This window comes from Sapajus apella, unplaced genomic scaffold, assembly GCF_009761245.1.
Source record: "Sapajus apella isolate SASKATOON/1434 unplaced genomic scaffold, GSC_monkey_1.0 scaffold14, whole genome shotgun sequence".
Taxonomy (NCBI): domain Eukaryota; kingdom Metazoa; phylum Chordata; class Mammalia; order Primates; family Cebidae; genus Sapajus; species Sapajus apella.
This window is the reverse complement of record NW_022436954.1, coordinates 10,804,740-10,928,223: the sequence shown is the minus strand read 5'-3', so window position 1 is coordinate 10,928,223 and position 123,484 is coordinate 10,804,740. Positions and strand designations below refer to the sequence as shown.

General features: G+C 39.4%; 4 protein-coding genes and 1 pseudogene across 13 annotated transcripts; all 5 read left to right on the top strand.

Moving 5' to 3' along the window:
• Positions 1-7,762: 7,762 nt before the first annotated feature.
• LOC116554971 lies at positions 7,763-18,240 on the top strand (annotated as a pseudogene). Its single transcript, XR_004270333.1, has 7 exons — positions 7,763-8,375; positions 9,603-9,763; positions 10,154-10,288; positions 12,506-12,562; positions 14,985-15,201; positions 17,140-17,240; positions 18,028-18,240. The product of XR_004270333.1 is annotated as a membrane-spanning 4-domains subfamily A member 6A-like (transcript).
• Positions 18,241-28,826: 10,586 nt separating this feature from the next.
• Positions 28,827-58,658, top strand: MS4A7 (membrane spanning 4-domains A7). 8 transcript variants are annotated; one of them, XM_032283291.1, is made up of 7 exons: positions 41,670-41,866; positions 48,212-48,371; positions 49,809-49,943; positions 51,417-51,473; positions 53,990-54,196; positions 57,569-57,670; positions 58,448-58,658. In XM_032283291.1, exons 2-7 carry the CDS (start codon positions 48,225-48,227, stop codon positions 58,517-58,519), a joined length of 720 nt encoding a protein of 239 aa, XP_032139182.1. In that variant the 5' UTR covers positions 41,670-41,866; positions 48,212-48,224; the 3' UTR covers positions 58,520-58,658. The 8 variants fall into 8 exon arrangements, with proteins under 8 accessions (XP_032139181.1, XP_032139184.1, XP_032139180.1 ...); XM_032283288.1 differs by lacking the exon at positions 41,670-41,866 and adding an exon at positions 43,368-43,384; XM_032283289.1 differs by lacking the exons at positions 57,569-57,670; positions 58,448-58,658 and adding an exon at positions 42,861-42,915 and having other exon boundaries at positions 41,650-41,866; positions 53,990-54,944.
• Positions 58,659-60,830: 2,172 nt separating this feature from the next.
• Positions 60,831-78,792, top strand: MS4A14 (membrane spanning 4-domains A14). Its single transcript, XM_032283287.1, is given in 7 exon segments — positions 60,831-62,712; positions 63,849-63,977; positions 66,385-66,435; positions 69,126-69,275; positions 71,844-71,942; positions 76,396-77,832; positions 77,834-78,792. Coding segments are annotated over 7 exon segments (2,142 nt in total). The 5' UTR covers positions 60,831-62,574; the 3' UTR covers positions 77,972-78,792.
• Positions 78,793-87,542: 8,750 nt separating this feature from the next.
• Positions 87,543-98,505, top strand: LOC116554967 (membrane-spanning 4-domains subfamily A member 5). Its single transcript, XM_032283286.1, has 5 exons — positions 87,543-87,785; positions 89,014-89,142; positions 90,620-90,676; positions 91,661-91,813; positions 98,359-98,505. Exons 1-5 carry the CDS (start codon positions 87,633-87,635, stop codon positions 98,467-98,469), a joined length of 603 nt encoding a protein of 200 aa, XP_032139177.1. The 5' UTR covers positions 87,543-87,632; the 3' UTR covers positions 98,470-98,505.
• A 7,050-nt stretch (positions 98,506-105,555) lies between these two features.
• On the top strand, positions 105,556-120,602 carry MS4A1 (membrane spanning 4-domains A1). Of its 2 annotated transcripts, XM_032283284.1 has the most exons (7): positions 105,556-105,709; positions 112,257-112,431; positions 112,900-113,019; positions 114,186-114,242; positions 115,787-116,023; positions 116,776-116,877; positions 118,072-120,602. In XM_032283284.1, the coding sequence occupies exons 2-7, from the start codon at positions 112,273-112,275 to the stop codon at positions 118,282-118,284; spliced, it is 888 nt and encodes a 295-aa protein (XP_032139175.1). In that variant the 5' UTR covers positions 105,556-105,709; positions 112,257-112,272; the 3' UTR covers positions 118,285-120,602. The 2 variants fall into 2 exon arrangements, with proteins under 2 accessions (XP_032139175.1, XP_032139176.1); XM_032283285.1 differs by lacking the exon at positions 114,186-114,242.
• The last annotated feature ends 2,882 nt before the right edge of the window (positions 120,603-123,484 follow it).

The following is a 123,484-nucleotide window of genomic DNA, read 5'->3' as shown; positions in this document are numbered from 1 at the left end:
CAACTATTAAAAGACACTAGCATATTGCAGTTATTTTATATTTAAATTAATTTGTGATATTTTCCATTGTATTATGTAGTAATATTCAGACAGTTTTAATATAACGGAAAACTTTGTTTTCACACAACATAGAGGAAACATAAGCTATACAAATTCTGGGGAAAATATTTCAATTTTGAATTAATTAAAATATGTCTCTCAGTTTGAATTTTGAGTTTACTGTAGAAAAACACAGAAAAGATGTATAAAGCAACCTCCTTTTGAATGCCTGGTGGATGGAAAAACAAAAAAACAACTAAATTTGAGATACGGTTTAAACAAAACTAAGGATGTATTTGCTTTCCGGTTTGAATTTCTTCAAGATCAGCAATTTGTTTTTGTTTTTGTTTTTTACTGACTAAGGTTTGTTAAGATTGCTACTGCTCATATGATTCCCAGGAACTTAAATACTTCTGAGCAACTGTGTGGGGCTGATAATACTAGACTTTAAAAAATTCATCTTCAATAAGCACACTCTTTCCAACAGAGGAAGCAGTTCAGCAGGTTCTTTGTGGTTCCCCCTCTGGATCTTTTTATCATCAATTTCAGCAAAGGGTGTTTTTTTTTTTTTTTTGGGTAAAAGGTCAAGATAGCTTGTTATACTTTTTCTCAGACTCCAGGTACAGCTTAAACAGATAAACCCTGTAACTTGCTCCCATCTCTTGAATGTATGCTGTCAGCTTGGCCAGGAGGGGCTGGACATCAAAATGAGGAGAGCCATAGTCTAGATGGATGGAGCTCAGGAACCTCACAGTGCTTTATAAGCCAGCTATCATCTAGAGTGGTCCTTTTCCCCTTACACCAGCAGCAAAGTGCTTCAACTCTTATAAATTACTTTCATTAATTGATTTTTTTTTTTTTGAGACAGAGTCTTGCTCTGTCCCCAGGCTGGAGTGCAGTGGTGTGATCTCAGCTCACTGCAACCTCCATCCCTGGGTTGAAATGATTCCCCTGCCTCAGCCTCCCGAGTAGCTGGGACTGCAGGTGCATGCCACCACGCCCAGATAATTTTTGTATTTTTTAGAAGAGATGCGGTTTCAACATGTTGTTGGTCAGGATGATCTCGATCTCTTGTCCTCATAATCCACCTGCCTTGGCCTCCCAAAGTGCTGGGATTACAGGCTTCTGCCACCACGTCCGGCTTGAATTTTTATCTCAAGTTGTTGTTTTCTACTTAGTGTTCTCTTCCATATTTAGAGAATAATGAAAGTATTCCCATTTTACCTCCAACTCTGAAGCCACAGAAACTGTGCCCATAACAAGATCACTAAATGGCCTAAATGACATATATGCATATGTATATACAAAAACACACATATGTATGGAATATATATATATGAATTTGTATATTTTTGAAAATACATTTAAATATATAAATAATTTTAATATGTACAAATGCATATTATTTGAAAATAAATTTAAGTATATAAAGAACTTGTATATTAGATACAAATTTATATATATTTCAAACCAATATATGCATATACTTTTTTTCTTACATTATAAAACTCTGACAGCATCTGCATGTAAGATAAGAGTCCCTCAGGTGTTAAACAATGAGAACACATGGACACAGGGAGGGGAGCACTACACACTGGGGTCAGTTGGGGGAAAATAGGGGAGGGACGGTGGGGGGTGGGAAGCTGGGGAGAGATAGCAAGGGGAGAAATGCCAGATGTAGGTGATGGGGAGGAAGGCAGCAAATCACACTGCCACGTGTGTTCCTATGCAACAATTTTGCATGTCCTTCACATGTACCCCAAAACCTAAAATGCAATAAAATAAATAAATGGGAAAAAAAAAGAGTCCTTATTTTGTTGTTGACAAAGATTATCTTTCCCAGAATCTGCATTAGAAAATTTAGTTATTTAGTATGTGGTTGTATTATTTCAATATTTTGATTGAATTTATTTTGGAACTAGAAATTAGCCTCCAAATTCTGCAACTTTTGCTTAGAAATGTATCATATGCATATATTTGTTTTAGCTGACCTAGAATATGAACAGTTTATATTTCACTTTTTGGTTTTCTATCTAAAAGACATTTGATTAAAGAAGAAAACTCGTTCAAAGTCTTTGTTTGTAAATATTCTCTATTTCCAATCATATTACCCAAGTCAGAATCTATTGTTTTCCACAGGCAGATATTTGAAAGGACTCAATAAACAATGCAGAATGTACTTACATAAGGCTTTTTATCTAAAGGCAGACGGTACAATGCAGCAAGAGAGAGTGGGCAAGCACTGAAGACATTCCACAGTATAAGCTCCCCTTAGGCCTAACCAGACACATGAACCAGGCCAGTTTCTGAATTGAACTGCCCAGATCTATGCAAGAAACTCTCTGTATCCCATTGAATAGTAAGTAGTCAACACAGGCTTGTCAAACCCATTAGGCTAGCTGCAAGTTATTAGCAAAGAAACTGCCCTGGGGGCTTGCCAAGAGTTTAAATGATTCTAAACTTCACATTATAAATTCCAATGTTCTTAGCTTGATAAAGGGTCAAAATCCATACATTCAGGCATCCCCAGGATGAAGACAGAGCTCTTAAGTACCCCTGTAAATTACCTCTATCTCACAATAACTTCATTCAACAAATATTTATTGAGCGTCTACTACCTTCCAGGCACTGCTGGGAGGGTCTAGAATAAGGGCACTTATCCTTTAGAGAACAAGGGCCTTACTAGGAATATAGAGTGAACTAACTGAGCTGTCTATGACCTCATGGAGCTGACATTGCAGTTTCATTCTACAGTTACCATTTAAGAGGCAGTTTTAGCACATTCAATGTGAGTTCTCAGTTAAAAGTGAAAACAAAAACTTGGTATAGTTTCTAAACTTTAATTTTTTCTTATAATTATCCTTTTTTCCTCAAAGTGAAATTTCACTGAATTACAAACTTGAGAAGAAAAATACAGATTTAATTTAATCCCTGAGTTTTTTGGTTGTGTGTTACCCAGCAGTATAACACAATAACACTGAAGAGAAGTCAAACTTACAAAAAATGCATGCCATATGATTTCATTAATTGAAAGACCAAAGTCAACCAAACTAATCACAGGTATTAGAGGTTGAGATGTTGGTTACTCTTGGGGTATAGTGGCAGGAAGGGAGCAAAAGGGCTCTATAACTTCTTAGTACTAGTTATTTTCTAATTTTTAACTGGAAGATAGGAACACACATGTCTTCACTTTTTGATAATTCATTGAGCTGTACATTTATGATTTATACACTTTATGTGCCCTTCCAACTAAAACATTGGCATTCAGTCCCTGTCTCAGGCTCTGTTTTCTAGTGAGAACAGACAGAGGGTGCTTTAGATGGCATCTACTACATTCCAGGCACTACTGGGAGTATAGAATAAAGTAATTGGGCTATCTGTGACTTCTTGAAGCTGATGGTCTAGTTTCATTCTAGAATTACCCTTTAGGAGGCAGTTTAATACATTCAATGCGAGTTTTGAGTTAAAAGTAAAAATGAAAAGTTAGCATAGTCCCTAAACTTTTTTTTCCTTATCGTTAGCCCCTTTTCACCATACTGAAACCTCCTGACCTACACACGTGAGAGGAATAATACAGATTTAATTTAATCCCTGAGTGTTTTGGTTGTGTGACACCCAGCAACATATTACAATAATACTGAAGAGACGTCAAACACACACGAAAATACATGCCATGTGATTCCACAATTGAAACACCAAAATCAACAAAACTAATCACAGGCATTACAAAAAGAGGAACACAATGCAACTCCAGAAACTAACTTTAAAGAAATAAATATCTATGAGTTACATGATCTTGTAAAGATATTTCAACACCCATATTTATTGCAGCATTATTCATAATAGCCAAGAGGTGGAAGCAACCCAAAAGTGCATCAATGGATGTCATATAGACATACAATGAAGCATGAACCAGCCTTGCAAAAGAGGAAATGCTATCACATGCTACAACATGGATGAAACTTGGGCATCTTGTGACAGTCCAAGGGGTTCGCCTTTCCCACTGCCTAGACAAAGCTGCTTTATCAGGACAGGGGAATTGCAATAGAGAAAGAGTAATTCACACAGAGCTAGCTGCATCAGAGACTAGAGTTTTATTACTACTCAAATCAGTCTCCTGGAGCATTTGAGGAGCAGAGTTTTTAAGGATAACTTGGTGGGTGGGAGGAAGCCAGTGAGCCAGGAGTGCTGATTAGTCAGAGACGAAATTATAGGGAGTCAGGGCTATCTTCCTGCACTGACTCAGTTCCTGGGTGAGGGCTATAAGATCAGATGAGCCAGTTTATTGATCTTGGTGGTGCCAGCTGATCTGTCAAGTGCAGGGTTGCAAGCACTGATCTTAGGAGCAGTTTAGGGAGGGTCAGAATCTTGTAGCCTTCAGCTGCATGACTCCTAAACCATAATTTCTAATCTTGTGACTAATGTTAGTCCTACAAAGGCAATCTAGTCCCCAGGCAAGAAGAAGGTCTGCTTTGGGAAAGAGCTGTTACCATTTTTGATTAAACTATAGACTAAGTTTCTCCCAAAGTTAGCTCAGTCTATACCCAGGAATGAACAAAAACAGGTTGGAGGTGAGAAGCAAGACGGAGTCAGTTAAGTTAGATCTCTTTCACTGTCTCAGTCATAATTTTACAAAGGGAGTTTCAATCTCATGCTAAGTAAAATAAGCCATCACAAAAAGACAAGTACCGTATGATTCCTCTTAATAAAGAAGTTATTAAGAAATAATTTGTAGGCAGCTAGAAAACGTGTAAGTTCTCAGTGGAAATTTGCCTGTAATAAGAAGCAACCCCTGGAACCATTTCTTTTCTAACAGAAAAGGCAACTTAGAAAGCCAGACCGGCAAACTTTGATATCTAAATGTTGGCTATTAGAAACTAGGTCCACCTAAGATGGCCAAAATGGCAATTCCCACCCTATTCTCCTTGTCGCCACATGTGCCAGTGTGCAGTGTGATGGCCACCTCCAGATAACTCACGTGTGTGTTCAGGACATCACGGTGGCCCACACTTGCATATTAAGGTGAAAGACCCACATTTTTCATGGGCTACATGAATGACACCCCTGGTCAAACCAATCCCCTGGGTCTTATGCAATAACCAACTACTTTTCAGCCACACACAGGGTTTCTCTTTGTTCAGAGCCTCTCTCCCTCTGTCTCTGTAGGAGGAAGCTGTTTTCTTCTTTCTTTTTTCTTGCCCATTAAATTATTCGCTCATTAAAACCACTCCGCATGTCTCCATATCTTTTATCCAATTAGTGCAAGACCAAGGACTCTGGTCATCATCCAGTCATTGGAGCTGTATCGCTCTCACATGAGGTATCCAAAGTAGACATAGAACGAATATGGAACAGAACTTAGAACGGGGGTTACCAGGGATTACGAGCAGGAAGGAGAGTAGTAGTTATTTTTCAAGGGGTATACAGTTTCAGTTTTGCAAGATGAAAAAGTTCTAGAGATTTGTTACACAGCAATATGAACATAATTAATACTACTGATCTATATACTAAAAAGTGGTTAAGATAATGAATTATATATTTTATTTGACAATCTAAAATTTTTAAAATTAAACATTAAAAATTGATTTAAAGAGAATATTGCTTTATTTCTTGCATACCTGCCTTTACACAGAACACAACAAAAAGCCTTTTGCTCCTAGGTCAGTGGTTCTCAACATGGATGTGAGGGGATTTTGTTCTCCCGCCATCAAGAGACATTTGACAATATCTGATGATGTTTCTGGTTGTTACACACAGGGTGGGGTTGTGCTGGCATGGGCCAGGGAGTCGGCTGAGCATCCTACAGTGCCCAGGATAACCGCCTACCACAAACAATTACCCAGTCCGAAAGGGCATTGCAGCTTATTTGAGTAACATGTCCTAGATTATTAATCAGAATGTGTTATCGATATATCAGTGTTTTCCCTTCTAGTTAGGTTGGTAGAGTTCAGACTCTGGAAAAAAAAAAAAACTGAGAATGTAAAAGGCGGAATGAGTGTAAGCTGAAAGACAAGAGAGAGGAGTCTTGTTTGGAGCTCACTGAAGCCAAAATGGAAAAAAGGGAGGTTGGGGAGAGGAAGACAGTCAACAGACCACTTAGAGGCCATAATTCTGCAGGGTTCTGTGCTCAGCACCTTACATGTGTTGTCTCACATAATCCTTAAAATCAGAGATCATTTTAAATTAAATAGCACAGAAAGAAAAACAGAGTGGAGAGGGAGTCTTTGCTTGGGTAGCCAACTTTAACTGGTTTATTGGCACATTCCCCTAAAAAAAAGGGTTTTATTGCTCCTGACGTGGCCGGCTCCTGCTTAATCAAAGCTCAGGAGGAGAGCTACATTATGCTGTGAAGGTGGCAAAGATGCAGAGCACCCATGGGAAAAACAGCTGGCACTCTGAGAAAGGGGAAGGGGCACCAGGAGCTCAGGTGAGCGAGGTCAGAGGTGTTATAAGTAAAACTTCAATGCTGCAAAAGAAATAGCACTTGAAGATAAATCCTCTCAGAAAGGCAGTTTACTTCTATAGAAGGGTGTGGCTCACAGATGTAGCAATGGTGGCTGAATGTTTGGACAAGGGGGGAAAGGGGTACTTATGCCTCATGGGGGTCGTCCCTACTGCTGTGTCATTCCCCTATAGGCTAGGGTTAGACTGCACAGGCTAGACTAATCCCGACTGGCTATTTTAAAGAGAGCAGGGGTCCGAGCTGGAATGGCTGGGTGGGTGTTTTGGCCAGAAGGACAGTAACAGGCGGGTCACAGCAGGTAACCAGGGGTGATCTAGGTCAAAGAAGGTGACCAGGGCAGGTGACCAGAGCACGTAACTGGGATGCATCAGGACAGAGCCAGGGGCCGGGGGAACAGATTTGAAACTATTGATTAGAACCCGTGGAGAAGGTTGTTTACTGGAATTACAAGGAAGTTAAACCTTAAAATAGAGAATTAAAGAATAAGAGAGCTGAACATACTGACATACTGATTCTCTGAAGAGAAACTTGGGGTTCACTATAACAGGTGATTCTGCCCCTCTCCCCAGGCTTTCTGGGTGAGTCCATTCCCCTTCTCAGACTCATGGTTAGAACTTAAGTCAATTACATTTCATAGTGTCTATATCATTCAGACCCTGAGAATTAATCCAGCCTTTCTAAATGGCGCGTCTTAAGTCTTTTCTTCAATAGAAGAGTTAATGTTTTGAATTAAGTGCAGAACCCATGGGCCTCTGACGTGACAGTGATGGTTCAGGTTGTGTTTCTGGGTTCATTCTGCTAGCTGCCCCAAGGAAAGGAGAAAGGAAGCTTGCAGGGTGGGGCTGTGTAGTCACCTGGCTGACTCAGGTTTCCTTACCTGATACATTAAAGTCAGCTTCCAAAGAATGCCCAGCCGAGGGTTTGAAGTGGCACAGTGGCTCTGTCCTCACAAAACCAGCCTACGTGTGAGTTTGTCTAATTTGTTTAGGTCCTGCTAAATCTTTCCCATTTGTTCCTTCTCAAGCTTCACTACTTCCCTAGAGTAGCCCTACCTTTCCAGAGGGCAAAGATGTTGCCACAGAAAGACAGTAGCCAGAGGAGAAAGGTGACTTTAGGGTTGGTGGCAATTGGGCAATGAGTGTTGAAAGGCTGCTTTCAGCCTGCCAAGAGCTTGCTTGGGGAACTAGAAAAAGAAAAATAAATAAAATAAAAAACAAAATATATACATAAAAAACAAGTTTTTAAGAAAGGTTTTTTTCCTATATTCTATACTACTATTATTAGCTATGTATAATTGAATGTTAATTGAAAGCAATATCATCATTATTGCTGTGATTATTATGGTTACTTATATATGATAGAATAGTTATTTATATTGTAACTACCAGCAATATTACTATTATTAGTTACATATTATTGAAAGCATCAAAGCAGCATAGGCTTTTTATAAATATTTTTGCTCATCTTTGTGACAATTCTCCAGGGTTGGTATTGCTCCTCTATTTAACAGATTAGATAAATGAGGCTCTAAGACCAGACTGACCTAATAACAGGTAACTTGAACGTCTCAAAGTGGCAATTCACACGTAAATCTCCGTGACTCATGAATTATCACAGTCCTAAGTTGGTTCTTTTCATGATTTTTCTGAAGTTGCTAGAAGTTTACAGAAAGGAAGGGCCAGCACATTTCACAAATCTATAACCTGTAAGTATCACATCCTGTATAGCTGCGAACACTGGAATAAGGAAGGGCGGATGACTTTCAGAAGATGAAGGTAAGTAGAAACCATTGGTGGGACTGTCTAAGAACCCAGACACTGTCCAGCTCCCTGCTGGGAGCTTCTGAGGATTCAGCTGGAACCAACGGGCACAGGTAGGTAATGCTGAAAGACTTTTCTCATCTCACCACTCCCTTGCTGTAACCTCGCTGGAGAAGTAATTTGACTCGAAACTCCTTGACGGCAGTTAAGAGACACCAGGGCATTTTGGAGTGGGCAAATGGAAGAAGCATCCAGTTTTAACTGTTTCTTCTGCATTCTAACTGCATGATCCTGGTGAGTCACTTACTTAAGGTTGTGTAATTAATGGGAGCAGAGCTCTTGTCTCTTCAAATGTTCTTAGGCCATTTGCAAACAGGGCAGTCTGTGGGCCAAGAATGGTGCAGTGAAAAGAGATCCAAGCTGAGCTCAGCAACAAATACCATGGCCAACTTTGTCCTTATGCTGACAAGTGGAGGATCCAGGACGCGAGCCCATGTGTTACGACTCCAAGACTTGTTTTCATACCACTGCATGCAGCTACTTCTCCAGCCTGAGTAAACTCAGACTCAGGCTGGCGTTGCCAGGTGGGAAAGTAGGAAGAGGTAGAATAATCTAGAGATTTATGCAGAGGCTTCACACTCAAGGAAAGCTGGGATCCAAGACTGGCCTTAGAGCTTCCCAGCTGTGTGAACAGGGTTGAACAAGAAGGGTAACTGCAAATATTTCTTCAGCATTAGCTCTGTGCCATGCATATATGCAATGTGTATATTATTCACATTCATAACTTAAACTTTATATTGCATTTTCTAATTTATTACATGTTTTTACTAACTTACTAACATGTAGAGCTGTCGTAAGGATTAAAACCACTGCATGATAAGAACTAAGAGCATGTCTAGTAAAATATGATAAATGTATCTGCAATGAATGCTAATAAATTGTGTTAGACAAAAATAGATAAGCAGAGTTCATTTATTAGTCTAAAACATTCATCAAGTATATGGCAATATAACTGTTGTCAGTAAGACTAGGGGAAGGGAGATTGTTGCGTATTGCAAATTTTGCGAGACCATTTGCCTCTGGACATTGGGACCTCTCAAGATTCATGCTGCTGCCATCCTGTGATATATTTATTATCTATAATGGACTGTGTCAAACATTATGGAAAAATCCTCATGAAACCAAGGTTGTGTGGTTTTCACTGTTCCATACTATCAGTTTCTTTTTCTAACAGACAGGCCAAGTCTGGACTAATTGGCAGAAACTGACTTACCAGTTTTGCAGCCAGAATCTGAGATCTCTGTATTTTTTAAGAGTTAAATCTATTTTTTCTTCCATAGTTGGCAGTATCATCATGACATCACAACCTGTTCCCGATGAGACCATCATAGTGCCCCCATCAAATGTCACCAACTTCTCCCAAGCAGAGAAACCTGAAACCACCAACCAGGGACAGCATAGCCTGAAGAAGCGTCTACAGGCAAAAGTCAAAGTTATTGGGGTAAATCTCATTCAGAACATGCTGGAGGTGGGTTGGCAGAAGGGGGAAGGGATATTGTATGTTTTGGTACTGGACATCCATTGTGAGTGTCAAGACCCCTAAGTTTTGCCGGAGGGACTTAAGGGTAGAAGCCACCTGGAGAAAGCTGTCCCAGAACTTTTACACAAGAGGTTGTCTTAAAAGTATTTATTCCTGGCCAGGTGCAGTGGCTCATGCCTCTAATCCCAGCACTTTGGGAGGCCGAGGCAGGCAGATCAAGAGGTCAGGTGATCTGCCTGCCTTGGCCTCCCAAAGTGGTAGGGTTACAGGCATGAGCCAGTGCACCTGGCCTGGCAGGGTTACATTACAAATGCTGGTTTTAATCCTCAGTCCCCCTTTCTCTTTCCACAGATTATCCAGATCTTGTGTGGTATGAAGGTGTTAAGCTTGGGAATCATTTTGGCATCTGTTTCCTTCTCTCCAAATTTTACACAAGTGATTTCTACGCTGCTGAAGTCTGCTTACCCATTCATAGGACCCTTGTGGGTGAGGAGAGTTTCTGAAGAGGGAAGCATGGGAGAAGAGGGGAGGAAGATGCCAACAGCTTAAACTCTCCACCTGCCACCTTGCTATGTTCTGTCTGCAAGGAGTGAGGAATCCATGGTGAAACTTGCTCTCCTGTGTGTATAGTTCAGGGAGGACTCAGTGGGATAGGATGACAGGGGTTGCCTGATTTTGATCAATATCAGACTCAAATAAGCATTTCTTATAAAGATCATCATGTTTTTTACTTTATCATCTTGAGCTGTGATGAAGCTAGTGACAAAACATCCATAAATTAGGATAAAGTTGGAAAGGACCTTTTTATATTAAAAAAAAAAGAGCATCAATGGAAGACATCATACACTCACAGAAAAACCACAGAGATGCTTGCAGGGATTACGGAGGAAGGGAAACTTTCACTTGTGAGCTTTTTGAAAATGCTTTTACTGCATTGACTGATGCCCAGGGAAGGCTAAGCACTTGTCTATGTCCCAGTGATGGACTGGAAATTCCTCTGAAATAGCTGCAGGTCTGGGGTTTCAAAAGGACTTAGTAGTCCTTTTCTCAGAAAACTGCTTTCTCTTAGATTGAGGCTTTCTCATAATTAAGCTTCTCTTTCAACTTCCTGAAACTCCGTACCTGTTATTAGCTTATTTTTTACATTTGTTTATTTGATGCATCAAGAAGCCCACCTTTTTGTCTATCTTGTCCATTTTTCCTCTTTTATTATCTAAAGTTTCATTTGGATTTGGATCTCAAAGGTTTTCCCAAATGACCTTTTTTCTGTGTCAAGATCCATGCAAGGCTATTACATTACACTATATTACATTTTCGTCATGATGTCTCAGGCTCCTTTAGACTTGCTCAGATTTTCTTTTTCCTTGAGGATTTCGATAGTTTGGGGTAGTACTGGATGAGATTTTCATAGAATGTTCCTAAATTGGGGTTTGTCTGATATTTTTCTGATGTTTAGACTTGAGTGAATTTTTGGCTGATGATAACAGAGGTAAAGCACCATTTTCATCAAGTCACATCAAGGGTCATGCTACCAACTTATCGTCACTGATACACTTTACCTTGATCATGTGTTTGGGGTAGTGTTTTCCAGGTTTCTACGCTGTAAAGTTACTACTTCTTCCTCTCCTCTTTCTATAATCCATTCTTTAAAAGCAAGTCACTGGGCACAGTTCACCTTTGACAGGGCATCTAGTTGATATTTTTAAGGACTTGGGATTTGTTTATATAGACAAATAATTAAATGCCTGGGTCACAAAAATCACAACTTTTCTTTGAACTTTGTCCCCTTTTCTTTAACTGTCAAATAATTTTCTGTTCCTTAATGGCTCTAAATCTGCTAGATCATGAATACTCTAGAAGATGAAAATTTCTTTGATTGTGTAAACACAGCCTTGAAGGTTTTCTGCCATCCATTCTTGTCTTTCCTTCTGTTCTCATTGATCATTTTATCTTAAACTGGGGAGCCAGCAATGTAAGATCCACGTCTCTGACCTCCCTTATCTGTTAGCTTTTCCCATCTTTTATTTTCAAGAAAACCTTGTAACAACATTTCTCTGCCCTTCCAAAACACTGAAGAGGAGGGAGTATTTCCAAACTCATTTTTTTGAGGCCAGTATTATCTTGATGTCAAAGGCAGACAAAAACATACAAGAAATCTCCAGGTCGATATCCCTAATGAACATTGATGCAAAAATCTTCAACAAGATACTGGCAAACTGATTTCAACCACATGTTAAACAGATCACTCCCTATAATCAAGTGAGATTTATTCCAGGGATACAATCATGGCTCAACATACATAAATCAAATGTGATTAATCACATCGATAAAACGATGTATGAAAACCACATGATTCTCTCCATTTCTTTTATCTTTCCATACCATTGCTTTCATGTCGTTCTCTAAAGAACATCTTATACCAAAATTTTCTCATTTCATTAAGAAAACAAATGTTATTTCCTGGCTTTTAAGGTCTTCATTTTGTTTATTTTGATATATTTCTGCTATCTTTTTTTTTCCTGTTGCTATCTAAACACTATATGAGCAAACAGGATAAATCTATGTCTTTAAATGGGTCTTGCCTCATTGATGATTTGTTCCCCAGGGCTTTTCCCATGAGAGTTTTCTATAAACATCGTGATGGTGACATTGCAGTTTCTCTTTACGTGGAAACTCATCTGACCATTTTCTCTTTTATCTTAGTTTGTCATCTCTGGCATTCTATCAATTGTCACAGAGAAAAGGTTAACCAAGTTTTTGGTGAGTATGAGAACTATAACCCACAACTCAGTGGTTCAAAATGAAACTTAGAACTCATTAGGTCCAGTCTTCCTACTTTGAAAAGCTGAAAACTCAGTTCCAGAGCAGTTAGTTGTTAGAGTTAGTAGCTGCACCTGGATCCTCTGTATCCTTGTTCAGAGCACATTTTTCCAATTATTTTACCCTACATCAGAGTCTGCATTCGGGGAATTATAGCATCTTTTCAGCCGGTATCCAAGGATCTATCACAGAAAAATGTTGCTTATTTATCATGGTCTTTTAGTGATAATTGGCCTTCAAGTTTAGGTTTTCAATGGCAAGGAAGCTGACAGTGTTATAAAGAGGTCTATTGGTTGGGGTTCACTGTTTAAGCCCAGGTGTTACAACCCTTGAAAAAAATGAGTCAACGTGCTGCTTATGCATGGTACTATGTCTCATTCTTTCATCTGTCTCACCAGAAAGATAATACTTTTGTTTTGTTTGAGTATAAAGTTTTGCACCCTAAAAAGTTGTCCTTAGTCATTTGTATTGGCTAAGAAGAAAAAAAAAAAAAGCTTTACCTGCCTTTATCTCCTATTCCAGCAAAAACTAGGGTTGAAAGTGGCAGGGAGAGAAAGGCTGGATTATAGGCAAGAAGTGTTTCTTGTCTGTAAAGTTTCATTAAATCTTCACTCAATCCTATATCCCTCAAAGGGTTGATGTTGAAGATTATGTGAGAGAATGTCATATAATTTAATTGCACAGAAACTCAATTTGGTAACTGTGGCTACAAAAACTTCCAAAGCCATCAAGAAAAATCCCAATTCTTTTTTTCCCTCATTGGTATTTAGAGACTATTATTTGGAACCCTGAGTTACACTCCAAACTTTCTATGATGGAAATGAAATGTAACTTTCTGTAATGATGGAAATGTACGACAGTTGTACTGTACAACATGGCAGTCACGTGGCTACTGATGATGTGAAATATAGATAATACAACTTAATACAAATTTTACTTAAAATATAAATAGTCAGTGTGACTACTGGCAACAATATTGAGTATAGCCTGGCACAAGGGTAGTGTTTTCAGACTTCTAGGAGGAACTATCTGGGCCTCTTACCCCAGAGAACAATCCTACAGTGAACGTGCAGGAAGCTCAAGGATGCAGGATGTAGTCTCAGGGTGGGCTCAGACTCACCAGAGACATCCAGGCTTTAGTGAGTTCCCCTCTTGTCACACATTGTACCAGCCCTTTCTGAGATTGCAGAAGAGTGCCGTCTCAAGGCAAATCTAGCTTATTCTAAGAAATATATACTCTGGGCATCAGGACTACTACTGGCTACTAGGAGCCCCAGGAGTATATGCTTTAGTCATTATGTTGGGAAATCAGGGTCCCAAAGCATCAACTGGTGAGTTCCTAAAAGAAGAAGTGCCCATGTGGGATTAACTAGCACTCTACTGTACAGCTGTGGGGTGTGCCCTGGAGGCTGCCTACCTATAACTGTAGCTTTCAGAATGCTCTGAGCTCAATTCTCTTTTCTGTGTGAGTTGGAGTAGAAAGTAAGTCACTCTGAGATCAGTTTATTTATTCCCTTTCCTTTATGAATGTAGAAATGAGAACCAGAGTGAGAAATAAAACCAAGGAACTGAGTACCCAAAGGAACAAGCTAAGTCAAGTCTATATTGTGACCTCAGTTTCTTGACATCCAATCCAGACCTTTTTCTTCTACCTCCCGTTGCCTCCCACACATGACACCATCCTTGGGCCTGCACCTAGACGTCTGTCCACAGCCATCCCATGCTGCACTAAACGTGGCCAATCATATGCCTGCCCAGGTTCTAGGGCCTGCCTGAGACTCAGAACCATCCCTTCATACTCATGTTTCAGAGGTGTGCTTTTGAGAGAGGCAATGTGCACACAAGAGTGCACTATTAGGTTGGTGCAAACGTAATTGCAGTTTTCCCATTGAAAGTGGTGTCAAAAACAGAAATTACTTTTGCACCATGTTAATATACCATCCAACTTTTCTGTGTGGCTGATGCTTCCACAAGGGGTTTCTGAGTTGGCCAAGAGAGAAACTGCATCTGGTACATTGCCACCTTTGCTTTTGGTCACACTCATAGTAATTTTTCAGGCAAGCCTCATGGAGGCTCTACTACCAGTCCCAGAGAAAGAATTTAGGAGAGTAACATTCTCTACCACACCACTGACGTCCTGCTTAGGGGGAACCAGTTCATATATTCATTCATTAAGCCAAGATTTACCTTAGAGATTCAGAGATTTTTACTGGACACTGAAGAGGCATACAGCAATGAATGATCATTCCTAGACTTCCTGAGGGAGACAGATAATGGAATAACTTGCAACGTAACGGCAAAAAGGGGTAAGAGAGATTCGCAGATCATTGGGAATGATCCCTACCCAGCATTTCTCTTTCAGGTGCACAGCAGCCTGGCTGGAAGCATTCTGAGCACTCTGTCTGCTTTGGTGGGTTTCAGTATCCTGTCTGTCAACCTGGCTGCATTAAATCCTGCCTCACTGCAGTGTGAGTTGGACAAAAAGAGTACCAAATATACCAAGCAGACGTTTTCTTTATTATGATTATGAATCACCTTATACCATGAACTGCTGCTATAGAGACAAAGCCAGTCTGGCTGTAAGTATTTTATAGATGGGATGTTCCAATTTTATGGGGCTTCTGAAAGCTTTGGTTTCTTATTATTCCTTCCTTTGAAAATCTCTCTGCTAATTCTGGTTTCGGCATATGGAGGAAGGCCAGGGTTATATATTTATCAAAGGGGGACTACATGGATGAAATCAAGGGGATTACATACTAACAGAGTGGAATTGAAAATGTCAAATCAGGTTGATGATAAAAAACCAAAGCATATTTTGTAGAATTTCTTCATTATCAAACTAATTTTGGAGAGGCATAAATTATGAGTTTGTCAAACTGAGAATGTTGGTACGTAGAGTGGTGAATTCAGATTGGCAAACAGGGCAGAAAGACTCAGGTGACCAGAAAGTGCCAACAAAGAAACCTGGTATGTGTGTGTGGCAGGCGGTCAGTTTCGTCTAAAAAAACATCAGACTAAAGACTAGGAAATAGAGAATAGGAAGTAGGGGATTAGACGGTAAGGGCTGCTCCTTCTAATGATCACAATAATGAATAATACGAATCAGGTGAGACGGCAACATTATTTTGTTCTAACTGGAGTGTGATATATGAAATCAGGAGAAAAGAAATATAGGGAATTAGTGCAACTGAGAATGATTGCAGGAGAATTTTCTCTCTTTGGAAGAAGAAAAACAATGAAGTTTGGCTAACAGAAATAATATATGTCTGAAGTTGAAAGATTAAGGGGCACGTGCATGGTCAGCAACACATTGAAAGGAAAACAGGCAACGTAAGAGTAAAGCAGTTGCAGAATATTTATTGTCCTTCAATCATAAAAATAAGATCAGCCAAGAACTCAGTGGGAAGACGGACAGATAGAAAGATCTGGTCAAAGCCATGCTTGCACAGCACTCATTATAAAGTGGACCTTGCTCCCAGGGTAATGGTATAATGAGGAAAAAGTACAAGCAAATGAGGCTGACAGTAACTGGTACAAAGTAACACCTGGCACAGCCAATTCCACCTTGAAAAAAATTCTGGAGAGAAATTTGGGAGTGATAAAGCATAAATTCATGGTGGGATTATTTTACATTAGAAATAAGAGAGAGTCTGTTGAGATTGCTTGCTGGAGCTATTTCTAGATAATGGGCACAAGGTGTATCTTCTCTTCAATTGTGTGTAAATACCACAAAACAAAAGTTCATGTGATCAAATTATCTACCTTTATTATCAGATGGCCAGTTCTGCATGAAGATTGTCTCAGGACAGAAATGGTAGAACCCATCCTTTTGAATTGGTGTTGATGATTAGCAATTCTGACAGTTTACTACCTTCATTGTTTTTTCCAAGCCTTAAAGCCACCAAAGAAAACAAAAATAAAAACGTAAACAACAACAAAAACAACAAAAATATAACATATCCAGAGGGGTTCAGATACGTAGACAGGGATGTCAATACTGAATTTTACAAAGGGCTTATGCAGCCAAAACCTCCTTGATCCTCACAAATCCCTCAGATAGAAACGTTAGTCTGTATATTTGATACACGAGGAAACAGGAGCTAGAGAAAGAGAGAGACTTGTCCAGGCTTACATAGCTACTAAGCAGTAAAGGTGAGACTAGAATGGAGCTGCTGATTCTCAGTCCTGGGAGTTATGGCACCACTCTGCTTTCTTACTGAGTGAATAATGTCGTTAGAACTATCGATGTCTCAAAGAATTAAGAAACAATTGTACGAAGTGGATTAGTTGATTTAGTTATTACTTATCTTCCCTTCTCCTCTCAAAGAAATGAATGAGTGAAAGGGTTGAATTTAGATAATTGTGAGGTGTGGGAGGGGCAGTTTTGTTTTCCTGACGGTGTCCTTACTTCATCTCTAATGGTTGAGGTGGTCTTCAGCTTTATGGTCACCTCTCAACCAGGCGTGAAGGCTTCAGCTGACCCATGTGCCACCAATTTTTTATTTCTTGACTTTCAGGGAACTCTGTCTCTGATGTTGATTTGTACTGCAGTGGAGTTCTGCCTGGCTGTGCTCACTGCTGTGCTGCGGTGGATACAGACTCAGTCTGACTTCCCCGGGTGAGTGTGCTGGCTGGCCTCGCTTAATCTTGCCTCGTGCGTCTTATCTCTGTACTGTGTTGAGTATGTTGTCAAGAGTGGTAGAAGGAAACATCAGCCAGTTATGAGATACACGTGGGAGGTCATCACGGCGATGGAAGACTGAGAGGAAAGGCAGATGGCAGTTGAGTAGCTGACAAGCTGAGAGTTCACTGGATATGAAAATAGTTAAACATGAGAAATCAACTGGTTCCATCTTCCCATTTTGTCAATGGAGGGAATGAGACTCTGGGAAGTCAAATGACTTGCCTGCCATTATGCTATGAGTTCGTGCCTGTGCTGAGGACACTAGAACCTGGCTTGCCTCTCTCCTAAGCAGAAACAATTTCTGCCACAACCGCTAGTCTCTTGATTAGTATTGACTCGGTAAAGGGCATTTACACATGTGACTAGATCCAGTGAATGTCTTATGCTCTGCTTTTCCTCCTGGTGATCTTAAAATTTTTTTCCTCTTAAAAGATATATTAAACATGTATTGTTGAATCAAATTCCATAGGATACCACCCCTATGGACTCATGGCTTTATTTAGCTGAATTTAAAAGCCTTAATTTGTACAGAATTTTATTATAGAGAGTAGAATGAATACTAGGCTGATAAATTGCAATTATTTGAAGAACCTAGCGATCTGCTCTACTTATCTTGGATTAGCGAAGAATTCTATGTATACAATTGGAAAAAAGTGGCATATATACATGTATCTTGAATCTGAGTGAAGTCTGAAGACCTAACGTAGTTTGTTTCTTCTAGAGTGTGCTTTTCCTGCCTCACGGTTACATTGATAAATCGGTGTGTCCTCAAAGATGACTCATGACCCTGGATATGAAGAACCATTGACTTCTTAGGAAGAAAGGGAGAAGTAGTAATTGGAAAGTTGATTCTAATGATAACATGGAAAACCTAACCATTATCAAAAAGCAAACTTTAGTTTCCTACATGTAAACAGTTAAATTAATGAATATTTGTTTCAAAAGATTATTTCACTGTCATTAAAGGTATGTGTTCATTGGGGATCTCTTGATTTACCTGATATTGACTTCAGCAAAAGCACAGGGCTGTTAATTACCATTTGCTAGACTAGCCAAATAGTCATAGACATATCCCAGAAAACTAGGCAGGATGATGGTTTAACGGATCACAATGAAGCAAAGGATAGAACTTTTTCTTCTACCCCTTAGTTGTCAACAGCAGTTAACTGATTTGTTGTGGTGCGCAGACTCCACAGGTGCTAGTGATTTATCCCATGTATTTTACTCATTAGTGCATAAAGGCAAACGCCATAATGAAGTCTCAGGGTGTACGAAAGTAGCTGGCTTCAAAATAAAATCTCTGAGTGTATATTTCAATACTTATTTTGTTATTTTTTCCATTAAACTCAGAATAAGTCAACAATGACAGACATAAACCCAAATTTGAACTCCATTTTCTCCCCACCAGTATTCAAACAAAACTAATGAGTGAACAAATGCTAACCAGGAATATTTGCCTGTTAGGAAGAGAAAACCAGTTCATACTTATTTCCCTATTTCAAAATAAGAAAGACCAATTGTTTCAGTATAAATGTTAAGCCTCACCTTGCCCATACACATGCGCGCACACACACAAACACACACAGGTGTGAAAAAGTGTTTCAATTTTAAATGAACTTCCCTTATTTGGAAGATCTGGTCATGTTTCCCTTGCTCTGACCCTCTGTAGAAGAGGTCATACTCACTGTATCAGATATCCTGATACTCAAGACACTTCCTTTGTTCTTTTTTTTTCCAGTCTCAAACTGAACTGTCAGCTTCTTTGATTTTAGCTTTACCTTCAAACTCTGTTTCATTATGTCTTCTCCCTGTCCTTTGTACCCATCCCTGACACACACCATTTATTTTATTTATTTACCTATTGTGGACATTCAACTTTTATTGATACTTACCAGATATCAGACACTATGCTCGATGCCAGGGCTTCCAAAGTGAATAACATACATGATTTGGCTTCAAGAAATTTATAGTCAAATAAGGAAAACAGAGATGGCAGTGAAATTAGGGATGTCTACAGGACATTAACTGTTATTTGAGCACAGAATAAAGAATAACATCTTCTGCTTAAAAGAATGTAGAGGATAAACAGGTATGTTTGTGTGTGTGTATATGTGTGTGTGTGTGACAGAGAGACAGAATGTCCTTCCTTTGAAAGTCCACCCCCCCACTATCAATCACATGGTGCCAGCTTCTGCCACAGGATGGGACCTTTGAAGCACTGTCATTTGTCTGGGGTAATACCACAGGTTCGTTGTCTCATGCCAAGAAAATTGAAGACGTGGACATACAAGGAGTGAGTTTAAGAACAGAAGTTTAACAGATGAAAGAAAGAAGAGCACTTCCTCAAGCAGAGGAAGGGGTCCCGAATGGATTTCTGGGTTTGGGACAAGATGAGATTGGTTTTATAGATGAGTTTGAGTAGTTGTGTCTGATTTACCTTGGGTGTAGTGGATTGGTTGGACCAGGTGTGCTATTTACATAGTATGGGAAGTGCTGGCCATCCCACCCTAATCTTCCATTATGCAGATGGAGTCTCCACCTGGCCGGCATCATATTGCCTGATTTTTTACTGCACACGTGGTGAAAAGGGAAGAGAGAACCTCCATGTTGAATATACCTGGCTTCCATGTATCCCTTTTCTATTGGCACAGCTGCAGGCATTCACCTTTGCAAGCTTCTAGCTTGCATATCTATTCTTGCAGCTTGATTTTTCAGGCTGCTTTTCCTAGAAATTATTTGGGGGCTGCTTTTTAATAAAAGGAAAATATTACCAAGAACTCCCTTACCTTTGCTAACTGCTTAAATAATTTCTTTTTAACTCCTGTGTTATTCCTTCCCTCAGGAGTAGTAACCCTAACTGCTGTTAGAGGGTGTTGGACAAAGATTATTTCCGGCTAATTCCTGCTGAAAAAGGGCATAGAGTGGGGGACAGCAACAAGGGCTCCTCTTGAGATCTAAGGGTCCGCAGAAGAAAGGTGTCCACGTGTGGTTCTGTCTGAGGCACCATTTAAAGTTTGACTGCTTCTAGGCCAAAGAAATAAATTTTACAAGAAGGTTCAGAATATAGGGTTTCAATGAGTATTAAGTTACCATTATTAGTGGGGGTACTATAGGACATAACCATGACAGTAGAGTTTGATCCTGCTTAGCCACTTTAATGGAATACCCGTTTGCCTCCACCAGATGTCACTAACTTTACCAGAAGTGTTACTCACATTTTTCTTTGCCTAAGTGGCATTGAATTGGGTGGCTAGAGTAACTTTAGTGTTAACTTTGGTTATAGTTTTCCAGCAATTATTAATCTTGTCATAAAGATGATAATTAGGCAGAATATTACAGCAATTAGAATTTTCCAACCAGAATTCCACATTGCAGATGCCACAATGTTTAGCTGTATTGCAAATAGTAGAGGATGTATAACAATTCCCACAAAGGTGGTGTAGTAGGTCATTTCCACCTAAGATTTTCACTCACCAAGATATAGAGTTCTCTTTGGGGTTTTATGAAGTTACAAATGTAATCCCATGAATAAATAAAATCTACCTGCAAATACGCATTAAAAAGTTCTAATATCTGGCAGCAAATCTCAAGAGGAAAGGTAGAAATGACAAAAAGTATTTGGTGAGGTAAAGGTGTGACTGAGTAAGATGCGTAGCCCTTACTCATTTACTTATCTTTTATTAGTTTCAGTTTAAGATCTCCTATTTTTTTGTCACTGATATTCAGGACATTCCTCTGGGCTGTCAGGGGTTGCTCTCTAGCTTTCTAGGCTTTGACTGCAGTGTGATGTATCCAGGAATTGATACCTGTAACTTTTACTACTGAGGGGGTTGAAAGAAGAACAGCGTAGAGCCCTTCCCAGCTTGGGGTCAGGGAGAGAGAGAGTTCATCCTATTTGTCACACACTCACAGGAAGGTAACTCAGGGCCATTCAGGACACTGCTCAACCTCAGGCCACTTGGTCAAAGGGCCAGGATGTGCAGGATGAAGGATTAGAGCCTAAGTTCCCTGGCTTCAAGATAAAGCATATTCCTTTCACGCATATCTATGGTAGATTGAATAAACTTAGAAATGAAGATGCCAAAGGAAGGAAGGGGGCACAAAAGGAGCTGTGATGGTGTAGTGAAATGTGCCACAGGGAGCATCTTACCAGTAGCATACACACATATTAATAATAACTTAAAACACTGGCATTTATTTGAACCTCCCTCTTTGTTTCATATGTTAAAAACACTTCATGGGGTCAGGGGCAGGGGCTCAAGCCTATAATCCCAGGATTTTGGGAGACCGAGGCAGGCAGATACCTGAGGTCAGGAGTTCAAGTCCAGCCTAGTAGAAATATAAAAAATAGCCAGTGTAGTGGCATGAGCCTATAGTTCTAGCTATTCAGGAGGCTGAGGCAGGAGAATTGCCTGAACCCAGGAGGCAGAGGTTGCAGTGAGCCAAGATTGCACCATTGCACTCCAGCCTGGGCAGAAGAGCAAAACTAACATTGAGTCTTCAAGACGTTTAGTGTTCCAAAAGCATCCATGTTCAAACAAGGCTTGTTGACCTCATCTCCCAGTGTTCCATGACCCCCCTGTGACATACTACTGGGTTACCAATGTTGAACCAACACTGGACTTGTTTGTTGACTTCAAATCACCCAATCAAGGCTACCACAGATGTAACACAGGATTTTTCTTGGCCTCTTTGCCAGCTGAAGACCTCCAGCCAGTGACCTCCACCCCTGCCCAGGCCTTGCTCAGGCCCAGGCTTACTGCAGGAGACACCCTGTATACTCAGCCTGGCAGGTCATATTTGTCTTGCACTCCAGTGCAGATCCCATGCCCACAGCAACTGTGTGCTAAGCCTTTGGTGGGAGGGAGTATGTGAGTGAGCAAGTGTGGAGTTGTGCCAGCCATTCCAAGCACTGGCACAGGAGTGGGCTCCATGCAGGGCTTGCACTGGACCGGGCATGTCACAAGCAACTCCTGCAGTGGACTCTGGCATCCAGATGAGGGGAACGTGGTGGCACCCAGCAAGGGTGCCCATAACCCTGAAACCCCAGAGGGGGTGTTGCAACATCCTAATAGCTCTTTTAGTCCCCCATCTGCAATCCAGTGAACGGCGGCATGTTAACAGCTCTGTCAGTCCCATTGCCCCACTCCTGCCCATGGCTCCAGGGCTAGCTCCATCCTGCTGCTACTTCCTGTTGCATGGGGTGGCTGCCCTCCACTGGCAGAGGAAAGAGGGCCACAGTGTTACAGCCTTCTTTGTACCTACATTCAGTGAGTCCTGAATTCTTGTCCCACGTCCAAGAAGAATGAGGTTATGTTGACAATTGAAGGGCAAGGAGGGTGGAGAAGAATTTTATTAAGTGACAAAACAGCTCTCAGCAGAGAGCAGATACAAGGACGGTCCCCCACCCAAAGTCAGGTGGTCTCTCTCACCCAGAGGTGGGCAGTTCCCATGTGGCTGAGTCCCAGGTTTTAACGGGCTCAGAATGGAGGAGTGCATGCTGATTAGTTTGTAAGTATGCAAAAAAGGCTAAAACAAAGGCACTTTTAAAAGTGGGCATGACAATGTAAAAGACCAATTGGGGAAGGGTAGGTACATGTAAAATAGGTGAAGGGTGGGGACCAATCAGAGGAAAGCATGTCAAATGGGAAGAGAGGTTCTCAATCCAGTCTCATGTTTATCTGATGCTTGTAGCTTGGCTTTCAGGCTTTGAACTCCCTTTGGATTGAAGGTGGGGTTTACTAGACACCTGCTCCTGTCTTCCTAGGGTTGTCTATCTCCTGGCACTATCAGATGCATCAATCTCCCCAAGTGTCTGTTTTAATTCATTTTTCAAAGTTCTTGGTCTCTGAATATATGTTTTTAGGGGACCTAAGAGACTAGAATTACTAATAATACCCCTTTCTTCTAGTCCCATATTTAAATTGACTTGATAAATAAGATACAGCAAATGCTCAGGTGAAAAATCAAAATACTATTTTATTCCTGATATGCTGAAGGAAAAGCATTCCCTCAGTTTAAGGCCAAATGAAATTCAATGGATGTGTCCAACCAGTCACTGGCAGAGCTGGGTTGCCCCAGGCCTCTCCCATAAGAGGAGGACCTCCAAACCCTAGTAAAGGAAGGGAAGAGCAGATGATGGAGATTTCTAGTAGGCAGACTGTCTCCCAAACAAATGAAGCGCAGAGGGGCTGAGCCACACAAACCCAAGCCCTCCTTCCAAACTCTGGAACTTTGTGCAGCATTCCTCCTTCCCTGAAGAGTAGTAAGTTAAGGAGAGGAAATAAACAGGCATGTTTCTCTATGGTAAGTTCTTCTGGAAGGAAATGTGAGGCTAGAGACACAGGAGGTTCCCTCCTAACTGTGGATACGTCTGGAGAAGGAGACAGGGGGAGGAGGAGACAGGGAGGGCTTTGGGGGCTACCTGCAGTGTTTTATTTCTGTAGGGATAAAAAAGGTAGATCTAAATAATCATGGAAAATAATAATATCACTTGAATTTCTGGGGGAAATATGTGATATACGTTTTGTTATTTTCTGTACTTTTATCGATGTTTATAAAGTTTTGGAATTAGCATGTAAATATTATAAATTATTCTGAATCATTTATCATCTCATCTTTCAATAAGCTGATCCTTTCAGAAGGAATACAGAAATGAAAAAGTAGAAAATATAAGTCTGCTATGAACCTCAAAGTTATTTTATTATTATTTAATGTATCACTTTTATACAGTTCTGCAATTTATAAAAGTCCCTGAGCGGCAAATATATTTAGTTGTTTTTCCTTGTTTGACCTCTGTCTCCCGCTTTTTCTTTGGGTATCACTGTAGCCCCTCAAACAACAGTGAGTACTCTCTCCAGGACAGCATGTCAAGTGTGAGTCATAAAGTGCAGAGGAACTACACCCTCCAGAACGATGGGAAGGAAAACTTTCTGCCTAAGCAATACTTCACATTAACCAAGAAGTAGATTTCCTCTCAAAGAAATGGAAAGCAATTGAAGATAAACCTCAGAAAAACATAGCACATTTTTGTTTCCCAGCAGTTATAAACAACCTAGTTTTCCTTTTTCTTCTCGCCCCATGTTCAGACACTATGAGTGTTTCCCAAACTTTGGAAACAAAGACCTAAGTTTCAGGTTCCTGCAAGGATCTGCTGCTGACATTCTGCAACAGTCTTCAGGGCAAGTGCTGATGGCAGAGTTGCAGTGGGCTTGGATGATTTATTTTTATTTTTAAGGGCAGAAGCAAAGGTAGCCCCCATGTTCGCTCACTGAAAAAAACAATTGCCTATCTGCATTTGTTTCTGCTGCAGCTTCAAAAGCCAAGGTAGAGAGGCTGCTGGCGTGGGTAAGTGTGGTCTTAGAGCCTACGGCCACTTATCCTTCCTGAAACTCAGGGTCAGTGTAGGCTCAGAAAGGTCACTTATATCCAACCCAGCAGACCAGATGTATAAGCACTCTGCCCAGAAGCCTGTTTACTACTTCAAACGCACAAAAAAGTATCTTGAGCAACTTCCTTAACTTTTTGGTTCTTCTTCCCTGTTTGCAGAATTGAGATAATTAAAGCGTAATAGTACCCCATGGTGAGAAAATATCTACATCCAGCACTTAGAGAACAATGCCTGACAGTATAATCTTGTCAAGATTTATGAGCTTCCTTTCTTCCTCTTCCATCGTTCCCTGCCTCACCTTCCTAGATGATGGAGCTAGCCCACCCTTCCATAGCTGAACACTCCTTACTTCCTCCCTCCACCACTTGCACACAGGCACACCGAGAATCCTCAAGACCACCAGAGCGGCTTTCTGGTACCACTCTTGGTACACCGAAGAAAAGATGTGGAGGGAATTTTGCATCTCAATTCTTCATATCTTAGATGGTGCGAAATGATCCATATGCTTTCTTATAGTTGGATGTGCATGGATTTACACAAACACATGCACACACAGAACACCCTCACATATGAGTGTGCAGGAGGAAAGCTGTGCAAATCTGAGGCTCCAACCATTTTTTGTGTACTTTTCACAACTGCCCAGCAGATGGCAGCAAAGTGTCCTGAGGAACCACGTTTTCTATAATTCAGCTCTATGTGGCTGCATAGAGCTAGAAGCTAAATTGTCCCTCTAGGTATATAACAGGCAATAGGAGGAAATGCTTTCTGTCCACTTTCATCTGAGTCCCAAAGACAAAAGATGGCACAAAGACAAGAGTTGTGCCAAGGGTAGGGCAGCAGGAGGAATCAGTCCCTGGGGCAGGTAATTAATTATTCAGGTAGAATTTAGATTCCCGCCCCCCAACCCCCACCCCTCAACCCCAGAGGAGCACTCTGTGACCACGTTTAGAATTGCTTTCAAATGGATGATAAAAAGCAGATGGCAGTTTGTTATTGTGGTAAACTTTTCTACAGTCCATGTTTCTCATTGCCTGCACCAGAAGAGATCACTCCCACCACCTCTGTTCTTATTTTGCCATGCAGATGGCAATCGCTCCCAATTTACACAATGAAGCCCCATTCACCCAAGTAGAAATTAAGGAAAAAGAGCCAAACATGGTTTTCTCAAGCAGACTATAGAACTTTAAAGATTGAGTAAGAGAGTAAGAGATTGAGTAAGACTGAAGGAAGAGGATTTCATTAGAAACAGAATGTCATTTGGAAACTGTACTGGAGAATTTCATTAGAAGGAAATTGTTGATGTTTTGTGTGATTTCCTCACTCCCATCACTATAGGAGAAGGAAGGAGGAACTTCCCCCTCATCTCCAGCTCAGAGAGAGAGAGAGGCTGGGATGGGACCACACGGGGATCATGACATAGATTTTCTGCAGTTTAGGGAAAATGAGAAACTTAAGCCCAACACACCAGTAGAGACCAAAAATCCCTAAGCCCAGGGCTTTCTACTCTATGGCCAGTGTTTCTAATCTATTGTTATATAACAAATCATCCAAACTCAGAGGTTTAAAACAGCACACCTGTTATCTCACAGGTTGGGACAGGACTTAACTGGGTTCTTTGCTTCAGGATCTCACCAGGTTCCAATTAAGGTATTGGCAGGGGTGAGGTCTCACCTGAGGTTTCACTAGAGAAGCATCCACTTCCAAGCTTACAATATTGTTGCCAGAATTTGGTTCCTTGCAGTTGTAGGATAAACGGCCTCGTTTCTTGCCAGGTGTTGGCTGGAGGGTATTGGCTAGAGACTGCTCTTGATTCCTAAGGGCTGCCTACACTGTCTTACCACAACAAGACTGCAACATGACAGATTGCTTTCTCAAGGCCAGCAATGGCGAGAAGGAGACACCAGTAAGACAGAGTTTACCATCTTCTGTTACGTGATCACGTAATCACATACCCAAAATCACATACATCCTGTCACCTTTGCAGGATTCTGGTTGTTCAAAGTAAGTCACAGATCCTGCCTATATTCACAGGGAAATAACTACAAAAGGGCGTAAAGACCAGGAGGCAGAAATCACCTAGCCACCCTAGAGGGGCTCTTATGGTGATACAGTTAAGCAAGAGATGTAGGTTGTATTGGGGTGGTGTGCACTTCCACATGTGGGCTGTGTGAAAGAGATTCTACCTGGGTGGTTAGAGCTTGCTCTGAAAAGAAACCAGGAGGGAGCAAGGAGACCTTGAAGAGAATGAGGCTGGAGATCTTCTGATGGACATCCAGGGACAGGACACAGGATACATCGTCAGCTGCCAGCTAAGTCCATGAGGATACTGATGGGAACCCCAGCCAAGGAATCCCAGTGATGGAACCACGGATATCTTCAACAGCCACTTGTCAGCATAGCACTGACATCCAGTTGGGAAAGTGCCAATCAATAAAGACTTTTTCTGCCCCTCTCTCCTCATTTCTGCCTGTGACTCTGTGAGGATCAGAAATCCCTCTTAGCAATCCTCAGGGGGGACAGTTGGAGAAGAACTAGCACTGGCCCCCACTTTACATATCAAGTGTCTTGTCTAAAGCAGGCCAAACTAAGGGAAAGAAGAAATTTTAACATGAATGACAGTTGTTTTTTGATTTTTGCATAAAATTAGATTTTAACTACTAAAGTGGCGGAAGAACTCTTCATTATTGGACAGCAAGACTCCATCTCAGAAAGAAAGAAAGAAAGAAAGAGAGAGAGAGGGAGGGAGGGAGAGAGAGATAGAGAGAGAGAAAGAAAGAAAGAGAGAGAAAGAAAGAAAGAAAGAAAGAAAGAAAGAAAGAAAGAAAGAAAGAAAGAAAGAAAAAGAGAGAAAGAAAGGAAGGAAGGAAGGAAGAAAGGAAGGAAGGAATAAAGAGGGAGGGAGGGAGGGAGGAAAGGAAGGAAGGAAGAGTTGTGAGAAAAGCATAAGGCTGTTTTGTTTTTTAATTCTGAGTCCCTGTTATTCACGTACAAACAAATTTGAAAACAAAAATATAAGAAAAAGTGCTCTATTATTCTGGTGTTCTCCGTAGCGTGGACACTTACACTCTAGGAATTGAGCTATGAAATTCCTTAACACCATGTGGTACATCTTAAAGAATTGGGATTTTTTTTTAAGTGCTCTTAGAAAATTTCTATCACCAAATAGTGTAATTAAAGAATCATAACTGTAAAACAATTGTGATATTGTTTACTTACACTAATCCACTTTTTAACTTAATGCATTTAAAAATGAAATGTCATTACAGGTATTGATCGACTTACGACCAATGCAACTTACGACCATTCGACTTTACGACCACAATAGCTAGCCACAACTGCTCTGCGTCTGGCAGCGCAAACATTGCCCAGCTGGGCGTACGACAGTGCGGACCAGCTTCCAGCAGCACTACCATCTCCGCGTGCACCATTTCAACTGTACATATAGCCTACTCAACTTACGACCAAATCGTGTTACGGCCTGTCTGCCGGTCCCAATCGTGGTCGTAAGTCGAGCACTAGCTGTATTATAACTTTTTTGTGCAGTATTATTTATTACAATAAAAGGCAACCACAAATAAATGTAATTTAAATTTAAAAATTATTACATTTAAATTTTAGAAATATATTTTACATCTAAATTCAAATTTTAAAACATAGAAATAAGTATGCAATAAATCAATTTGCATATTTAATGGTGTGATTACAATTAATCTTATTGCACACTTAATGACAAAATTTAATGTGGTCATATATTTGTAACTGCCCAAGGTGTTCACCTTGTCCATGCCTAGACATAGCTAGTTCTTTGACAGGGGAATTGCAATAGAGAAAGAGTAATTTATGCAGACCAAAGTTTTATTATTACTCAAATCAGTCTCCCGGAGCATTCAGGAAGCAGAGTTTACTTGGATACACTCTGTAGGATAACTTGGTGAGTGAGGGGAAGCCAGTGAGCCACGAGTGCTAATTGATAAGGGAGAAAATCATAGAGAGTTGAATTTAAGCTGTGTTTTGTTTTGTTGAGATGGAGTCTCGCTCCTGTTGCCCAGGATGGAGTGCAGTGGCGTAATCTTGGCTCACTGCAACCTCTGCCTCCCAGGTTCAAGCAATTCTCCTGCCTCAGCCTCCCAAGTAGCTGGGATTACAGGTGTGACATCACGCCCAGCTAATTTTTGTGTTTTTAGTAGAGGTAGGATTTCACCATGTTGGCCAGGCTGGTCTCAAATTCCTGACCTCAGGTGATCTACCCACCTTAGCCTCCCAAAGTGCTGGGATTACAGGTATGAGCCACTGCACCTGCCCTGAAGCTGATTTTTGGGCTGAGTCAGTTCTTAGGTGGGGGCCACAAAATCAGATGAGCCAGTTTATTGATCTGAGTGGTGCCAGCTAATCCATCAAGTGTAGGGGCTGCAAGATATCTCAAGACTGGTCTTTGGAGCAGGTTAGGGAGGGTCAGAATCTTGTAGCCTTTAGCTGTGTCACTCCTAAACCATAATTTCTAATCTTGTGTCTAATGTTAGTCCTACAAAGGCAATGTAGTCCCCAGGCAAGAAGGATGTCTGCTTTGGGAAGGGGCTGTTAACCATTTTTGTTTAAACTATAAACTAAATTTCTCCCAAAGTTAGTTCAGCCTACTTCCAAGAACGAACAAGGACACCTTGGAGGTGTAGGTGATGGGGAGGAAGGCAGCAAATCACACTGCCACGTGTGTACCTATGCAACAATCTTGCATGTTCTTCACATGTACCCCAAAACCTAAAATGCAATAAAATAAATAAATGGAAAAAAAAAGAAGCAAAATGGAGTTGGTTAAGTTAGGTCTCTTTCACTGTCTCAGTCATAATTTTGCAAAGGCAGTTTTATATTTGGTTCAGTGATGAAAAGATTTTGTCTGAACGCCACTTAAAGATGATTACATTTTATATCAATAAGATAAATTTAAAAAATTTTAACCAACATTAATAATCTAAGTACCCTGACTTAATCATTACACATTCTATGGATGTACAAAATATTATATCTACCTCATAAATATGTACAAATACCGTGTATCAATTAAAAAGAATCTCAAATCCCATGTGTATTGGGTCAGAAGGTTTGTAAAATCTGAATCCCATTTTCCGACAAGATTTCACACTTGTGTCAAAGAACAAATTAAAGATCACTAGAGCTTATAAATAAAATATAAATTGAAAAGCTGAGTTTACAGGTTTATATATGTGCCCAGTGAAGAAAGAACCCTGTGGGGAAATTCATTAAGTATTCACCAAGTGGGGGAAAGTCAGGGTTTTTTTCAAACTGAGTAGAATGAGGTTCATAATAGTTATGCAAATTGAAGACTGAAAACTGGCAGTCTTCAGTCTTTGGGCTGAGAAAAGTGAGTTGTTTAGAACAAGTCCTGTTGTTTATAATCACTTACCAGTTTGGGGGGATTGAACCAGCTGCAGTGAGAAAAAAAGTTCAGTTTTGATTTGTTTCCTAAAAATATTTTTCTTTTATACTAAAAAAATTAGTTGCTAACCAAAATGACAGAAAAAAACCTGATCGATAAATTTATTTTCTAAATGCCACTAAAATCTTAGATGATATAGGAGTGTGTATATGTGTAAACATGAAAAATAAAATGTTTCCAAATGTGTGTTAGTAATAACAACAAAAAGATGGTAAAATAGTTTCATTCTCTTTCAGTGCTAGCATTTGGTTTAAGAAAATAGGAAGAAATTTGTTCAAGTCATAAAGGTACCATTTCGTAGTTTTTAAAGTATTTTCAGACAAATCTCTGAGTAACTTCATAACTGGGTTATTTGAAATGTGCACTATCTGTTCCTGAAGATAAGTGCACACACCCCAATAGAAATGATCCTGCAAATTCAATGTCAATAGTTGATATGATTAGGCTTTGTGTCCCTACCCAAATCTCATCTTGAATTATAATCCCCAGGTGTTTAGGGGGAGACCTGGTGGGAGGTGATTAGATTATGGGGACAGTTTCCCCTATGCTGTTCTTGTGATCATAAGTGAGTTCTTACAAGATCTGATGGTTTTATAAGGGGTAGTTTTTCCTGTGCTCTCAACACTGTCTCCTGCCACCATGTGAAGAAGGCCCTTGCTTCCCCTTTGCCTCCCGCCATGATTGTAAGTTTCCTGAGGCCTCCCAAGCCATGTGGAACTGTGAGTCCATTAAACCTCTTTCCTTTATAAATTACACAGGCTCAGGTATTTCTTTATAGCACTGTGAAAACAAACTAATAGTCAACATAATTTGTCTTTTTATTATCTGATCTCCCCATTTTTCTTATAAAAGAATGATTACTTTATTCAGAAGTGGAACTCTGCACAGTTAAGAGATGCTATTTCCCAGCCTTCCTTGCCTATGAAAATGGCAGTGTGACATAGTTCTCGCCAATGAGACCTAAGAAGAATTTTGCTGGAAATGTGTGGGAATAGGCTAATTTCTTATTTAGGCACAGCCCTTCCTCCTCCTCCTACTGCTCTCCTCCTGCCACCCTCCTTCTTTTCCTTCTTGTTCTTCTTATTCTTTCAACAGAAAAGGCAAATAGAAAGGTGACAATGGATTATCCAACTTGCTGCCATACAGCTCCTATGGAGATGAAAGCTCACATTATGGAGAGCTAATCACAAAACCCTGAGACTCTGAAAATACTGATGATACTGAAAAGGCCATTGTAAAATTATAGCTGAGAACATTATTACAGTGAAAGAGATCTGACTTAACCAACTTCACCTTGCTTCTAACCTCCAAGCCATCCTTGTTCATTCCTGAGGGTAAGCCAAACCAACTTTGGGAGGAACTTAATTTAGAGTTTCAAACAAAGACAATAGCCCTTTTCAGGAACAAAGCCTCTTCCTGCTTGGGGACTACACTGCCTTTGTAGGACTAACCAATTTGCCACAAGATTAGAAATTATGGTTCAGGAGTCATGTAGTTGGAGCCTGTGAGATTCTGACCCTCCCCCATTACTCCTGGGAATAACATCACTATTGCAAAACCTAAGATCAGTGCTCCAGATATTTTGCAGAACCTGCACTTAATGGATCAGCTGGTACCACCCACATTAATAAACTGGCTCATCTGATCTTGTGGCCTTCACTCAGAAACTGACCGAGCGTAAGAGGACAGCTTTGATTCCCTGTGATTTTATCTTTGACCAAAGCAATAGCACTCCCAACTCACTGACCCCTTACCTACCAAATTATCCTTTAAAAACCCAATCCCTGAGTCTTTGGGGAGACTGATTTGAGTAATAAGAACACTGGTGCCCACAGAGTCAGATGTGCATGAATTAAACTCTCCCTATGGCAATTCCCCTGTCCTGATAAATCGGCTCTGTCTAGGCAGCAGGCGAGGAGAACCCATTGAATGGTTACAATATTGTACATCTTGTTAATTAGCTCTAGACAGTTGCCATAGACTTCCTGGAAAAGCCTGCTTTTCTGACTGGTGAAGCTTTCGTATTAAAGAATGCAATCTCAAATTGATAGACTAATATAGGCATTTCTAGAAAGAATATAGTTTGTACAAATGAGCAAATAAATTTCAAGTTATTCTAATATTAAAAGTGAGGTTAAAATTGTTTTCACTAATAATTACCTCAGACACCTTTCCCTACCATTTAGAATGTACCATTTAATGCTATAGCTACAATTACCTTAAAAATATCCAGGTTTTATTGATTTCTAGTATTTAATTGATGAAAAAATTAAGCTACTGAAAGTGACTCACCAGAGTTATGATTCAGAGTTTGTAAGTCCCAGACCAATGTTGTTTCCTATATGCTGTGTTGCCTATGAGGACTCATATTACCTGTTCTCTACCATTTACTGTCAATACTCAATAGAGCTATTAATACCTCAGGGAAGCAAGATTAGTTAATAATGGAATATGTGTTAGCATTGCAAACATGATCAATTTCATGAAGGCCAGGATGAGAGCATTTCATCAGTTTGTATTCTCGGGGTCTCATACGTGCTTTAATCTGTAACTCCATCAACATCTCTCATGGCGATGCTGGACATCAGTAGAACACGGATGTAGATGACAATTGTCTTCAAATGAAATTACCAGGGAAGCCAAAGGTTCACCTAGGAAATAGTGCCTTTGCTAGGAGTAGGGACATCTCAGTTTGTTTTTGCGAAGCCTTTGTGATTGGGACAGAGTTTAAAGTATGGAGAACTGGATTCTGTTTCTAGCTTGTACAATTAACGCTGTGTAAGTAATGACTTAACCAAGAATTTTGTCAGCAGCAGAGTATTATTTGTGTTTTGTTTATGGGGATTGTTTTGTTTGCATATATATCTGTGTATTTTATGTGGTTTTGGGGGAAGCATAGGAGTTTTGCTCATCTCTGTGTGTTTTTCTCAGGTCTATAGTAGTCACCTCGGCCCAGATAGATTCTTCAGCCATTAGCTAAATATTGGCTTCCTATTTTTTCACTGCACATACAATAACGTAATCAGATGTGTGACTTTGTCATGTGTACATGCTTCCAGAACTTCCAGCTCAAAGTAAGTGGACCTTCATTGACATAAAGAATCCAAATAATGTCACAGGAATTATTCACATATCATCCAGGAAGATATGTGAGTAAAAGAAGCTCTCCTATGCTGTGGATAGTGAGCAGAGCTATAAAGAATTAAGGATATAGAGCCTATAATTTAATAAGGTGGTTTTTTTTGGGGTTTTTTTTTTTTCTGAGTTACCCCTGGTGGAACAAACAAAATGAAAATGCACTTTTTGTCTCCCTTGGGAAGGAAAATAATATGATTGTGAAGTCTCTCAGATTTAATAAAGCTTTGTTTGATTTCTAGATGTTTCTAAGAGCTTGTAAACATGTATAATAATAGGTACCAGAAACTTTTTAGGGAAAAAAAAAGGAAAATGTGAACAAAAAAGGAACTATGACATTTTCACTAAGGAAGTGAAGAGTGATATGGAGAAATAAGAAACAGACAAACACATGTTGTTCTCAGGCCAGTTTCAAAAAACCCTTTCATGCTAAGCCCCTTTTAACAGAAAGTGTTAGTAGTGTTCAATTAAAAACAACAAAGAACGCATAGCATTAGAAGAAATACACAATGTAGATGACAGGGGGAAGGATGCAGCAAACCACCATGGCACATTGTATGCCTATGTAGCAAACCTGCACGTTCTGCACATGTAGCCCAGAACTTAAAGCATAATAATAATAAAATAAATAAAAATTTTAAAAAGACATAAAATTCACTTAGCTCTCCTAATTATTGCAACAAATTGTTTTGTTAAATTCAGTCACTCCTAGATCTTAGAGAAGCTACTAATGGGATTATCTAATGGACAAATGTGACAGAAATGGAATGGAAACTTGAAGAATATAATCAATTTCTGAGGATCAAGAAAGTGGAATTAGGTCCTTCTGATTTTGAAAAATTACTAGGCAGTAGTACAGATCAGCTGCTTTTGGGAGGCAGAAATAATTGTAATTTTTACAGGCCCAGATCCATGGTAGTGCAAAGGAGGGTATAGGATAAAGTAAACTTTATACACATAAAATGCAAACCTATGAAATTGTCAGGATATCAAACTAGATGTTGAAGGTAAGGGCACCTTTGGGAGACTTCTAGGCAGGATTAGTAAGGCATGAGTTGAGGTTACACACAACCCCAGTTTTATCTGGTCTCTCTCCAAGTTTATTATAGACTAAAGAATCACAGTTGCCTGTAAATATTTTTGTGTTTGAGGAATTCAATAACTGTATCACCAAGAGATGGGATTCGAATTTACTGGAGCTTCCAAGAGTCTTTACAAACCTGGTAAGTCAGATAGACTGATCTTTACTCACACCATTTAAGATTATGTAAATGTAAACACTTGTATTAAACTAAACTGAATTCTGATAACAAATGCCTTAATAAAAATCGGCTTTTTTGCACTTCAGGCAAACACTATAAATTATATGGATACACAAAATTTCTTTACTTTCACTATCTGATTAAAATTTGAGTGGCCATTTTTCTCTGGTAAGTTTTCTCTGGTAATATTGACTTTCTTAAAGTACAATCACAAGATTTTACTGTTGGTGGGAGTGTAAATTAGTGCAACCATTGTGGAAGACAGTGTGGCGATTCCTCAAGGACCTAGAAATAGAAATTCCATTTGACCCAGCAATCCCATTACTGGGTATATATCCAAAGGATTACAAATCGCTCTACTATAAGGACACGTGTACACGAATGTTCATTGCAGCACTGTTTACAATAGCAAAGACCTGGAACCAACCCAAATGCCCATCGACGGTAGACTGGATAGGGAAAATGTGGCACATATACACCATGGAATATTATGCAGCCATCAAAAACGATGAGTTTGGGTCCTTTGTAGGGACATGGATGAACCTGGAAACCATTATTCTCAGCAAACTGACAGAAGAGCAGAAGATCAAACACCGCATGTTCTCACTCATAGGCGGGTGTTGAACAATGAGAACACATGGACACAGGGAGGGGAGCACTACACACTGGGGTCAGTTGGGGGGAAATAGGGGAGGGACGGTGGGGGGTGGGGAGCTGGGGAGAGATAGCAAGGGGAGAAATGCCAGATGTAGGTGATGGGGAGGAAGGCAGCAAATCACACTGCCACGTGTGTTCCTACGCAACAATTTTGCATGTTCTTCACATGTACCCCAAAACGTAAAATGCAATAAAATAAATAAATGGGAAAAAAATAAAAAATAAAATAAAAATAAAATAAAATAAAATAAAAATAAAAAATAAAATGTATCTACTTCACTAATAAAAAAAAAAGATTTTTATCTTAAGTATATGGACTAATATTACACAGCTGGGACTAATGACTCATCTTTGTTAATGGGAAGACTATTTAAAAAGTTAAATGCATACATACAAGGAGAGCAAAAGTCACCACACTACGATTTTTGTGCCTATAGTCAATATTTTCGCTCTTCACAGCATTCAAATTAAGAGGTTAAAGTCGTTACATAAAAGTCATTATCATATGCTTTATTAAAAGTTTTTATATTATAAAAGTAAAATGCAAAGTTCTAAATAATATTGCCATCAAATAATATTTAATTTGTGTATGTGTATACATTAGATATGTTAAAATTAAGAATATTTTTACAAGATGATTAAGAATATTGAGAGAATAGAATTGGTAACCCACATAACAGAGTTGTCACCTCACCTGATATAAAGTGTACTCACTTTTTAAGAAAAAAAAAATATTTATTATAAAAATAAACTGTAAAATTAATTTCAAATGTTTCCACTACTAGTTTTTTAAAGAGAGGTGTATTATAAACAAACTATACCTGTTCAATAACCTCCATAGGCTGCCTAGAATCTTCTTTGTTCTTACTTTCAGGCCACAAATCTTTTATATAAAGGCAAACATAAAGTTAAGCATTTTGGCTTTTGTATATACACTTTGCTCTTCCATTTGATAATGCAGAAAAATTTGTAACATGAACCTAAAAGCTAGGTTGCATCCTCATTTTAAATAGCATGGGTTTTAATGCCACTCTGCTTGTGGTCAAACTTCAGTTTCAGCTTTAAGTACTCCAGCAATCCTTTAACGCCCACCATAATACTCCTGTCTCCATCTTATCTCCCGTTATTTCTTCTCTGATTCCCTCAGCCATTTTATGAATGGTTCAATTTTGGCAATCATTTGGCAAGTTCCTTTGAAACATTTCTTAAAAACCTTTCCAACCACCTGATAACTTCTTCCAAAAATTCTGTGATCTATTTTTCCACCAAAATATGCGGAACGTTGAGGAGGACCTGAACTTAAAGAATTGCTACTCCACACTTCAAAACCTGACGGCATTACTGAGACTTTTATTGTTACTGTGTCAAAATCATTTTTGTTAAGTCGTTTTTAAAACTTCATCTCTAATCTTACCATTTTAAAAAACAAAAGACAAATTTCTGTCAAAAGAAGAGAACCCATCGTAGCTTTTATATTCCAGTTTTTCTGATTCTGCAACAATTTCCTTGTCAAAAGAGTCTATAGTACCCTCTTTTTTCCTTCTGAGAACTAAAACAGGATATTCACCTACTCTTCAACTGTCCTTTGAGTATCATTCATTGTCAAAATGTTTGTATGATCACGATTTATCCTTGCTGAAATTTCAAGCTTGGCAATGTCTTGCTCCTTATGAAGGAGGATGACTTCATTTGAAAATGGCAAGAATACTGTAGGGGTTAAGAGGGAGCTTTGCCCTTGGCCCTCTGAAGTTTCCCTGGAAAGTCAACTTGCAAAAGGCAGATTAACTAGAGAAAAGGCATAAAAATTATTCAACATATAGACATGAGGGCCTTCAGAATGAAGACCCAAAAAATACAGGGGAAATTGTCCATTTGTGGGCTTAGGTTCAATAAAGTAAGGGCAGCCCTGTAGAAATATGACTGGATATAATCTAATGCTAATAGACTGAGTGAGAAACCCAGCAAGGCCTGTCTTTCTAGTTTTGTTTTGTTGTTGTTGTTGTTTTTGGCCTCTCTGTGCTGCATTCCTTCCTTTTGGGGGTGGGACAGGATGATCCCTGGAATGAGCATCTTATGACCTGCATTTAAACAAAGTAGTTCAGATGATTTCTGTATGGCCAGTTTTTACACAGATAGAGTGGAAGGAGAGTTAGGGTAATACGTTTAGGTTCTATGGCTGGCTTTGGGGAGAGGGGTTCTGGTTTCTGTGACCCACCTTGGGGAGGATTCTTGTTTCTACAGCTAGCCTCAGAGGAAAATAAGACTGAGAGACATGAAGGTCCAAGAAGGTCAGAGAAAAACTTCTGCTTCTGAGGCATTCATTTTGGGGTATTGTTTTCTGAGCCCCTAAACACATAATAGTTATCTTTGTCTTTGCCCTTTTTATTGCTGTTTTTCTCCTTTTTTCTCTCATGTGCCACTGTAACCATTCTTAGATGGGCCTTTGAGGATCAATGTGCAAAATTCATTATTTGGGTTAAGCATGCCTCCACAGCTAGGTGTCTTACAAGCATTAACTGTCTATCATTTGCATCTTCAGACTGATATTCAGGATAAGCTTCAGGATTTTCACACTAGGCTAGACAACAAATTTTTAAATAAATCCATCAACATATTGATATGGGAGAGGGGTGGGGAAGTGCTGGGTAGAGAAGGGTCAGGCCCCTGGTAAGGGTCCACCCTTCGAGCTTGTGCCCATGAACCTAGGTAAGAACAGGCACTCTTGTTTTCATGCCCAAATGTTGCATTTCCAAGCTGGCCGTGCCCCCACTCCTCCTGTGCCTATAAAAACCCTGAGACCCTAGCAGGCATACACACACAAGTGGCTGGACATCGAGAGGAACACACTGGCAGAAGAACATACCAACAGAACACACCAAAAGATGCTGGCAGACCATTGATAGAACTGGCGAAATGAAGCTAATGCCAAAGGAAATTTGGCCGAGGATGGTTGGAGGACAGCCAGGCTGCTGAGTGGTCAGACACCAGGGGAAGACCACCTTCCCAGTCCATCCCACTTCTGGCTCCCCATCCACCTGTTGGTACTCATTCTCCAAGCTCACATGTGATCTGATTTTTCTTGCACACCAGGGCAAGGACCCTGGGATACAGAAAGATCTCTGTCCTTGCGACAAGGCAGAGGGTCTAATTGAGCTGATTAAAACAAGTTACCTGCAAAAAGCTAAGCTGAAAGGGCACATGGTAACACATGCCCACTTGGGCTTCAGGAGCTGTGAACACTCAACCCTGGATTCTGCCATGGAGTCAGAGCCTACACTCCCTACGACCTGCCCGTCTGCATGCTTCCTTAGGGGTATGAGCTGTGGGGCACCAAAGAAGTGAGCCATGTCCCCATCGCACATCCTGAGAGGGGGATAAGGGAAAACTCCCTTCATTTCAGTATGTTAAAGCTTATTCACCCCATGAGAGCCATTTAAAATGCTATTCTTAGCATCAGTTCTGTTCCATTGGTCTATTCATCTTCTTGCTAGGCCTACTACTAGGATTATGTAGTATGCTTCCTTGCTGTTCTATTTTAACATTCCAGGAGAATGTAAACCCCACAAAGGAAGGTGATTTTGTCTGTTTTGTTCATGGATACAATTCAAGCACCTAGAACACAGCCTGGCACAGAAAAGGCACTGAAACTATGGTATTTCAATGAAAAGTGAGGAATATTCTTCATGTGGAATTTTTTAAAGGAATGCTGTGCCCTACACCTCTTCAGTAAGGATATTTTCTGTGAAGTACCGTGAGAGGCCTGCTCTGTGCATGGCAACATCAGCAGAGGCAGAGACCAAGAAAGGCAGAAACCTGACAGAGATGCTGAGGATGGTGTAGAAAGAGACTCCCCGTGCTTAGTCATCCCATCATGTCCATTGTCCTGTGTAGCCTCCAGTTACACAAAGCCAGAGATGCTCAGCCTCATCCCCATCTGAGACACTTGCATTCTTTTGCCGTATTCATCATCACTGAATGGTCAGTCCTAGCAATCCTGGTTTACTCTGACATCAAGGGCACCAGGAAATAACCATTTGTTCATTTTTCACTTGGAAGGAAGGGTCTCACACCAGATTTGGGGGTTTACTGTTCAAGTCCAGATGACCAGTAAAGTAAGTTCCTGAAAGTAATAATATTGCAGTTAAGAGCACAGCCTCTGAATTAAGATTACTTGGATTCAAATCTAGGCTTCGCTAATTACTATGTGGTGTGACTTGGGGTAAGCTACTTAACCTCTCTGAAATTTAGGTTATCAGCCAAAAGACAGAAACCTTCTGTTATTTTAGCAGAGAGTATTTGCCAGAAAGAGTCATTGCCTGTGTGTTAAAGAACTGCAAAGGCATGAAGAAAACAATTAAACATTGTAGAGATAGAAACTGCATGAATTGACCACCACCCCAGTCACTACAAACTCCTTAAGCAACTTCTGGCCTTTAGCTTCCCCCACCTATAAAATGCTGAAGTTGCAGGAAAAAAATCCTTTCCCTCTCATTCTGCTGACATGCTATGAGATTCTAAGAGACAGGAAGATAATTCTGTGAGTGCAGCCAGTAACCAAGTCAGACGCCAAGGAGATCTGTATTGCTGCTCCAGGGAATCTCTCGCTGGACAACCAGACCTTGTGCCCTAGCCCCAGCCAGTCATCTCCACTGATAGGGAAAAACATACAGTTACTTCTGTCCAAGGCTGGCAGAGTACTCTGAGATATGAGACGCACTTCCACTTTACTAGCTTCATGGTCTGCTTGGGGATTGTGGGGAGAGTGTACCCTTGAAGTAGGCTAGCACTGTGAGTCACTTGCCTGTCTAGAGCACCAGGACTGTTTGCAAAGGGCTGAGGAGATTCCCGTCAATGGGCAGGAGCATGAGTTTAAGTAAACATAGATTACTCTTAGAGATCAGAGATCAGGCCAGAGAAAAAATGCACTTTTCTCTAAAGAGGATGGGAGAAGATGTTGGACAAGAAATAGCAGACTTTCTCAATGGTTAATACCTGCTAGGCTCTATGGTGGGCGCTTTTATGTTATTTCACTTAATCCTCACAACAACTCTGAAAAATCTTTTTTCAAATTTTATTTATGAGAAAACGAACTGAATATTTAACTGATTTTCTCACAAACGTCTTCTCAGGCTCAGAAGAAGTGTGAGAGAAGCCCAAATGACTAAGGTTCTTTGACAGTCTGGTCAAAGCAGGTCATACACCCAGAGGAAGGTCTGGACTGTGGAAGCTTTCGTAAGCAAAGACAATGTTGGTTGTGGGTGTTAAGATGTTGACCAAGCTGGACGCAGTGGCTCACACCTGTAATCCCAGCACTTTGGGAGGCTGAGGTGGGTGGATCACCTGAGGTCAGGAGTTCAAGACCAGCCTGACCAACATGGTGAAATCCCATCTTTACTAAAAATACAAAAATTAGCCAAGCATAGTGGTGGGCACCTGCAGTTAGCTATTTGTGGTGCTGAGGCAGGAGAATCACTTGAACCTGGGAGGTGGAGGTTACAGTGAGCCAAGGTTGCACCATTGCACTCCAGCCTGGGCAACAAGAGTGAAACTCCATCTCAAAAAAAAAAAAAAGATGTCAACCAAATGGCAGACTGCTGCCATGAAGGAAGCCCAGACCTCAATGAGTTGGGGCAGATTCCTTCAGCAGTATCACCTCATTTGGAGAATACAAGGACTGGACTAAAATACTCTCCAAGTACTTTATCAGTTATTTAAACCTCCCTCGTTTAGGTTTGTTCCTCTCTTAGGAGACAGCCTTGCCACCCTTCAGGAAACTGAGACAACACATATGGACCATGTGTCGCCAGCTGCTGCACATCCCAGGGCCATCTTAAACCCTCCCCTTCTGAGCAATGGCTGTTCTACAAGAAGCCTTAAAAGGCATGTGAAAGTGGCAACAGTATCCCCTCAACAACAAATACTTCCCAAATATGAGCTTGTTTGGAGGCGGATGGCTCTGCCTCTGACTCCAATCCACTGGCATCTTTCCCAAGATGTGCCTAGACTTCTCTGAGCATGAGGCCAAAGACAGAGAATGAAGACACCCAAAAGAAGTAACAAGGGGGCACTGAATTTTCCATAGGCTGCTTTCAGTTTACCAAGAGCCTGGAAAGTGAGAGAATAAATAAATTCTCCAAAATTCAAACTTAACATTACTATTATCAATATTTATTGTCTACTTTTTGAAAACTCTTTACATCTTTTTTCTTTAATTCTCCCAACAGCCACAAAGTGGAATTATTATTATCCATTCTTCATTTAGTAGACAAGAAACTCGGGTAAGCAAAACTAGATGACTTACGTAACTCTATGTAGAAGTAGTGAAAATTAATTCTAACTGGGACTGTACAAATCACTAGTCTGCACATGGTTCTTTTTCTCATGTGTCACTTCTATCTTGTGTCATTTTTCCAAACCTCAGAATTTAGAAAGAGGAAACAGAGACGCTTTTTATATAGCAACTGTCTGTAACTACAGCAAATTCATATCCTGTGTAATCATAAATACTGCACTGAGAAAGGGACAGGAAGTCTCAGAAGCAGGAGAGCAGAGCGGCCAGATCTGTCTGCAGGAACAGCCAGTGGGAGGATCCAGCTGAGCGAGCGCTCCACAGAGGTGAACTGACCCACCAGCCACAGCACAAGGGAGCAGGCTGTGAGAACAGGTAGGCACCTTGGTTTAGATCATGACTTTTGGGGGAGATTATGTGCTTCTGAAAAGACAGCCGGGGAATTGGGTTATCATCCTGTCTCTGAATCTGACAACCTGAGTGAGTTGGAGCATCAGGTTTGTCTCCTTTTGGGGTCTCAGTTGATTCACATGCCAAATAAGAAAGTTAGGTAACAATTCTTAGGTTTCCCTCAAGATTTGAGGTCACTTTCTGCAATGCTCTGCAATCTCCTGGTGTGTCACTCAGTCTTACACAGAGTATACTCTCAACAAATACTGTGCAATTAGGCTGAATCCTGCATTAGAACCCCGTTGGCCTACTCTAATTCTGTAATACAGAAAATTGCTGGGCAGAGCTGTTGACCTCCATGCCATGATTTATCTTCAAAGCAAGGATTTTAGAGCCATCTTGGAAGTTGTGGGTCCTGCCTGTCTATCTCCACAAAGCAAATGTGGAAGGACAAAGCATCCTCTCGGCCTGTGGTGTTTGGAGATGATAGCATCAGCCTGGAGACTTCTTGTGAAACAAAAAGAATCTTGGTTATATAGGATCCTCCTAAAAGTAGCAACGTGTGTCAAAATTTAAGTATCATAGCTTTAAATGTAATGCATGCACTTCCATATGTCACTCCGAGATAATTAAATGCAGGAGGCATCACAAAAGCGCAAAGATGTTCATTATGGCATTGTTCATAGTGGCAAAAAGAAAAAATAGAAATCACCTAAATAGTCATGAATATGTGACTGGTTAAATGAATCTAGAGACATCCATTTATGTAAATATACCATTTGGCTTTTCTATTGTAGTAAAATATACTTAAAATAATTGTAGCCTTTTAATCACTTTCAAGTGTACCATTCGGTGGCATTAAGTACCTTCACACCATTGTGCAACCATCACCACCACCCAACTCCAGAACTTTCTTGTCTTCCCAAACTGGAACTCCATGGCCATTAAACAATAGCTTTCCATTCCCCTCTCTCCGCAGCCCCTGGCAACCACCATTCTACTTTCTGTGCATCTGACTATTGCAGGTGCCTCAAGTAAGTAGAATCATGTAATCTTTGTCCTTTTGTGACTGGATTATTTTACTTGCCATGTTGTCTTCAAGGTTCATCCATGTTGTGGCATGTATCAGAATTTATCATTTGCTTTTAAATGTAGTATTTTTATTATTTCTATTTCTTAGTCAAAGATGTCTGCAGAATAATGTTAAGTGCGAAAAGAACAGTTATAGATGGCATGGATAGAATGACTATTTCTGTAGAGTTATGAATGTCTATGAATGTATATAAAGAGGAGAGAGACAAAGTGACAGAGGGGAAGGGAGAATGTAAAGAATATATGCATATGAAACGAGTAATCGGGTGGCAGTTGAAAGTTAAGGAGCTTATCTGTTTTCTTCAAATTTTATTCCCTTGTAATGGTAGTACTTTATTCACTTTTTATTTTATTTTTGTTGTACTTTAGGTTCTGGGGTATAGGTGCAGATCTTGCAGAGTTGTTGCATAGGTACATATATGGCAAGGTGGTTTGCTGCCTCCATCCCCCTGTCACCTATATTTGGCATTTCTCCCCATGTTATCCCTCCCCAACCTCCCCACGCCCTGCTGTCCCTCCCCACCGCCCCCAATACCCCAGTGTGTGACGCTTTCCTCCCTGTGTCCATGTGTTCTCATTGTTCAACACCTGCCTATGAGTGAGAACATGTGGTGTTTGATTTTCTGTTCTTGCGTCAGTTTGCTGAGAATGATGGTTTCCAGATTCGTCCATGTCCCAACAAAGGACAAGAACTGATCATTTTTATGGCTGCATAGTATTCCATGGTGTATATGTGCCACATTTTCCTGATCCAGTCTATCATCGATGGACATTTGGGTTGGTTCCAGGTCTTTGCTGTCATAAACAGTGCCACAATGAATATACATGCACATGTGTCTTTATAAGAGAATTATTTATAATCCTCTGGGTATATACCCAGTAATGGGATTGCTGGGTCAAATGGTATTTCTATTTCTAGGTCCTTGAGGAATGGCCACATTGTCTTCCATAATGGTTGAACTAATTTACACTCCCACCAACAATGTAAAAGTGTTCCTATTTCTCCACATTCTCTCCAGCATCTGTTGTCTCCAGATTTTTTAATGATCGCCATTCTAATGGGCATGAGATAGTATCTCAATGTGGTTTTGATTTGCATTTCTCTAATGACCAGTGATGATGAGCATTTTTTCACATATTTATTGGCCTCATATATGTCCTCTTTTGAAAAGTGTCTGCTCATATGCCCACTTTTGAATGGGTTTGTTTGGGTTTTTTTTTTTATCTTGTAAATCTGTTTTAGTTCTTTGTAGTTTCTGAATATTAGCCCTTCGTCAGATAGGTAGATTGCAAAAAATTTTTCCCATTCTGTTGATTGCCAGTTCACTCTAATGATTGTTTCTTTTGCTGTACAGAAACTCTGGAGTTTAATTAGATCCTATTTGTCTATTTTGGCTTTTGCTGCCAATGCTTTTTGTGTTTTAGTCATGAAGTCCTTGCCTATACCTATGTCCTGAATGGTTTATGCACTCTTTCAAAGAGAACAAACAGTTAAGAAATAATAAAGGATCATGCCTGTAATCCCAGCACTTTGGGAGGCCAAGGCAGGCAGATCATGAGATCAGGAGTTTGAGACCAGTCTGACCAACATGGTGAAATGCCGTCTCTACTAAAAATACAAAAATTAGCCAGGTGTGGTGGCATGCACCTGTGGTCCCAGCTACTCGGGTGGCTGAGGCAGGAGAACCGCTTGAGCTGGGATGTGGAGGTTGCAGTGAGCCAAGATTGAGCCACTGCACTCCAGCCTTGGTGACAAAGCGAGACTCTGTCTCAAAAAAAATGAAAGGAAGAAAGAAAGAAATAACAAAGGAAAATAAATGTTCATGGTATCAGATAGATAGGCTATAGTCTGAAAGTATCAATTAAACTTTAAAGTCTGAGCTTCAAGCTGAGAATCAAGCATTTTCTGCAAACTGACAGAAAAGCAGAAGATCAAACACCGCATGTTCTCACTCATAGGCGAGTGTTGAACAATGAGAACACATGGACACAGGGAGGGGAGCACTACACACTGGGGTCAGTTGGGGGGAAATAGGGGAGGGACGGTGGGGGGTGGGGAGCTGGGGAGAGATAGCAAGGGGAGAAATGCCAGATGTAGGTGATGGGGAGGAAGGCAGCAAATCACACTGCCACGTGTGTTCCTATGCAACAATTTTGCATGTTCTTCACATGTACCCCCAAACCTAAAATGCAATAAAATAAATAAATGGGAAAAAAAAAACAGATGCCCCACCCCCCAAAAAAATTATGAGATCTAAAAAATAAAGACAGGAAACCAGAGCTAAAGAGGCTGGTCATGAAGGCTAGAGGAAGGAGTCTAGGTGGCATATTTGGGCTATTGAACCACAAGGGGCAAGGTAGAAGTCAAGTTCTATAACATGAAAACAATTCAGGAAATAGAAATCTTCAACCTCTATTTCCTAAGATTAGCGACGTTCCTGGGGGAGGATATGGAACTGATGAGCGGCAGCCAATGCTTCAACAATAAGGGAGGAAGAACAGAGAGGATAAGAATCATATGTAGCTAGCTGGGCAAGCACAGACTTACAGGGATGTACAAGAACTCTGGTGATAGATGGCCCATGCCCAAATCTTGCTTCCACTACCTGCTAGGTAAGCAATCTTATGCAAGCTATTTCATTGCTCCAAGCCTCATTTTTCTGATCTTCAGGGTTCAAGTAACAACAGCACTCATCTCTGAGAGTCGTTGTACAGAATAAATGAGAACGTCACAACGCTCTTAATAGAATGTCACATGTGTAGTTCATGCCCAATCGATGTTAGCAGTGATTATCATTTTCCACATTCACAGTTCATGCTCAATCAATGTTAGCAATGATTATCATTTTATCAGAACTAGTATTTGATTCTGAAACCTAGAATCTTGCTAAGATTGAGACTTTTTCTACTTCTCTGGCTTTAAAGATGTGCTAGTTAAATGAATCTAGAGACATCCATTTATTTAAATATACTATTTGGAAGGCTCACCCTGGCTCCACTGCAGGGATTTAGTATCAACATGATTCCTTTCATAGGACATGTAAGCTCACCCATACTTCTACCCAAATTTCCAAATTCCAAGAAATAAAAATTATCTCCTTAAACAAAGAGAACTTTAGGTTTAATAATTCTTCAGAGAAGCTACTTGGTGCTTATCAGAGAGCATGAGAAAGTAAGGCACAGATCTAGGAGGAGAAATAAAATAGAGGTCCCAACATTGGCTGTTATGGAACACCTGATAAAACTCAGAGAGTTACAACAAAAGGCACTCACATATGTCATTCAAATCCTCACAAGAGACCTTCATGATAGTGTCATCATCCCTACTTTACAGATAAGGAAACTGAGGATGAATAAGGGGAAATGTCCTATCCACGGCCAGCTCATCAATATCAGAGCTGAGCTTCCCATGAATATTGGAGATAACTGATATGTTTTGTGAGTTTATCACATGCCTCACTCTATGTTGAGCCCATCATATGTGCCGTCTTATGTAACCCATGCCATAAATCTGTGAAGTGGTGAAATACCTTGCCCAGGGTGAGTTTAGCATTCATTGGTGGATATGGGAGCTGAACACAGGACTGGACTCCAAGTCACATGCTCAGATGTGCAACTAGACGCCGAGGCATTGGATTCCCATCCCAGTGCACTTTTCCATCTCCCTCACTAGTAAAGAGATTCTAGGTGTCATTTCGAATCTTTACATGTTGTCCACTTCTCCCAAGAGACCCCAGAACCATTCCTAAAGCACCAACACATTGAAGCAAAACGTCAGGCAGCAGAGCTGTGGCACTTTTCAAGGATCACAAGTCTTTAACTAAACTCTGGCCTTCAGTAGGGAGAATGCTGAGCTGAAAACAAATCTGGGCAACATTTCAGGGGCTGAGCCCTGCTTCTGACACCACAGAGGCCCAGCAATGCTGCTGAGTTGGCGGTGGCAGACAACTTGCTCCTGGAATCTACAAGGGAACTGGAAATGTGAGGAAGGAAGAGAGGAAGCAAGAGGAAGTTGAGGAGAATTGACATGGCATAGAGAAAAATATCACAAGCCTCTGAGCCAGATAAGTCTCAATCCAGTCATGTAAACACAGGCTGTTAATATTTGCTCTCACATATTGAACACATTCTGTGTGCCAGGCTGAGTGCTTTATGTGACTATTTTATTCCATGAAAATCGCTTGAACTTTTCAGCCCTAGGTTTCTAATGTATAAAATTGATTTAATGACATGTAAGTGACAGGGTTGTTATAAAGATTAGAGTTGCAATGGTCTAATTCCTGGAAGTCAGCAGAAGTTAAATAAATGTTTACGTTACTAATTACTAAGCCAATGCAAGCAAGGAGGAAGATTTAGGATGGGACAGGCCATCTTGCTACAGGAAAGGAAAGTGGAACAGCATTCATCCCCAACATTTTTTTTTGTTTTTTGAGACAGAGTTTTTGTTGTTGTTGTTTGTTTGTTTGTTTTTTGAGACAGAGTCTTGCTCTGTCACCAGGCACCAGGCTGGAGTGCAGTGGCATGATCTCGGCTCACCGCAACCTCTGCCTCCTGGGTTCAAGTGATTCTCCAGCCTCACTCTCCCAAGTAGCTGGGATTACAGGCATGCACCACCACACCTGGCTAATTTTGGATTTTTAGCAGAGACAGGGTTTCTCCATGTTGGTCAGGCTGGTCTCAAACTCCTAACCTCAGGTGATCCACCTGCCTCGGCCTCCCAAAGTGCTGGGATTACAGGCGTGAGCTATTGCACCCAGCTCACCCCCAACATTTTTATGAAGATAAAATGAAGACAGGAGTAGAAGACTGATCAGTGCAAGTGTAGAACAAAAGTGTAATTCTGGAAGAGGTGGTATGGGAAGGTAGCACAGGTGAAGCAGAGACACAGGAGATAGGGAAAAGAAGCTGGAAACAGGGGTCATTGGAGGGAGAGTGAGATGGACACATTCAGGGCTGCAAAGCAAGTTCTATGTGATTTGCTCACTTCTCAATTGTGGGAACCCTCAAAATGTGTGCAGTTCTCTCCCAGTGACATGCCTCTTGACCACAATGGATGAACTGTGCCCAGAATGTTCATTTTATAATGCTCCATCGATCCCCATGTTTTGTTTTGTTTCTAAAGGACAACTGGCCTTTGAGTAATGGCAAAAAACCTAAGTTCCTACAATGTATGGTCCCTGGGAAGCTTATGACTATAAGTCAAACCTTGGGAAGTAACTTAGTTTGATGCCTTTCCAGCATCATCAGCATCATGCTGTTACAATCCCAAACCATGAGGGCTTTTGACATCTTTACACCAAAGGGCATCACTATCCCTGAAAGACAGAAACCTGGACACACGTACCAAAAAGAAGATTACCTGCAGAGTGGGCTGCCAAAAGAAGCCACTGTTCTCGGGGTAAGTCCATCTCATTATAAGGGGAACATTGAGAAAATACTTTGTAAATGTATCTAGACTACAGATCTACAGTGGGGCTGGGAAGCTCTTTCACTCTTTTCTGGCTGATTCCAGGCTAATGGGAACATAAAATGGAGCTTTAAGGGAGGACTATATCCTCTGCAGCAGTTTCTACAAACTAAAATTACTGTATCTTTTCCACTAGCATGCTTCACAATGAACAAATTAGTCTTTTTATATTATCTTTAGTAAAGATGGTCTATTTAACCATATGGATTTTACTCAATATGATTAAATTAGATATTCTTAACTTTGAGCTCATTTTTCAAATATTTTGAGATGAGATAATGAAGACTAATCTCATGACCTATTTTCTCCCTGTTCATATGAGTAAGTATAAGACTTCCAAGTGTCCCAGATCATCGTCCCTCAAATCCAGAACTTTAATCTCTATATGGTTTTGAATACCCTCTTATAATACCCACCTCCTGTTCACTCTCAGTTTTAGATGGATCTGCCTTCCCTGTTTCTTAACTATTCTTAGTATAGCCGGTAATCTTTTACAAATGAAAGTTAGACCATATATTCTTCTGGCCCCAAATTATCTAGTGGGATTCCTTTTTTTGCTCAAAATGAAAAGAAAAGTTGGTAAAACGGAGCCTAAAAATCCCTACATAGTTTGCCCCATGCCTCCCGTACTTCACAGGCCTCACGTCCTGCTACTTTGCTCTTAATTCTATTCTGCCTCCCATGGAAATTGTATGTAAAGGACATAGTACATATAAGCTCTCCAATGGTAGCGATTTTCATTTGTTTCATTCCCTGGAGCCTGCACACAACAGGTTATTCAATAACTACTGACGATATGAATGGTTGACTTTTTTATTTTTCCTATGTTTGCACCATCTTTCAATTGCACATGCATTAAATTATGAAAAAAAGCATGGGCTTTGGACCAAGCTAACAGCCAAAACTCCAGTTCTTCCACTTGTGAAATAATTATTATTAAAATCCAATGATGAACAAAATAAGATGAATTACAGCAGAAGAGATGACCTGCTCTGTCTAATTTCAACTGAAAAAGTGTTTCATTAACACTCCTATGGAAAGTTGGCTATTTCCACCTCACTGGACAACTTTTTAAATCTACTTTTCAAGGAAATACATTTAAAAACTGTCAAGTATCTTTTTCAAACAAAGTTAAAATGTGCACATGATCACTTCCCAATTTGCTAGTTTAATAATCCTATCAGAAGGGATTGGTTATGTATGGCTTCCTCTAGAAACATTTCTATCGGCTCCTTGTAACATTTTTTCCTCTTTAATATGACAAATTATAATGTATTTTAATACTCTTTATACTTCACAATGTGCGTTCAAATAATCACTTTCATCTGTTTGAAGTGTATTCTAGATTTCCTGTCTTCTCTCTTGTAGATTGTCCAGATCCTGTGTTGCCTGATGATATCAAGTTTGGGGGTCATCTTGGTTTTTGCTCCCTACCCTTCCCACTTCAATTCAGAAATTTCCACCACTCTGATGTCTGGGTACCCATTTTTAGGAGCTCTGTGTGTGAGTAGAATGGGGGTCTCTAATGCTTTATAAATGCTAACCGGGTGCATAGTCATGAGTGACTCAGACTCCAAGAGGCCAGGAGGCAAAAGAATGTAAGGCCTCATCTTTCCTTCTATCATTGCCCCACTCCATGTTCCCCCTATTCAAGAAGAGCAGCAGAGAGACTTAGTCTGTCGTCCTGCAGGGCAGGGGGCAAGAGGAAATGGTAATACAATGGGTATACCAGCACAGCATTTTTTACCTGGCATTATAGCATACCTCTGGAAAGGTGGATGCTTTTTCATATCCCTCTTTGGGGCTTTGATGAGGCCACTGGATTCTCTCCATTGTGAGAATAATTAACTTTTCAGGTAGAGAGTGAAAAGGCCGTTTTTAAACAATAAATTGAGCACCACTGGTTGATGCCACAGGTTTGCAGAGATTTCGATTCACAAGGGTAGGATTCATGGGAGGCAGGAACATGCTTGCTATGTGTTCAGAGGTAATCCTGAGCACTTGAGAAACTCTCTTTGCTGCCTTCCACCTAATGGCTCATGAAAAAGGGCCTAGTAGATCTATTTTGCAGAGAGTGGCCAGGGCAAGCTCACACTTCCCACAAAGGGTTATTTCTTCTCCACATAGTATTTTATACAAAGGAGAAAAAGCAAACATTCTGGGCAGATGACATATACTAAGGTACCACATCTGTGTGGATATAGTTCCTGTGTGCACACAAACTGTGCAGTCATGTAAGGAGGCCCTGCTCCCGCCCCAGAGCACAATTTGTCCTTGACTTCTCCCTATAACCAGTGGGGCCCACATCTCCTTAGAGAAGGCAGTGTTAGCTCATACTGGACCCTCTTTGCCTGTGACTATTCAATATCCAGGCCACACAGTCAAGCAACTTTTCAGCTTCTCAGAATACCTTTCCTCTGCCAGCTGGATCTTTAATACCACTTGGATTAAATACGGACTTTTGGGGCTTTATGATAAAGACTTCACGTCAGGGCCTATTCTTCCCACTTTCCTCAACTCCCGTTCTGAGTCAAGCAACATACACCAATAAATTCCAGTCCATGTGTTTCCATACCTCGTCCCATCAGAGCCTCTTTCCTGAATGCTTCTGTGGGTTGTTCCCATCTCTTTATCCACCTGAGTCATTCTCAACCTCCTCTCTTTCAACCCTGTAATGTAGTAACACTCTTCTCATTCCCATGTACACCTTTTCTCCAGGACTCCTCAGTTCCTAGTGATTTCCACTAAAACAAATCCAACCCCTCTGTGTATCTGCATGTCATTATAAGTTGATATAGACATTCTTACATCAGGTGGGAACTAGGCCTTTCCAGAAATGTGGACCCACACAATTTCTGCAGTGTTCTCTCTCTAAAAATTTTCCAACAGCACTTTCTGATGGAGTGATTGATAGTGACATGGTGAGCACATTTCCACAAGACAACTGAACTGATCGTTTCTCTCTTTTCTGAGCAGTTTGGCATTACTGGATCCCTCTCAATTATCTCTGGAAAGCAATCAAGTAAGCCTTTTGTAAGTATAAGGACCATCAAATCTCAGCTGGTTGGAATCGAAGGAATGTCAGAGTTAATTCTTTTAGTTCAAAATTCCTATTTTACAGTTTAGGGAGACAAAGCTTATAATAGGGAAGCCCAGGTTCTCCTGGCTGTTCCATTGGTAGAACCAAGAGTAGAGCCCAAATTTCTTGCCTCCTAGATCATATAGCCTATATCCTGGGAAACTCCTTACTCCCCAGGCAAACCAGGATAGCTGGTTTACCCTACTCAATGGCCATGGTAACAAGTTGAAAGAAGTCCATGATATATTTTCAAATTTCTACTACTTAAGCAACTGAAATAAACCTCATCCAGTCAAATATCAGGTAGGGAGGCATTCATTCCTCTGTTAGAAGAGGGTGTTGTCATCTTTTTCTAGGCTGGAGGAAACTATTTCCATCCAAAAACCAATTCTTGATAATTGGATGTCCAAGAAAAATATCACTTCAAAGTAAGGTGGCAGAGAATGTGGGTGATGGAGTGGGGGTGAGGGGAATTTCTGTAACGTCAGCACTGATTGCAGCACCAAACACAAAGACAATACCACTCATGCCACTGCCAACATCCCCTTGGCTTCCTCAACCACTTTAGAATTATATATTGCCCTAAGTGCTTCTAAAATATGACCTTTGGTCCCTCCTTAGAAACCCAGTTTATGGCTTCTTACTTAAAGGAGCAGCTCAGAGAAAAGACAGAAGCAAACTGGAGAAGTTGGAATACCGACCTACAGGTGGATCAGGCCTAAGAGAACCACATTCACCACACCACTTCCCGAATCCTCTTCTACAATTTGGGAGAAAGGATTCTCCCATAGCACGATGATGCATCAGCAAAGACACACATGCTCTTCTCTGTTTAAGCATCATTGGAAGAGAATGTATGCTGGGGAGGATGCTTGTCTTGCCCTTTTCTACTCCAGCTCTGTAGCTACATAAATTCATGCACTGAGTCTCCAGCAGATGAAAGGAAAACTAGTCCCAATGGGCAGTATCTTTGCCCAAAGCTACCATATGAGCAATGGAGCCCACATGTTGTTCTCTGTCCCACATGTGGAGTCAAGTCGAAGCATAGATTTCCCTTTCTGTCTATTCAGCGCATTTGGGAAGCCACTTCTGAGATCAGACGATTCATCTTCCACATTTTATAAATGAGATAACCGAAGCCCAGAGTAAGAAGGGCTTGCTGAAGCACACAGATGAGTCGGTGACAGAGCTAGGATAAGAGTAGAGGTTTTCGGATTCTAAGTCCAGAACTCTTACTCCAACCAATGAATGCTGTGAACTCTTCAAAACTCTCTTCCCTACTCCTGGGTTCTAGACTGCAGCTTCAATCATCAGGAGCATATACCAGCCTCATACACCAACCATGTGTCCTCAGACCCGTATCTTCTTCTTTTTTTTTTTTTTTTTTGAGACAGAGTTTCACTCATGTTACCCAGGTTGGAGTGTAATGGCACGATCTCGGCTCACCGCAACCTCCGCCTCCTGGGTTCAGGCAATTCTCCTGCCTCAACCTCCTGAGTAGCTGGGATTACAGGCACGCACCACCATGCCCAGCTGATTTTTTGTATTTTTAGTAGAGACGGGGTTTCACCATGTTGACCAGGATGGTCTCGATCTCTTGACCTCGTGATCCACCTGCCTCGGCCTCCCAAAGTGCTGGGATTACAGGCTTGAGCCACCGTGCCCGGCCCCGTATCTTCTTGAATCAGGATGTGGCTTTTCCTTAAATCACCTCTGTAGGTGTGTGGCAGGGAAGAGAGAACGGTTGTCATGGAGAGAAGTAAAGGCTTTATAGCTTCTTCCTCCCTTCCTCCCTCCAAGGTTTGTGGGAAAAGTGGCTACGGTCTGATAATATTTCTGTTTGTGAATGGCTGGAGAGAGAAGCATAGGGTCTAATCCCATGTGCCTCTGTCTCATGCCGTCACTTGGGAAAATCGAAGGCATATGCTTGTCATATTGAACAAATATTGCTTGTCAATTGAAAGTATATTTTATGTTCTCATAGAACTGTAGATATGTTTTCCAACTTTTCCAGTTTGCCTCCACCTTTTTTTGAAGCTGCTCTTTTATGTAAATCAAATTCACAGATTCGGTTTACCAGAGGGAAACAAAATCCGTATTCTGGAAGCCTTTAAGGAAACAGAATGATTCTAAGGCTGCTGAGGAAGTCACAGGAGACGTTGGCAGTGACCACAGCAGCACTGTCTCTATCTTGAGTGCTACAGAGTCAAGGGGCCAGAACCCTTCTCCCTAAGGAGGATTTTTCCATGCATTTTCTTATACTACAAGACAAGCATGTAGTAATTATATCATATGATTAACTAAATAGTGACAAGAGACACAAAGATGAATAAAACACAGTTTGTGTCCACACAAGGAAACAGGAAGGAAACAGACCCAAGGAAGCACCATTGCAGTACAATGGACAGAGGGCTAACAGCATCGGTTGCTGATTCTGTGATGAGAACCCAATGCAGAGTTTCTCTTCCAGGACCTGAGCAGCCTAACTTCAAATGCAGTGAGTTCTGTTACTGCAGGAGCTGGCCTCCTCCTCCTTGCTGACAGTGTGGTAGCCCTGAGGACTGCCTCTCAACATTGTGGCTCAGAAAAGGAGTATCTATCCTCACTGCCTTATTCGGAGTACTATTATCCAATATATGAAATCAGAGATTGTGTCCTGACCAGTGTCAGTTTAACAGTGAGTAGCTTCAGATTGAATATCCTGTCGTGTGAAATCTCAGTGTCTTCCCTCTGCATAACCTCTGTTTTTCTGGCAGTCTCTGGTCCTGTTGGTCCAAATGCCTGGAGACAGACAGAAATAAACAAACACTTGTGGTTGGAAGAGGCCTGTCTGCAGACTGCATGGTGTGGGGGGTGTACCAGACAAAGTCAGAAGAGGAAATCAAGGACAACAGGGAGACTATCACTCTTCTGGTTTTTCTTATTACAAACATTCCAACCTTGATGAGTTTGACTCTTAAAGTGCAATCTTTGTTGAATGGGCTTCTCCCTACTCATCACAGGCAGAAATATTCTTCATTTGAATTTTATTTTAATCTGAGATTATCTCTTTTGGGTTCTTTTCTAGGGGTTGGATGCCCTATCCCTTAAAGATGCTTGTCTTCTGATCATCAGTGAATTGAGGACTAGCAGAGGCTGTACAGTGTTCAATTTAACCTTCAAATGCAAGCCTGTATGCTACATTATGTTAGGCATAGAACATGACTCTTAAGCCCAAATACATAATTATTTTGTACTTTGGTCCAACAGGGCTGACAGAGTGCGGTGGGAAGGGAGAAAGCCTGTCATGGATTTGACTTCTAGAAAAAATGTCAACCTCTCTGGGCAGCATTTTCTTGGCACCTTTCTCCCAAACTTGATGATCACTACCTGTTCATGGTGACAAGCCTTGCTTATTCCATCCTATAAATGTAGGGTCATGGTGCTAAAAGCGTAAACCTGTGACCTTTTAAGAGGAAAGATGTGGCTGGGCACCATGGCTCACACCTATAATCCCAGCACTTTGGGAGGCTGAGGCAGGCAGATCACCTGAGGTCAGGAGTTTAAGACCAGCTTGACCAACATGGAGAAACCCTGTCTCTACTCAAAATACAAAATTAGTTGAGCGTGATAGCACATGCCTATAATCCCAGCTACTCGGGAGGCTGAGGGAGGAGAATCACTTGAACCCAGGAAGTGGAGGTTGCAGTGAGCTGAGATTATCATGCACCATTGCATCCCAGCCTGGGCAACAAGAGTGAAACTCTATCTCAAAAAAAAAAAAAAAAAAAAAAAAAAAGACTTTTTCTTTATGAATCCTTGTAGTAAGAGCATGGGGAGCCCAAGGTAGTATCTCTCATTCCCTTGGATACATCTGTCTCGCAAATCTCAGAAAAGGTGTGCAAGCGTTTGCACTCCTGTGGGTCTGCCCATGTGACCCTGAGATTGTCAAAAGCAACCCCTTTGGTTCAGGAGCTAGAGGAAGTGGAAGAACACAGAGACCCATCTGGAAGAAGCCCAGCAGATAGTGTAATCCTGGTGCAGGACAGACATTGGGTAAAGAAATGGGGGTGGGAGAGGCATATTGGGGGTTTAATTTGAAAACAAATTTCATTACCTCAAACTGCCTCCAATTCTCCGATTACTGGAGTCTAAAAGAGCTTCCTACAACATCAGAGAAGTTGGAACATGCCAGACTAAGCAGATTCCAAAGGCTTACTCTGTTAATTAACACAGGAATTACCTGGACAAAAGTAACAAATTTTAAAAGTTAAAAAATTTATAGCCAAGGTTAGAAGAAGAAAGGAAGGAGGGCAGAAGGAAGAACAAATCAAAGAAGAAAGATGTCTTAGGTTCCAGAAGCTAAGGATTCTAAAGCCAAATCATCAAACAAGAGCTGAGGCCAAAAAACCAGGGAAGTCTGGATAAGAATAGGTGTTAGAGGCTAGGATCGTTCACTTTTAACACCCATGACGAGATCCAACATTTGGCAGGACTATAAAGCTCATATTGAGTACCCTGCAAAAATGTTGAAAGCTGAGACGAAATATTTTCCCAATTTGTGAAAATAATATAAAGCAAATTCTGCCCAACATCCCAAGGAATTTCAAGAAAACCTTCCATCAGCTCACTAAGCTTTGTGCAAGCATGCCATCCAAATTCATAATTACATAGGGGAACCTGAAATAAAGGGATAAAGTTAAAAACTGCTACAAGATACATGATCTAAGGTTCTAGCAGAATCAAATCTAAAATTACTATCTAAGGAGATGTCCATAAACCCAACTTATACAATGCCTACCTATCAAAGAACCCTACCACTACCACCATCTACACACTGAAGTTATCCAATAACCAAAATATTATGAGAAGCATAACAGAACACACACACAAAAAAAAACATGGGAAGCAGCAGCAAATGAGGAAACATGAAAATTAGAAGCTCAAGAATTGAGAATACAATAATTTGAACAAGGCTATTATGAAAATACATTTTAAATCATTAAAAATGTTTAAAAAGTAATATAAACCAGGCCAGGCATGGTGACTCACACTTGTAATCCCAGCACATTGGGAGGCTGAGGCAGGTAGATCACCTGAGATCAGGAGTTTGAGACCAGCCTGGCTAACAAGGTGAGATGCATTCTCTACTAAAAACACAAAAATTAGTTGGGAGTGGTGGTATGTGCCTGTAAACCCAGCTACTTGGGTGGCTGAGGCAGGGGAATCACTTGAACTGGGGAGGCGGAGGTGGCAGTGAGCCGAGGCCGCACCACTGCGCTCCAGCCTAGGTGACTGAATGAGACCCTGTCTCAAAAAAATAAAAAATTTAAAAAAATAGATATCAAAATGAAAAAAAAAGGACATTAAAAAAAGATATGTGCATTTGAGAAAAGAAATCATATAATCAGAAATGAAAATTGTCTTTCAAATTAAAAACTGAGCAGATCAGTTAAACAGCAGATTCAATACATTCAAGGAAACAAAGAGCGAAATGGAATTTAGATTTGATTAATCACACAGAACACAACACATTATGTGCGTTTTGACAAGATGGATGAAAGCTTAAAAGCCATGATGGATACAGAGAAGTGGAGAGGTTCAACACATATCTAATATGAGTCCCAGTAAGAGATTATGGAAGAGCGAACGTATGCAAAAGTAAATAACTAGAAATTTTTTAGAATTTAATAAAAACATGAGATTTCAGACTGAAGGAATGCATGGAGACCACTGCAGAATACACAGAAGCAAACACACACCTAGAAATATCATCATGACAATAAAAAGCACCATAGTCAAAAAGAAAATAATAAAAGCAACCAGAGATAAGTGGCGGATTACTCTCCTCTGTCATTAGGTGGGATACCAAAGTTCTGAGATGATACAGTTGCTGCTAATTTCCCTTCTTCTATTAAGAAATCTGAAGGAGAAAGCAGAAAAGAGGATTCAGCAATTTTCCCTGTCCCCTTTTCTCTGCATTGCTGGAGGCTTATTGCCCTGCCTCCTCTCAGTCAGGCACAAGGGCTAGCTTGTGTTGGGTACCAACCACTCATGTCCTGATTTGCAGGGTGTCCTAGTGGTGATGCTCATCTTCACTGTGCTGGAGCTCTTATTAGCTGCATACAGTTCTGTCTTTTGGTGGAAACAGCTCTACTCCAACAACCCTGGGGTGAGTATGCTGACATGTCACATCATACCTGCTGTGTTCCAGAGCCAGGCAACAATAATCCAGGCCCAAAAAAGTGGCGAAAAGAAGAATCAATTATTGTTCATGAGGTGCATGTAGAAAGCAGCTTTCATAATTTAAAAAATGTGTTTAAATAAACGGTCTCCTTCCTGAGGACGCTCTGGTCATCTGGGATCAGCTGATGTCTACTGGGAAGCTGACCAGGTAGAGAATTGGTTAATATGAAGCTAGTTGGCTTTAGAAATCACATAGCCAAACTGTTCATGAAAGAACAAAGACATAGAAAATGAATGATACAGACTATTGGGCTGAGAATGAGAACGTGTCTCCCCTCACGTTTACCATGAACACAGCCACCTGCCTCCCGAGAGAGTCTCCCTAGCCAAGTTTCCTTGCTAATGTGATGAGACTTTACTAGAACGTCTCTGTCCTGTTTATGCTTTCCTGTGCTCTTCCTTACATCCCCTTAGCTCTTGATGTTATAATTTTAAAGTATTTTCATTTCCCCCAAAAGCTATAGCAAAAAAAAGAAATGTTTATAGAATTTGGATGAATTATGATTTAACTATGATCCTATTTAAAAATAGTAAAATAATTAGCAGACTGGAGAATGGCATTATTTTTAACTAATATTGCTACAATTACATTTATGGCAAAGTTGGAAGAACTACTACTATATAACATTTGGGGAAAATGTATTATGTTTTTTAATCTCCAAAATCAAAGTTTAAAAACTCTAACCAATTACATATTTTCTAGCATTCATTCTTCTTGACCCAGTCACAAGATCATATTCAACGGGACAAAAAGAGTTCAAGGTTTTGGATATAAGAAACTCTTGGCCTCAGAGGATAAAGGAAAAGTAACCCAGAATTCACGGTCAAGTGTGATTAGACTTTCCTGAAATCTCCGCCATTTTAGACACTGCGAAATAAATTTTTTCACTTAAAAAAACTTCTGTTTTGTGTTTGTTTACTATGAGTCATCATTTAATTTCTCTTGAAAATAATTTCCTCAAAGCCCGTCAGTAAAGTTTTATTAGCAGGTCTTCCAAAAAGGGTCATAAACTTTATAAACTTTCAGTAAACTGAACAGAAGGTGATACAAAGAAGAGAAAATATGCACTCACGCTAGGGTGAACTTGCTAAGTCATGTGACTCTGCATGCTGTTTCTATATTATTTTCATACTCATATTGCTTAAATATTTCATATTAGGGATTGTAAGAATACTTTAATTACAAATTAAAGGCTATACATAAACTACTCTGCCCGGGCCACTCTCTGAAAAACAGATCTGCTGGGCTCCTTTTTCATGAGCCATTAGGTGAAAGGTAGCAAAGAGTTTCTCAAGTGCTCAGGATTACCTCTGAACACATAGCAACCATGTCCCTGCCTCCCATAAATCTTACCATGTGAATCCAGATCTCTTCAAACCCACGCTGCCAACCAGTGGTGCTCGTTTTATTGTTTAAAAACAGCCTTCTTGGCCAGGCATAGTGGCTCATGCCTGTAATCCCAGCACTTTGGGAGGCCCAAGCGGGTGGATCACCTGAGGTCAGGAGTTCGAGACCAGTCTGACCAACATGGTGAAGCCCAATCTCTTCAGAAATGCAAAAAAAAAAAAAAAAAAAAAAAATTAGTTGGGCATTGTGGTATGCATCTGTAGTTCTACCTACTCAGAAGGCTGAGGCAGAAGAATCACTTTAAACTGGGAGGTGGAGTTTGCAGTGAGCGAAGACTGTGTCATTGCACTCCAGGCTGGGTGATAAGAATGAAACTCCACTTTGACAAACCAGACAAAAACAAGCAATGGGGAAAGGATTCCCTGTTCAATAAATGGTGTTGGGAAAGCTGGCTAGCCACGTGCAGAAAGCAGAAACTGGACCCCTTCCTGACACCTTACACTAAAATTAACTCCAGATGGATTAAAGACTTAAACATAAGACCTAACACCATAAAAACTCTAGAAGAAAATCTAGGCAAAACCATTCAGGACGTAGGCATAGGCAAGGACTTCATGACCAAAACACCAAAAGCATTGACAACAAAAGCGAAAATAGACAAATGGGACCTAATCAAACTCCACAGCTTCTGCACAGCAAAAGAAACAATCATTAGAGTGAATCGGCAACCAACAGATTGGGAAAAAAATTTTTGCAGTTTACCCATCTGACAAAGGGCTGATATCCAAAATTTACAAAGAACTAAAACAGATTTACAAGAAAAAAACTAACAAGCCCATTCAAAAGTGGGCAAAGGATATGAACAGACACTTTACAAAAGAAGACATACGTGAGGCCAACAAACATATGAAAAAATGCTCATCATCACTGGTCATCAGAGAAATGCAAATCAAAACTACATTGAGATACCATCTCACGCCAGTTAGAATGGCAATCATTAAAAACTCTGGAGACAGGAGATGCTGGAGAGGATGTGGAGAAATAGGAACACTTTTACACTGTTGGTGGGAGTGTAAATTAGTTCAACCATTGTGGAAGACAGTGTGGCGATTCCTCAAGGACCTAGAAATAGAAATTCCATTTGACCCAGCAATCCCATTACTGGGTATATATCCAAAGGATTACAAATCGTTCTACTATAAGGACACGTGCACACGAATGTTCATTGCAGCACTGTTTACAATAGCAAAGACCTGGAACCAACCCAAATGCCCATCGACGATAGACTGGATAGGGAAAATGTGGCACATATACACCATGGAATATTATGCAGCCATCAAAAACAATGAGTTTGGGTCCTTTGTAGGGACATGGATGAACCTGGAAACCATCATTCTCAGCAAACTGACAGAAGAGCAGAAGATCAAACACCGCATGTTCTCACTCGTAGGCGGGTGTTGAACAATGAGAACACATGGACACAGGGAGGGGAGCACTACACACTGGGGTCAGTTGGGGGGAAATAGGGGAGGGACGGTGTGGGGTGGGAAGCTGGGGAGAGATAGCAAGGGGAGAAATGCCAGATGTAAGTGATGGGGAGGAAGGCAGCAAATCACACTGCCACGTGTGTTCCTATGCAACAATTTTGCATGTTCTTTACATGTACCCCAAAACCTAAAATGCAATAAAATAAATAAATGGGGGAAAAAAAAGAATGAAACTCCATTGCTCAAAATAAATAAATAAAAATAGACTACATATAGTCTTGGATTTATTTATTTTAAATAAATAAATAAAATAAAAATATTTAGTCGTTGGCACATAAACTATGTTCTCTTCTGTAATTTCAGGGTAGGAGTCAATGAAGACATCTTAGTCTTCTTAATAAGTTACAGATAATCCATCTCTGAGTGGCATGTTTTCTGCCTCTAGCTTGGAGCCAAATGTTGCTCACGCTAAAAAGAATAATGTAATTAATGTCTGTTTGTTTGGGTATTAAGTCTATTTTGATCTATAGCACAATTTTGTAATTCAGATCATCTCCCCTGCACTTTGTACCACATGGGCATATTCTTTCTTCCCAGTCATTGCTGCAATTATCTTGTCTGTTCTTTGTGTAATATGTTCTGTGTGGGCCTCTGCATTGAACTCGATTTCTTGGGCAATTATGGAAATTCCAGTGTGGCTGCAGTTTAACTTTGCACTCTCTAAGCATATGAGGTTTCCTAAATAAACTTGAAGAGAAGCAGAGTTTAAAATATATATATAACTTTCTACAACAAAGAATTATTGAGTTCAAATGACATCAGTGATAATTTTGAGACACCTGCTATCCATGGTTGCTGCAAACCAGGAAATACTCAAGTTATTATTTGTATACATTGGTTTTAGTTTTATGAAACAATTTACCTTCATGATCTCATAGTTGAAATTATAATGAATTTAGGAATGTAAAGGATCAATACGGAAAGCAAGATTCCTAAAGGCAGTTTTTGTTGTTTTAATTAGTATTTGTGTAGTTCAAATCGGGAAGGATTTGACTATAATTAGTTTTGCTTATCTTTCTGAAAGCTAAAATATTCTCTATTATAAAGCGGCAACTACATCTGGTCCTATAGCACCTTTACTACTGATATTTTTTTTAATTTGAAAATGCAAAGAATTGTTAATTGTTCTTACTACAAAAACAAAAAAATAACCATGTGTTGTGATGGATATGTTAATTAGCTGGATTGTGGTAATCATTTTGGAGTGTTTATGTATATCAAAACATGTAGTACCCCCAAATATATATAATTTTTATTTGTCAAATATACTTCAAAAAAGATGGAAAAATAGAGATTCAAAGTTAACTGCTGATTTTTGTAATACAAAGGAATATGGTTTAACAGTAAGTTGGAAAATTAATCAAGTAAAGGTGAGAAACTCCTTTCGAAGGAGGGCAGAGCATGATTGAGTTTAAAAAACATAGATTTTGCAGACAGGTCAAGTTGAGTTTGCCCCCTCCCCTGTCCCGTATGTCTTTGGGGGACATAAACTTGCTGTTCCTCACTTTCAGCATTGTAGAACTGTTAAAGGAATAAATGTTAGTGCATGTCAAAACAAACAAAACACCTTCTACAGTTCCCATCACATAGGGATATCCCATAACTTTTAGTTTCTTTATAACTATGAACATATGTGTAAGGACTGGTTTTGTATATACCACCTATTTTGTGTTTACCATATGTTTGCAACCAATTTCACAAGAGAGTAAGTCTTCTGGATATGGTACTTTTCACCAGGAAGATGGAGGGCTGGGCATGCTCTAGAATTCTAAAACTTTGTGACTCAACTCTGATTCTGTGGTTCTACTACTAAGTAGAGTGATCACTAAGGGCTCATTTCCAAGGGCTCCATGTCACTCTGGTGGTGAGGTAGACCATGATTTGGGCTGCAATGTTTGCTCACTCTTTCTTTTACTAGAGTTCTGCCATTGAATCATGGAGTCAACATCCCAGGACAAAAAGGCAACTCATGTCATCACTATACAACCAAACGAAACTGTATTGACTGCATTTCCCTACAGACCTCACAGCTCTCTGCTGGACTTTCTGAAAGGAGAGCCAAGAGTGTTGGGGGTAAGTCCTCTCCAATCAATGGACCTCCCAAAGGGGAGAAAAGAAGTTTATTTATTCATATATGTCTGCAGAGATACCTCTGTCCAGTGATTTTCAGGGAGGGAGTTAATTCTACTTTTCCCCCTTCACCTTTCATGAGGAATTAGTACTGATCTTTGAATCCCAACAGAGGGGAAGCAATAAACTAGTATAACTTTTTGAAATATCTCACTGAGGAAGTGAACTCAGAGTATGGTGGCACCTCCCATGAAGGTAAAAAACCATAAGTGGAGAGGTTTGACTTCTACTTTGTGCTCTTAAAGGAATTGGGAGTGCTTCAAAAACCATATTGAAAGCTTCATTGTGAACCAAATGATAAGACATACAAAATGTTTTTCATCATTAATGCACCCAGGGGAGAGCTGTATGCACAACCCCCATACTTTGTACAACAGCAAAAATCATTACTTGGGGTGTCATGGCCCAGAGATGTGGCCTGGGGACAAAACCTAGACTGACAGAGAAATTTTGCCCTGAGAAGAGCCGCTGCTGCTGTTCTTTTCCCTGTAGACTCCTACAAGCTGATAGGCCCACCAGGTCATTCTCATCCCTACCCGGGTCCTTGGATGAAGAGGAGGTGAAATGCAAGCTCATCTCAGGTTTTCCACAATAAGTCAGCAAACATTTTAAACTTTTAGACAACTGGGATGAGCCCCAATTCCAAAAGCCTATACTGAGTGCTGGAAAATGCGGGGGTAGGGGTTGTTAGGATAATAATGGAATACTGGAGAGACAGAAGGGAAAAAACACAAAGGTGAATACTTTGTAGTCCCTGTACTCAAGAAGCTTATAATCTGGGGATAGTCGGACATGTACTCAAAATATGTCCAATATAAGATTAATTGGTAACACCAGGGAAGACAGAAAATAATAAAGAATAAGAGTGAAGGATTTGAACCTGAAGGATCCAGGCAAGCAAAGTGGGGAAGGAAACACATTGAACTGAGTCTCTTAATCTGAGAATGATTGACAAATGTGAAAGGAAGGCATTTGGATAGATTGAAAAGTCTGCCATGGAGGCAAACCCTCAGGGACCTGGGGTGGCCCAAAGATGCTTGGATACTGGTAACCTCATGTACTCATTTCTCTCCTCACAGGCTACCCAGATCCTCCTTGCTCTAATCATTGTGGGCCTTGGAACAATATTTGTGCTTAATTACATCCATTTCTCCCAAAGACTTCCCCTTGTTCTCCTCTCAGGATATCCATTTTGGGGAGCACTTATTGTGAGTACTGTCGATTAGAAGCTTTTGAGAAATTGCTATAATGACAGATTTGAACTGGTTCATGTCCTAGGGTAATGAATTCCATAAATATGGCCCTCCAGGAGACCAAAAATGGCAGTTCACTTCAAGGCAAAAGAAGCAACTCCATTCGGTCATTGCACTACCATCAGTATTGTAATAACTACTCTTGGGTGCTTAAAAGTTTCCAAAACCATTGTGCGTATAGTAAGACATTTGCTTCTCATTACCAATGTGGGACACAAGATGGGCAAATATCATACTTTCTCCTTTGCAAATAAGGAAGCTGAGCTCAAAAGTTGAGAATAACTTAAACACATGTAGCTAGTGTTCATGCAATCACAGACGCTGAAACCTTAAGGAGAATTTTAAGATGATTATCGCTCATCCTCCTTCTTAGCCCCAGAGACAATTTTATGAGTGCCACTCATCTAGGTAGTGATGTATCCATAAATACTATTCTTAGTCAGTGCTCTTTCTATCTAGTCCCCACAGCCTGGATTCCTAATTTTTTGCCATAATATTCAAGCGCAGACTCATTAGAGCTTCTCCTAACATAAACTCCTGAGAAGACAGCAATATCACTGTCTGTTTTAGTTGTTATATTCTGAAAACCTAGAATCACGCTTGAGGCATAGTATGCATGAATGAATGAATGAATCAACCAATCAATGAACAAATAGGTAAAATAATGAATAAATTAGACCACTATCACTGACTATTAAAAATCCAGTTTCTTTTGATAATCAGAAATACTTCATGCCTTTTCTATAATGTGCATTTCAGAAACAACCAGCAGAGTTTTCATTTTCCCAATATAAATAATGTAGTATTCAATATGATTTTCAAACTATATATGCCATACTGTAGAATATCAAACAGACCAACCCCTCACTTCCTCGTATTACAACAGAATTTTCCCAGTGTGACTGTGTAATCTGCATGTGAGAATTAAAATGAAGTTCTGGCCTGCTGTTTTTGAAACTCTACTTTTCACTTTAAAGATATTTACTGAGCACATACCATGTCTTCAATAGCATCCTAGTTGCTGAGACTGAGACTGAGGAAAACAGTCCCTCTCTGATTGAAGTGGTAAATTGTTTTTAGATTTAGACAGTTTGTCATTTAACTGGGAGACTAGACATGAAAAAGTCAAAAGTAACCCCAAATACTTGTCCCTATACTTGTAATAAGTACTCTAAGAGAAGAATTGCAGGTGCCATGTGAGGGTTTCATAGAGGACTCACCTGACTTCAGAGGTAAGGAAAGTGCTTTGCACATAGTGGCTCACCGGGCAAAATGGAAGGAAAGCATTCCCTGGCAAAGATAAACCATGAGTCAAGGGCTTGGTGTGGGAAAGAGTAACCAAAAGAAGACCAATGAGTCTATCATGATGGCATAAAATGAGGCTATAAAGGTAGACTGTACCCAGGTCATGCCAACTCCTATTGTCATATGAAGAACATGGAACTTCAGTGTGAAAGCATGGGAAATCCACTGAAAATTTATAAAGAGGATAGTGCCATTTGAAGACTTGTTGAAGTATGATTGTGTTTTTTGAGTGAGAAAATTCAATGATAACAGCAATCCTAGAGGAATCCAATGAGAGGAGGCTGCAATCATGCCGAAGAGGAAAGAGTTTCCCTGAACTAGCGTGGCGGCAATGGAGCTAGAGATGGAGAGCCTGAGTGACTTGGAGGTAGAGTTGATAGGACTTGGCAGTCCAGTGTGGGGAATCAAGTGGAGGGAGGTATCAATGGTATCTTTCTGATCTCCGCAAGTCAGCTGCAGATCCTTGGACCATAAGACCCAGATGTTCCCAAGGTCCAACGCCAGTTCCCACAGAGGAGGTTCCCATCCTCAGAACATTAAAAAAGGAAGGGGCTCCGCATGCAGTGACAGAGTTCTCCTTTTCCTGAGGTGGCACTAGGCTCTACACTTATGGGAAATGAGTGACTGTTATAACCACACTAGATATAAGCCCCCATTATCAGCCTTCAGAGGGATCCTCCCTGAGAAAGTCTCCCTTCACCTGCTCAGAACAGGCACAGTTCCTCCTCTTCTCTTCAAGGCCCAGAGCTTAGGAAATCTGTTTTTGGAGCCCCAGCTGGACCCAACATCTGAGCCATCTCCTCTGGATCTTAGAAGGGCCTTCTTGTCCCAGTTGACCCTGGCAGAGAGCGCTTGTTCAGTGCTGAGCAAACCCAGCACAATGTTTCTTCCAACCTACCTTATCTATGCTGACCCTCGCTACTCCCTGATGCTCAGGTGGAAAAACTGGATGGTCTTGGAGATTTGCAAACAGATAGTTTGTGAATCCAAGGGAAATTATATTGCAAGGTGGTCAAGCACATCACCTGTTAACTTTTGTCTCTCGTCTTCTTAACAGTTTATGGTTACAGGGTACCTCACAGCAGTCGAAGAGAAATCAAAAACTCAGGTGAGTCACTTTTGTGACTTTATGTAATTTGAAATATTCTATTTGCTTTATATCATCTTTATGTATAAAGTGTTTAGTAATAGTTACCTCTCAGGAAAATCTGTATGCATCCAAGTTGCAGTTTAGATCATTTCTATTTGCCAGTGCCATTATTTGCCTGATATTCTTACACTGGTTCCCATTTCCCTGGTCAAGTAAACTAAAAGAGTTGCTTATTGGAAACCATTTGGCATCCCTCTAATTCGATGTTCATTATGAGGAGTAATTCCCTGCCCCTCACCCCCAGGATCCAGAAAATATTGGACAATATCTGAAGATCCCATTTTTGGTCTTCACAACTGGTGCTACTGGCAACTAGTGACTAGAGGCCAGGGACACATCTAAGCATGTAAAATGCACAGGACGGCCTCCATCACACACAAAAATTATCCGACAAAAAAAGTCTATAGTACCATTGTTGAGAAACCTTGCTCTAACCAAAACCAATCCTAAGATCTCAGTAATTCTTCCTCCCAATCCTAGACCTGTCTCCAATACTAACCGAAGTGTTTCTTTAGAGCCTAAACAAGGTCTAGAAGAAGAAAATCTGGGCATTGATACTGGATTGTTCTAGGATTGAACCAAGGCTACCACTCACTTCTGTCTTAACCTGAAGGGAAAAGTACCTACTTCTAAGGGTTATTTTGAGGATTTAATAAGATATTACTTATTAAAGGCATGATGATGCTTAAATGTTCATACTTCTTTCGAACGACTCTGATCTTGTTTAAGGTCCTGGGGATGTGGGCCTTCTCTGAAAGCCAGTTTAACTCTGTTCTTATGGTCTTCTGCTAATTTCCTTTAGGGATAGTTACAAGCAATAGAGACTTTCTGAGGAGAGGGGGGATAAATGCTCCCATCCCTGCTTAAGGAAATTATGCAGACAATGCAGATAAAGCCCCAAATGCTGTTCTCCCTGTATTGACTTCCTTCCAGAGCTGAGAAATAGACTATTGGTAAGGAAAACCTACTCCTGACTCACTGAGAGCTATGCAAATGGAGAAATGATGGGGGCAGGATGCTGAACCAGGCATCGGAAGACCTGGCTTTTCATCACAGCTCTTCCACAAAATGTGGAAGTAACTGCTCACAGACACTTACTTACTGAATTCCATTTATCTGTAAAATGGGATAACAAGTGTCCTTCCTAGGGAGGGGAGCACTACACACTGGGGTCAGTTGGGGGGAAATTGGGGAGGGACGGTGGGGGGTGGGGAGCTGGGGAGGGATAGCAGGGGGAGAAATGCCAGATGTAGGTGATGGGGAGGAAGGCAGCAAATCACACTGCCACGTGTGTTCCTATGCAACAATTTTGCATGTTCTTCACATGTACCCCAAAACCTAAAATGCAATAAAATAAATAAATGGGAAAAAAAAAACAAGGGTCCTTCCTATATCACATAATTTATAATGAGAATCAGAAGAGACTAGGCTGGGTATGTTCTTTGTAAAGCCCAATACACATGAAGGATTGATTATCTAGAGATCTTACTCTATTAAATGTCCTGTGGGAGCCAAAATACAGCCTTGAGGAAACAAGGGAACTAAAGACCAAGAGAGAGAGGGCCTATCAATATGCTCCTGTGGATTTGCTGCCAAAGTGCCTGTTTGCAATAAAAACCTGGGATTGGGGTAAACATTAAGTCACAAGTACACTTCCAAGGTTTGCCACACGAAGCCACAGACTGTTCCAGAAAGGATTGGCTCTGTAAATGCATCATTGTATTTTCCACCACCGTAGTCATAGCACAATAAAGGTACCACAAATACCTGATGAATGGAAATGTGAGGCTTTTCTTTCTTTCTTTCTTTTTTTAAAAAAGAGCAGTATCAGTCCTGGGAGTGGGTATGAAGGAACAAATCGAATGACCCCCTTTCATTAAAGGAACTTGGATATACATACCCCACCCACCCATACCCCCACAAAAAATAGAAATGAATAAATGCAATTAGGTGGGTCAGTCTGAAATTTTTTTATTTAAACACTGAGTTCAAGAAAGAACCCATTTAGAATACCTTTAAACTCCAGTTCAAACAGGTTAACATCTTTAAATACATTAATGATTTTGTTGGTTATGGCTTGAATTCTCCCAGGGAAGTACTGTAAACCACATTATTGCAGGATGTCACCTCTCTTGTTCATTTTCGTGTCTCTAGGCCCTAATGCAGTAATCATACGTATTTGGTGTGCATTAAATATTTATGAAATAAATGAATGAATGGATACTAACCTAAAAGTTAGGTGACACATTCACATTTTTAAAGGCAGAAATTGAGATTCTGAAAAATTAGGTTGCTTGCATAGGGTCCTAGTGAAACCTGGACTTGAAATGAGATTTCATTTGCAAGCCAAGATATTTGCTAACACACTGTACTGCTTCCAGGTTATGAAAGAAGGTGCACTGGGATAAAATGAACATTTTCTCTAGCATTAGCCATAGAGTATCCTTGGCCCATTCTAAAACTTGGTGTGTCTTCTGACTTTAATGAGTCAGAATTTAGTGTATTAAGCCTTACAGTCATACTGATCTGATGGAACAACTCTTCCCTGAGCAGTATCTGGAAAGATAAAAGCACTAAGAATTTCTTTCAAGGTATTTTGGCTTTGGTTTAGATTTTATTTATTTATTTATTTTTTAACTACCTTTCAGGGTCAAGGTGTCATGGCCATGAATGTTATCAGTTCCTTGGTTGCGATAACTGGGATTACTTTCACCATACTCAGCTACAGACATGAAGACAAGTACTGCCAGACACCTTCCCTTGAAGAAACATGTGTTTTAGGTAGAACTCTTTTCATTGTAAGTGATCTTACTTTTCATGATGAATCTGTAAAATCTTATCTGAACAGTGTTGGTGATACAATGATTCATTTATTTTTATTTTATTAACTGAAATTGTGTCAGCATTTGAACTGATGATAGGGAAGGGTATTGTGGAATTATTGTTGCAATCATTAAGGAGCCATGTTTTCTGGACTTGAATCCTGTCACATACGCTTGTCACCTTGGCCTAATATTGTATTCTCTCTAAGCTTCGGTTTTCCTCATGTGGAAAATGAACATAATAAGAACGCTGACCCCATGGGTTGTTGTGAAGCTTGCTTAAATTAAAACAGTACCCTGCACAGTTAAATAGTCAATAGGTTTAGCTAATACAATTATTATTGACATGGATTGAATTAAATTTTACCTTTTCAGCAGTAATGAACAAAATGATCTAAAAGTTTTTTCAATAACAATAAGATCAAAATACAGTAGGAGAAGGTATTTAGAAGCCATTGAATAAAGTAAGGATTTTAAGAAGTTTAAGACATATGTTATTTCACATAATTGCAACCATTTTATTCATTAAAGCAGATGAGAGATCTTTTTACTGGGAAATGCAATTGTTGGTACAATTTAAAGTATTTATCTAACAAGTAATCAATGACATTATTTTTAACCATGTCAGTGACTCCAATAGGCCTTTCCCTCTAGTTCCCTCATCAAGTCCTTGGGTTTTATTTTATTCCTACCAGCTATATCTTAAATGCTTGGGTTCTATAATTTTAAGAATATTTGAACCTGTTAGAAGGGAAATAAAGTAGAATCACAGAAAATGGTCTTCCTCGATAAAAGAAATGAGAAGTTAGTTCCTGAATACAAGGTTTTATTTAATCCTCACAATCACTCGGTGAAATGATTCTAGGGATCCTCTCATGTTTTCTGAGATAAATTCTAAAATTGGACTCATGATAGATTACTAAAAAAAGCCAGAAAACAACATCAGCAATAAACCCGCTCCTAACTTGGCCCAAAACATGATACAACCTTATAATTCTTGCTCATTTCTGAATGGACAGGAGCATACTGTTGTTCATTATGTTGGTATATATCAGGAAGAAATAGTATATACTGAAAGGGTTAAATCTCCAGATATATGAAATTCTGCTATTTCCTGTCCTCCATGGATAGGTCTTGCAAGATTGGTTATGTGACTACAGAACCATGAACTCTCTCTTCCTAGTTCTCACTTACACAGCTTAACAATTTCTTGTTGTAACCCAAACATCATAAGCTAAAAGAGCCAGAACAGTGGGCTTTAGACATCTCTTGGGCTGACCCCTGTCCTGAAGACCAATCTATTGTCTCTTCTGTGACCAGAGTAATTACTTAAAAATGTAAATCAGAGCAATTACTTAATGGCTTTCTGTAAAACATGTGATGATTAAGACCCAAATCTAAAGGGCCTTACCAAACTGTAATACCTATCCTACCCAGCTTTCCAACGTTATTCCAGGACTTTATCCTGCTTCCTCCACACTCCAGCCACTTTCTAGAATCCCTTAATGTGTCAAGCAGCCACTGCCCCAAGATGATCATAGGATTAGCGTCTTCCTACTTTGAATGGTCCCCCAGGCCAGTTACACAATTAACTCAGCCTCATACTTAAATCTCAACTGAAGTACCACTTCTTTAAGAAAGTTCTCCCTGACTACGGCTCTACTCTCATATCTGCATAGATCCCCCATTATAGTAGCACAGAGCTCCCAGTCCTTCTTCACAGCATTTATCATAACTTAGTTAAGTAGATAATTATCTAATTACTTGTTATTGTCTGCCTCCCTTACAGTGATGTAAGTTCCACAAAATCCAAGACCAGGTATACCTTGCTCAATGGAAAATGTCAGTAAATTGCATGGAGTAGGGTCTGCATACATTTTAGTTTTACCAACAAATATTGAATATATAAGATCCTGGGTGTATTGCAGGGAAACCAAGATTCACAAACACACAGTTATTTGTTCAAGGTTAAGTGTGACCTTGAACCCACTTTAACCCAGATCTTTCTGTCTTCATATTTTAAGCTTTTGAGGCATCATATGGTACCATGTTGCTTCTCAATCCAAACATTACCTTAAAGCAAAATGAGCAAAAGGGCAATCTCTGGGCTACATTTAGCCTGCGTATATGTTTTATTTGGCTCACACAGGTGAACACATAACTGGAAAATTTCAACTCAAAAAGTATGTATATCCAGTCTATTTAGGGAAAAACAAACAAAATAGGCATCATGGTACCCATGTTCCCACATGACAACAATTGGCTGGAACTGAGTAATGGATGCCTCCTACGAATACTTTTACTCTCAATTTTCTCCCTGTTTAGTTCAAGATGGTTGCACAGCTCCCAGGGACTTTGGAGTTTGTTATCTCTGCCTTATCAGAAAGATATAAGATGAAAATTGTGCAATGTCTGATGGCTACAGAATCATCTAAAATATGGTTTTCCCATACTTGGTGATAGAGTCTAAAGTGTTTTCAGCTTATATATTTAAAATAACAGCTCTCATTTCAAATGTCATTTATTTCTTCTCATTATTTGCAGGGAATTTTGTCAATCTTACTGATCATCAGCATAGCAGAGCTCAGCATCTCTGTGACTATTGCATCGTTTAGAAGCAAGTGCTGGACGCAGTCAGATGAGGTGTGTTCCATGTTATTAAGCGAACAGATTCCTTTGGGATACTGCACACAATGATGTTGGGTTTATTAGTAGGAAGAGCAGCATGCTCAGATGCTGAACTAAAACATCTAACTTTAGGAAGGTCAGAAAGGGACAATCTTAAGGCTGATGCTCACCCCACCATTTGAAACAACTATGCTTTCCTTTCTTGTCCTATCTGCTATATACTCAGTCATCTCTGTTCAGACATAGCTCCTTATATCCCTGCCAAAAATATGTAATATCAGACTTAATAGGAGCCCAAATTACTGTGACATGGGGTGTGTGTTCTTGGATCATAAGATGTGTGACACAGTTCTACCACCAGAAAAGAAGTAGGGGGAAAACAAACCATTAATACCGATACTACATATATTTATAATAATTGTTACAGTTTGTATTTACTGAATTCTGACTATGTCACTCACTGTTATAATCACTGAGCGCCAGCTTAATCTTAACAAAACTATTATAACATCTTTATTTTACATATGAAGGAAGTAAGGCACAAAGAGGCTAAATAACCTCTCCAGTATCATATAACATAAGGATTCTGACCCCCGTAGTATGTCTCCAGAGCCTGCTTGCTAAGTCCCAAAATACTAGTACAAGCCTTGTGATTCATGGAGTTTTCATTTCTCTCTCTTTTTTTTACATGAACTTTATAGAAGTATGATTTGTAAACAACAAAATGTACCTATGTTTAACTACCATCACAATCAAGGTATAGTGCATTCCTATCACCCCTAAAGGTTCACTGGAACCCATTTTCAGTCAATGCTCTCATCACCAAGATTGGTTTTGACTTTCTAAAATTTCATACTCAAAGAATCAACATTTGGGTTCATTGATTTTCTCTATTCTTTTTCTTTTTTTTCCCCCCATTTATTTATTTTATTGCATTTTAGGCTTTGGGGTACATGTGAAGAACATGCAACATCGTTGCATAGGTACACACGTGGCAGTGTGATTTGCTGCCTTCCTCCCCATCACCTGCATCTGGCATTTCTCCCCTTGCTATCTCTCCCCAGCTCCCCACCCCCCACCGTCCCTCCCCTATTTCCCCCCAACTGACCCCAGTGTGTAGTGCTCCCCTCCCTGTGTCCATGTGTTCTCATTGGTGGGAGTGTAAATTAGTTCAACCATTGTGGAAGATAGTGTGGCGATTCCTCAAGGACCTAGAAATAGAAATTCCATTTGACCCAGCAATCCCATTACTGGGTATATATCCAAAGGATTACAAATCATTCTACTATAAGGACACATGCACACGAATGTTCATTGCAGCACTGTTTACAATAGCAAAGACCTGGAACCAACCCAAATGCCCATCGACGATAGACTGGATAGGGAAAATGTGGCACATATACACCATGGAATATTATGCAGCCATCTATTCTTTTTCTATTGTCTATTTTGGTTATTTCTGCCCTAACCTTTATTATCTTCTTTCTTTCTTTCCCTAGCTTTGGATTTAGTTTGCTCTTCCTTTCCTAGGTCTTTGTGGTATAAATTTAGCTTATTGATTTGAGATCTTATTTCTTAACATAGACATTTACAGCTACAAATTTCCCTCTTAGCACTGATTTCACTACATCTCCTAAGCTTTGCTATATTTTGTTTTTACTTGCCTTCATATCAAAGCGTTTTCTAATTTTTTGTGATTGCTCCTTTGACCCACTGGTTGTTTAAAAGTGTACTATTTAATGTCCATATATTTATGATTTTTTTTCTATTTTACTTGTTATTGATTTCTAACTTTACCCTGTTGTGATCAGAGAAAATGCTTTGCATAATGTCTATCTTTTAAATCTATTGAGACATTTTTTTGTGTGTGGCCTGACTAGTCTACCCTAGAGAATGTCCCAGGTACACTCAAGAATAATGTGTATTCTGACATTGTTAGTTGGAGTGCTCCATTTATGTCTATTAAGTCTACTTGGTTTATACTGTTGTTCAGATCATCTGTTTTCTTGCTTATCATCTGTCTGGTTGTTCTACCCATTGTTAAAAAGGTGTTATTGAAGTCTCTAGTTATTATTGTAAAACTGCCTATTTCTCCCTTCAGTTCTGTCAAGTTAGCTTCATATATTTTGAGGGTCTGTTTTTAAGTGTGTAAATGTTTATAATTTTTATATATTCATGCTCTATTGAAACTTTTATTGGTAAAGTCCTTCTTTGTCCCTCATAACTTTTTAAAGTCTTTTTTACCTGATATTAGTATTGACTCTCAGGTCTCTTTTTGTTGCATTTGCATAAAATAACTTTCTCCCATCATTTCACTTTTAACCTGTTTGTGCCTTTGAATATAAAGTAAGTCTCTTCTACATAGGATGTTGTTGGATCATGTTCACTTTTTCTTAATTCATTCAGCTAATGTCTGTGTTTTGACTGGATAAATTAATCCCTTTATACTTAACATAAATATTGATAAGGAGGAATTTACTTCTGCATTTTTTGCTATTTTTTCCATATGCATGATAGTATTTTTGTCCCTCATTTCCTCCATTACTGGGTGAATATTTTTTAAATCATAAATGGGTATTGGCTTTTGTCATTTTCATCTCATGCTTTTATCTTTACTGTATTATCTGTATATTATACAACTAGAGGGGAGTACAAACCCTGTTTGAGGCCCTTTAGAAACAATATTAAAATAAGTTACTCACACTAAGTAACTGTTCAATTGAATTCAGTGAATACAGATCTTTAATCTGCTAATAGCATAGTAATGTGCAAAGTACAACAGAGGATTCAAAAATAATAAAATATGTATCTTGATCTCGAGAAAAGGAAAGAGAAAATGAATTCTACATTTACAGGAAAAGTTCTCCGTGCCAGTTTCTGTGCTTAAAAGTATTATTTCATATGGTCGTTAGTCATAGCCACCTTCAAGTTAAGGAGAAAGTGAAGTTATTAATACAGGAAGCATAGATCAGATAGGAAAGCACAGGATCTTCGATTCAACTGCAGCGTTTAAATCCTTCGCAGGTAAACAGCTCTATGATACTGGTCTGGTTATTTAAAATCTCTGAACCTCAGTTTCCTCAATTGTAAAAGAAGGATAATAACTTCATAGGGATGTCATAACAATTCCTTGATGACTTTGGAAACTTGTCTAGCATTTAGTAATCACTGAGTTCTCATTAATGATGATGAAATTTAAAATCATAGCACTTAAGAGCTTGAATAAACAGAGAAACTGTAATTCATTCTTTCAAAACTCTTTTTAAATAAAGGAATAAAATAAAATTTGTATGAAACAAAAGTGTGAGGATTAGTAGAAATATAAAAATCTCTCCCAAAGTACAATTTATATTCACACAGATAGTCCTTCAATAGGGATGAAATATAGGTGTGAAAAACTAATTAGGAGAGTGGGAAATGACAGTGTCTTATGTAAGAGAATATGTAGATTCTCAATCTAGACTTGTTACCAACCAACTAGGCAAGCATAATTAATTCACTTAATCACTGAGTTCTGATCCACCTCATCAAATAGACTCTTTTGACTCCATGAATAACCTCAGAAAGATGTAATTCATGGAGTCAGAATAAAAAGCAGCAGGTTGTGCTGTAATAACAGCTTCCTAAAAATTATAATATCAACATGACAATTAATAGGAAGCATTGAAGATTGTATCAGATGCTGTCACTTAGCTGTTTAAAAAACTCCAATAGATTTCTCTTGTTTGTAAATGAAAGTCCAAATTTCCTAGCCTAGCATACCATCTAATATGGTACCATCTAATATCAGTAATATTTAACTGCTTACCAACTGCCATCACACCACAATATATTACAATCTTGTGTCTTTGTACCCGCTATTTTCACTGTTTCTTCTGCCTGGATTCCGACTCCTGTCTTATTTCATCTTACCTTCTCTGCCTGAGCAATTCCTATTCAGCTGTTAAGATACTAAGTATTTATTTATGTAATGGTATTTGCTAAATTGTATTACTATTATCTGTTTATATGTTGATGTACATATAATTGCAAGGGAATTATATGTACATCATATACACTTTAAGGGACCTTAAGGGAAAAACCTACATCTAATTGTCTTTGATCCCCAGGATGTAGTTCATCTAGGTGATCAATAAACCATTATAGATTAAGCATGCATATATTAATATTGACTAGATGATATAAAATATCTCAGAAGCTTTGTAATATTAAGTGTGGGAGGAATTTTTGAGGCAATCTTAATCAAATTCCTCTGTTCAACATTTGAAAAACTACAAGGTGATGACTTCTAAAATAATACCAATGAGTTGATGGTAAAGGCAGGTCTGGTAATTGTTTTCTGCCTTCTCATTTAGGTGTTATTTCCTATATACTGTCTTAAGTCAGAGATGAAAAGTAACTTGGAAAACAAAAAAAGTCATCAGCAATGATTCTGTCGTATTAATTACCCTCACCATTGGTTTTATAGGTTCTGTTTTTCTTGCCTTTGGATGTTACTCAAAATAGTGAACAACCTGCCCCAGAAGAAAATGCTCAATTACAATTTGTTCTTCAAGAAGAGTTTTCCAGTGATGATTCAACAACAAATGCACAGCCTGTTTTCTTTGGAGGCTATGCTTTCTTCAAGTTAAGACTCTCTAGAAGTCCTTTAGTCTCCCAACCAGATAATAAATATAGGAGATCTGTGACAGATGAACAAAAGCAAAGTGTCCTTTCAGCTCCTAAATTTTCAGAGGAAGAAATGCCCATTCAGCCAGACTCTACATTTAAACAAATGACAGATGAAGATCTACAATCTGCTATGGTACAACCCTCCCAAATGGAAACCCAGTTGATGGAGAACCAAGCTGTGTCACTCCAAGTGACATCCCATTCTGTACTAAAACTCCAAGATCTGTCACCTGAGGACTTACCATCCCAAGCTCTACCAGTACAAGGCCTGTCAGAACAATCTACACTAGCCAAGTCTACATCATCCGATGTCAAACAGTCTTATAATCTGACAGCTAATGACCTGTCCCCTCAAGGCATACTATCCCAAGATATGCTGCTTCATGACATGGCATCAAAAGACATGCAATCCCTATCTATATTATCTCAAGACACACTATCCCACAATGTGTCACCCCAAGACATACCTTCCCAAGACATGCTATCCCAAGCCGTATCAGAACAAGCCATATTACCTGAAGCCTCAACATCCCATATTGTGCAGGTCCCTAAAATACAACGCCTACTTCAGCAACCCCCAGATCTTCAACCAGAAAACATTCACCCTCAAAATCAGCAAAATTTACAAATGTCATATCAAGATATTAGATCAGAAGTTATGGAAGAAACCAAAGAATGGAAAGCTGAGGAGGAACTCCATAGAAGAAAATCCTCAAGACGGCATTCCTTAAACCAGCAAACCAAAGGCTTGCAATACATAAGGAGATATTCCTTATACATGCAAACCAAAGGCCAGCAATCCCCAAAGAGGCATTCCTTGGATCAGCAAAGCAAAGGCTGGCAATCTCCAAAGCGGAAATCCTTAGATCAGCAAATCAAAGACTGGCTATCCCCAAAGAGGCACTCCATAGATAAGCAAGCTCAGCTTAATCAAACCACAGAGCAACTCCCAGATCAGCAAGCTGAAGATCGGCAAGCCAAAGGGGAACAATACCCAGAAGGACAATCTAAAGATGAGCAAGTTAAAGACCAGCAGACTGATAAGGAGCAACATTCAAAGAAGCAAACCAAGGATCAGCAAGCTGAAGACCAGCAGGCCCAAGAGAAGAAATCCCCAAAAGGATGGTACCAAAGTGTTCAACCTGAAGGACAGCAAGCTCAAGTGGAGAAAATGCCAAAGCAGTTATGCCAAGATTCAGAATCTCAAATACAGCAATACCAATTCTGGCAATATCCACAAAAGCAATCTACAGACTGGACAACCCAAGACTGTCAATCCAATGACTGGAGAACTCAAGGCTGGAGAGACAAATATTACAAAGCACGAGAATGGCAATTTGCAATGCAGTCCTGGCAAACACAAGATCTGTTAGAGAAAGAAGCCCTAAAGCAGAAAGCTCTATACCAAGAAGTCCAAGCCCAGCACACCACAGCCCAACTTAACCTAGAATGGGAAGATGGTCAAGATAAAGACCAACACGACCTTCGATCCAGAGTTACACAGAAAGGAGACGTGTATACTAGAGACATCAAACCAGGGGACATAAAATGTATAGGGCAAACCTCAGGGGACCTACAGTCAGAAGACGTGAAGCCAGATTTCCATTCTTCTTCGGGCCAAAGCTCAGTACAAGACACATGTTTAGCCTATTTGTCCCATCTAGATTCGGAACAAGATGTGCAACCAAATACTTCAGCTTCCTCAAATTCATATAAAGAAGATGTGAATTTAACTTCTACTTCATGTGATCCAAAAGATCAACAGCAATCTGAAGACTCTGAATAACATGCAGAATCTACCCCCAAGTGCCACGCTGCCCCCAATAATGGAATTAAATTAGGAAAAACAATGTCCTCTCCTCCAACCTGTGTTCTCAACTGTGGTTGCTACCTAATTATCTTACCAAAAAATGAAGGGCATGCAGAGCACTCAAGGAATTTGTCCTTACTTAAAATAAAATGACAACAAACCAAATAATAACACCGTATCAGCACTTTATGTATGTGAAGAAATAATTCACATATAAACTCCTTGTCATCAAAGTTAGTGCTTTAATTTATAATTACGATTTTATTTTATAACTTAATATTTAATGGACCTACTTTGCTATGATGCTGTATTTTTTGTCTCCCCCTTTTTCCATTATAGGAGTCCAGAAAATCAACCACAGGGAAGTCTATGAATGCTCTTTAAAGGTTCATGAACCAAAAGAGTCAGCAAGGAACAAAAATTGCTTCCATTTCCCTGTCTTGCTATTTCCAATCCTCTCATTTACTCTCCCTCTTCATATCTATGTTGAGGGTATATGGACTGAGTTTGCTCAATTATTAATGAGATAGAATGTGGCAATGAATACAGAATGTGATGGATGGAGTGGGAGGGACTAAGAGATATCTAGAGATAGGGAAGTAGAAATTAGGGAAGAACAGAGATGCAGATGTTATAACAGAAAATATGACAGACTGTAGTGTATTGAGTGAAACCGTAGCTCTCTTCTCTATGCCTGCATTTACTAATTCTAATTTCTCAACCCTTATAATACATAATTTCATGCTCTGTAGTCAAAGGAAATTGTGTTATCAAAAGCTATCAGTTACCCTCAATCTTCCAAACCTAATCATTTTTTTCAATCCTATTTCCCTTTATCTGTTTGATACATTTGGAAAGCTTAACTATCCCTTTTTTTTTCCAATTTGTATCACCCCCCTTAACTACTGTGTTTTGCTCTTTCTGTTTCAAAAATTCTAGAGTCGATATTTCTAGGATCTCTCTCTGACTTCATTCATTTTTTTATAATTACAATGCACTATTAATAACCTTAAATTTCTGTGCAAAATTCCTTTTCTCATTAAAGATAACCCACAATCAGAAAAGATTGTAGGTTCCCATAAATAGTACACATGTGGAAAAATCCACACAATTTAAAAAAGTAATGTCCTAATTTATTAGAAACACCTTTGACTTTTAAAGCAGGAACTATCTAGCTGCAGTGTGGAGGATGAACCGGAGGAAGAAAGTTGGAGGCAGGGAGTTAATTAGGAAACTCTTGAAATAGTGAAGAAAGAGGTACTAAGTGTCTGATATAGGGATATATAGAAGAGTAAAGACTAAGAAGATAATTCAAGAGTAAAATTGTCCAGATGGAACAGGAACTAGAGGTGTAGAATTAAGGAAAATGAAGAATGAACCATCTATTCTAGCTTAAAAGATTAGGTGGCTGAGACATCATTACCATCAACAAAACAGAGGAAGAGGCACAGGTTGGAGCAAGAGTAAGGAGCATAGTTGGTTCCTCCTAGTGTAGTGTATTAGTCAGGGTTCTCCAGAGAAACAGAACCAAGAAGATTAGATAGACAGACAGATAGACAAATATAGATAGACAGACAGACAGACAGACAGACAGACAGACAGACAAATAGATAGACAGATAAAGAATTGGCTCACATGATTATAGGGCTGAGAAGTCCCGAGATCTGCAAGCTGGAGACCCAGGAGAGCTGATGGTATAGTTCCAGTCTGAGTCTGAAGACCTCAGAATCAAGAGTTTAAATTCCACTTCAAGTCTTAGTCTGAAGACAGGAGAAGACCAATGTCCCAGCTCAAAGACAGTCAGGCAGAGAAAGCGAATTTTCTCTTTCTCAGGCTTTTGTTCTGTTTAGGCCCTTGGCCTACCCATACTGGGGAGGGAAATCTGCTTTACTCAGCCTACCAACATAAATGTTAATTAACCTCATCCAGGCACATCCCATAGACACATTCAGAATGCACTTTAACCAAAAATCTGGGCACCTATGGTTCAATCAAGAATGATGCATACAATTAATCATCAAAGGTCCACCCCTTGTCAACCTGACACTCATATGCATCTCCTTAAGCCCTACTTAATCTTCAAATAAAGACTAAAAGTTATAATTCTTCATAATATGTTACAACTGTCATGCATACAACTGGAAATGTACCAACCTCTTCTCAGAAGAAGGGGTAAAGTCTGTGAGTGATGTTTACTCTTCTCCTTACTGTCTGGTAACTTTTATGATTTAAATTCTATGATGTCTCATAAATTCTATGATATAAAGTTAACAATACTTAATAGTATAATATAGACATGCCTTATGTTACAGGATTAGAGAGAGAACAGACGTGTGTACGTGTGTGTGTGTGTGTGTGTGTGTGTGTGTGTGTGTAGTTTCTATAAATGGTTATGTGGTCATAGCTGGTATTTATAACTACCTCCTTCTACTGCCCATTCTGTAGTCCTTGTCCCTTCAGCAAGCACTTTAGCTGGCCATGGTTCTTTACCTGGTACAGTGATACAAACCTTCATTCCTGAAAAGCCTGGACAATTAATGGTCCTGCCTGGATTGAGTTGTAGTTTTCTTAATTGACCTCAATCACAGGTCATGGTAATGCTAAGAGATGCATGAAGAGATCTCCTATATTCCAAACATACTCTTCCTTATCTCCATTGTGAAGTAGTGGTCTAATTTCCCCATAGTCATCAGAAACAATCACCCCATCCAGCATAGTAATCCCATTCAATTATCTGAAGAGGATGGAAGGGCTTTTCTCCAAAATTCAGCAATAAATCTATAGAAGCCGACCTTACCAGAGGCTCTACATAGCATCCCTAAATGCCATTGACACTTCAAGCACCATTGGATCTGTTGGATGGTATAGTCCAAGCAGAAGACAGCTTACACAGAAGCTTAAGCCTATTGTGAAGCCTTTTCTTCTGGTCCTACTCAAAAATAGCAGCTTTGTTAAGTCACTTGGCAAATTGGCCAGAGTAACACACCCAAGTGAGGAATATGTTGCCTCCCAAACCCAAAGAAACTCATTAGATTCTGTTCCTCTTTTTGGTTGTGGAAGCCAGCTGTGACAACTTAGCCTCATGCTGGCAGAGATTCTCGATATTCCCCACACCACTTGATCCCTATAAATTTCACTGAGTTACAAGACCCTGAGCTTTTGTCAGATTTATTTCTCACACTCTGGCATGTAAATATCTTATGAATAAATCTAGAGTAGTTACTATGTCTTATTTGCTAGGTCCAATCAGCACAATGTCATCAGTGTAATGGACCAGTGTGATATCTTGTGGAAGGAAAGGGCAATTAAGATCCCCGTTAACTAAATTATGACATCGAGCTGGAAAGCTGATATACCCCTGAGGTATGACAGTGAATATATGTTGTTGGCCTTGTCATGTAAAAGCAAGCTATTCCTGGTGGTCTTTACTAATAGCTATCCAGGAAAAGAATTTGTCAGATCAGTAACATTATACTAGGTACCAGAGGATGTGTCAATTTGCTCAAGCAATGAAACCATATTTGGTATGGCAGCTGCAACTGGAGTGCCACTGCAATTGGTAATCCACTGTCATCTTCCAAGATTCATCTATCTTCTGCACATGCCAAACATACGAGTGGAATAGGAATGTGGTGGGAATCAGCACCCCTGCATCTTTCAAGTTACTGATGGTGTCATTAATCTCTGTAACCCCTCCAATAAATGTGTTCGGGGTCACCAACCCTGCATCTTTTAAGTTACTGATGGATTTATCAATTTCTGCAGTTCCATCAGGAATGTGGTGTTGCTTTTGCTTTACTATTTTACTAGGCAGAGCCAGCACTAGAGCTTCCACTTGGTATTACTCACCATAATGGTCCTTACTCCACAGGGTAAGAAAATAATATGGAGATTCTACCACCTGCTGAGTATATTTATTTCAATTATGCCTTCTGGGATTGGGGGAATAACCACAGGATGGGTTGGGGAGACCACTGCATCCATTGTGAAATTAACCAGAGATAAAACTATGAATCATTAGACCTCCATAAGCACTTACTCTGAGTGGTGAGCCACAGTGATGTTTTGGGTCTCCTGGAATTACTTCAGAGTCAGTATCTAGTAGTCCCTGAGATGTCCGGTTATTTCCTTTTCCCCAATGCTCAGTATCCTGGAAGAAGGCTGCAGGTCCCTTTGAGGAAGGCTGTGAGCAAGATTAACAGTACAAATTATTGGTAATGCACCAGGTCCTTCTTCAAGGAGACCTGGTCTCCCCTTTCATTCAAGGAGTTCTTTCTGGGTCTGTAAATTTCATTCCCGGTCTGCAAACCAGCTCAGGTCTGGGAATTGATGGAGGAGCTCTGAGTCTCTATTTTTATGATTCAGGTTAGGCTTTCATTCACATGACCTAGAATATTTCTGCTTATATAAATCAAAGAATAATTTAATAGGATTTCTATCTATTTTATCTCTAGGAACACCATGATCAACTAGCCCATACCATAGGTCTGATTCAAATAATCTTATCCATATACACCCTTGCAGACACAGGCAAAATAATGTTTAAATTAAATATTTGGGAAGCCTATGACCTGGTTAAGTTGACTCATAAAGTTAACCACTGTGTCTCATTTATACTCACTGTCTTGGGGCCACAATCTGGAATGAGTCTTAGTTGAAATCACCTGCATAGATCAGAGGAGTTGCTGGGATGCATATATACCAAGCAAGTCCTCACTGAGACATATCATTAGCAGGAACAAAAATGTATTATTTTAAAATGTGGATAAAGAGATCTTCTCTGGAAAATCATCATCTATATTTATGTAACCTCTCACTTGTGGTTATAACGCCTAGAAAGGCATGTAGATCCATCACATTTCTAAAAGGCTAATCTTACTGTTAGTGAACCACACAGACACAAAGAGTCCTTAGGAAAGTGCAGATCTCCTTTCAGCCATAATATCCTCCATCAATTCACAAGGTACTCTTTGGATTGGGAGATTCATATTTCTCACTCTACTTTCCCCACTAGCACATATACCCTTTTTTCCCCAGTGATCCTTGTGATTTTTTTTTTCCTCCCCTACCTACCCTAGGATTCAAATATGAAGTTTCTGGTCAGAGGCTTAAGTTTTTATGAATCACTGGAGAAAGCCTTAGGTCTCAAGACAATGCTCTGAAGCATCAAACTGAGTTCATGGAATCTAAATCTAAACCAACTGGATCATAATTTTGACCCAGCACCATTTACTAGCTGGGAATATACTTTGGGAATGTTTCTTAAAATCTCTGTACCTAAGTTTTCCCATCTATAAAATATGAATAGGAGTAGTACTCAGCACAGGGTTGTCAAGATTAAATAATTAATGCATGTTTAGTGTTTAAAATATCTGGCACAGGAAGTGCTCAATTTTTTTTCCATAATAAAACATCTATAAAGCTAATTCTCTGACTAGTTGGTATTACTTCTTATGGCATAAACTTGATCTAGTTTAGGCCACCAAAGTATCTCTCTTTATTATGAATTATACAAATTATCTCCCTGCTATCAACGGAACTGTGTCCCCCTCTAAATTCATATGTTGAAGCCCTAGTTCACAGTGTGATGATATTTGGAGATGGAGTTTTTGAAGCTATTGGGTTTAGATGAGGATATGAGAGTGAATCTCTCATGATGGGATTAATGCCCTTATATGAAAAGATACCAGAACTCTCTCTCATGCTCTTTTTCCGCGTGTGTGTGTGTGTGTGTGTGTGTGTGTGTGTGTGTGTATGCTCACATGCCTGTGTGCACACAGAGGAAAGACGAAGTGAAGACATAGAAATAATGCAGTCATTGGCAATCCAGGAAGCAAGATCTCACAAGGAACCAAATTAGCTGACACTTTGACCTTGGAATTCACAGCTTCCAAAAGTATGAGAAATAAATTGGCACTGTTAAAAGGAAGCAGTCATTCTAATTTACCATAGTAGCCTGAGCAGACTAATATACACTTTTTCTTCTTGCAGGTTGGAAAAGGGTGTGAGGTCATAAAAATCCCATCTGACCACAATGAAACAAAGTATCTTTTTGTTCTTTAAACATAAAATTCCTAGGTAGTCACAAAGGGAATATCTAATATTTATGTGTAAGTCCAAAAATAGTAATTAGAGTATTTATGTCAGAAGGTACAATAGGATATCCCTGGTGCTGCCTTTGTAGGTTCTGTAGAATCTTCTATCTTATTTTTAAAGTATACTATACACGCAAGATTGTGCTGGTACTACCTTAGAGTAGTGAAGAATTAGGATGATAACCAGCAGGACAATGCAATGAGAAAAACAGTCATCATATACAGAAGCCTGGACATGCAGAAAAAACTAAGAATTCAATAGATGCAGAAAATCAGAGCTTGAGACCACTTCAGAATGATAGAAGCCCCAGTTGCTCCCCTTCCCTCCTGTTCACTTGCTCCTTCCAAGAAATGTCTGGAGACGTTGAGAGTGACGCTAGACTTTACGTCATTCATGAGATAAGATTTAAAGACACTATTATTCTTTATCATTTTAAAAAACAAAAGAAAACTGGGGGATTTGGGGACTCCTAGGCAGGTGACATATGGACACAAGAGTTGACTGCTCTAACTCGGCTCCCAAAGTTGCTCTCCCCAGAGTATGGATATGGATCTTTTTAAAGGAGGGCTTTGCAACAGAGAAAAATAAAAGAAACTCAAAAACAAAACAAAAAAATTACTTTCAGTTGCAATAAGAGAAGAATGAGAGAAAGAATACAGTATTTTTCTTGAAACTTTCCAGCAAGGGAGGCAGAGAGAGGCTGTGAGGAAAGGCCTAATCCTATTGACTATGGGTCAGAGAACTTTGATCCCTTGGATCATCATAACTTCTTGCAATAAGAAGCTTGAAATTAAGGCTTAATTTTAGAAGATTAACCAATACAAAGATATATATTATTCCATAAACCACCTTAAGGCTAGAGTACTTTCCATTAAAAGTGTAGGTTTTGGCAGATTGGAAAATAAGAAGAAATCCGAGGATAAGGAAAATTTTTGAAGTACTCAACAGATACATGTCATCAATGTATGAACACATTTATTAGCAGGAAGCCACGGAATTCCACAGCCACCCTGAAATGGAGAAATTATAAAATAATGTCTGGAATGACTCAGTGTGACATTTCCAGTTTACAGCTAAGCTCATAGAAATACATTTAGCCTGCAAAGAATCAACCAAAATGAACTTTGGAAATAATGCAAACATAAAGCAAGACAAATTATCTGGCTACAATGCTAAAAATGGCAATAATAAGAGAAATAATACTTATTCCTCTTATTTTTATTATTACTACAATTCACTTAGTATCTACTACATTCCATGTACTTTAAAATTCACTCATAATAACTGTATGACAATTTTTATTCTCATAAAAGAAATGTAATGTTTTTATATATGTAAATTAATAGGTAATTTAGCCTAGGCCCCATAACTGGTAAATAGAAGGGCTTGGGGTTCATTCTAGGTTTCTCTTCTCCAAAGAGTAAGTCTTTCACTGCATCACTAGAATTAGCCTGCATGAATTAAAGAATAATAAACATTAAAGCTCCATTCCTGCCACTCGTCAGACAACTATTAGAACACTGTGCTAGTCATCATGCTTAGAGGGAGAAAACATGAAAATTAGGAAAGATCTAGAGCCAAGTTAAAACCTGAATAATTAGGGTCAAATGGTGTTTTATAAAAGTATGTTGCAACGGAGTGTGCTTAACTTAGGGAATACTAATGCAACATCAGATGATGTTCATGAAGGATAATCACCACTATGATTCAACATCCATAGGAAATTGAACAAGAGATGGGTACATTCAGAGAAAAGAAACTGTGAGGGAGGGGTGGTCTTTTCAAATGTTCTAACTGGCAAGTGGCTAGAGGCTGTCACATCATGAGGTTCAATTAAGGAAGACCTGATCTCCACAGGAAACACCAGAAAATGACAAGGTACAGTTAAAAATAGACACAAATTGTTCCCTTCCCTTCATTCTTGTCCTTTCAAGGTGAAAATACAGATCCTCCCATGAAGACGTTAGGGGGTCTATTTTCTTCCCCTTGGAATCTGGGTTGTCTATGAAATTTGCTTGGCCAATATGACATTAGCACACATGACTCAGCAGAGGTTTGAAAAGTATTTGTGAATTGGAAGAGAACTGAGAGTCTGCCAACTGCCAGAAACATGACTGAGTCCATCCTAACTCACGTAATTGGGCACTCCACCAGGTGACCACAGTTGCACAAGAAAGCCTTGTAGAGAAGTGCTGAGCAGCCCCAGATGAGATAAACCACACACAAGGACCCACAGATATGTAAACAAAAGCCGGTGGTGGTTGCTGGAAGTAACTACATTTTGAGGGATTTGTTACAGTTAAGTTACTTAAATCAGGTGGCAAAAACACAAGGGGACAGGAAAAATGGATGTTATCTATATTTTAAGAAGTGTTTAATTTGTTCTGTGGACTGAGAGGTTTTGCATTCTAGATGTGTCTGAAGATAGGGAACTGGAATAAATGTGTATCTAGTGTTCTAGTTGCCATTGGGTAACTAAAATGTCTTTTTTTTTTTTTCTTTTTTGAGACAGAGTCTCGCTCTGTTGCCCAGGCTGGAGTGCAGCAGTGCAATTTCAGCTCGAGGAAGCCTCTGCCTCTTGGGTTCAAGTGATTCTCACGCTTCAGCCTCCTGAGTAGCTGGAACTACAGGCACATACCACCACACCTGGCTAATATTTTATATTTTTAGTAAAGACAGGGTTTGGCTAGGCTGGTCTCGAACTCCTGACATCAAGTGATCTGCCCGCCTCAGCCTCCCAAAGTGCTGGGATTACAGGTATAAGCCACAGCACCTGGCCCTAAAATGTCTTTATATGTAGATCACCTAGTCCAATCTGGTCAATGTATATATGAGGAATCGAAAACCAGGAGAGGGGATGTGACTTGCCCAAAGTCACAGTAAGTTCCCAACTAAACTGGGACTACTTGTCAGGTTCTCTGATCCCCAGTCCCAGGCATTTTAATTATAGCCATCTAGGGATCTCGAGCAGTCCTAAGATTCTATGACTCTGTGACTCTATGGTTCTATAATTCCAAGACAAAGCAAACAATTCCAGTGCTCCCAGCAGCCTTAGCACAAGAAACGAACATGGTCTAGACTGAAGTACCAACAAAATCCTTTCCTTTCAAATTATCAACGACACCACCATGGATTCAAGCACTGCACACAGTCCAGTGTTTCTGGTATTCCCTCCAGAAATCAGTGCTCCAGAAGATGAGTCAACAGACTTTTCAGCCACAACCTTTTCAACTCAAAGCCCCTTGCAAAAATTATTTGCTACAAAAATGAAAGTCTTAGGGGTAAGTAAGGCTTGCCCCTATGTGTATTCTACAGAGGCAGGTAACAGGATGGGGAAATTATCTCTTGGCACATGTTTTAAGGTAGGAGCCCATGCCAATTCCTCTTTAAGACAAAGTGAATATAGAGTGTTAGTGGGACATTTAGAGAGGATGTTTGGCAAGAACTAATAATGTGGGTCTGGACTTGTCAAAAAATGCTGTCATTTAGGACTCACCTACTGAAAAAGTGAGACTACTCAGACTGAGAAGGTGGACTGAGAAGATGAGAGCAGAGCACACAGATTCACACATTGTACACCTTCCATTTTTGCATGTTGTTCTCATTAGTCTTCCCTAGCACTTGTCAAACCACTGCTTGGTGTCACAGTGCGTAACAAGAGTGGCTCAGAGAGGGAGAAAAATAAATAAACCGAAAAGATGAGGAGTGCTCTGGACCTGAGAGTGTGACAATACCTCAACAGGCTCAGAGAATTGGTCATCTCCAGGCGGGGTTCCTCACAGTCCAATCCTGCTCGAGGCCAGGCTGCTATAGTGATTTAGAATTCAGTGTTTCTCAAACGTTCGTAATTATGGGATAAAGAGCTGAAGAGCTTATGAAGGTACAGATTTCCCAGCCTCACCTGGAGACTGTTCAGTAAGTGTGGGATAGGGCCTGATAGTTCTCATTTCTAGCTCCCAGGTGATCCTGATGTTGTGAAACCATGGACCACATTTTCAGGAGCAATGATTTAGATCATTTTATCTATCATCAAATACTAGATAGAAGAATTAAGAAAGTACCCAAGAGTCGGGGCTGGGCGCAGTGGCTCACGCCTATAATCCCAGCTCTTTGGGAAGCCAAGGCGGGCGAATCACAAGGTCAGGAGATCGAGACCATCATGGCTAACATGGTGAAACATCGTCTCTACTAAAAATACAAAAAATTAGCCGGGCGTGGTAGTGGGCACCTGTAGTCCTAGCTACTCAGGAGGCTGCAGCAGGAATCACTTGGATCCAGGAGCGGAGGTTGCAGTGGGCTGAGATTGAGCCACTGCACTCCAGCCTGGATGACAGAGTGAGACTTTGTCTCAAATAAAAGAAAGCACCCAGGAGCATCATAAAGGGACTTCTATTATCCTTCCTTTAATTACCAAAAGAGAGTAATTGTCAAATCCTTTAACCAAAAGAAGATCTTCTAAACAGAAGGGCACTTTGCTTTCCTCACCGTAACTTTTTCCTCTGTTTGCAGACTATCCAGATCCTATTTGGAATTATGACCTTTTCTTTTGGAGCTATCTTCCTTTTCACCTTGGTAAAACCATATCCAAGGTTTCCCTTTATATTTCTTTCCGGATATCCATTCTGGGGCTCTGTTTTGGTGAGTATAGTCAATCAAGTTCAATTTGAAGCCATGCTAACCAGGATGTTAGAGAATTCTTAGCAATGAAGTAAGCTAAATCCAGTTGTATGATACACTTTCAAAAGCACAAAAATTTAACATCGTTGAAATTATTTCCCCATTAATTCATCACAGTCACTGATATTCCACCATCAGGTCTTGAAGTTCCTTTGGGAATATTTCTTTTGCTTTACATTGTTTATTTGGCTATTCATTCATTCAAAATTAGTTACCATCTATTATAAGCCAGATACACAGAGCAAGGCAATGAGCCTCTCCCTCAAAACCCTCTCAGTCTAGCAAGAAAACATGAAAACAGGTTACTTCAAGGCAGTGTGATGAATGTTATCACAGAGGTGCAGGAAGTGCTTATCTAAGCAGAGATGAAGGAACAATTTATTCTTGACAGAAGTGAGTGGAGAGTGTTTCTCAGATATACCTTTTGAGTGGCAGAGAGGTATTTATTCAACCCAATGTAGTCACAATCAATACACATTAACTTAGGACCTAATTTAGTGGCAGATAATGGGCATGGCAATGGATTCAGAAAAAAGAAAGCAGTCCCTGAGTTCAAGGTCTCAGTTGAGAGAGCAGTCAGGCAATTAGCAGGGGGTATGATGAGGGTGAATAGACACGGGGGCTGTCTCCATAGGAAAGGCACCAACAAAACAGAGAAGACATTGCCCAGAGACATTTCCAGCTTGAGCAAGTTTTCAAGGGTGAGTGATTCATCAGATGAGAACACACACAGAAGATGGGAGTCGGGATGCCGGAGTGTAAGGATCAGGGATGTCTTATTGTATGCCAAGAGAGAAATATGAGCAAAGGCTGACGGAATGGGAGAGCATTTTCCATTACGTGAACTAGCAAAGTTGAGCACAGGGAGTGAGGATGGAAAGATGAGGCTGGAAAATACTCACAACGGGGCTGCAAATTTAAACACAGATGTGCCGTAATCAGCTTTGAAATTTCCACTAGACAATGATGCTACCACATGTGACCCACTTCCAAGAAAATTATTGGAGCTTTTAAAGAATTACCAGCACATGTGCTGAAACCCCGCCTTATGTTCCCATCCAAGAGAACATACTGGATTGTAGTAAGATGGAATCCAATCTTAATTATTATAAACTGACCTGACATCACTGTGTCATGAGATCAAAGCTGAGTCCACAATAGCTATCAAAGGAACGTGGATGAGCAAACCAAAGTACTGTATCATTTTTTTAAAATGTTAATGTTCAAATAAATAGGACTAAAGCAGATTTCCAGTCCAGTGTTTTATCCACTAATCCATTTGTGGAAACTCATATAAAGCAACTCACCTTTCTCACTTCCCTGAGGAGTGTGCGAACTCAGAGGCAGGCATGTAAAAGAAATGCATGGAAGTCTACTCTGTAAGAACTCAACATCAGCTAAACGTGGCCATCATTAGGATATTTATTCCTCTTAACAGTTCATTAATTCTGGAGCCTTCCTAATTGCACTGAAAAGAAAAACCACAGAAACTCTGGTGAGTTATATTTCTACTTTGTTAAAAATATATTTTGTAAAAAGTTACATTTCCACTTTATTAAAAATATATAGCTTTGAAATAATTTATCCTGGCCTTGAAAAAAATTTTTAAGTCATTAGGTCACCATAATTCCACAAACTATCAAGTATTGATACCAATAAACAGCATTTGCTTCCTGCTTTTCTAGAATTATAAGCCACTGTGCCAGAAGAGAAAGTCTTTCTAGGTCATCTAGTTTAGTTATTATTTTATGTATGAAGACACTGAGGCTTAGAATTGTTAAATAGCTTGTTCAAATTCCCAGCCAATTAATGGTAGAATTATTTCAAAATTCCAGTTACTTATTCGTTATTTTTTGGTTTTGGGGTATTTACCAGGCACTTTGATAGGCACTACTTTGACTCATGTAAAAGGCAAACTGTAGACAATCTACACCAGAAACAGAATATCAAAATAAAGAATATAGTGCTACTGAATGTAAAGATGTAGGTAAGTTATAAGTAGAATACTTTTACTTTACTCAAATAATTGAAGACATAAGATATTACTATGTCAATACATGATTTTAGCAAAGGACTGAAAATCCTTAGTTTTTCATTTTAGGAAGAAATTAAAATGGCAGAGAAGCGCAGCATTTAGTTAAACATAGGAGTCTTAAAACAAAAGTGTAGACCATGACTTTCACCAGAGCATCAAAATGCAATTGTCCTAGGCACACCCTTCCTGCCAACTGAGTGAGAGTTAACTTACACATAGAATATGGGGAATGGAAACATTATTAAAAGTTCACCAGATTCCCTCATTGGGTAGAGGAGGGCCTGAAGCCCAAAGATGTGAAGCAATGCACATAGGATCACACAGCTGCCTTGTGTCATTGTGATGCTGTGACTAAGATCCTGCTCTCCATTCTCTGCACTCATTGCTTTGTTTATAGTACAGTCTGGGCCTAAGTCACATTGTTATGTTCTTACTCTATTTCAGATAGCACTGAGCCGAATCATGAATTTTCTTAGTGCCCTGGGAGCAACAGCTGGAATCATTCTCCTCACATTTGGTTTCATCCTAGATCAAAACTACATTTGTGGCTATTCTCACCAAAATAGTCAGTGTAAAGCTGTTACTGTCCTATTCATGGTAAGTATGTTGATTTATATAGTGAGGAGTAAGTAGAAAAAAAATATTTATTAGCACTCAATCAGCACCATCCAGATAATGTTATGGATACACATGTATTTTCTTTTACTGACAAACATTTTTGAAATCCATAATATTTGACAGACATTATACCAGGCACTGTGGAAGAGAAAAACAAACACATTATAACTCTCACCTTTAGGAATTCACAGGAACACAAGAGATAAAACATATACACAAATCAGTGTAATACAAATATAAAACGATATACTAAAAAAAGTAAAGGTACAGCAGTATGGCTGCAGTTCATAGTTCTATATGTACATTAGAATCACAGTGGCGTGTTTTCACAGTTTTTGATCTGGTTTTAACAGGCTGAACTTCCAATAAAGAAATGATAAGATTGAAAAGAGGCATTTATTTCAGCTCCTTTCAAAATACTACTAAGATTAGTGTAAAAGAATGTAAGCTGGTCAGGAGTTCGAGACCAGCCTGATCAACATGGTAAAACCTCGTCTCTACTAAAAATATAAAAATTAGCCGGGTGTGGTGGTGCATGCCTATAATTCCAGCTACTCAGGAGGCTGAGGCAGGAGAATCATTTGAACCCAGGAGGTGGAAGTTGTAGTCAGCCGAGATCATGCCACTGCGTTCTAGCCTGGGTGACAGAGTGAGACTCCATCTCAAAAATAATAATAATAATAATGTAAAAGGGTTGATCCACATGGAGAGAAAAAGGGAGTTAACAAACGCATCAAAAACTGCTGAGGAAATTGAAAACCCACTCCCTAAGGCAAAGGGGTTCCTAATAGAAGATATTTCTTACAACAGAGCCTAAGAAATACTTGATATTTGAATGCACCAAGTTCATAGAAAGCAGGACTGAGGCCGGGCACAGTGGCTCACATCTGTAATCCCAGCACTTTGGGAGGTTGAAGTGGGCAGATCATAAGGTCAGGAGATGAAGACCAGCCTGGCCAACATGGTGAAATTTTTAGTGTCTAATAAAAATGCAAAACTTAGCTACATGTGGTTACTCAGGAGGCTGAGGCAGGACAATTATTTGAACCCAGGAGGCGGAGGTTGCAGTGAGCCAAGATTGTGCCACTGCACTCCAACCTGGTGACAGAGCAAGATTCTGTCTACAAAGGAAGAGAGAAGAGAGAGAGAGAGAGAGGAAAAAGAAAGAAAGAGAAGAAAGAAAGAAAGAAAAAGAAAGAAAGAAAGAAAGAAAGAAAGAAAGAAAGAAAGAAAAGAAAAGAAAAGAAAAGAAAAGAAAAGAAAAGAAAAGAAAAGAAAAGAAAAGAAAAGAAAGAAAGAGAGAGAGAGAGAAAGAAGAAAGAAAGAAAGGAGGGAGGGAAGGAAGAAAGGAAGGGAGAGAAAGAGAGAAAAAGAAAGGAAAGAAAGAAAAAGCAAGCAAGCAAGCAAGCAGGACTGAAGAGTAGAAAATAGGGAGACTGGTTTTGGTGATGGTAAGTATGGATATTTGGATCAACTCTTCTCTGAAAACAAAAGTTTTATATTAAAAGACAAAACAAAACAAACTTAAAGGCGTTAAAAACCTGAAACATCAGCTGGAACTACTAGATCAATTTTTAGATGAAAGCCTACAACCTGAAATTTACAAGTGGAATTCTGAAGAGCGCCAAAACTGCTTGTACCTTCAGGCCCGTTTGCCAGTGATATCCATTTGGAATCCAATCCCTGGCCCATGTAGACTGAAAGAGAAAGAAGTCAAGGCTTCATTCACTCCACTCAAGGGACCAAGACTTAAAAGAGACTTTCTCCACATTAAACTAGGTCTTTGATAGGCTACTATGCTCTTCAGGTAAAAGCAAAAAGATATACAAAGTACCCTGCCCCAAAATAGCAGAGAAGACTTGCTGAACAAAGTTGAAAAAGTATTTGAAAAGTGGCCACTGACCAAACCCCTCGACAACCTCCTCACATGCCCTGATCCCCACTGACCTTTGCTAAGCATGAACTGGGTGAGCCAAATACTCCACCTGAATTTGGTCTTCATATGTGGTGCCCCTGGTACCTGACAGAAGCAAAACCAAAGTCTATCTAGTGGAAAAACGTCACTAATCTTAAGAAATTCCTATCAAATTTTCCATTGAAAATTAACAGTAAGCACTCAAAGACGCATGAAAACAAATAAGACAATGCAAATAACAACTAATAGAAACAGAACATAACAAAAACAAAACCACCCATAAATTCTGATAGTAAGTATATTAGAAGAGATTTTAAAACCACAATACTTATCATGTTTTAAGAAATAAACAATAAACTTTAAAATACCTCAGGGAATATAAAATTATAAAAAGCAAAACAGATTTTCTATTTAGAACTATTATGAACCCATAAAAAATGGAAAATCAAAACTTGAAAATTAAAAAAAGATTGTCCCAGTAAATAAAAGTTAAAAAAAACAAAAACAAAAACACGACTGCAGTCTGTTTACAAGAAACAGCTACACTAGTAACAAACAAATGGACTTAAGAAGCATTAGTACCCATAGGATAGGGAACTTCCTATAATAAAAGAATCAATCCACAAGAGAAACATTACATTTCTAAGTTTGAACGCTCCTAATAACAACTCAAAATCAACAGGAAAAGCTAACTCAGCTTAAAATGTGAGTAGAGAAAGCTAAAATCAGCACATGAAATTTTAGCACACATTTCTCAGCAACTGAAAGAATATGTAGAAAGACTATAAAATTAAAGGATTCTGAACACAATTGATAAAATTGACCTAAATGTCATATATAGAACACTACACCAAGCAACTACATAACACTGTCAACTGATATTTTTAATTGACAGATAAAATCACATGTATTTATTGTATATATTTTGAAGTACATACATACATTGTGGTATGTTTAAACCTAGCTAATTAACAAACACATTACCTACTATAGTTATCACATTTGCAGTGAGAACACTTAACATTAGCTGTCTTTGCACTTTTAAGAATACAATAGCCATCATTCTCAGCAAAATAACACAGGAACAGAAAACCAAATATGGCATGTTCTCACTCATAAGTGGGACTTGAACAACGAGAACACATAGACACAGGGAAGGGAACATCACACAGTGGGGCCTGTTGGGGGTTAGTGGGACAAGGGGAGGGAGAGCATTAGGACAAATACCTAATGCATGTGGGGCTTAAAACCTAGATGACAGATTGATAGGTGCAGCAAATCACCATGGTACATGTTTACCTGTGTAACAAACCTGCATATCCTGCACATGTATCCCAGAACTTGAAGTAAAATTTTTCTAAAAATACAATATACTGTCATTACTGTCCTGCTGTACAACAGATCTCTTGAACTTATTCCTCCTATCTAACTAACTGATGGAAGTGAGAAGACAATGGAATTACATCTTTAAACAAAATAATGCCAACCTAGAAATCTAGGCCTGGTGAAAATGTTCTTCAAAAATAAAGGTGAAATAGCTGGGCACAGTGGCTCAGGCCTGTAATCCCAGCACTTTGGGAGGCTGAGATGGGCGGATCACTTGAGGTCAGGAGTTCGAGACCAGCCTGACCAACATGGTGAAACACTCTCTATACTAAAAAATACAAAAATTAGCAGGGCATGGTGACACACCTGTAATCCCAACTACTCAGGAGGCTGAAGCAGGAGAATCACATGAATCCAGGTGGTGGAGTTTGCAGTGAGCAGAGATTATAGCACTGCACTCCAGCTTGGGTGACAGAGTGAGACTCCATCTCCAAAAAGAAAACAAAAAAACTAACAAAATTGAGAGATTTTACTTAGAACATTTTCAACAATTAACCATTTGCTGAGCCTGCACGCCTCAACAAAATTCAAAGGATTAAAATTATACACAGTAGGTTCTCTGAAAACAATGGAATTGAATTAAATGTCAATTTTTAAAAGGCAAAAATAAATCCCAAAAACTGCTTTGAAATTCTAAGTTTTACAGGGCTCAAAGAATTTACAATAGAAATAAAAAATACATTAAAAACAAAATAATATAAATATTTATTTAAATTGATTACAACTGAAGCATGATTAATGGAAACTTTATAAACTCAAGTGCAAGTATTGGGACAGAAAATAGACTCAAAATTACCTAAATATTCATATCAAGAAATTAGATTAAAAAATTAAATTTAAAGAAAATGAAAGAATTCAGATATAGTATTCTATAATAGAGATAACAGAGTAGAGATTAAAAACTAATGAACTGCAACACAAACAATAGACAAGATAAAAATAAAGCTAAAATGTGGATGTTTGAAAAACTAATAAAATTTATAAACTCCTAGGTATTAAAAAAAAGAGAAAACACAAATTATCATTATCAGATGGTATATCACTATAAATACAATAGCCAGGAATATACAAGAATATTATGAACATAAAGATTATTTGATGCTTTAGTTGAAACTGACAAATGTCTTATAAAACCTACCTACCAAAACTATGCAAAACCACCTGCCATGACTAACACAGGAAAAAAAATATATATCTAACTAGTCTTATATCTAATAAAAAATCAAATAAAAAAGTTAAAACTTTCTCTCAAAAAGAGAAAACAAAGCCTTGCAGGAGCAGACTAATTCTTCTAAACATTTAGAAAAGAAACAACATTAAACTACTTCCAAGTTCACTTCTCAACTCACAAGTATTTGTGTGAGGCTGTCTGTCCCAAGTTTGACGTGAAAATATGATAAGGACATTATAAAATATTTAAAAGTTACAGATAATTCTATCTTGTAAACTTTGTGAATAAATCTGAAACAAAATATTAGAAAATCAAATTCAGCATTATACATGATAATATACCATGGCCTAGTCACTGGATACCAGAATTACACAATTGATTTTACATTCAAACATCAATCAGTGATACACCTACATGTGAAATCCTAAACTATAAAGTTTGAGGAGGTGAGCTGCAGGGAACTTATGAGAATTTCTTCACCACCTTGGGAGTAAACTAAGCTTTCTTAGATAGAACATAAAAGGACTAACCAGAGGGTAAAAATAAAATAAAATGAACTACCAAAGCACAGAAAGGGAGAAAATTTCCTCTCTCTCTCTCTCTCCATATATATATATATATATATATATATATATCTCACAAAAGACTCATACCTAGAATATATTAAACCTTCCCGAAAATCAATAATAAAAGGTCAAAAAAAGAGAGTAAGACTTGGGCAAGTATTTCACAAAGAAAGATGGATGCATAGCTAGTGAGCATGTGAGAATATGCTCAACATTATTAATCATCAGATAAATGCAAATTAAAATCACAATAAGACACTACTCCATATCCACCAGAATCATTTTAACTAAAAAGACCAGCAATACCAGGTGTTGGAAGGAATGTGAAGCAACTGGAACTCTTAAACCTTTTTGGTGGAAATGGAAAATGGAAATGTAAAATGGTTCAACCACCTTGGAAAACTATTTGGTGTTTTTTTTAACAAAGTTAATCATACACCTACTTTATGTCTCATGGTATATACAAAAATGTTTATAGCAGCCCCATTCATCATAGTTAAACTGGTAAGGAATTCAAATTTCTATCAACAACAGAATGGCTAAAAAATATGTAATTATTCAAATAATAGAATACTTTTCAGCAATATAAAAGAACAACATACTGACACATAGAGCAGCATGAATGAATTTCAAGTTATTATATTGAGTCAAACAATTTCAGATAGAAAATAAACATGCAAGTTTAACATATGATGTTAGAAATCAGAAGGATGGTTGACTCTCAGTGGGGTGGGAGAATTGATTGGGAAGGGACACAAGAGAACCTACTGGGATGATAAAAATGTGATATACCTTGATGTGAAAAGAAAAAAAGATAAAATACACTTTTTTTTCTTTTTTGAGATGGCATCTCGCTCTGTCGCCCAGGCTGGAGTGCAGTGGCACAATCTTAGCTCACTGCAACCTCCACTTCCCGGGTTCAAGAGATTCTCCTGCCTCAGCCTCCCAAAAAGTTGGGAACAGAGGTGTGCACCACCCTGCCCAGCTAATTTTTACATTTTTAGTTGAGACTAGGTTTCACCATGTTGGCCAGGATGGCCTTGATCTGTTGACCTCATGATCTGCCCGCCTTGGCTTCCCAAAGTGCTGGGATTACAGGCATGAGCCACTGCGCCCAGCCTCCTTTTTTATTGTTAATTCCATCTTGTTCCTGTTTCTTCACATTCTTTCTTTCCTGTTCATTAGACTACCTTTTATATATGCATTTCTTTGCATTTCATGCATTTATAAAATGGAGTATTTCCTACATATACAAATCAAAAATCGTATTATTTTATATGCCTTTCTCTAAAAATATAATATTCTATGCTATGGTATGCTAAAATAAATGTATACTCCCATGATCCTCCACTGATTTGATTCCTAAGCATCAGATACACTTGAGATATGTGGGGTAGCTTTTATTACGTGGGCATCACTACATCATTATAATCAGAAAAACCATTACTGCACTAACATTACTCTTTGTTTTCTTCTTCTGTTACAGGGAATTTTGATTACATTGATGACTTTCAGCATTATTGAATTATTCATTTCTCTGCCTTTCTCAATTTTGGGGTGCCACTCAGAGGATTGTGATTGTGATCAATGTTGTTGACTAGCACTATGGGAATAAAGATGTGTCATAATATTATTTAGCAATGACTTCTGCTTGTAAGGAAAAGCCAAAGGACACATAGAATCTTAAGGTTGGGAACTCTGAAGCAAAGGGGTGTGGCTCAAATGTCAGGGCCACCACCTGCGGGGGTCTGTCCTGCAAACCCGTACTCAACAATGGATGAATAAAGTATGCTGACACACAGATATTATGCTTTGCTAGTTTTACTGAGTGTCTGGGGTGCTTACAGACTCCCTGGAGAGTGCTGTAAACAGTTGGGACTGCCAGTCTTCACCAGCCAGTGAGACATTAATTCAGTAAAATTTAAGAACAGAGGCTTTTAAGTCATCACACCTGTAGAGTAAGATTAAAGGCCAGGTTTAGAGCCTAAAGCAAACACCATTAGTGGGTAATCTCCCCAGTCGACCTCCCCACAAGAGGGCCATCCAGCTCAAAGTTTAGTTTTAAGACCACATGAGCAAACAAGTTATTCAGATAAACTCCCCCATATGCCCTATTTGCTTTTCTTATTAACTAAATGTAAAGGGGATTTAGGTTGCTTTCAGCTGAAACTTCTACTGAAACTATGCAAAAACCTCTCTGCCTTCTAAGAAGGTTTGTGATTATTCCTTAGAGCTATCTCTAATATTTTTCCCTTAATATTTTTGCTACCGCCCTGAGTGAATCTCCCCACACTTAAGAGAGGGAGGTTCTGGGGACATTTTGACTGATAAAGCACATCCTGCCTCTTGGCAATGCCATCTGCCCCTCTCCCCAAATCAAATGGTCACCCTGGTATTGTCACTTCTGCTAGTCATGCATTCAACTGAAGGACAGCAATGTGGTGTTGCAAAGATATGAACCAAAGCCCAGAGCTTGGGATGATCCAGTCATCTAACTTCTCTGATTGATGACATCTCCCGTTGATTTCGCTAAGAGATTCTAACCAGTGGCTCCTACTCAAATGGTGTGTGGAAAGATGAGTTTGTTGGAGGAATGGTTTGGCCCACAAATTCTACATTAATGCTGTAAGATCATCAATGTTAAAGAGCTGATCAACTAGAATAGCAACAATAAAAATAGTGAGGGCAAATATTGGTGGAACCACTACTATATTCCAGGCATCATCCTAAGTATTATGTAGGTGTTACTCATTTAATCTCACAAAAATCCTAGGAGGTGAATTGTATTATTATACCCATTTTACAGAAAAGGAAACTGAGGCACAGAGGGGTTAAGTAATTTGCTCAAGGTCACAAAGTTTGCAATGGCAGAGCCATAATATCAACAGGCAGTTGGCTCCAGAATCCAAGGTCTTAATTCCAATGCCAAGGCAAGTTTGGAAGGCACTACTTTCCTCTGGATTCTCTTAACAGCATCTGCAATCTGCTACAATATTTCACATCCTGTAGCCTATGTAGTATACCACTATAAACTTGTGAAAAGAAAAACAAGGTCTTAGTATTATAAAAACAGTTTTTAATTTATAGAGCACCTAAAAAGTTCTCAAGGACCCCAGGCAATCTCAGATCACACTTTGAGAACCACTACCTTATACAGTATTGCCTCTCACTGGCTGACTACCTTTTAAGTATTAGAGATCTTACCTGTATCATCTCACTTGTCCTGACAGTTCTAATGGTATGTATGTCATTTGTCATAGTCAAAAAAATTGAGACTCAAAGTGGTTAACTTTTCAGAAAGGGAGTATGATTTAGAAAGAGGATTTGAGTCAAGGTCCCTAAATTCAAATCCCATTATCCTATGTTGCTTATGGTATAAAAAACTCAGCAAACCCAAATAAATAAGTAACAGGCTTTCATTTCTGCTATTTACTTGAAGAAGCTTAGGTTCTAGGTACATTTGTGAGAATGAGGGAACACAAAATGGCAGAAAAAAAGCAAGTTTTTTACTTTCAGTGAAGATGAAAAATATTTGGCAACTGAATGGCATACAGATGTGTGAGGCTTAAGATATATTTAAAGATGCAAAGTCTTGGGCTTTTAAGTCAGAACTAGGTTTAAATGTCTTAAAGTCAAAAAATAGTAGATGCAAGTTGTTGTGCTTATACACTGCTGGGGGAATATAAATTAATTCTGCTACTGTAAAAAAGTGATTTGGCAATTTCTCAAAGAACTCAAAGCAGAATTACTAGTCAACCAGCAATCCCATTACTGGGTATATAACCAAAGGAATGTAAGTTGTTCTATCATAAATACATATGCACGTGTATGTTCATTGTAACACTATTTGCAATAGCAAAAACATGGAATCAACCTAAATGCCCATCAACAGCAAACTGGATAAAGAAAATATGGTACATATACATCATGGAATACTATGCAGCCACAAAAAAGAATGAGATAATGTCCTTTGCAGCAACAAAGATGAAGCTGGAGGCCATCATCCTAAGCAAACTAACACAAGAATTTAAAACAAAATACTGCGTGTGTTCTCACTTATAAGTGGGAGCTAAACATCGAGTACATAGGGACACAAAGAAGGGAACAACAGACACTGGAGCCTACTTGAGGGTGGAGGATGGGAGGAGGGTGAGGATCAAAAAACTACCTATTTGGTTACTATGCTTATTACCTGGGTGACAAAATTACCTGTATATCAAGCTTCTGTGATATGCCACTTACTTATATAAAACATCTGCACATGTTCCCCTGAACCTAAAATAAAATTTATTTTTTTAAAGTTAAAATTATTAGAAATAAAGATAGAAGAATTCTTTATGAGGTCAAGGTAGTAAAAAAAATTTCTTAAACAGATCTTAGAATATAAATAGTACCAGAAAGAACTGATACATCCAACTTGGTTGTTATTAAGAATGTTTTATAAGTGTGACAAGAGCAGCTACAAATCAAAGCCTTTAAGTAACACAAATAACCAACAAAAATAAGGTGATATCGAATATATAAAATCCTCCTATACATTTATAGAAAAGTACAACTTGATGAAAAATTACTCCAAAGTCATATGCAGCTGTTTCACAGGAGAAGAAAACAAAGGTTAACATATGAAAAGCATTCAATTTCTTAAGTAATTGTGGAACGAAAGGAACTCTCCTACCACGATGGTATAAGTCTAAATGAAGACAACAACTTTAAAAACTAATTGCCTAGTAAAGGTAAAGATACACATACTTTATCACCCAACTTCCACTGCTAGTTAATATACACAAGAGAAATTCTTTCACATGTGCAACAGAAGACACATACAAATGTTTCCAGGGCAGGACTGTCAACAACACCTCAAATGTCCATGGACAGAGAACAGATCAATTGTGCTACATTCTCTACTGGAGGATCACATATTGGTAAAAATATATTACTTGACATAAATCAACAAAGATGAATTTTACACATTTAATGTTGAGTAAAAGAAAGCAAGTCACATAAGAACACCTTATTAATTCTACCTAAATAATGATTAGAAGACACAAAACCTAAGTAATATGTTGTGTAAAATATAAACACATGTGGAAAGACAAAATAAAATGAAAAGCAAGAGAGTGAAAAACACCAAATTCAGTATAATGGCGAGGTCTGATAAAGAGGGTGGCTTGGGGAAGGATAACATGAGAGCCTTCAACGGTATCAGCGACACTCTTGCATCTCTAATCATGGCTGTGGGTATGTGGTTTTTTGTCTCACTGTTATAAATACTCTATCACTTATTTATTTATAGACAGAGTCTTGCTCTGTCGCCCAGGTTGGAGTGCAGTGGCATGATCTCAGCTCACTGCATCCTCTGCCTCCTGGGTTCAAGTGTTTCTCCTGCCTCAGCCTCCCAAGTAGTTGGGATTACAGGCATGCACTACTATGCTTGGCTAATTTTTGTATTAGAGATGGGGTCTGGCCATATTGACCAGACTGGTCTCTAATTCCTGACCTCAGGTGATCTGCCCACCTTGGTCTTCCAAAGTGCTGGGATTATAGGCATGAGCTACCATGCCTGGTCCATATTATTTAATTTTTGAGAAATATAATTGAGAAAGCAAACTGGCATCATTATTTTCAATAAATTTTTATTATATAATGATATTTTTATAGTCAAAACGTGCAGAAAAATGTTTCTACTACATATCAGTCTCCAATGATAGCATATTTATTAGTACACAAGAGAAAAAAATCTTTTCAATAACTGTGAGGTCAGATAATTGCATTTTGTCTCTTCAGCTATATTCCCACATAACAAAAGCAAATGGAATGATCCGGGAGTCTGCACATGGGAGTACATTAGGCATTTTTCTATCTTCAAACTAACAATAATAAATGTTTTGCCATTTAAAGCTGTGTCACCTGAGCAAATTAATCTTTGTGGGCTTAAAATTTTGAGACTAGAATGTAATAATAACAATACCTACCTAATAGGTTTACAGTGAACCTTAATGAAATATGGAAAGTGATTTTATCAGTGCCTGGAACTTAAAAATCCCTTAGTAAATGGTAGTTTTTAAAATTTATATTTAGATTTTCTTGCTCTCAACATCACTTATTTTATCATTTACCAGCTTTGCAACTTGGGGCTGGCTTCCTCCATTTCCTGAACTTTAGTTTCCACAATTATAAAACAGAATCAATATTATATGTGTTTTAAGACTTTTTTGTGGACAATTCTTCACACATACGCAATTATTTAACTAACATTACCTTCCTAGCTGTTCAAAACGTGAAATAGTCCCTCAGAACAGAAAGATGATCCTATAAAATATAAATTTCTTAAGTACTTGAATTTACATTTTCCTTAGTATGAATTATAAGTGCAGCAATGGGATTTTCTGACCTGTAACCAAGTTCCATTTGCAATTAGATCTTTAGCCTCACCTCTGAGGAACCCTATGTCTCCCTTACCAATTCTCTGACCCCAAAAACCCTCCAATAGCAGATAATTGTGGGTGCCAGGGCCTTGCTGAGCAGTTGGGAACATGGCATAATGTTACTTCCTAATATTGGAGAGCCTGGTGATGATCACCTGGGTGAAAGAAAGAGCCAAACAGAATCATTCTTTCTCAGCACTGACAGGGACACAGCAATCAGAAAAACTGACCCTGTTTTCAAGGGATAAGGAGACAATGGCTAAGTAAGGCAAGGACACAAATGATGATGTAGCTATAGTTTTCATAAAAGAGGATGAGGATTAAAAAAAAAACCTGGAGTGCTAGGACATGCAGGGAATAAAAAGAAAATTCACATCAGGAAAATACTAACTAAATATAAGTTGGAACACTTTATGCAGACTTTAAGAAAGAGATTGTCTTTTGGAAGCAAGGCCACTAGACAATAAAAATAGGCTTAATTCAAAGAGAAATATTTTAAATATGTTATCAACCTAATAAAATATTCTCAAACCTTGGGGGAAGGGTGATGGTGATACATCAAATAAGATGCTACTGACAAATCCAAATTGTAGTGGGAATTTCAACACACTCAAGCACTAAAACATTGATCATTCAAAATCAACAAAGATAAGGTAAACATTTATGTATTAATACAAATTCAAATTCAAGTTTATTTGGGAAGAATCATATACAGAGCCACCTAAGTTATCTTGTTGGCCACAAAGTAGCAAACAGCCTGGGGAAAAACAGGGCTCAAACAGAGAAAAGGATGCAAAAGACCAGGTTGTGCAGCCACAACTCAAGCCCCTTTGCTGTCGTACATTTGCCAAGTCCTGACTCTCTTCGCATGTCAACTTAAATGAAGGCACATGCCTCTAACCACCCCATCAGCCTGGACTCAAACCTCAGGTTTCACAATCATCCTCAGCTCAGACCCTAGGTAATGGCCACCCCATCACCAACCACCCAAGCATTTCAGCAGGTATAGACCCTCAATTAGAATGTTAAATGGATGCTGGATCTTCTGTCCCCACTCTCCTTCCCTCTACAGCATTTCTGAGAGGTGACTAAGTGGCTTTTACTTGAATATTCTTGAAGACAGTAAATTGTCTATTCAAATGGTAGCCAGTTCTTCTAATGAACCATTCCAGTGATTAGGAAAAAAAAAAGGGTGGCATATTTCTTAATATCACACCACAATCAGCCTCCCCAGAATGACTTCTACCTAGTGGATCTAACTGTATGGTTCCAAATTGTCTTAAATTTAAAAAGACCGAAAGAGAAAGAGAGGAGAGATGAAAGAGAGAGACAGGAATGAACCTCGAATTAGGCAACAGAGATGCCTGCCATATTTCATCCTTTTAGATTAAATGAACAAATAGTTACCTAACTACAGCTGGGTCTCTAAAAAAAATAAAGCAATGAACAAGGAAATTAAAATGTAATTAGAAATCCAACATATGAACATAAAAGTTAAATATTGCAGGGGGAGATAGATGACAACATCTATGGGCAAAACTTTGATTCACTTCCCAAGTATCTAGACTCTCCTGATACCACCACCTTCTTCCATTTCCCCACTTGATCTTGTACTGGGCTTCATGACCCTGAAGCTCCAGGCTAGTCTAAAAAGAGAGGAAGGGACACAAGGGAACTAGACAGATGGTAGAAAAAGGTGGGTTCAGAGGTAAAAGTGCTATTTCAATTTACATCTCCAAATATGAAGACTAATTCTTGCTCTGAGTGACTGGGTACACGTTCTATGGCACTAAAGTGTATTTTTAGGCCATTTCTGCCAAATCTGACACAAGATACAGACATGGTTCATCAGAAATCTGAGTATGAGCAAATGAGGACACTATTTGGAGACCCCTAAGTACAGTGCTCCCTAGTGTACAGGCTCCGTGATTCTTGAATCTCTGCATGGATGCCCCCTCCCCACCTACTCAGCCCTAAAAGTGAGGCAAGAAGGTAAAAGTCAGTGCTAACAGCCCATCTTTGGCCAACTTCTAGACTCTTTCTTGTCCTTAGGGACCCACCATCCACACCTGCTTATAGGGTGGGGGCTGCAGAAGTTATCTAATTAAGGTAGCATGAACCAGGCCAGGCAGTCCCCTGGGGCCTTTTTCAAGAAGTGAAACCTGGTAAGGCAGAAACTTTTTTTTCACCTCCTTCAACTTTGGTTAAGTGTTAAACCAAAGTAACTGGAGCGAAGCTCAAGGTCGCGGAAGCCACTGATTTCCTGTCACCTGGTATCTATCAGCGATTTCATCCCCAGGCCTGGACTATCTCACTCACCCTCCCAGTGTGCTTGAGGTACTAGCAGCACCCACTGAACTCCGCCGCCAGCATCCAAGTCAGCCCTTGAGATTTGAGGCCTTGGAGACGCAGGTAAGGAATCAATTTGTTTTCTCTAAATGACTTAAAGGAGGTGATGGATAAGGTATAGAATGGTTTTGAAGGCTGGAGGTTCTTGGTTTTAATTCTAGAGTTTCCCTAGTCAGGCTTCCTAATAGTTCTATGACTTAAGGAGGGGTGACTGTATCAAGACTTGCTGCCCACTCACTCCTCTAACCACTCTCCCTCTCTACAATTACCCTGTGCAGTCAACTGTGAATCATTCCACAAAAGTAGTAGATTGCAACATACAGGTTAAATCATGGTTTCTAAACCGTTGGAGGTCTTCCGCTTACAAGCCACATAACTTGAGTAAATTGCTAAACCTCTAAAGCCTCAGCTTTCTCATCTGTAAAATGGGGGCAATGGTAATACCCATTGCATTATGAAAATTATAACTAAAATCCAGAATCCCTTAGGCCTTCCCAATACCAAATGAGAAAACAATCAGTGATAGCCATAATGAAAAAAAACTCCATTCCTCTTTCCTTAAATGCTTTTGTCTACATTAAATGTAAATACATCTAGATGTATAGGTGGCTTTACAGGTTCACATTTTCTGGAGATTTGTGGACACCAAGTTGAGCACAAAATCCTTCCTCAAATCTATTACATCGGAAACAAAGAGTGAGAGGGGGCACTGGAGACTGGAGATGGGAGAGAGCTCTAATGAAAGAAAAGAAGGATTGATTTTAATCATGTCATTACTGTTTCCTGAACCCACTATATAAGTGATTTCCTTTCCCTGTTTCCCATATAATGGCTTAATCTCACGGAGAATCTGGTGAAAAGAAATTTTCAATCTAGCATTGTGAACATTCGTGTGTGTGTGTGTGTTGTTTGTTTGTTAATTTTTTAGTAGAGAGGAGGTTTTGCCATGTTGGCCAGGCTGATCTCAAGCTCCCAACCTCAGGTGATCCGCCTGCCTCAGCTTCTCAAAGTGCTGGGATTACTGGCATAAGCCACCACACCTGGCCATTGTAAGCATTTGTAAACCTGCCCTAAGGAAGTAGCTTGATGTTCAGTTTAACATTACCGAGCTCATAGTACATAGAAAACAGGTTCCTTATGCAAGTCTAGTAGAATGCAGGATTCTCTGAAGAAAGTAGTTGGTGTGTAGCAAGGTAAGCAAAGAGCTGGGAGCTCTGAAGAATTCCTTGCAATCAGGCTAAGAAGCTAAGGCAGGCGGATCACCTGAGCTTGGGAATCTGAGACCAGCCTGGCCAACATGGCAAAACATCCTCTCCACTAAAATACAGGAATGCCCTCAAGTGATATGAATATCTAACAAGAGTTGGACTGAAAGTAAAGAGAGAGGGAGAAGGAGCACTTCAAAGTTGAGAGGATTCAGGGAAGAAGGTAGAGAACATGTCTAAACCAGTGGCTCTGATGGAAATGGTGGGATCTGAGCTTGGAAAGTCATACAGGACTGAATTCCAAAGGCCTTGAGGGGTCAGATGGAGGGTTTCTCTGGTAGGCAATGACAAGCCAGCAAAGGAGTTCAAGCTCAGGAAGAGCATCACTCAAAGCAGTGATCAGGAGCTTGACATAGCAACCTCGTGGACAGTGGATTAGAAAAGAAAAAGACTGAAGGCAGAAAAGCAAAAGTTGTGTGCTTAATCATGAATGGAAATGAGAAACTCACAGGTGTCACTGGATATAGAAGAAAGACCCACGTGCAATATGCGTTGCAGAGGTAGAAATGGTGTGACTTGACCACTGACTGACCAATAGCCAAGATGAAGATGGACTGAGAGATGATGGAGCTGATGTGAAATGTGGTCCCAACTATCTAAGCCTGGGTGGCAGGGGAAACAAATAACACAATCTGAAGGAACGAGGACTGAGAAAAGACCACTGACTTCGCAGCACAGTCCTCAAAGAGCAGTTTCAGTCCAGTGGCTGGCGGAAACTAGTTGCAAAGCATTGAAGAGTGAGTGGGTGGTGAGGAGGTGGGGAAAGAGAGTGGGTAGCAGCTTTGAAGATGCTGTGGTGAAGAAAAAGGGAGCCTGGGCAGTGGCTAAGGACATTGCTAGATTAAAAGAAGAGGGCTTTGGGATTCAGGGACGCTGTCGTACATTTTAGTCATAAAACGAGTATTTAGCACCTTATCAATTGCAAATTATCTCATTTTCCTAAAATGATACTTTGAAATGGGGAAGGCAACTATTATCCTAAACTTAAACCACAAGAGGAGCAAGCAAGAGAGCTGGGACTAACTCTGTCTGCTACGTATTGTCAGAAATTGAGAGACTGAAGGTGCAAAGAAGTAATTTCTTAGAAAGGCTAACAGCTTGGTGGACTGAGAAGGGCTGAAAAGCACAGAGGGAAGGGAAGTAACAGCATTCTTCCTGAGAAATAAGTACACAGGAGGCCAGAAAGGATAAAAATGCAAAGGTATTTTGAGTGGCAAGGAAAGAAGGCGAGGTAACAAAAGTGAGGCAGTTTTAAACTTCTCGGCATACGATGGTACTAGTGGACATAAAAGTCTGTTCACACCAAAACCCATAAAGGCTGTGAGATTCTTCTTCAGTGGATGCACATGAAAACAAGGGTGCCTTTAAAAATGCTAAAAAAAAAAAAAAAAAAACATTTGCAGGAGCTAGTTTGAGTAATTAAATGGGGTACTGAGTGATAACCTGAGTCCTGATTTTAATATCCATTCTGATTTTGGCACCAGCAAATGTAAAATCTCATTGTTACCATATTTTGGTGAATGTGGTCCATAACCCCTACTAATCTACCAACTAATCTTTGAGCATAGCTGTGCATTGGGCACCAAGTCATTGTGAACAATTTATTTTAATGATAAGGCAAAACTGTGTGAGTCTACAATTTCCATAGGAGGATGTGGGCTAGTTTTATGCATTTATAAATTCTCATGAAATGAAAGTTTTTCATTAGAACTAAACATATAAATTGATTTATGGCATTGAATGCCATAAATCAATTTATATATTTACCTCATATATATATATATGATATATATATATGACAGAGCAATAGTTTCCATAAAAAATAAAAAATAGAGAAAACACTCATGTTTTTGTTTATAAACTATTTCACACAAATATTTAAGGCTTGTAGAAATATAGTTGCCATCATGAGATACCATTTTAACAGAGAAATAAAATATCTCACACATACACATACACACACACACACACACACACACACACACACACACACACACACAGCCCTCATGGTCATTCTTGCCATTAGTCACAACAGGCACAGCCCAGGTAGAATTGGATTACAGAAAAGGTTTCTCTCACCAATAATATAGACACAGCTTTCATCAAGCAGTTGATGAATAAAATGAAATTAAAACAATGGCGATCCAATCATCTTCTTCAGTTCAAACAATTACAATCTTTGCATTTTAGTTATCTTCATTAAAATTACCCCTCTGGGACGGAGTGTAGTAACTCCCAGCTCATTCTATTCTTACCATAGGACCTTGGGAAAAATAACCTCTCTGAACCTCCATTTCCACATCTGCAAAAAGTAGTCAAATGCCTACTTAGGATGGTGTTGAGTGAATTGGCAATACCATATACAGGATCCCTAGTATAGTAGGTTCTCAGTAAACAACTATAATTATCTGGACTCACCTATGGTACAGCAGAAAAAGCATCAACATCAGAGACATGGTGACTGCCTTCTAACTTGGCTCTGTTGCTAAGTGTGAGGTCTTTACCAAGGCAGGTTCTAAACCCAGACTGCAGTTTCCTCATTTGTGAAATGAACAGAATGGTTTCTGAGGTTTGCACTAGCTCTAGAAATCCTACCTAGTGACCAGAATCGGTCTGCAAACTCTTTAGTGAGCTATATGAAAATATTTCTTTTTGTTAGCAGTCTTGCAGCGTGGCTTGTGGTACAAAGCAGATCCCCAGGACCATGTGACATCTGGCTATCTAGGTCGGGGCAAAATCAAGTGAGAAACAACCAAAGTTTCTTGTCTTCCCTCTAGCCCATGCCCCAAACAGATAATAATTTTCAATTAATTTATAGTTATTCAGATAGTGCATATATTGGAAGGAGAAAAGAGGAGTTCATAAGGGAAAGGCTGAATTCCTGTTTCTCACAGTAGACAAAGCAGCCTGATACCCTGGATTCCTCATTTGAGTGATTCAAGTCTTCATTTTAAATCTTTACTGGCTAGGCATGGTGGCTCACAGCTATAATCCTAACATTTTGGGAGGTGGAGGCGGGCAGATTGCTTGAGTCCAGGAGTTCAAGACCAGCCTGGGAAACATGGCAAGACTCCATCTCTACAAAAAATATAAAAATTATTTGGTGTGATAGCACTTGCCCGTGGTCCCAGCTACTGCTGAGGCTGAGGCAGAACGATCACCTGAGCCCAGGAGGTGGAGGCTGCGGTGAGCTGTTATCATGCCACTGCACTGCAGCCTGGGTGACAGAGCGAGACCCTATAATGGAAACAAACAAATAAATAAATATTTACTAATTATCTAAATTGGAACAAGTAACCTAACTTTTCCATGCCCTTGTTTCCCCTTCTATAAAACAGAGGTGATGGTTGACCCCTTGCCTATCTTATAAGGCTCAGATGAGATGCCATGTGTAAAATTTACTTCTAACTCTAAAGTAGGTATAAATGTGAGTGACTACTAGCTGCCTGTTTTATAGCACACCTGCAGCCACTCAGCTCTGATTGACTACAGTAAGATACACTTCAGCCTGTGGTCTAATGGCTGGGATGTGGCACTGGCTTCAGTAAGATATGTGACTTGGATAGACAGTCTTGATTTCTAAGACATCTTACGTGACTTACAATCAATAAAGACAAGATCAAAGGTGTGTCCCCAAAAGAGGGATTTTCAGATTCCAGGAAAGACCCAATAGAGTCCACATAAGTGGGTGACATACACAAGTGAATACTAAGGATACCCAAGATGAAGATTGAACAGGATCTTAAAATGTCTGAGCTGGAAAGGACCTTGTTCATTGACTTCTCACTTCAGAAATGAATAAATCATGAAAACTGATAAACAGTATTTACCACACTCTTCTTTTGTAAAAGGCACAATTGCATACGTTAACTTATTTATGTCTTGCAGCATCTCAGAGAGGGGTGCTGTTCTTTACAGAAGGATAAAATAGAAATGAATGCTCAGTAAGGTACAAAGAAGAACAAGAATAGCAACAAAAATAACTATTCCAACATGGGTTCCTTGCATACATTTATTTTTTCAGTAATATTTATTAAGAAGTAACTAAATTCAAGGATTATTTTAGATACTGAAAAAGAAAGAACAAAATCTCTACTTTAATGGAACTTTCATTCTATGGGGAAAGAGAGACAATAGGCACGTAAATAAATAAGGTAATTTCCCACAGTGATCAATGCCATGAAGCAAATAAAATAGGATTTTGTAAAAAGGAGCAAATAGGAGTACAGGTTATAGACTGAGGGTTCAAGGTAGCTTCTCTAGGAGCTGACATTTGGGCTACGCCTGAACAAAAAGCCACTAGCCATGCACAGACCATGAGCCCAGTTCAATGTTATAGCAGCCCACGAGAATTATGATTCCCACTTTACAGTTGAACCTGAGGCCCAGAGAATTTAAAGAACTTGCCCAACATCTCAGAGAAAATAGAGGAATCACTATTTAAACCTAGGCAATCTGACTCAGGAGGCCACAATCTTACGACATTAGAAAGCCTTAGAGAGCCTTTTTTTTTTTTTTTTTTTTTTTTTTGAGATGGAGTCTCGCTCTGTTGCCCAGACTGGAATGCAGTGGCACGATCTCAGCTCACACTGCAACCTCTGCCTCCTGGGTTCAAGCGATTTTCCTGCCTTAGCCTCCTGAGTAGCTGGGATCACAGGTGTGTACCAACACGCCTGGCTAATTTTGGTATTTTTAGTAGAGACAGGGTTTCACCATGTTAGCCAGGCTGGTCTTGAACTCATGACCTCAGGTGGTCCGCCTGCCTCGGCTTCCCGAAGTGCTGGGATTACAGGCATGAGCCACTGTGCCCAGACTAGAGAGCCTTCTTGATGTGACTTGCACAAGGTGGCAGAGTTAGAGACAGAGGGAGGCCTGGAATCGACCCCTCCTGCTTCTACATATTGTCCTCACGATACTCTGCAGTGTTGCCTCTAGCCCATCATAATGGACAAAGGCAGATAAGCAGAAGGACAAGTCCACAGAAAATACATTTTCCAATATTAAAGCGTAAGAAAGCATCCAGGAATAAGAAACAAAGAGGACACACAGTCATATATGCAAGCTGTTCTCTACGAAGATAAAGTATGCCCCAAACCCTGTTGCCAAGAACACTGGCAGGGACTCCTGGGTCCGTATGTTCTTGCCTAAGGTAACCCCTCCACACCCTTTCTCAGAACTCAGCAGTAGGCCTTGCCTCAGAGCTGACGTCCCACAGAAGAGGCCATGTCTATCCTCAATGACACTTATGGAGGAAACGCTGAGAAGCATTCAGCTGCATGACACAAGGAAAATTGCCAAAAATCTTGTTCTTGCTTTCCTCACTTTGCTATTTGTTTTATTTTTAGGAGTTTTGAGAGCAAAATGACAACACCCAGAAATTCAGTAAATGGGACTTTTCCAGCAGAGCCAATGAAAGGCCCTATTGCTACACAACCTGGTCGAAAACCAATCCTCGGGAGGATGTCTTCACTGATGGGCCCCACACAAAGCTTCTTCTTGAGAGAATCTAAGGCTTTGGGGGTAAGTCAGTTGCCTTCAATGCCTCATGTCGTAGGGATTCTCTGGCCAACAGAAGCTGATGCTGTAGGTCACATACAGAATTCAATCCAACTTGAAGAACTGGGATCCAACTTGATGTGTTCTTTATGTCTACCACAGTGGGCCAAATCAGGGTTGCATCAGAGGGGTTATCACCTGGATCACCTCTGGGTGATCTTAGGTCACCTTGTGGATTGGGGGCTTGTATATTTAGGGGTCTCCAATCCCAGTCCATTTCCAGAATCCCGGGCATACCTGCTCCCTGGAAATGTCACTTGTAGTTGAGGAAACAGATTCAAACAAGAAAAATACAGAATTCTTGGCACCTCCACTGGTTCCTTTAGGTATTCCTCATAGCTCCAAGTCAGGAGCCAGGGCTTCCAACCTTGGCTTTCCCTGACAGCAGTGATGCTTTCAGCTCATCTATCACTGCCTTTCTTCTTTCCCCAGGCTGTCCAGATTATGAATGGGCTCTTCCACATTGCCCTGGGGGGTCTTCTGATGATCCCAACAGGGGTATATGCACCCATCTGTGTGACTGTGTGGTATCCTCTCTGGGGAGGCATTATGGTGAGTAAATGAATGGCAGTCATTTGGGAAATTGTGCAAGAAAAAACGTTAAAAGGCTCCACAGGGATATGCCAGATTATTTCTGTGTTGAGGGAAATATATGAGTAGGAAATATTATTGGGTTAAAGTAATTAAGAAGAGAGGTTGACCAAATTGAGTATAAATCCCACCATGGTTGAGAGTCAGTGGTCCTGTTTCATGTGAATTCAGGGAAAGACGCTCTGCAAGGATCTCACAGGGACTGTCCAAAGCAAGAGCTCTCCAAAGGCAGTTCTGGTGGGGAGGGTGGCGCTAGACATTTGGACTAGCTAGCAAGATGTTTTGGAAAGCAAGAGTGGGCAGGAGCATCCACTTCCTCCCATCTACTCCTTCTTCCCTACAATTCTGTTTAGTTACTGTGGTACCTGGTGAAATTTGTCCCATCTCAAATCAATCTCATTTTGTTTATCAACAGAGCAGCACTCTTTTGGCTGTTTTAGGTACATGCTTTCCAAATCTGTAACGCTGTCTGGGTGCGGCACATAGGACAGTGATGTATATTTCCCCATGACACTTTTCATAGTTGCCACTATAAAGATAAGTCCAGCATTAAAATGTTCCAAACAAGTAGGGATGGGTTAGAACAAGAGTTTCCTCCATTCTACAGCCTGAACGTGAGAAAAGGAAGATGAGCAATAATCATCATCATTTCCTGTAACAGCCAATGTTTTAATGGAGTGCCTGTGCCATTCAGGTCAACTATTGCCCTCTCTACCAATTCACCCGTCAGAGGGCATCAGAGTCATCTAAGTCACTGTGAACCCAAAGGGCAGCTCCACAAATTAAAAACAAAGAAAAACTAAAAATAAAACTTTTAAGTTCATGGTGTGGGTATTAATTGATTAGTAAATATGAGTTCTGTCTCATTGGTCTTATTATATTCCTAGTCACAGCTCCCCAGATGATGGAGCAAAAGGCATGAATTGAGTGTTACTGAGCCTGAATAAAGGAGAAACATGACTGTCAAATAATGAATAAACCTGATAAAAATGGGTGGATAGTTGTGTGAAAGCTGCTGAAAGTACAGGCTTCTGACCAGTTATCAATGTTAAAAAGTGATCTCCCCCTCTCTTCTTTCTCCTGCTTTGCCCACCTCCTCTCCAACTCCCCCACCTCTCTTTTTACAGTATATTATTTCCGGATCACTCCTGGCGGCAACGGAGAAAAACTCCAGGAAGAGTTTGGCAAGTAACCGTATGTCCTTCTTTCCCATGTGTCATAGAAGTACCTATTTTCTTGGTCAAAAACTGAAAGGCTTAAAGAGCCGAGGTGACACAGACTCTCAGCCCGTAAAGCAAAGACCCTCCATGATGTTACTGTAATTTTATTCATGAAAACCTTACAAGTGAGGTCTATCTGAAGGATGTTCATGGAAACAGAACTAAAAGCAGATCCATGAAACCTGTTCCTACAGTCTTATGTTAAATGTTGTGTGAAAAGAATAGACCTCTCTGAAAGCCCTATAATTTCTCCCAGACCACCATTTAGGAAAATCATCCGATCAATGTCATGACTGATTCAAATTCTAGCAATTTTGGGGGTATAACATGGAACAAGTCAGTTTACCTCTATGTACCTCTGAGTTTTCACCTATAAAGCAAGAGTAACAGTCCTTGCTACCATGTGACCTCACAATGGAAAAGAAATGCAGTAGTGTGTGTGATGGTGCTTCAGAGGCTATAAGGTGCTACACTGTGGTCTTGCTCATAAAACCCCTAGGGACTCGTCTACATCCAGAAGAAACTGGCCTTCAGAGCTGCCGATGCTGTATGGATGAAAAGGGCTTACCAGCAAGTTTGCTCCCCAAAAAATCCTCCCCCAACACTGTCTCTTACTTACTAAACTGAGTCACTTTTATAATCAATGAGGGAATGCATGGATGAAGGTGGTTCCTCTCTTAAAGTGGTCTGACAAATTCAGTTTTGGGGGAAAAAATTTTATAAAAATCAAATTATTCTCCAGATACAGCCAGACCTACTGACTTGCCATGGGTAGGCCACAGAGCCAGGAATGAAATATGTGTAGCATAAAATAATAACCAATAATCCCGTACCATTATGGTACTTGTCAATATAGTTTCCTGTTTCAACCTTTTATTGTCCCTGTAAGGTAAAACATCTACACTGATATTCTCTTACCTATGTTACTCAAAGACATCAGCCCTAATTGTATTTTGTAAGATGACTGACTGGGGCTGATTGCAGCCTACGTCAGCAGGAGTAGGTGTTGTTACTGTTGTTGTTTCTGCCTTTTATTTCCATGTATTTGATAGTACAGATCTAGAGGGTTCTATCTGAACCTTCCCAACCTGTACTTCACAATGCCATCCCACTGAAGTGTGATACAAGAACCTTCTTCTCTCTCTTCCCTCTACCTATGTATGAAGGAAGATAATAAACCGGATCATATTTATCTTCACCTATTCAACAAATATTTATTGAATGCCTACTAGGATGGTGGCAGTGGCAGTGAAGGAAGTGCAAGGATACGAGATACAGAATCAAGGGTTACTCCTAGAATTTTTGCTTTTATAAAGTGAATGTATGGTAATGGCATAAAATGATTTTATTTTATAGTGACAAAGAGGCTAAAAACAACTGAGAGAACTTCAGTATATTTAGTTGTAGTTGCTTTGTGAGTCAGGGGAGTGGCACCTGGAATTCCTTCCCAGATTATGTTTTCCAAACGAAAATCAAACCTAATTAATAAATCTCTGTCTCCATTTCAGGTCAAAGGAAAAATGATAATGAATTCATTGAGCCTCTTTGCTGCCATTTCTGGAATGATTCTTTCAATCATGGACATACTTAATATTAAACTTTCCCATTTTTTAAAAATGGAGAGTCTGAATCTTATTAGAGCTTACACACCAACTATTAACATATACAACTGTGAACCAGTTAATCCCTCTGAGAAAAACTCTCCATCTATGCAATACTGTTACAGCATACAAACTCTGTTCTTGGTAAGTGTGAAATTGGATTTATTTCCAGGGAGGAAGGATGACTTGTTTATGATGAGAATTAACTCTGGATCCAGACCACCTGAGTTTCCTAGTTACTGCCTATGTAGTTTTGGGCAAGCATTTTAACCACATTCTGCCTCAATTTCTTCAATGGTAAAATGAGGATGGTAACACTATCTAATAGTGTTGTTCTGAGGAATAAGTCAGTTAATATATGCAAAGCATTTAGAACAGTGCCTGGTACACAGAAGTGCTATACAGGCATTGGTTTTAACATTAATTATTGTCAGCAACATTAATGGCATTAATATTTGTCATTGTTTTGATTAAGTAAGATTACCATAGAAGAAATACCTAAGATATTATGAATATCTTTTGCCCAAGGACTTCTAAATGTAGAGTTTAAAGGAGACAAAAAAAAATGCATTTTCCAAGGATAAAGAGGTCTCCTTGGCATGATGCCAACAACCTAAGGCTGAATACAATTTAATTTGAGAATTCTTCAACTGATTATTTATACCTTATCTTCTATCAGCAATACACATTAACCATCTGTTGTGTGCCGAAAGTTGTGCTAAGAGTTAGGGTTATAAGGATGCTGTCTCCTGTACTAGTAGTTCTCACAGCTAGTCATTACTTGTCTAAAGAATTGATCTCTGAATCATTCAATTATAGTCAACAATAACTTAATACCAATAATGTTCTTTGTGCCATTATTACATTTTCACCCTCATTCTTCTGTTGTTTTTCAGGGGATTTTGTCAGTGATGCTGATCTTTGCCTTCTTCCAGGAGCTTGTAATAGCTGGCATTGTTGAGAATGAATGGAAAAGAATGTGCTCCAGACCCAAATCTGTAAGTGGTAGGCCCTCTGGCCACAACCTTCCTCTAGAAAATCCACCTCCACAAAAGATCATTTATGGAGAATGTAATCTGATGAGACTTTGAAACTAGGAGCTTGATTTTTTTTTTTAAATGGTCTTGGTATATTTCTGGAAAGCAAATAATATCAATAGTATGGAAAGATGCCTTGAAATTTGAAATAAGTCTGTAGTTATAGCCTACAGTTCTACATTCTACATTTTTGTTTGTTTTGAGATGGAGTCTCACTCTGTCACCCAGGCTGGAGTGCAAGGGCGCAATCTTGGCTCACTGCAACCTCCACCTCCAAGGTTCAAGCGATTCTCTCACCTCAGCCTCCTGAGTAGCTGGAATTACAGTCACCCACCATCATAGCTGGCTAATTTTTATATTTTTGTAGAAACGGGGTTTCACCGTGTTGGTCAGGCTGGTCTTGAACTCCTGACCTCAGGTGATCCTCCTGCCTGGGCCACCCAAAGTGCTGGGATTACAGGCGTGAGCCACCACGCCCGGCTTCTGTGTGTCTTCTTACTAACCGTCCCTGCTGCTTGACTTCAGGCTTCCATCCTGATTTCATGATTCCGTATTAATATGTAAAAGCAAAATGGTTGAAGGTTGAAGGCTGACTAAAGTCACTAGTTCTTTTATTTCAGTATTCCCCCTTCCTTCCTTTTCACCTAATGCCTCTTCCAAAACAGTAAGTTAAGGGGCTCCACAAATGGGAAATAAAAAGATACCAATAATACATCTATTACTAACTGCTTCAGAACCAGACTGTTAGATTAATAGAATTTAGAAATCATCACTAATTCCTTCATTTTGCATTTAAAGAAAAATAGTATCAAAGAAAGAAAATTATTCTCCCAGAGTTATAATCACTAAAGGCAAATCAGAACTAAAATCTAAATTCCTCTATTACTGCAATGTTCTTTTCCAAATACCATGTGGTAATTCCAGGCACTGTGGTAAATGTCTACTGCCCTTGAAGATTTACTCAGACTTGAGTTTTAATAAGTGACTTGATGAGGATTTAAGCACCAGAGAAATGAATCCTGGCATTTAAAGGCATATAATAAACTACACAAGTAGCATAGAAACCAGGAGGTACTTGATAAATGTTTGTAGAGATTGTTGACAAAGGTGCCAATGGTAAAAGGTAAGAATACTTTGTTTAATTTTGTGTTCTAGAACATAGTTCTCCTGTCAGCTGAAGAAAAAAAAGAACAGGCTATTGAAATAAAAGAAGTGGTTGAGCTAACTGAAACATCTTCCCAACCAAAGAATGAAGAAGACATTGAAATTATTCCAATCCAAGAGGAAGAAGAAGAAATGGAAACAAACTTTCCAGAACCTCCCCAAGATCAGGAATCCTCACCAATAGAAAATGACAGCTCTCCTTAAGTGATTTCTTCTGTTTGCTGTTTCCTTTTTTAAACATTAGTGTTCATAGCTTCCAAGAGACATGCTGACTTTCATTTCTTGAGGTACTCTGCACACACCCTCCACTTCTTCATCTGGCCTTTGCATGGAGTGCCCATAGCTCTTTCTCTCTCACATTCAGAGAATGCAGCCATTGCAGCAGCTTGCATTGTCATAATTATTCTTTTGTGCAACTTTCTTACATTGAAGAAAGGCAGAATGAGTACTTTGGAATGTGATTTCCTACTAACCTGTTCCTTGGATAGGTTTTTCAGTAGTAGGTTTTTTGTTTTTTGTTTTGTTTTTTCCATTTTCTCCATCAGCAACCAGGGAGACTCTGCACCTGATAGAAAGGATATATGACTGCTCCATTATATCCCTAAACTATCTTTTTTTCCCCACATATACATGTTTGGTAGAGTCCCTTTTGCATCTTTTTAAGGACAATAAAAAAAATAATAATTAGGAACAATACAGAACCTACTCCATCTATCTTTCTGTGGGGCTGACACTGTGGCATATTCCTAGAGTCACCACACCCCGTGAGGGAAGCTCTAAATGGCCAATACTCATCTGTTTTTAGTAGAAACAGCATAGCTTATGTGTGGACATGTCCCTGCCTTAACTTTTCCTAAGTCCCACTCTAGGCTATTGATTGCATGTCTACCTTCTTTAGCCTTTATGCAAGAAAAGAAAAAAAAATGACCATAGAAAATGCCACAATTAGGTACCCAAATCTCAAATAATAATCAACACTTAGTTGTATTTATAAATTCCAGATGACAATGTATTTCATGAAATAACTTCACTTGATGTTCCATGATCAAGAAAGAATCCCTATCTCTATTTTACAAGTAATTCAAAGAGGTAAAATAACTTGTAAACCAGAAAAGGTAACTTGTCAACAGTCACAACTGGTAATTATGAGAGCCTTGTTTCATAACCAGGTCTTCTTATTCAAATATGATGTGATGTTTGAAATAACCAAATTGTCTCTTCAATGTCTGCATAAACTGTGAGAGCGAAGTCAACAGGTTTTATCAAGAACTTAGTCTGACCAGCACTAAGCAAGCACTAAGAGACACAGAGAATCAGAATCAGATTTTGCCCATGGGGAGAAAAAGGCTGAGATTTTCACCACATTTGGAAAACTACTTGCATCATAAATATATAATTAACTGGTAGTTTGTATAAAGCAGTCACTACGTGCTATAGACATTCTCAGAATATCATACTTGGAAACGATGTAATTAAAATGCCAAATCTGAGGCAATAGCCGCCCTACTTTTCTATTCAGATATACCTTACCTAGTACCTTTCCTAGAAATAATGTTAGCCTGGGGTGAAGTCACTATTATCCATAGTCTATTATTTGGGCATTTGCTACATGATGAGTGCTGCCAGATTGTGGCCAGTAAAGAGACAATGTAATTTTCACTTCCTATGATATTTCTACATTTTTAGAGACTACTAGTGGAAGATATTCTGTATAATTAGAAAAAAAGGAGACAGAACATTTCTGTCTATGTAAAGTTCTCAAAATTCATTCTAAATTAATAAAACTATCTTTGTATTCTTTTCTGCAACAGTTGATTCCAACATGGGTGTTTATCTGTTCTTCTTTACTCTAGGAACATTAGACCATGGGAGGCTCTGACAGCCTTGAGTTCATATTTATATAACCCCAATCTAGGTTTGAAATGTGAGGTGTCGGTTCATCAAATATTCATGTCTATATATTTTAAACATGTTCCCAAAGAAAATCTTCATGGGATAGGTCATTGATAATAGATTCCTTACTCCCAGAACTCCAGGCAAGGACTGGAATATATATGGCAGGTGATTTTGCCTCAAACAAGAGAAGAAGGAAAATGACATGGTAGGAGTAGGCTTGAGAAAAAAATGAAAATCAGAAAATTTTCAAAAAATACAAGGTCTTATTTCTATTTTACTTTTTCTCCACTTCTGAAATATACATGAGGATTCCTCTCCAAACCCATGGTTTCTCTATGAATTTTGAGTCATTTGTATGACCTCAAAATAATTAGTTTTTGCTGACCTTACATAACTTCTTATAATAGGAGACACCTTCAATGTCTATTATTAAAGAAGAATGAAAATTCCTGTGATCTTCTCCCTGATTACCCCTTTGACAATATAGAATCAAATAATAGCATTGGCCAATAGTAAACATGCTTTGCTAAGAAGTGGAAGATACATTCTCTAGCCTCAGTTTTTCCTCTCAATTTGTATTTTTGTAAAAATAATGTTATATCCACAAAGGATATAAACTTTAAAAAAAACAATTGCACTCATTGACTAGGAAGCTGATATAACTTCTTTTCATTTTCTTCTGGTTTTCTTATAATCTTTGTTTATAATAAGGTGATAAATCATCCCAGTTTGTCTGAGTCTGAGGAATTTCCTGGGATACAGGATTTTCAATGTTAAAACTAAGATAGTCCCAGGCAAACAGGATGGTTTTTTACTCAGTTATAACCACTGCATGTTATTTGCTTTTTACATGTAACAGCATATTATAGATTTTTCCTTATTGATACATAATTTCATTAATTTCAACTTAGGATTTCATGAATCAGTATAGATAAATATATCATTCCTCTCTAATTGAATATGTAGGAAATTTCCTTTTCTTTCTTTTTACAAATCACTTTGAGAGCACAGAAATCATGAGCAAGATACATGTTTCCTCTTTTATTCAAAATGTAGCTTTACATTTAAAGTCTTGTCAAAGTCTACCAGTAGGAAGTACTAGCACCTGTTGAAACCCTGAAAATGTATTTTTAATTTCACTTTGACAAGAGAATAGTCAAAGATCCAATACACAGAAATAGTTACTTCAGATTCATTTAGCATGAGTTCATTTATGAAATTTGATTTGTTTTAAATTCTCGATGCATAACCTAAAACACTGACAGAGGGGTTCAAATCTGAAATTTTTCTAGGTTAAGTCTTTCAATCCTTCACTGGGTTTCCTTTTATGCAAAGCCTGATTGTGTTTTCGGAGCTAAAAAGGACCAAGTAGTAAATGAATACGATAGAATCATGTGGTGGCAAAATCAAAGCAAAGTTACAATTATCCTCTATTGACCTCAGCCGACTCAGCAGTTCAAACTGCTAAGCACGAATACCTACGTTGTTTCCTCTTAGAACTTACTATCTGGCTGGAGGAAGAGACATTCGTTCATCAGGTACCTGCTATGGGTAAAGCATTCTGTTATGTATGGAGGGGTAAAAAGATAAGAGAAGCTCTCTGACCTCAAAAATCTTAGTGCCTAATTGAGAATGATATAAGTATGTGTATTAAGAGATAACCAGTAAAGATCCAAGAAAACTCAATGGGAAAAGAACAATCTTTCCAACAAATTGTGGTGGGACAACTGGATAGTCACATGCAAAAGAATAAAATTGGACACCTACCTCACACCATACACAAAAATTTAAATGGAGGCCTAAAGGTAGGAGCTAAAACTATAAAACTCTTAGGAGAAAACGTAGGTATATATTTTGTTACCTTAGAATAGGCAATGAGTTCTTAAATATGACACCAGAAGCACAAGCAACCAAAGAAAAAATATATAACTTTGTTGTTAAAAAAAAAAAAAAGAACAAAACAAAGAAGGAAAAATAGGAGGGAAGGAAGAGAAAAAGAGGGAAAGAAAGGAAATAAAGGAAAGAAAGAAGGACACAACTTTACTCCATACTGTTTGGGCTTTAAGTTTTAGTATATTTTGGACGCCACAGAAGGAATCTAGAATAGGGGTTACCAAATGGATGCACATTAGAATTAAGTGGGAGTTTTCCAAAGCCATGATGCCTAAGCTGAGTCCAGATGTAATTATTAGAATCTCTGGGCTAGCATCAGGCATCGAGATTTTTTAAAGTTCCCCAGATAATTCCAGTTAAATCAAGTCTAGCCTAAAGCTGCCGCTTTACATATTTTAAGGTTGGTCTACAGGTTTTTCTGTACATTGTAAACTGTAACAAGTGGAGGTATAAACAGACCGTAGCCCACACTTCTGCCAATCACTGAGTTTTGATCAATCAAATGTGGTCAACTGTTTGAACCATGTTCAAATAAGGCAAATGCCAATCTGTAACCAATCCAGCTGTTTCCATACCTTATTTCCATTTTCTGTGCATCACTTTTCTTTTTCTGTCCATAAATCTTCTTCCACCCCGTGACTGTGCTGGAGTCTCCAAGCCTATTCTGGCTCGGGAGGCTGCCTGATCTCATGCATTGTTCATTGCTCAATTAAACTCCTTTAAATTTAATTCAGCTGAAGTTCTTTTATCAGTACAGCTGCCATGAAAACTAGTGATTTAAACAATAGCATGCATCCTAGGTTAGAATGCTAAAATGCCTGTACGAAACTCAATTCTGCTGAAGTCTACTTCTTTTTGTCCCATTCAATGATAGCCTTTTTTTGAATTTGTCTTTCTCAGAGCTTTCCTAATTAAACATTTTCAAAAGAACTTAAGAGTCTTTAAGAGAATCTCTTGCAGTTCTGCACTGGCAAACAAAAGGTCTGCAAAATAGTATATCCTAAATGGATCTTAGCTTATTTTTTTGACAAGCACCTAATTTCAAGTTTATTAAAAAGAAGAAAAATTGTGTGTCTTATTTAATGTCTTAATAAAGTTTTCTGTCATCTCGTGATGCATTTTTCCTTTCATCAGCTCTGATTCACTGCAGCTGTTTCCTGCAAAAATGCAAAAGCGTAACTTTAACAAGTTTCATTTCCTATAAAGATAAAAGTACAGAAAGTTGCGGATAAGCATCTGGGCAACTCTCTTACTGCAGAAGCTGATGAAAAATGGTGCCAAGGTTATTTATGCAGTGGGAGTTTTCTGATGCTTTAGCGCTGGGGACTTCACTTTTCCTTGATCTCACCTGGTTCATGGAGCAATATTGTTCTTGTCCTTGGTGCTGCACCTCATACGTTTGTTGCTACTGTATTGGCTGTTGTGGTTGTTTCCATCAAAGCTGGACAAGAATTGCTTTGAAGAACATTTTACAACACCCAATTGTCAATGGGTTATTAAAAGTGTTATTAATGAACCTTAGCCCTAAGTGAACAGAAGTGTCTAAACTGCACCATCCTCTTGAGTACTCACTAGTGGGACTAATGCATCTGAATTCTGTACACTTCACAAAGGC

Excerpts from the sequence above, each read along its gene's own strand:
- MS4A7 (XM_032283290.1), top strand. The coding sequence starts at position 48,225 with ATGCTGTTACAATCCCAAACCATGAGGGCTTTTGACATCTTTACACCA. Across the intron at positions 49,944-51,416 it reads CATTTTTAGGAGCTCTGTGT|TTTGGCATTACTGGATCCCT; the intron begins GTGAGTAGAATG and ends TTTTCTGAGCAG. Across the intron at positions 51,474-53,989 it reads AGCAATCAAGTAAGCCTTTT|GACCTGAGCAGCCTAACTTC; the intron begins GTAAGTATAAGG and ends TTTCTCTTCCAG.
- LOC116554967 (XM_032283286.1), top strand. The coding sequence starts at position 87,633 with ATGGATTCAAGCACTGCACACAGTCCAGTGTTTCTGGTATTCCCTCCA. Across the intron at positions 87,786-89,013 it reads CAAAAATGAAAGTCTTAGGG|ACTATCCAGATCCTATTTGG; the intron begins GTAAGTAAGGCT and ends CTCTGTTTGCAG. Across the intron at positions 91,814-98,358 it reads CTGTTACTGTCCTATTCATG|GGAATTTTGATTACATTGAT; the intron begins GTAAGTATGTTG and ends CTTCTGTTACAG.
- MS4A1 (XM_032283284.1), top strand. The coding sequence starts at position 112,273 with ATGACAACACCCAGAAATTCAGTAAATGGGACTTTTCCAGCAGAGCCA. Across the intron at positions 112,432-112,899 it reads GAGAATCTAAGGCTTTGGGG|GCTGTCCAGATTATGAATGG; the intron begins GTAAGTCAGTTG and ends TTCTTTCCCCAG. Across the intron at positions 116,878-118,071 it reads TGTGCTCCAGACCCAAATCT|AACATAGTTCTCCTGTCAGC; the intron begins GTAAGTGGTAGG and ends TTTGTGTTCTAG.